The sequence below is a fragment of the Anastrepha ludens genome, chromosome 6 (genome assembly GCF_028408465.1).
Source record: "Anastrepha ludens isolate Willacy chromosome 6, idAnaLude1.1, whole genome shotgun sequence".
Classification (NCBI taxonomy): domain Eukaryota; kingdom Metazoa; phylum Arthropoda; class Insecta; order Diptera; family Tephritidae; genus Anastrepha; species Anastrepha ludens.
In genome coordinates this window covers 112540447-112644501 of record NC_071502.1, presented here as the reverse complement: position 1 = coordinate 112644501, position 104055 = coordinate 112540447, and the positions used below count along the sequence as shown (strand labels likewise).

The following is a 104055-nucleotide window of genomic DNA, read 5'->3' as shown; positions in this document are numbered from 1 at the left end:
TCGCTTTGAGCTTTAAAGCGGAACAGGCCACTAAGTATTTGCAGAAGAGATTTAGGGGTGGCAGATGTAATATGATATCCAAAGCCATGGATGGCGTGGTTTTCATGACGCCACATATTGCGAATTCCACTGATCTCTGCACCTTATTCAATAAATTAGAATAGGTTTTTTCTGCATAACAACCTTTGTTTAATTCCCCAGGTCTTACCTAAAGCTCTCTTACAGGCATAAAAAGCTAGGTTCGCTTTTCTAAGATGTTTGACTTCCAAGTCAATTTCCTATCTATGTTTAGTCCCAAGTACTTGGTTTCTTCCGAAATCATAAGAGCTTCCCCCTTGAGCATAATTGGACTTAGCTGAGAGATTCTGTGATTCCTAGTGAACAATATGAGTTGTGTTTTGCCTGGGTTCACTCCTAGACCACACTTTTCTGCCAACCTAGAAAGTATATCTAGAGCATTTTGTATTAGGCCTCTTAATGTAGATACAAATTTACCAGAGACAACAATAACAAGATCATCGGCGTAGACTATCACCTTACAGCGCACCCTTTCCAGTATTAACAGAAGTTTATTTACAACTGCGTTCCATAAAAACGGTGAGAGGACTCCACCTTGCGGTGTACCTTTACTTACCAATCTCCTGAGCACCGATTCTCCTAGGTTCGCTTCAATGATTCTGCTACTTATCATTTTGTCAATGAAGGCTACCAAGCCCTGTTCTAACAAGATTCAGTGAGCCCAATTCCCGAATCAGTGGGTGCTACAGGTAGGGAGGCCTTGGGCAAATTTCACCGATTTTTGTTTTTAACCCTTTTATTTAAATTTTTATATGTTTTAAAATGTGGCACACATTCGAAAGTTTCTCAAGAGGCGAAATTACATAAATATCGATACAATTTAAGCAATTTATATAAAAAATAGAAAAATAGAAATATAATAAAATAGAAAAAAGAAAAAAACATTAAATGTATCCATTCAGACGACATGACCCAGCCAGCGTAGCCGCTGAATCTTTATTCGCTGCTCTATGTCTATGTCGTCGTAAAGCTCATACAACTCATCGTTCCATCGCCTGCGATATTCGTCGCTGCCAACGTGCAAAGGTCCAAAAATCTTGCGCAGAATCTTTCCACTCCCAGCGTCGCTTCATCGGATGTTGTCATCGTCAGAGCTTCTGCGCCATACGTTAGGACGGGCATAATGAGAGCCTTGTAGAGTGTTAGATTTCTTCGTCGATAGAGGAACTGTTCAGTTGCCTACTTAGTCCAAAGTAGCACTTGTTGGCAAGAGAGATTCTGCGTTGGATTGCAAGGCGGTGGCGGACGGTTCCATATGTAGAAGTCCACGCAAGTGGAGAAAGTTACTGATCGCCATTCACTTGGGAGTGGCAAGGACGATTCTTCTGCATATGGTTCAAGCAGCTCACAACGTCCGGGACTGGCCCAAGGATCCTCTGGGTAGCTTCCGAACACCCGTTCGGGAGTGAGCTAACGTGAGAAGGCGAAGCATTCCAGGATAGCTGGTTGTGCGCTGGGTTTGGGTCCCGCCACTTAAGAATCCCCCCCAATGAAAAGATTAAAAAAGCCTCGGAAGAGACCTCCCTATACTAATCTTCGAGTCCAATGTGAAATCTGTCCTCTTGTATGCATGCGAAACGTGGAACGCGTCAACACGCGACATACAAGCAACGCAAGTATTCATCAACCGCAGCCTTCGCAAGATCACGCACATTTTTTGGCCTAACGTCATATCAAACTCCGATCTGTGGACTATAACGAAACAGATACCAGTCTATCTCGAAATTCGACGCCGCAAATGGAAATGGATCGGTCACACACTTCGAAAGCCATATGGTGATATCACTAGAGCAGCCCTGGATTGGAACCCCCAAGGCAGCCGCAGACCTGGCAGACCATCTAACACGTGGAGGCGACTAGTAGAAACAGAAGTGCAACAAGCAGGCCGCTCCTGGCGGCAAATAAAATTCCTAGCTTCTAATAGATTTAACTTTAACTTGTTTATTGAGGCCCTTTGTTCCACCTAGGAACCACGGGAAAATATATATATATATATATATATACTGATGACGACCACTGCAAACGAAATAAGGATGTAGCGGACATAGCGCATCTAAAACTAACGAAGCTTTGCTTTGAAGCTACCGGATGGTTTGAAAAGGAGCCCATGGGGTGTAAGGATAAGTTCCAGTGGTATCACAATGGACCTATGAAAGGTCTAAGTGTGTCATTGCGACAGCCACCACACCTACCTTTCATTTAATCAAATACTTTTCTTTCCTGGATTCCAAACATGAATTAAAACGCACTGCTTTTTTTTGTTTTTTTTCTTATTCTTTGTTTTATGCTTCTCTAAGTATGTATTTAAATTACATTTTATTCGTTTCCATATCTGTTTCATTGGACTTAATATTAGGTGAATTTAATTTTAATAAATGTTAAAGGCATTTAATTTGAGGGGGTGTTTGTAACTTAAAAGTAATTTGTTGTTGTTGGTTTCTTAATTTCTATTACTTTTACTTTTTTTAAATTTAATTCGTTATTTTTTAACACTCGTCGGCATTTGTGTTAATTATGTTCTTGATCACTTAGAATTCTATAACATAATTTTTCTTCTCTTTTTCATTTATTATTTTCGGCAAGAGTTCACAGAATACACAGGTCAATTCATGATTGCACATAACCATACTCGAATACTCAAGCATATTTACATTGACCCAAAATGCAGTGTAACTCATGCAAAATTAGCATAGTTCATAAAAAATAAATCGAAATAAAGAAAAATTAAGAGAAATAATCGTTTTTTTTCCTGGTAAAAATCATTACTTTTTGTGCTTGAATTTCTTATATTCTCCAAAGAAATTTGAGAAAATAAAGCCCATGCTTGGTAAATTAGTTCATTTAATAAATATTTAGCATATTTCGGTAAAAATTTCAGAGCGAAAATTTCACGTTCTCTGTAGTTCCCATCTTTTGGACCTTCTAAAAAAATTTACATACCTAGATTGAGCAATATTTCCTTCTCTCTCGAAAGCACGTAAAACCAAAAAAATCTTTACAGTAGGAGGCGGAATAATTATTCCTTTTAATGGATTTCCGTTTTGTTTTTGCAGGCGTTGAACAAATTTTTATTTTTAAGTTTTGCATTTTTGGGAATGTTGCCTAAAAATGGACGACAACTAATGGACAGTACAAATTGCAATCAATATATTTCTTAAATAGATGGATGGCATTATAAAATCGTTTGTTAGTGTAATGTAAAGTAAATCAATTGACCCAAAATGTTATTATTGACAAATATAGTTAAAGACGGTGTTTTTGTTGTTATGTTTTTTTTTTAATTATTTTATATTGACGGTTTGTGATAAGTGTAGCTTGTTTCGTATAAAAGCTTAAGCTCCTTAGTTGAAATAAACTATGAATGCACGGAATAGCCTGTTAAGATAGTCGAGATTTGTAAAAAATTTAATAAATAAAAACAATATGCTAAGACGCCAGAGATTGCCAAACCAAAAATTATTTAAGGAAAATATTTAGTCAAATAATGAAAATGCTGGTATAACGAAAATATATAAATCTCCATAAGTTGAAAAAATTACATCTGTAAAGGAGTGTGAAACTACATTGCAAACTTCAAAAAGGTTTAACAAACAAAAATTAAAATCAAACAACATGCATACATACCAGGTGGCGCAAAATTAATCATCCTATCGGAAGATGCATAATTTTTATAAATGACACCGTACGTGAATCATATTTGACACGCGCGACTAATAATAGTAATAAAAACAAAACTAGTAAAATGTCACAATTTCACGAATAAGAAATGTTAATAATGTAATATTAATAATATTAGAAAACATAAGCTTTATAATTAAGGTAGTAGTCTGGTCAAATACTCATTTTTTAATAGATATTTTTTAGGATTTTTTTGTTTTTTAAGAAAATAAAATGCGTTTAACTTTTTCTACTAAAGGGTGGTTACATTTCAAGGGCCGAATGTGAATGTGAACCACACCTAAACGTCAAGTTTTTTTCTGCATTTCATTTGACATTTTTCAATTTCAGACTAACTCAATTTGAACCATGGAAATATACACAATCGAGCAACGCGTTAAAGTTATTTAGGCTTATTTTGAAAACGGGCGTTCAAATCAAAATGCATATCGCGCACTTCGAAGAAAATCATCTTCAGTGACGAGGCACATTTTCAGCCCAGTGGATTCGTCAATAAGCAGAATTGCCGCATTTGGGCGAATGATAATCCAAGAGTGATTGCCGAAAAACCAATGCACCCACAAAGAGTGACTGTTTGGTGCGGTTTATGGGCCGGCGGCATCATTGGGCCGTAGTTTTTTCAAAATGAGGCCGGTCAGGCAGTTACTGTGAATAGTGTTCGCTATCGTGAGATGATAACGAACTTTTTATGGCCCGAATTGGAAGATATGGATGACGATATATGGTTTCAACAGGACAGTGCCACTTGTCACACAGCTTACGAAACAATGGCTCTTTTGCGCGAAAAATTTGGTGGTCGAATAATCTCACGTCGCGGCGATGTCAATTGGCCGCGATCATTGGCCCAGATCATGTGATTTGAAAAGGTGTACCTCGATAAGCCAGCAACAATTCAAGAGCTAAAGGATGAGATAATTCGGCACATTAACGGCATAGAACCTCAATTATGCCTCAGCGTCATTGAAAATTCGGACCATCGAATGGAGGTGTGCCGCCGAGACCGCGGGGCCATTTGGCCTATATTTTGTTTCATACGTAATAGAGAAATACCAATATTATCATAATAAGGAGAAATGAAAAAGATTTCCTAAAAGAATTGTATTTTATTCAAAATCAACACCGGCCCTTGAAACTTAACCACCCTTTACAAAACAATATTGCAAAAAAAAAAAACAAATTGTTTTTGTGTACTATTTGATGTCAATAATAACATACTATAAAATCAAAACGATCACATTTTATTTACAAATACAATTAAATAAATTTAATCGATATAGCTGAACTATCACACAAGAAAAATTCGGCTGAATTTTCAATACTATTTTGTTAATGAATTATTGCGTGCGGAGAAATATATTTAAAAATATATAATATATAATTTCAGCTAATATTAAAAAACTAGCGACTAAATTAAATTAATAAAAAACAGTAAAAAAATTATTGCTTGAAAGTTTTCGAAAAGTACGAAAAGAAGTACAAATTGTGTCTTATAATTAAAAAAAAATAAATTAATTAAATCAAACACAAAAACGTAGATCCGATACAGTTGGGTTTCCATTAAGAGGACAGATCCCTGTAAAATTTCGAAAAAAAAAATTTTATTTTTTCATAAAATATTAATATAATCCTTTAATATGTCACAATATTTTTAGAACATAAATTAAAGTATTTCTTATATTATAGATCGTCAACTGTGACGACTCTATTCTTTGCGTTCGACCGCTGGGAGAGGTTGATTTTCATGTGTTCAAACTTTAGACACGTTTTTCTCAAAACTGATAACTCGAAAAGTTATTGACCGATCTCCCTGAAATATTGCACACATCGTGTTTACGATATTACTTTCTATGTTAATTTACAAGTTTTCGAAATTTTCAAAAATAGTAGGGAAGTTCGCCCCAAAATTCATTTTTATTAAGCATCTTATTCGGCGGATTTTTTTCCATTTATTGTTAATTCATATAAAAATTTTGACATTAATAAACAAAAAAACTTTTGGTTTTTTTGTATTCAGGTCACTGACGCCGATGCTACAATGCCCGCCGATTGAGAAGCCCCGCTGCGACCTTCCTGGAAGAATTAAGTGTACATCCGCCATTTTAAATGATTGAAATAAAAAAACGTGTTTATATTATTTTAATGTATAAATAAACTGTATGCCAATTTTGAAAAAAATATATTGACTTCTTCATTTTAAATAATTTTAATGAAAATCAGGGAAAATAAGGCCGTTTACAGGTGTCTGTCCCCTTAACGAAATCAACGCAAGACCGAGTCTTGTCGAGGCCCCATGCTCCCAAAAGAAATGATCAAGGAAAAAAACTAAAATTTGAGCTAATATTAAAAAAACTAAATTAAATTAGTAAAAAAATATTTAAAAAAAATTATTGCTAGAAAAACTTTTCGAAAAGTACGAAAAAAAGTACAAATTTTCTCTTAAATTAATTAAATCAATCACAAAAACGTAGATCCGACACAGTAGGATTTCCCTTAATTTTTCTCAATAATTTTTTGCTTAATGAAGCAGAAGAACAGTGTTTTAGTTATTATGAAAAAAAACTAGCAACATATCTAAATTCACTTAGTAAAAAATAAATTGAAAAATACAATCCTAAAATAAATAAATAAACATTTAAAGTAAAATTTAAGCAAAATAACAAAGAGTTTTAACCTACCTTTTGCCTGAGATGAAATGAAAAAGTAAAGAATTTCCGAATTGGTGAGACAAATAAAAATAATAAGTATTGAAAATCGACCGCCGTAGCCGAATGAGCTGGTGTGTGACTACCATTCTGAACTCAGAGAGAACGTAGGTACGAATCTCGGTCTGTAGATCCCTCCGTTTGTGGAACAACATCAAGACGCACGCCACAAATAGGAGGAGGAGCTCGGCCAAACACCCAGAAAGGGTGTGCGTGCCAATTATATATTTATATATGTATGTATTGAAATATGAAAAATTTATTGACATTTTGAAAATCGAAAAAATTTATGTATCCATTGAAAACACAAACCAAGCGAATTAAGTTAGGGTTATATTGTATATATCCCCTATAAATAATAATAATAATAAACCAAGTGAAACGAATTAACTGCATAAGAAAATCATATGACTGAAAAACGAGCGAAAATCAAAATCCAAAAATATTACAACGAAGAAAAAATACGCACCTATTTACATACATATGCAATAAGAAACAAAGTCCAACATTATTTTTTATTAAAAATACATAAATACAATTATTATAAGCTATTAATTTAAAATATGTGTGTATCACTTGATAAAAATAAAACAAACTCCTTTTATGCACGTACGTATTGCAATAAATTTACATACAAGGACATATGCATACATACATATATAAATGTCAAATGGACCATTTCTATGTATGCTTTTTGCATTTTTATTCTTTTTTTTTTTGCATTTTTCGACTTAAGATTATTAGAAAGTCAATTCAATAGTTAGTAATTAGACTAAGGAAGGTAGCGTGACAGACATACAAAAAAATATGATCATTAATAACAATTGATTTTTGTAATAAAAATTTATTATTATTTTTCGCTTTATGTAAATTCATATATTCTTCTGCTAAAAAATTATGTAACAAAACAAGTAATGTCTTTATGAGTTTGTTTTTTCTCGTAACAAATTACAAAATAATAATAATATTAACCAGCAGTTAATAGCAAAATTATAACTTATGCAATTATATTACTAATATTAAAGATTTATTAAAATTTAAATGGTAAATTTAAAATCGAAAACATAATTTTGCATAGAATTGGCTAAAGTTTTGGCGTGTGAACAGAGCATAAGAGACCTAAAAGAGCTAAGAATGGCAAATTTATGCTGGGTGAACAAAAACTTTTTTTGAAAATAAGTCCCAAATAAAAATTACAATTAGAAAATACTAAAAAAATATAAATTGACAGCATTCTTTTCTAACTACATAGAATAGTTGTTGTATGTGAATAGCGCACTTAGTGAGGGTTCTGTGCCTGTATATGAGCGCACACATGCACGCACACAATTTGCAACTCTCCTCTCTCCACTGCTTAAAGCAAAAAAATGTATACCAAAAATACAAATTAACTATTTGCAGCTATTTTATTGTGTATATGTATGTGTAACAGCGCAGTTTTATTTTTATTTTATTTTTACAACTTTCACACAGTTGAAATGGCAACATTAGTTTAAAAAAAAGAAAAAAACTTGTTTTATTCAATAAATTGCTATTTACCTCCTGTACCTGTTAAGTGAGCTAAGTACTATGGTGAGCTATACGACAATGAAACTGCCTAGAAATATGCTAAGCAAATAGAATTGTATGCCAAATAGTTATCTATCATATAAAGAAACAGTTAGTGAGACTGTTTTTTTTTTGTTTTTTTTTTGGCGTTCCGCAGTCGCTCGAAACAGCACGAAAAACGTTACTTTTGTCGGTTTTCCGCAATCGACAACGACGAGAGACTATTTTATTGTATTTATTTATTTAATATATGAAAAATAACAATAAATTATATTATTATTTTACAATAAAAGGAGCACTAGCTGCCTGGGCTTACGGCTCACTGTTCAGAGAGTATTTTGTATTTCTACACCCCAAGAGCAACCAAACTTGTTTTTTGTGTGAGTTTGTGAAAACTAAAAAAAGTTTTCAATTACACTGTGGAACAAATTCAGGTTAGCAAAAATTAGGTCCATTCTGAGAGTGGCGGGTGAAAATAGAGGCGAAATTAGAAGACCCGTATCGCGCCGTTTTTTTATGTTAGTTCGAATTTTTTTTTAATCGGCCTTCGAAGTTTGCAGTCAAATGCCGATTTTCAGTATATTGTTTCATAAGTACCACAAAAATTTTCCAAATCAATTTTTTCAAAAATTGTAATTGTTGCACAGGTCTTTAGCAATAATTTGGCTTTTACAGATTGAAAAAATATCAATTAGTCGACGAGTTATAGCCAAAAAACCATATAAACAATTTTGCTCCGATTTCGAACTTCGAAGGCCGATTAAAAAAAAATTCGAACTAACATAAAAAAAAACGGCGTGATACGGGTCTTCTAATTTCGCCTCTATTTTCACCCGCCACTCTCAGAATGGACCTAATTTTTGCTAACCTGAATTTGTTCCACAGTGTTATTCTATCGTGTTTACCACACGAAGAAGGCGAAGTTATTATAAATTTGTAAATTGTATCGCCTTGCATGTTCCAATCGTCGGAAATCGCACGAAATTCAGATTAATCTTTTCCAATACGCAAAATTATTTTGCTGTTTCTAGTTACATACCGAGGTATGCGGCAATTTGCTTCAAACTAGAAAATTCGTTTTGCATTTCCACGGCAAATTTGGAGCAATTTCTTCCTTCGTAGTCACAGACGTACACTCATTTGCCCAGTAATCAAAGAAGCAGTAGATATTGCCCTTTCAATGCAAGTTTAATCCTACTTTTGGTTAATTGTGAGGTTAAATTTAGAATAAAGATGCACAATAATTAAACTAGCACTGAAAAGCTGACTTTACCTACTCATACTCAGTGAGCTAAAACTAAGGACACGGTGACTTTTCATAATTCCTATGAAATTTCAAATTTCCGCTTTACATAAATGTGCGTCTGAATTCTAATTCAAATTTAATGATTTTATGATTTGACTTCCATGAATGGTTTGAATTCTGGAATTTTATAAGGATCGATACAAAAATTTTAAATTTTAAATTTAACAAAAAATTCGAGCATTTTTCAACTAGCTTTTTTCTTAATTTTTGAGAAAGCAGTATACACTACTTTGGAATAAATTACTTGTGTACTTTTCGCGAAAAATATTTACAATGTGGCGCAAAATTAATCATCCAAGTTCGTTTTTGAAAAAAATTGCTACTAAATAAAAAAGTACTGGGCGCATAATTAATCACCTATAGGAAGGTTTATAAATTTGCAAATTTCATATTTGACACTTGTGAACTGGGCAGCTGCAACATACAGACAGACAAGCAATGGAGCTCGTAAAAGTCAAATTAAAGATGTTCATCATTCAAAGCATTTTTTTTTTTATTTAGTATACAAGTTTTTCAAAAACGCACTTGGATGGTTAATTTTGCGCCCACATGTATTGTATTCTCATAAAGTTGGATGATGCAATTGAAAGTGAACTTTTTGAATTATCGAAATTAACTATTTTTCTTTGTATGAGAAAAAAATGAAAATAACTATTTTTCTTTGTATGAAATAAATCATAAAATCTAAAACTATTAATTTGGAAGTTTTCAAAATATAACAATTTTTCAAAATATAAAACTTCTAATCCTTATTCAAATTCATATTCTTTGTATTATATTTCATTTATGAACGTCCGGTAAAGGCATAAAAGTGCGTGTCTTGGGTAAATAGTTTATGACTACTGAAACTTGGCTAAGCGACCTTCACATGCAAAGCAGGATTCATATATTACTCATACTGAAAATATTTGTTTTTGAGATTGTATGATACAGTTTTTTAAAGCATTAAAAGTTTCTTGAATTTAATTGGAATCTTGAAATTTTATGAAACTTTGGGAATCGGCGCATTCTTCCTATGGTTTTTGGTGGTCTATCTATTTCGCATTGCTTTATATTGGTACATTTCTTTTCTTTGCGTATTTTTAATTTAAATTTAAGCTTTTAAGATGTGGCAATAAAATTTGACAACGAATACGTCAATGCAGAAATTACAGAAATTTATTTTTGCCATTTTGTTTTAAATGTTGCTTCAACTAAACAGTTTCATTGCCTCTAAAACACCAATTTTTTCCATTGCAAATATTTTGTTCTTAAAAAATATGATAATTTAAAATGATTGTTATTCTACATATAACAATTGCAAATATTCTAGGAAAATTGGAGTAATTTCATTTTGATGAGTGAATTATGCATTAAACCAAATTCCATTAAATAAATAAAAATTATAATATTTCGCACTAAATTAAATGCCACCTTACAAGTAAAGGAGAACAAACTAAGGCATTGAGTAAACGTATACAATACTCGTAAACAGTTCAAATAAACAGGGCTATGCAGTTCTAGTTCTTTTTCATTATTAAGAAACTTGTTTCGTTCATTTTCTTCTAATTATCAAAGGCAAAGAGAAAGCATGCAAAAAAAAATTGCTTACAAAAAATTTCAAGCTTAACAAAAAATCTATAAAATTCACACCAATAAAAACAAAAGAGCATTACTTGAACTACCCCAACGGGAAGCAAAAGCAATTTGTCAGCAACGCTTTTTCTCCTACTCCCAGCTCTCTTTTTTTTTGCTTTGCGGTAAGTGCAAAAATCTACTTTCGACTTTTCAATATTCACTTTAAGACAATAATTGAAATAATGGATAAAAAAAAAAATACAATAAGGATACAAAAGATCAAACTAGATTTTACTACAACTCGTAAAAAAAAAATGAGTTGAGATTAAAGAATAAATTTTCATTAAAGACTTTTTAATACAATAAATTTTTAGCCAATTATTACTAAATCAAATATTTTTTAATCCCGGTTAGCACTTAAATGGAAGGTCATTTCAAGATTTTTTCGAAATTCAGTTAAATAAAAAAAATTGCAAAATTATAAAAGAAACCAATATATAATATATGTTTTTGTTTTTTAATAACTACATACTTATTTAAAATTCAAGCACGACTTCGTGGCTTGAAAGATGAGGAACGATTTTTTTCTTAGATTTTTCGAGTTTCAGTTAATTTTTCAAAAAATTCAGCGTCATAGAGGTAAATCCGGCACTTTGAACGTAAAACAAATGCAAAAAACACCCCTGGTTGTCACTGTGGTGATGGCGGTGTTCAGAGCGTCCTTACTTCAACTGCGACTCACACGTTATAATTAATGTGATTGCAGTCCGGGCTTAAAGGTGGTCACAAAAATAAAAATTATAATAATAAAAAAAATAAAAATAATATAATAATAAAATAAAAATAACAAAATAATAATAAAAAAAATAAAAAAATAATAATTAAAAATATTAAAAAATAATATTTAAAAATAAAATAAAATAATAATTAAAAATATTTAAAAATAATAATTACAAATATTAGAAACATTTTAATAAAAAAAAATAATTCCCTTATTTAAATATTAGTAAAATTTTGATTTAAAATTGTTTTAACTGATGTTGAAAATTCGAAAGCAGATTCCAATACATCGAACGTTTGCCCTTCGCAAGCACTATATTCAAGGCATCGACTAAGTGTAAAAGTTATCAATGGTAAAAAATGATTTTGAAGTGAGCACTAAAAATATTTTAAAACTAAAATTCATGTACTTTACAAAATCTCTGCTTTAGCCCACTATGTATCTCACTTGTTTTATTGGACATACATATATAGGGTTTTCCAATAAGGGCGGGTCGAAATGGAGTAAAACAAGGTAGATGTGAGGTATTAAACAAAACATTTTTTTTTTTTTTTTGGTATTACTTGGAAGGAGCATGCATGCCATTAGGTATGGAAGATAAGACACCATTAAAATGTGCGCCGCGATTGCGCATGGTGCCTCGGATTCGAGAGCTCAAATTTTCAATGGATCTGTTCCAAATGTGCGACTAAAATTGAGCAATGAATTTTGGTTATGTTGCCTTTGAGAAAAAAGGTCGATTACAGCTTATTGGCATAAACCTGCGACTGCAGAAGACATCACAAAATACAGTCTAGGGGAGTGGAATTGCATGATTTAGATGGTCAATTGAAGTTAATAATAACGGTATGCCAAATCTTTCACATAAAGCTGTATCAGTTCCACGTGCTGCTGCTCAATCTTTAACTAGTCATGGAAATTTGGGAAATTCGGCAACTGTGGCTGCATGATCTACATTAGATTCATATATATATATATATATATAATTGCAGCTGAAGGCATTGTTGCTAGTGCTGCCACAAATATGTAATATATTTATTTATAAGTATATTTCATTATATTAAATAAATAAATAAATATATAATTGGGGCGTACACCCTTTTTGGGTGTTTGGCCGAACTCCTCCTCCTATTTGTGGCGTGCGTCTTGATGTTGTTAGACAATAGATTTGACGCCACTAAAAAACCAAAGCCGCCGCCAAACAAATATGTTAACATCGAGCTATCCCCATTAGAAAACTCTATATATCTATTAAGTATGTGCATACATACATATATATGCACGTATTTCACTAAAGTGCGTTTATTTGCCATTTTATTTACATGTATATGTTATGTATAGTTTTTGTTATTGTTTTGTAGTTTATAAATCTCTTTTCAATAATGTTTCACAGTTGCTGATTGCGTATATGCTGTTAATTGTTTTCGTTTTACATTTTTCACTTATTCTCGCACAATTTCGTATTTAATGTTCTCCATATCTCATTTCATAATTTAACTAAACTTACTTATTTAATATAAAAATGAGTGACAAAACTTATTTAAATATACAAATTGGCAATTTCTTTCGTTTGTATTTATTTGTTTATGCTATTTTGCTATTTTTCGTCTTCAACTATTCTATTTTATGTTTTCGCTTCCTCCAGCACACTTTTGTGTTGCTAGTTTATAGTATGCGTAGACTTAAAGTTTTGGATTTACTAATTTCATGAATGCTTTATCACTTAAAGCGTTGCTTTCTTTCTACAAAAAATGTTCGCCTCCTTCTTCTACTTTTTCTGTTTTTGTTTTTGTTTTATTTACTTAGTACATACATATTCTTTTGAGTTTTTTAAATTTTTCTAGTATTAAATTCTCCTTTTTACCCCTCCCGTACATCACTTTCAATGTTTTCTTTATGCTTACATAACAACAGGAAAATTATAAAAACAATTCCAGCGAGTTAAATCCTATGCAACGAAGGAGTAAAACATTGCAAGCGACTTATCATAAATTTTAATTCAAATTGAAATCAAATAATAAAAATAATATTAATTTATTAAAACTTCCTAAAACTCCTTTGTTTGCCTAAATTACTATGCTATGTACATAGCATAAATACATACACATTAGATACACTAACACACAGCGAAACAAACAATTTAAAAAATAGCAGAAACATATTTCTATGTGTAGTGTTGTGTACGACGTTTTTGTTGTTCTCACATATGTACTTATGTAAAAGTAGCGCGTATATGTATATGTATATTCTACTAATCATCGTCATCGGAAGAATTTGAGGACAATTGCAGATCGTTCTGCAGCAAATCACTTGTAAATGCACCATTGTTATTGTTGTGGCTATTCATATTGTTATTGCTATTGGACGCATAGCCAGACGAATGGGGATTACGACTGTGTTGTGACGCTGCTGCAGGCATTGGTGGAAGCGCTGACATCAAATTCGGCAGCTGATGCATTTGATGCTGTGGCTGTTGTTGGTGATGAGTTTGGAGATTATCAGCGCCAACCTCATCGTCGCTGCTATCGTCAGAATCACTGCCACTATCACTACCGCTTGAATCGGAGCCAGAACTCGAACTGGATGAACTAAGGCCGCGAATTTGCTGGAAGAGATAAAGGTTACATTGGTTAATTTTAGTTTTATTAAAGAAAACAAAAATTAAAAAAAAGTTATTTTGATTAAAAAAAAAATTGGAACAAAATAAATAACATAATAAAATACATAAAAAAAGCTTGATTACAACTCAACACTAGCACAGTCACTAGCAAAATTGCATTAAACAAAATAAAAGAAACATGTTTTAAACTAAAAATCAAGAAGTTAGATTTTTTTATATGAAATCTTCTACTGGTGGTAGCTTAAATTTATAATCACAAGGGCTTCTTTTGTTTTTGTTGTTGTTATAATCACAAATGCTAATGTTTGTTGCCCTATCAGTGTAGTGTTAATCACCGGTCGTCTTCGTCTAGCTCATTTCATGGTAGGCCCAGGAAACTTGCTGTTTCGACAGGTTGGGTCTAGAGGGAGAGGGGTGTTAGGTGCGTGGGTTTGATGGGGCATATGTTTAGTATGTCGAGGTCAATTCTGGATAGATAGGAGTTTAGTCAGCTACAGTATCGAGAACGTAAACGTAAAGCCCTGTCTAGTGTACGGCACCCCCGTACCCCACAAGTGCTAATGGCCTAAGTCGACTCAAGAAAGAGCTCAGTGACATGTGCTATCAAATTCTATTAACAAAACTATTTGAACACTTGACGACAAATGTTTTCTTTTAATGTATAAAATTAATAGTCCACTTTTTTGTTTTTGAATAACTTTTAAATAAACTAATAATTAAAAAAATGATTTTGAGTGATGGAAATCTTTATTTAGATCGTATAGCGCTGCATTGCTTGCCCGTTTCCAACTCTTAAATATGACTGGCATACAACGCCATTCGCAAAAAAAATGCACCTTCCGATAGGGTGATTAATTTTGCGCCACCTGTAATATCGTTATTGATTTTTCTAATTTCTTTTTAAATTTTGTGTTTTTTTTTAATTTTTTCAATATTTTTAAACATTTTTTGTTTTTATTTAATTTTTTTTAATTCTTATTTAAATGTTTTTTAAATTTTTTTTTAGTTTTTTTTTATTATTTTTTATTTTTATTTTATTTTTTATTTTTGTTTCTTTTAATTGTTCTCTTTTTTTAATTTTTTTTTTTTAATTTTTGTTTTCATTTTTTTTATCTCATGCATAATTTCCGACTTAGGTGGATATTTCAAGCAGAATTCTATTAAAATTTTTTCAACATTTTCTTGAAACCTACAATTTTGGCATTATCAAAAATTTCGTGGTTTTTTCAAAACGCAACTGCGGTTGGCATAATTTTTTATGTTTAATCTTTTCTAAATTCGAAAAATATAGAGATATGAATTTAGAAGCTGGACTTCATGGATAACTTAGGCCAGAGATTAGAGATAAATGCTTTAAGGAAAATGAAAACTAATGAATTTCTACAATCGTCTTTGGGATATTTCATTCCAGAATCGACCCCGACATATCCAGCACATCTGCGTCAAGTGAAGGTACCCCGCTCATGACACTAACTACCTATTCACGCGCCCACAAAACAGCTTCTAAAATACTAATAAACAACGAAATCTGACCGAGAAAAAAAAATGTTAATACCATTGGGAATATTTCGAGCTTTTCCAGTATGGTGGAATTTGGTGTCTCACAGCACGCCACATGAGCTTACAAATTTTATATGCTATTTTTAATTTTCTTAACAAACTCTGAGCCCTAATGAAATAATGCCTAATCGAGGATTGGGCATAGTGCACTAAATAATTAATGCAATAAGTGGATAGTTCAAAACATTGAAAAACTAAAGATTTAGTGCTAATTAAACTCTTATTTTAACTACCACTAAAAATGTGTGGAAGTGCAAAATGCCCAACCCTGATACACATCCCATCCGTTCTCACCTGCTCTAGCTGCGCCGCCGCATTGGCCATGGCCGCATCGCTGTCGTGTGGCGATGACAAGCCTGTCATATGTTGTTGTTGTTCTTGATGTTGGTAGTGGTGCTGCTGCTGCTGCTGCTGTTGCGCCTGATGATGCTGCTGGTGCATGTGATTGCCACTATGATTGCCCATTGATAGATTATTGTTATTGTGATAACCACCAAGGCCACCATTCGACATATGAGCTGAGGATGTGGAGTTTGAGGAGTACATGCGATTGTTGCTTGATTGTTGTTGCAGCTGCTGTTGCATTTGCTGCTGGTGTGGTTGATAGTGATTTTGCTGTTGCTGTTGTTGCCTTTGTTGCTGCTGCGCGAAGTTTTGTGGCGAGGAAGCTAATAAAAAAAAAAAAATTTTTATTGTTATAATATAATTGAATATTTTTCGAACTATTAATCATATTTTTCTAAGTTTTCATCATACTTCGTTGTTCCATGCGGTTATGCTTCGTTTGCTTGCCATGACTCGGCGCCGTCGCCATCGGGTTTGCAGACGCCGCTGAGCTAAGGTTATTGTGCCGTTTCTGATTGTTGCGATGCGATTGCTTGGACTGTTTAGTCGACGAGGGATGCGGATGTTGTTGTTGCTGTTGGTACTGCTGCTGCTGCTGCATGGGATATTCATGCGCCGAATTGTTATGGCTCGAAGCCGAGGATGATGAAGAAATATTCGACGGGTCATTACCACTACCACCGTGCGCTTGACTATTACCAGCAGCGCAGGAGAAACCAAACATGCCATCATCGTCATCATCGCAGATCATTGGAATGCTAGGTAGCGTGGCTTGTGCATTGTGCGCGTTCCAGCTGCAGAAAAAAAAATAAACAAATAATCATTGTCTCATTTTAATTAAATAAGTTTCGTAATACTCACGCCGGAGCTGACTGTGGACTTTTGTGAATGGATGGTGGTGCAGACGGTGAAGCTGAAGCGGATGGCGAGTTTCTTGGCTTAAAATCAACTGGGGTAAAATATGAATTGGTAATGTTAGAATAGCGAAAAAAATAGATATATATTACAATGTAAAAACAGTATAAATAATTTTATAATAGGGCGGGTCGATTTAAAAATCGCTCATTGCTCTGTGAAAATCGTATTCTAGGGATCAAAATAAGAAACTTTGCCGAAGGAACCATACCTCTAAAACGAATTCTGAAGTCCCCCAATTTCAAAATATCACAATTTTTGGCCTTTACATGAAAAAATCAGCTAAATGGCTATGTTTTCTTTTTATTTATTTATAATAATATTTATTATTTATTTATAATAATATTTATTATTTATTTATAATAATATCTATTTATTTTTTCTCTTAAGAAATTTATTTAGTCAGAACATACTACGTATGTAAATGAAAAAATTAATTTAAGTGAGTTATAGAAAAGAAACTAAAAAATTCGACCCAAATTGGGGGACATCAGAATTCATTTTAGAGGTATGGTTCTTCGGCAAAGTTTCTTATTTTGATCCCTAGAATATGATTTTTACAGAGCAATGGGCGATTTTTTTGCCTCCCCACAAATCGACCCGGCCTAATGTGCATACATACATATCTACATACATATCTGAACCTAAAAATTAAGCATACGATTTTAAATTCGTTTTCCACTTACTTATATTATTCCGACGACTCCCTGTGGACACTTTCGTCTTCGATGTGATGCGCATGGTGCTATTTTCGAGTTTTTGCTGAGGCGCTACAACGTTCGCGCCGGGCGCTATCGCACTTGGCTTGTTTGTCATCTCACTCCTGAAAACGAAGTGAATAAAAAGTTTTATTTATGTTATTATTCGTTTATGTAAAAATTTTATTGTTATGCAAGCTTTTATAAAAGAAAATATTATATATTAAAATGTGAATAAATGAAATTAAAAAAATATAATACAATTTAGGATAAAGGTATGCAGCAATGATGCAAAAATCGCATGATGCAGACTGTAAGTCCGCTTCAAAACGATAGAACCTCAACATTTTGATCAGTTTTGAATTTTTTTTTCTATTTGGAATGCCAAACAAATAAATACAAATTTCAATTTTTATATAAAAATTAAAAAAAATTTCATTTTTCACCATAATTGTACGAATTTTAACCCTTTGGGAGCGAAGCCGCTCGACGGGCGAGCGTCGCTGAGGACGAGATGTATTGGAGTGCGCAGTAAAGAAAATAAATACATACGTTGAACGTTTTAAAAACTAAGGCTTTATTTAACACAAGAAAAAATTTTCCATGAAATCAAAAAGTATTTATAAACAAACTGCTATCACTGCTAAAGTTGAAATGCCTAAGTAAATTCTTTATTGCATGGATTTCACTTCCACTTGACGAAGTAACGCCGACATCTTCAAAGTAATATTCGTCAGAACTGTCACTATCTAACGTATCATCTCTAGATCGCCTAGCCATCGTGCGTGGGATAAAATATAAAATACAATATATAAAATATATATGAGAGACTGAATGGAAGAGTTGAAATTCATTTTGACCATACATTGCACGGGGCATGCTGCTGGAGTGACAGTCCTTGGCCGGATATAAATCCGGGTCGTTTCGGTAACGTAGAACCTACTGTCTTGGAAACTACTCTACCGTCGTCTCACATCGTAAGTTTACATTATAAGGCAGATATGACTTCATCGCTAATGGCCCCTGATGTCTTTGAATGAAAACGTGACTCTTTTACTATACATATGCGTATCTTATTCCTCAGAACGACAGACGTCGCGATCGTTGTAGCTACGAATTAATTTGGGCGGTTATATGCCGACACTCGTCCCCAAAGGGTTAATTAGAATTTCTAGAAAAATGTTTGCTACGCAATTTTATAGCCATAAATTGCAGGTTTAAAGTTGCTAAAAAATTCCGTTGATTTGTTATAATTTTTTAGCTGACTTTAGCTTTCTTCCATAGAGAGAATTAATTATTCATACAAAGTGCATAACACCGTTAGCTAAAAAAAATTATAAAAATCAACGAGATTTAAATTTAGTAAGCTATAAAACTGCTTACCAAAAATTTTCATAGAAATTCTAACGATGAAAACCCTGTAATTGTGATGAAAAATTAATGCAAATTTTCTAATTTTGGCTTGAAATTTAATTTTGTTCCTTTTTTAATTTGAAGCAATTAGGTTTATACGGTTTTTATTAGACAATAAAAAAAAACAAAAAAAAAATAAAAATAAAAAAAAATAAAAAAAATAAAAAAAAAATAAAAAAATATAAAAAAATAAAAAAACAACCTGTCAAACATGGTCAAAATGTTAAGGTACTATCATTTTGTTGCGCGCTGTGTGTATATATGTATGTATGTCAGTCAAAGCTATTCAAATAAAGTCGAAAATCGAAAATCAGCGAGTTCATTATTGTTTTTTAATGGAATATGTTTTTAGTTTGAGCACAGTATCTTTTTTTAGATAATTACCATTTCTATTTTTTTTTTTTTAATTGAATACTTTTTTTAGTTGTTGCTTATTATCTTTTTTTTTTTTTTTTTTTTAATTTTAATTTTTCCATTTTCTTATTTTATCATTTTTATTCTTTTTTTTATTGAACGTTTTTTTTTTAGTTGTTGCTTTTTTAGATTTTTTTATCCTAGCCTAATTCATCTATCGCGGCCGCCGTAGCTGAATGGGTTGGTGCATGACTACCATTCGCAATTCACAGAGAGAACGAACATCGGTTCGAATCTTGGTGAAACACCAAAATTAAGAAAAACAGTTTCTAATAGCGGTCGCCCCTCGGCAGGCAATGGCAAACCTCCGAGTGTATTTCTGCCATGAAAAAGTTCCTCATAAAAATATCTGCCGTTCGGAGTAGGCTTAAAACTGTAGGTTCCCTCCACACCACAAATAGGAAGAGGAGCTCGGTCAAACACCCAAAAAGGGTGTATGCGCCAATTATATATATATATATATAATCCATCCATACATCTAATCATCTTAGTTTTTTTTTTCATTTTATTTATTTTTTTTCTTTTTTTCTTTTTTTTCACTTTTTCCATTTTTTTTTTATTTTTTTATTAAGTTATACTTTATTTATTTATTCTATTATTCATTCCATTTTTTTTTTTTTTTTTTTTTCATTTTATTTATATTTATTTTAATTGAATACTTTTTTTAGTTGTTGCTTATTATACTTTTTTTTTAATTTTAATTTTAAATTTTTCATTTTTATTTTTATATTTTTATTGAATACTTGTTTTTAGTTGTTGCTTTTTTTAGATTTTTATTTTTTCATCCTAGTCTAATCCATCCATCCATCTAATCATCCTAATTTTTCCTTTTCATTTTACTTATTTCATTTTATTAAGTTTTTAATTTTATATTTTCACCATATTTTAGTTATTTTTTTATTTCATTCTATGTTTTGCCTTTATTTTTTTCATTTTATTTATTTTTTTCCTTTTGTTTTTAATTATCTTTTTGTTCATTTTCTTTTTTTTTGCGCTTTATTTTATTTTTTATTCCATTTCATTTTGTTTTTTGTTTCTCATTTTATTTTATCTCTGTTTATTTTATTCTTTCTTTTCATTTCATTTTTTTCTTTATATATATTTTTTTCATTTAATTTAATTTTAGTTTTGTAATTTTTTAAATGTTCTCAATTTTTACATTTTTTTTAATTTTATTAATATTTTTATCAATGCTAAACAAAAATCAGTTTTCAGAGTTTTGAATCAGTTATTGCTACAGTTTTAATTATTAAATTTCTAATTATTTAAAAAAAAAATTCAATTTAATATTATTTATTTCAAAAGTATTTTTCTATTTGCTTTTCATTTTATTTTTCTTTTGTTTTTTGTTTTTAATTTTATTTTTGTTTATGTTTTTTTCTTATTTAGATTTATTTTAGTTTTTATTCATTTTTTTTTTCATTTCATTTCGTTTCGTTTAATTTTTTTATTATAATTTTTTCAATTTTATTTTATCTCTATTTTATTTTTTTAATTTTTCTAATTTTTTACATTTTTTTAAATTATTATTAATAGTTTTTTATTTGCTATTATTTTGTTTTTAGATGCCTCAGTGCTAAACAAAAATGAGTTTTTAGAGTTTTGAATCGGTTACTGCTACAGTTTTAATTATTAAATTTCTAATTAAATTAAACATTGTTTTATACGAATGCCTCGATAGCCGCAGTAAATTTTCAAAAGCACACCCCTATTAAGGTTGACAAACATACTTTACTCAAGGTAAAGGAATTGTACCGTTAATTAATGGCATGCATATGTGTTCAGTGCTTTTCATTAAACTCTGGAGAAGGTTTCTTTCAATTATGTTTCTGGTTTCTATTGGACGATTTTTTTCGCCATTATTATCTTACAATTAACAACTTTGTGGTGTTATTTGATTTTTTTTCCATTTCTTGATAGTATTTTCGCAATTGATTTTAATTTTTTTATACTTTTAGTTTATACGAACATTACCAATTACTTTTGCATTTAGCATTTTTTTTTAACTTTTATTTTCAATTCGCATTTTATTTACTTGTAATGCCTTTCCATTGATTTTTTATTGTAGTTATTTATTTATTTTAACTTTTTAAGTTAAGCTAAATTATTTTGACTTTTTAAATTGTCCATTTTTTGTAAATCTTTTCATTTTAATACGAGGTGGTGGAAGATGTCACAACAATAAAAAGCACACCACAAATAAGAGCCAATTATATAATATACAGCTACGGTTTACAAACAGACAAGCAATGGAGCGCGTCAAGATCAAAATAAAGATTTCCATCACTCAAAATCAGTTTTGGTAACAAAGTTATATTTTGGATTTGTGGATCTTTCAGAATTTTGTATATAATTGCAGAGTAAATATTGAATGAAGATTTTGAATAACTGCGAAAATTCAATATTCCGTTTTACTGATAAAACAATCCATTTTTGTATTAAAAAGTTCGAAATGAACATTTTCAAGAATTTTGTGCGCTTTTTAATTTTTTATAAATATTATATTATAGTTTTTTTTTCTTCGCCATAAATATTGTTATAATTTCAAGACATAGTTAAAACGATTTGCGTGGTTTAAAAATGTAATATTTTTAATTTATTTTTGGTTACTGGTCCTTTAATGGTCTGTTAATGACCGGTTTTCAGGATTTTGAATGAATTATAAGATTTCGATGACATTCTAATTACGAAAATGTTTAAATTGAAATATTTTAATCAAGGCGTATTCATTAAAGGTGCTGACACTAGACCAACAACAATGTTTTGTACGTTTGATTGTCAAAGCAAAGTCTTGGCAATGTAGAAAACAAAGAATGAGTTCGCCTTGTTTCATTCTGGGCTGACAGTCACATAGACACGGCGCAAGAAAAAAATCAAATCAGCTGATTTACCGATACCAACTTTAATAGATTCGCCGTGATTATAATGCAATATTGTTTTCCACTTACCTAGTCTTTTTCACTTGTATATTGTGATTCAGTTTCTCGAAAGTAATACCACCGGTTTTTCGATCGTAAATCAATAAACATTCTTTTGTGTATTTTCTGTGATTTCCCTTATAAACTGTATGAGGCACACCGGAACTTACTGCAAAGAGAAAAAATAGATAGCGTTGTTAAGAGGAATCAATATATTTTTTTAATGCAATACATAAGTACATATGTATGTACTGCTGTAAAAACGCTGGGGCTGACCACCGAGCGATTCATAGATTTTTCGAGGAATATTTTTGCTACGATAATTTTACTTAATAGCTTTTTATGTGGTTTTTCATGCGCTGGGTCACCCAAAGTCCGGTTTATTATTTTTAGCATTTATCAGCAACCACAAATCTAAGCATGAGAAGGCGATGTATGTATATAAAATCAAAAACAAGAAAAAATAAAAAAAGAGGAGGAAGAAAAAAATATTGCTTCGCGATTTCCAAGTAATTATTGCAAACTCAAATTTTATTACAGCGCCACAACTTTTTAAACACACACACACTTGCATTCACACGTATATATATGCATGTATGTATGTATATATGTCGTGTAACAAACAAAGAAAAATCCAAAATTACTGATTGATGCAATAATGAATAATGGTAATTGTAATCAAGAAGAAGAAAAAAAAAACATCTCAGGTTTAGTGCATTTTCAACAACGGCGACGACAGGTTTCCTGGTGTGGCATAAATTATGCAACACCAAAAAGCAGCACATAGCAAAAACACACCTCAAATACCGCAGACGGGCAACCAAAACATAACAAAAAATAAACAAAAACACAACATCAGAGTATCACAAACAAAAACAAAAAGAGTGAACGGAAAATTGTAGAAAAAACCATACCGCACAAATAAAAATGCATAAAAACGGCTTTTGCAAGGAAAATATAACGTAAGCAATGCAATACATAATAACAAAACCGCAAGAAAAATTAGCCACAAGACATAGAAAATAATAAAAAATTAAATAAAGTACCTCGTAAGTGCACGCTTTTGTCCACTTTTGATGAAAAAATTATTCAACTTTGACAGTTTTTGCTTTTGAAGCAATAAATTTAATTCCTTCATAGACTGGTTTCTTATTGCTTTTTTAGTTTATTGAATAAAAAGTTTCTTAAATTATTCATTTGATGTATAACCAAAAAAATGTGTTCGTATCCTTAAAAGCCAGTCAAATGGTATTTGCCTGTTGAAAATTAAAAAAAAAAACAAATGGAAATCGCTTGTTTTGCTAAATTACATACCACAGATCATACACGCAACTACTCGCCGTGTGAGTGTGTTTGCATAGATGCAACAAGGAAACTTAATGCCTTGCAAAAGCGCTGTGCATGCGCCGTTGAAAGCGTAACAAATTGGGGGCGCTCTAACCGCACTATGGCTACTCACCCAAATGGAATGTGTTTAAGTGTATATGGGTATGTGTGGAGCGCTCAAATCGATGTTACGCTGTTGTAGCAGGTTAAACTGGTGCAAAAACAACTCAAACCAAATCTGTACTATTTTATTTATTTATTTTTTATATATTTAATATTTTTTATATTTTTCATATATCTTTTATATCCTTTTTATATATTCTTTTTATAAATATGTTTTATATTTTTTATATACTTTTATATATATGTTTTTTATAAATTTTTTTATATTTTTTACATATTTTTTATATATTTTTTATATTTTTATATTAGGTGCGCAACAAAGTTCTCGCTGTTTTTTGATGAAAATACAACTTTATTCTGAAAAAATTGTTACATGTGAATCATTGAAAGTATTGCCCATCGCTGGCTACTACTTTTCCCCATCTTTCTGGTAGATCTCGTATACCGTCGCGGTAAAACTGTTCATCTTTTGAGGCTATCCACGGATCAAGTCATTTTTTGATGTCTTCTTATGAATGGAACTGCTGGTCAGCTAGACCATGTGCCATCGATAGGAACAGGTGATAATCGGACAGCGCAATATCTGGAGAATATGGCGGGTGGGTGATACCAAAACAAAATCGCTAATGTGTCGAAGCAGTTTGTTTACCATATGTCTAAGCTTGGTTTATAAGGTTTAGGTTATGTTAGAATCGACTAGCACACACTGCTGGCGGGGTCTATTGACAAACAGCGGGAACTTAGTTGCGCACCTAATATATTTTTTATGTATGACTCTTTTTCCCACGCTCTGGATCTAAATTTCCCACATCATTGATTACATTTTTTTTAATCACATCATTGATTACATTTTGTTTTTTAACTAATATTTTCTTGGGTATTGCTTGTTGTGGTTGTGCTCGCAACTGTATGTATGTATCAAAGTTAAGACTAACCAGTTTGTTATTAGTAAAAATCCTTTAAATTTTTTAAATGCACACGGAAAATATAAAAATCTTTATGTGGAACTAAATAAGTAATAATTCGTTGCGGATATTATAAAATTATTTTATGGCATTGTACGAGGTCAGTGGAGAAGTAGGCTACTATCAGTAAATTTATTTTTAAATTCTCCGACTGATAAAATTTATTTAAATAAGCGATAAGCAACTGCATTGTAATTGAAAAATAATGCAATCGAGATATCAAAAAAAAGTATTGTCACAAATAAGATGAAAAATAAATAGGGGCATTTCGGCAAAAATAAAGTGGAATATATGCACAAATGCACTATATACACATTTCAGTTCTTAAAATTCTATATGAAGTGTAACCTCTCGTAACAGACATCCCCATCAAACGGGCACTTCGCTTGAGCGAACATTTTTCCTAAAACAAATCTTCGATATCGGCGTAAATTACCCTCCCTTGAGCGGACACCTCTATAGGGCGAACAAGAGTTGACTGACGGTGAGTGTCCGTCCAAGTGAGATTTCATTGAGTGTAAGTAATTATTTCGAAAAATCAGAAAAATCCAAAATATGCACAAAACTCAAAATTAATGCTGGAGGTTTGATGAGACATTCCCTACAAGACATGCCTCCATTAAATAATCGGCATAAAGTACATTAAAACTATGTATTTTTAAACATTGGCACAATTACTCATTTGGGATATCCAATAAAAGCAAAATAATGCAATTAAAATATTTATTATATTCGGTATACCCATGGAAATTCCCTATGAATAAACTGAACCGACTGCGAATTAAGTAAATTATCAAGCACAAAAATAGCCATTCAGATTACAGAAAACAACTAAGCAATCAAGGCATCAAACTATTGCATCAACCAACACTCCATTAATCCATGGCATCTAGCGTCCCTGTGTCAGCTGCTGAGTACGTATGTATGCGTGATGCAGGCTTACTTTTATACTTGTATATATGTATATGAGTGTCCGTTCACCACCGCTACGAACGCTTTGGTTAGTTACTAAAAGCCAAGTCATCTCAAGGCCGAAAAATTATTGCTCTTTTGTTTTGGTAGCACCACTCTAAGAAATGTATGCGCGTAGGTATGTAGCGGAGTGGTGTTGTTAAATTAACGAAAAAAAAACAAAAACAATTTAATAAATGAAAAAATTACCAGCTATCTCGTAACATTAAATCAGCGTATGTGTTGGCCCAGTCAGGTTAACGTCAGAGTCAGCATTCACGTCCGCTACTTCATTTATAACTTTAACTCCAACGTCAACGTCAACGTCATCAGCGCGCGGCGCATTCACATTTCGATTCACCACGACTGAACTGAGACACTGAGTTTGTACTGGCGTCGCACATACACTGGTCCGGTTCGGGGCCATTAGCGTACAAATAAGTATGTATGTATTCTTGTATACATATTTAGCACGTCGCAATGTAACGCAAAGCATGCATACACTTGGAAGTGTGTAAAAAAAAACAAAAAAACAAAAAACTACCAGATGAGTGTATGCTGCGTAAATGCGTGTAAATCGCACAATGCAGAGCAGATTGCTACGTTTTTGTATCGCACTTTACTTTTTCGGCGCTCCGGCCAACCTACCTACACTCTCCCACTCTCTCTCGCTTCCCCACCTCCTTACATATAGATTTGTAACACGCCGGCACTTTTAGATTGACCAATCATATCTGTGTCTCCTTTATTTCCAACCACTGTTGCGTATTTTCCCCTCACTTTTTTGTATACTAGCAATAGCAGCAAATAGCAATAGTAATCAGTGTCCAAGTAATGTTGTTGACAACAAAGACGTCGTCGTCTTTTTACGTTCACAACGTCAAGTAATTTTGTTGGTGTTGATAGTGAAAAACATGTCCAATGTAAGCGGCACGCTTCAGCGCATTTTAAAGAGACGCAGAGACGTTGGAATGAAAACTTTGATTACTTATGTGTGTATGTACGTTTGGTTGCTATTGGTACATCGTGTGAATTCACATGCCTTTGTACGATGAGCGCACTAAGTAATCATCGCAAATGAGTTAAAGAATTTTAATTAGTTTAGTTATCTATATAAAACATTCTCACCCACACCAGCTACACCAATACGTATTTGTCGAAAATACTGCAAGTTAGTTTAAAGGGCTGAATATGTAGGGGTAATATTTAAGATATATATATACATACATGTACATTTTAAATTCACCTAAAAGCTCTTCAGAAGCGCTCGGAAAATTAAAGAACATTACAAATCACAAATAATTTTACTTGCAGCACACAAAGCGTTGTTCACAAGATAAATGAGAATTGAGTCACATTTTTTTGATAAATTTTTATGAAAACTTTGCACTGTTTTACTTTAAAAATGTCCTTATACTTGATTAAAAACATCGTCTTACTCATAGTATTTGACCGTCATTTCTCATATTATATTTTGCCCTGAATTCGGTTATGATTTCAGATATTAAGAAATTAGCACAGTTTTCAAAAAATAGGAAGAAAGTGAGTTCATATTTTTATATCTCCAGTTGTACATATGTAGTTAGTCCATATCAAGATTTTTGAAAGTGTTTTCATTTTTTAAATTGAATTGAAAGATGGCAAATGATGGTAAAAAACATAAGGAAATAAGAAATTTAAAACAAAAATTCTTAAAACATTTTTCTTCTTTTAAATTTTTTTTATAAAACATTTTTTTTGTAAATGTTAGAGTTGTAATTTCCAGTAAAAAATTTTTTGTAAAATTTTTTTTTTACTTTTTTCTTTTAAAACATTTTTTCCTCTAAAAATTTTTTTCTTTTAAATTTTTTTTTTATAAAACAGTTATTATATATTTAAATGTAAATGTTGCAATTTCCAGTAGAACCATTTTTAAGTAATAAAAGCTAACACAACCAAAACTTTCTTTTCTTCTAAAGATTGAATTGAAAGGTGGCAAAAAATAAATAAATAAGAAATTTAAAGAAAGTAAAAAAAAAATTCTTTAAAAGAAATTTTTTTAAGAACTTCTTCTTTAACCATTTTTTTCTTTTAAATTTTGTTTTTATAAAGTTATTATATATGTAAATGTTAAAATTGTAATTGCCAGTAAAATGTTTAATGTTTTTTTTTACTTTTTTCTTTTAAAAATGTTTTCCTTTAACAATTTTTTTCTTTCAATTATTTTTTTTATAAAATAGTTATTATATTGTATATGTAAATGTAAAAGTTGTAATTTCCAGTAGAACCATTTTCAAGTAATAAACCAAAATTTTCGTTTCTTTTAAAGATTTTTTTTATATTGTAAAACAGTTATTATGTAAAATGTAAAATGTTTACTTTCCAGGTAATAAAAGCTAATACAATCAGCGAGGATTTACTCACTTGGTCACCATTTTTTAGTTCAATAATGCCATAATAGAATAATAAAATAAAAAAATATCCCTTCAAAAAATTATTGACATCACTTTTTTTAACAAAAAATCATGGGATCGTGAGCCTAATTTTGTAAATGGCTAAAAGAACGTCGTAACCAAAAATATTATTTTTTAGATAAATATACAGATATGACTACCAGCGCCTATGCTGTGTAAAATAAATTTTTGCCCAATTTTAGTGGCCTCCTAAAAAGAATATACCGCAGAGGAGAATTGCTTTAAATAATGTACATTTGACCGTGTAGAAATGCAACGTTGACAAATTTTTCGGTTTGTTATGGAAAATTTTATTAACGTAATGGAAAATACTTATTTATTTTTATTTTTTCTCCCCTGCTTCGCAAAAATAATCGATAAAACATTTTTGCTGAAAAATGCGGATTATGCTAAATTATGATGTTATGAACATAGAGCCTCGAGCCTCTATGACCATTTTAGGTTGAGTAAAGCCAACCACATCAAGATGCATACCACAAATAGGAGGAGGAATTCGGCGAAACACCTAATAGAAGTATACGCGCCAATTATTTATTTATTTTATTTTAAAGCCAGTTGTTTGTTGCAGCGTTGCAAAATTAACGTAAAAAGGAGAGAAAATTCGATACTTGCTTCAGTACTACTATGACAAAGGTGAAAAGTCGGAGCAAACGGCGAAAAAAATATAAGTTATTTGTGAGCCACGAAACAGCATTGAATGCAAAAGCAAGGTTGTGATCTCAAAGATTCTGTTGAGTTAGACCAATTGCCGAAAATGCTGATCAATTTTTTAACACAATTTACATAAAGATAATTATTAATTGTGAAGGAAAGTATCGAAAATTTTTGAAAAATATGAAAATTGTGTATTTCGGTATCGATTCTTTCAGGAATTGTTCGTTTTTAAAATCAATCCCAAAGTAATCAGATGAGCGTTACTAACTTCAAAATAGGGTATCAAACAATCGATGCTGTGCGTCAATTGACAACGAAAGATCGTCGTAAGACATATCGTGAGATAGAGGTATCCTTATCCTTGGGCATTGGTGGCACTAGCATATATTCGACATTACATGAATATTTGGTCGTCATGATGATTTGTCCTCGTTGGATACCGCGTAATTTGAAAAAAAAAAAAACTGATTCGTATTGATTTGTGTAAAGAAATGATGCAGAAATTCAGCCGCGGTGGTGCAAAGCACGCCTCGTATGTCATCATAACAAGTGACGTACCTTTGATCTATAAGCCGAAAACAAAACAGTAATCGACGATATGGGTGTTCCAAAACGAGCTTAATCGAACAAAAGTTGTTCGCGGAAGAGGCACCACAAAGCAAATGGGCCACTGTTTTTTCGGAAAATCTAGTTATGTCGCAACTACATATATCACTAAATACGCTTAAAACAGTCAATTACACAACCATTTGTTTGCCAGAAGTTTTCGAAGAATTAAGCAAAACCAACCGCCGAAGACAACGCGAGTTGTTGTTGTAGCTGCTTACTTGCTCATCTAACGGTAGGCCCAGGAAACGTGCTGTTTCAACAGGTTGGGTCTAGAGGGAGAGGGGTGTTAGGTGAGTAGGTTTGATGTGGCAAGTGAAAAGGTGGTTATTGTCGTTCGTCTTCACATGCTGGACATATGTGGGGTATGTGGGGTATGTCGGGATCGATTCTGGATAACTAGGAGTTTAGTCTGCTACAGTAACCAGAACCTAATTGTGCCAAAATTAAGCGGATCCCTCGGGGTAGCTGAAGCTCTTCATCTGCAATAGGTGGTGGTTGGACTCCGAACGAAGCGGTATTCAGAGGTCGGGAGTTTGAGAAGGTGGAAGGTGCAGCCCCGAAGAATGTCATTTAGCGTTTGTCCGGTCCAGTAGTTGTCGGTTAGTTTTGTCCTGGATATCTCGCGGAGTAGTTGAAGAAATGCCATCTGACGCGCCTGGGAGGCGGCTCAGGTTCTAACAGGTGTCTACATGGGTGAAACCTTCGGTAGCACTCAAGTATAAACTGTTTGCTGAGTATTTTATTATCAAGGAATGACTGGGAGCATTAGTGCCTCATTATGTATGTAGGTGTAGTCGAGGGGACATCAGGAGGCATCCAGTAGCTATCCTTGGCATATCTGAAGCGTAGTTCACTGCGAATCACTAGTTCCAGACAACCAAACAGGCGCAGCATAGTTCAGCCCTGTCTAGTGCACCGTACGACAGCGCGAGCTCTCACTTATCGGCTCACAAAAGAGAGTTTTTGGAGCAGTCAAAAGATCAAAATAATTGATTATCCGCTTTGCAGCCCTGATTTGGCACCTACTGATTACTTTTTGTTTGGTAATATCAAAAATAAAATGCGAGGTTCCGGTTTCTCAACGACTGAGGAAACTGTTGAAGCCTTTAAGCAGTTCATTTTGGATGTATCCCCTTCCGAGTGCCAAAAGTGCTTTGAAAATTGGCTGAAGCAAATACAGAAGTGTATTGACTTCCAAGGAGAATATTTTGAAAAGCAATAAAGCCATTTTCATAATTATTTTATTGTGTTTTCATTATTGGGCGCAAAATATAAAAAACGCAAGCAGAAGGCGAAGGAAATATGTTAATTTGAGCGTCGAGATTAAGCGAAAATCTAGAATCTATTTTTACTCTCGCAACTATCGATTTGTGGTAGCTAAATTTTTCACAGCAGCGCACGTTTCAGTGGCTAACACGTGTTTGCAGCAACAGTAGCATTGCCTTTTAGAACGACATTACTCTATAAACGACCTAAACTAGAAAAATATCTAGAAAAAATAAAAATAAATAACACCAACAAAAAAGAAAGTTATAATAATGAAATCAGAGCAGAAGCCTTAAAAACCACTTCCATAACATTTTCAACAGTTTCGCCTGTTCCGGTTTCACACATAGCCGCATACATAGACCTGTTTGCGTGAATGGCATGCACACACACATGCACATATACATATACATAAATGGCACGACTATAGTCAGTTATAAATTCGTTCCGCGCACCGCACTTCTGCCGCCACCAGCTGCCCAACTATTTGTGGCAACCAAAACAGCAACAGCTAAAGACGGTTGGCTTTCATAAGAAACGTACGACCTTGAGCGGGCGCGTGTCTGCTGCTGTTACTGCTTGCTTTTGCTACTGTGAACGAGTTAGAGAAGCGCTCGGCTCAACTCCACGACAAGCACCGCACCACGGCAAGCAGCAAACAACCAACCGGCTGGCTGGGCAGTCAAAGCGACAAACAGCTTGTCTTGCCGGCAGCCAAAACATTCACTGCTGCATGTTTTCGGGTCTACGGCTGTTGCTCAAACTTCTTACCATAGGTATACAGTTGCTGAGGTGTTTTTTTTTGTCAATTTTTTGTGTGTTTTTTGTTTTTTTTTTCATCTACACCAACCTTTCAACCTCAGCTTCGTACTTTAGACTACGCGGTGTGTGTGTGTGTCTGTTTTTTCCTTTTGTTTTCAGTATCTGGTTTTCTGATTTGTTTGCTCCGGTAAAGTATTTTGGAAAGTTCGTGCGCCAACCAGCCGGCTTGGCCAGCTGTTGCTGCTGTTTTGCTTGTTTTTGTAGCTGCTACTTGACCAGGAGTAACCTGTTCTTTATTACATTTATTACGACTACACAGCAAACGAAATAATTTGTTTCCATTTCGCTTTTTAATTTTTTCTTTGCAATTAAATTATTTCTTCCCCCCTCCCCCTTTTGCATGTTTATTTATTTTTCTCACATTTGATTCGGTTTATGGAAACCTTACAAGCGTTTTCCGTAAAGTTCAGAGTTGCTTAATGAATAATGAGAATGCTGAAGGTCTCAAAAACAGAAAGGGCATTGTTAATTACAAACGTACATATGTATGTGTGTCAAGTCGTTTGTCATTGAAACTGATGAATTCTCTAAATTTGGCATTACCTTTCCACATCCCTTGATATGATTGATAAATTTAGGAGAAGCTTTCTCATGACTGACAAGAGTTTGAAGTTTCACCTGCTCTTTGCCTGCCGTTGGACCAATGCGATTAGAAAAAAAACTTTCTGTATAACTTTGTATTTTTTGTCTAAAAGTGATGGCTGCAGGCGAGTGTGCGTGTGCGTAGCCCACCGGCAATGCGTTCTCAGTTCGATCTGCACTGTGTACATAAAATATCAAGAAGTGCTTTCTAATACCAGCAATGATGAGCCTGCGACTGTACTGTTGTACATTTTTTTTGTTGTTGTAAGATAATAGCCTAAGCAGCTGCTCTAGAAGACGTTAGCGCCAATCTAATATATAATAACCAAACTTTTTTCAATCAAATTTTTTCAAACTCGCCTTCAGCAGTCTTCAAACTTTGGGCCCACCAACTTCTCTCTCTCACACTCTCATCCTGCTTTTTGCAAAACGAAAGACTGTTTGAAAAATGTTTTACAAATACATGAAATTAAATTTACATGCGACTGATGTGCACAAAAACTCAAGCCAACAACTTTCCAAACAACCAACAAATACAGATCTTAAACCCAACCGCAAGTGATTAAAGGTAATTGCTGCCAAAGTGATCGATCGTATAATCTCAAAAAAGATTTTAAAATCGTTTCACATTGCCACGTTATTTTGATATACCCACACAATTACGTCCGTTTTTGCTCTCAGTTGATCGTTGATCATTTCGGTTGTATGGAGGAGAAGGCCCGCCAACAACAAATGAGACAGTTCACCAGCTTGCTCATTGGCTAACTTCAAGCAAACCGCCGTTTCACAGATAACCGTAATACGATTTGCTATGCCATGGCCATTTAATTGCACGACAAGAAACAGTTCGGTCACTCGTTCGTTCGTTCAGTTATTCATTGTCTACTCACTGTAGTGGAGGTAGAGCCATGGACTGGACTCTGTGTGGTTGTTCGGTTATGGTTATTGGCCTTTGAGATGCCGTTAATATTATTTAGTTGTAAGTGTAAACAAAAACAAAATAAAAAAAATTAAAACAAATACAATACAACCAAAGTAAGCTTAAAAATGTAAAATCATGGCACAAAATGTGTTTCTTTACATTATTTACGTCATACACTTACAACAACACCACCTCTTTGCTTGTCCTGTTTCTGGTTTTAAGCGCTGTTGGCTACACAGTTTTTACAATCCGCTAGCTACTGAATTTTTAACTTTGGCTTTTAAGTTGGCTCTCCTTTTTCTTACATTGCCTATTTTGGTTTACTTTTTATTGTTGCTAAATTTCAAATGCCTTTGCAGACATTTCAAATATTGCTATTCAATCAATTTGATTTTTTTTATTATATCTATTTCAAACTTTTTATGTACTTTACGATTTTCACAAAATTTACTTTGACTTTAGTCATCCTCTGTTATCGTTGCAAAGGAATTTAAAAACTTACTAAGATTTATGTAGAGGTCAAATCTAGCGCCTTCAAACTGTCAATAGTGGCCGGAAAAAAATGTATTTTAATTGATTCCTCGAAACCTCCCTTGTGCGGACACTCACCATCAGTAAGCTTTTGCCCGTCTAAGAGGTGTACACTCAAGTGAGGCTAAATTCTTCCGATACATAAGACTTGGCATAGGAAAATTGTTCGCTCAAGTGAAGTGACCGGCTAAGAGGGGTCCGTTGAAAGAGGTTATACTGTAATTATGAGATATCAACTAGAAACTAATACATGTTACTGTAATTTCAATGAATTTCAAATACAAAATCAACATTTGTATCAAATGGAGTAAAAGAATCCAGACACCAACATCTCTAAACTCATTTCTTTTACCTAAAACAAGTATATGTAGGTCTAGTGTTTATAATTGCAAATGTAAAACGTGCCACATTACCAATGTAAAACGTGCTGCTCCATTGCTACCAGCCAGCGAGATATTCGCAACAATACAAACAACACTATCTGATAGACAAATCCACACATGCACAAATAAACACTTCGCAGTTTAATAGGAATGGAAAAAGAAGGGGAAAAAACGAGTAGCAAAGCAAGTACGGAATTGTGTTAATTTTTCCATGCAGCTGATGCATTTTTCAAAAGCGAGCACGTGTTAAAACGTTATATAAAAACTTCCGTAGAAAGAATGCAAGGCGGATATTTTTGAATTGACAACAAACGCGTCGAGTGTAATGGAAAACCTAGGCGCGAGGCATGTGAAAAGCAAATTAATAATATTACGTACAATAAAATGCAAAAAAAATAAAAATCAAAAATGTAAAAATATAAAAAAAATATATCAAAATTTACAATATAAAAAAAAATATATATAAAAAAAAACATATAAAATTATAAAAATAAAAAATGTAAAAACAAAAAATTTAAAAATATAAAAGTAAAAAATGTAAAAATCAAAAATGTAAAATTATAAAAATAAAAAAATATATAAGTATAAAATATGTAAAAATATAAAGGTAAAAAATGTAAAAATAAAAATTGTAAAAATATAAAAGCAAAAAATTAAAAAAAAAATATAAAAACATTTAACTTTTTTTTTTGCTTATGGTGATATACCATCACGATGAAATTGTGCTTTTGAGTTGCACACTTTGGCATTTTTTCCTCATATTTTTTCAGTTTTAGCTCCAATATGCAAAGAGGAGACTAACTACTTTACTGTTCACAGTTGACTGCATTCCAATTCTCGGATGGATCGGCCTGCTGAACAGAATATTGATATCTATGTGAATATTTCCTACCATGACTAAATTTATATAAATATTTTTTTAAGAAAATTATAGCCCAGCCTTTGAAAGTGAAGAAAAACATGGCTGATCTTTATTTTCACTATAGAGTCTAAAAACATTAAGGGTTAGATTTGTAATATCAGGAAACAAAAGATTTTATTTTATCTTATTTTCATCCGTAAATTTTCTTTACATTCTAGGAAAAATTTATATTTGAAAAATTATTAACTATATTACTGCTCATTCCCCTTAAGGGCCCAAGTACGTTACCTACGTCACCTACCTAAAACAGATCAATAAAAAAATGTACGTTGAAATATGCAAACAAATAAGGTGTTTTCCCATGAATTGGTATGTGCGCTTTTGACCTTTTCTCTTTACTCACAAACACACATGCTTGCGAGCATGCATCATATGTAGGTATTTTCTTTAGCAACTCGCTGCCTCTTTTCAACGCAAACACCCACCCACCTAAATACATTTAATTTCCCCAAGCTTTGAAATAAAACGTGTATTTCGCACATTGCCTGCCTGTGGCGTCGTCTGCTTGTTTTTTAATTCATTTTATTTTTTCACAGTTCTTCGTGTGTACGTCAATGCAACACGTGTGTAGTAAGCGGCTTAGTGTGAGAGGTAGAGAGAGGTAGGGGTTGAGAGCAGCAACAATAGTGACAGTGGTACTTTATAGTGCCAACGTCAACAGCAGCAACATGTGTGAATCTTTTTATTTTATTTTCTCAAATGTACACACACACATTTGACATCATATTTGTATGTGTAACATTTTTTTCTCGCCTTCGTCGCAAATGTACATATGTAAAACTAAGTTCGTTCGCTATTCGTTTTGTCCATGCCATTTTATCTGCCTATCTATATATTGTTTTTGTTTTATTTTGTTGGTTTTTTCCCCTCTGGCACACCTTTACTGAACTCAAATCCCGCTATGTCGCCCCCCGTTTCTATTATCATAGACTCTCGCCGCCACACACTCCAATTCAAAACGTGAATTCAATCAAGCCAGCACAAAATTTAATTTCAAAGTTTTCAAGTAGTGTGTTATTATTGTTGTTATTTTTTTGTTGTTTACTATTTCAGCTATTCATACGTGTGTACATATGTATGTATGAATGTTTTATTATTATGCAAACCTTTTTGAGCAGTTGCTTGATTCTATTATTTGTGCAACCCAGGAAATTCATTTGTTGATATACTACATATTTGCTTGTTCTTGGCTTTTGTTGTTTTTTTCCTGTTGCTTTCCGTTATTTAATATATTAATAACAGCTCTCACGTTTTTCAACAACTGTGAAATGCGTCATTTGTTCCGATTTCCCCACCCATGCACACAAAAATGCAATCAGTTGACACTGCATAACCCTACATACACACACACACTGTCTCCCATTACTCACTACCTTTCATTGGCTGTTAAATGGATATTGTGGGTGTGTGCCGGCAGTTTGGTCGGCAGCATGGACGCCAACAATCTGTGTCGGCAAAATTGTGAATTTTCATTATTCAAACTATTTTGGTGTTGATATTAATTTTATGTTTGTTTTTGTAATTTTGCCAAAGTTTGGCAAATTAAGTGAACCATACATTCAATCGAGACACAAGCCATTTTTATAATTGGATTTGGCACCGTAGACCTAAATAGCTAGCCAGCCTGCTCTATTATTAGTTATTTAATATAAAGGGTGGTTAAGTTTCAAGGGCCGGTGTTGATTTTGAATAAAATACAATTTTTTTAGGAAATAATTGTCATTTCTCTTTATGATGATAATATTGGTATGGCTCAATTACGTATGGAACAAAATATCGGCCAAATGGCCGTCGCGGCCTCGGCGGCACATCTCCATCCGATGGTCAAAATTTTCGATGACGCTGAGGCATAATTGAGGTTCAATGCCGTTAAAATGCCGAATTATCTCATCCTTCAGCTCTTGAATTGTTGTTGGCTTATCGACTTACACCTTTTCTTTCACATAACCCCAAAAAAAGAAGTCCAACGGTGTCGTTGACGTTTAGGTGTGGTTCACATTCAACTTCGCCCCTTGGAATTTAACCACCCTTTATAATAATATAAGAATAATTAGATTTTGCTTCAAAGTTAATTTTCCCCAATTTCAAGAACATGACCAACTTATGCAATTTAATAAATCTGAAATGGAAGAACTCGGACGTAAACATAAGTGGAAAATATTTTATTATGTTACAATAAAAACAGCTTCACAGCATTTTACAAATATTTTTGGCCATTACTATATGGAATGATTAAAATAACAATCAAGTGAATGCTCTAATAAAAATTCTACCAGAACCAAAAAATTATATTAGAGTCCAAAAGTTTACTAACTCTGATGCACCTGACGTTGTTGGAAAACTCAAAAAATGTGCTAAAAAGGTAAACGAATATTGAAAAATAATCATGAAGAACCAATCCTATTGAAAAGGTTAAAAAATATTCGAACAAAATGCTTTAAAAAACCTAGCAGAACTGGGGCTGTATTGAAAAATTCTCAACTTTGCTAGCCATGGAGATATTTTTATGAAATATTCAGCATTTGGCAAAGAGTTTTATACAAAGTCAACGCAAAGTTAATCACCCTATCGGAAAAGTTATAGTTTTCGCAAATGTCGTCCTACGAGGTGTGTTCAAAAAGTATCGCAAATTTTTTTTTTTTTTTTTTAAATTATATCTTATATATAAAATAAAGTCAAATTTTTGTGTGTGTTCGCTAACCGGCCGTGTCTTTGCACCGAATTAAACCAAACTTACACACATTGTTAAGTAGGTATTGAAGATGGTTTACGTATAGTTTGGATGCCTATTGGTGGATAGGGCTCGAGATATAGGTCAAAACGTGGACCCGGGTTACCTTTGGTTGTGTGTGTACAATATGGGTATCAAATGAAAGCTGTTGATAAGTTCTTTAATACGGGGTAATTTTCATACCTATTGATGACTAGGGTCTCGAAATATATGCCAAAACATGGACCCGCCGTGTCTTTGCACCGAATTAAACCAAACTTACACACATTGTTAAGTAAGTATTGAAAATGGGTTTCGTAAAGTTTGGTTGTAATTCGGAACACTGGCAACGGGTACAGCGTTCTTTTGAACCAGCCATAATGTCGTTTACTTTTTTAACGCTTGAGGCGAAACTGAACTGTCAAATTGACAGTGTGAGTTACAATGTGTCAATATTTCTTTTTGATTTGGATGCCATAAGGAGAAGACGTAAGTGCAAAGTGTAAACATTTTTTGTGAATTTTTTTGGAGTGGATTTTGGAACAGTGAATAATTTCTTTCTAAATTTGAGAATTTAATGTGAAATCCGAATGTTCAAATGAAATTATGTGTTCGTGTTTTCGTGTTCGTGTTTCGTTTTTTTTGAAAATATAAATGGATAATGGTTAAAAAAGCTCCAATGCTTAATAAAACATATAAATTGAAACGAAAAATTCATGGATGATCAGGAAAAAAGACGATTGTTTATTCATATGCGTTGATTTGAAATTTAAAAACAATCTTCTTTTTTCCTGATTTTCAATTTATATTTTATATTTACTCAAAAACAAATAGAAAAACAAAAAATATTCTTTATGCCAAAGCGCTTGAATAAAGAATAAAGAAATAAATAATATGAAAACCATAACTTTTCTGTTCTAAACCATATCTATTCTATTTTAGTGTGCCCAGCGAAGCGGGCCGGGTTTGCTAGTATTCATTAATATCTATTTTGTCCCCTTCAAAGTAATCCCCATGAGATATTATGCACATTATGCCAACGTTTTTTCCAATCTTCGAAGCACTTCAAAAAATCATTTTTTTATCTTGTTCAGCTCCTCCTTCCATGCCGTCTTTATCTCGTTAATCGTAGCGCAGCGTCATCAGATTTGGAGAATACGGTGGCTGTGGCATCATTAGTGTGTTGTTTTTGGCCAAAAATTCGTGAACAAGCAACGACGTGGGAGCAGGGGCGTTATCGTGATGCAAGAGCCAATTTTTGTTCTTCCACAAATCCGACCGTTTCTGGCGGATTACTTTGCGCAAATTGCGCATAACTTCCAGGTAATATTCCTTATTGACCGTTTTACCCTGTGGCAAGAACTCATGATGCACAACGCCCCTGAAATCGAGGAAAACGGTAAGCAAAACTTTTACATTTGACCGAATTTGGCGCGCTTTTTTCGGTCTTGGTTCGTGCGGCAGCTTCCATTGAGATAATTGAGCTTTGGTTTTCTCGTCATAACCATAAATTCACGATTCGTCACCAGTTATGACCCTCTGGAGCAAATTTGGGTCGTCGCGGACAGAGTCCAACATTTCATTAGCAATGTTCATGCGATGCTGATTTTGGTCGAAATTGCGCAGTTTTGGTACGAATTTTGCGGCAACCCGTCTCATGCCCAAATCATTGAAAAAAATCGAATGGCACGAGCCAATCGATATGTCTAGGTCCTCAGTAACTTCTCTATCGGTTATTCGACGATTGGCCAACACCATTTTCTTCACTTCATCAATTTTTTCGTCTGTCGTTGAAGTGCTCGGACGTCCTTCTGAGAATATTTTGTACCACCGATAAACGTCGCTTTGGTCCAAAGTAGCTTCTTCGTATGACACAGCCAACACTCGGAAGGCATCCTCGCACTTAATAGGTAAAAATCGAAGACGAGCCGAAACACGTGCAAGCAAAGCAGCTGTCAACAATTAACTGAACATTCAAAATGACCGAATTCGTCGTCATTAGTGAGAGACATGAGTACATATCGCCACAAAAAAATCGAAATTCGAATATACGTAATCTGCGAAAATTCAAAATTCGCGATACTTTTTAAACACACCTTGTATGTATTTGGTACGAGCCAGATTTCCATTCAAAATATTTTTTTTTATTTAGAAAAAAGTTACTCATTGGATATTTAATTAAAAAAACTTGGGACAAATACGATAAATAGTTTTTTGTTTATCTAGGAAAGATTTACTCCTTGGATGATGAATTAAAACAAAAAGCCTGCTAAAATACAAAAACCTAGGAGTAAAAAAAAACATTTCTCATCCCTAGACGCTTTTCCATTACACAGTTATCGACATTAAATTCTGTCTGAAGCTGCCTGTTTCACTTTGCTGTGAACAAAGATCATGCACACATTTTTTGCTTCATATTTATTTTGATTTCTTAATAAATTTTACCAAACTTTTGATACAACCCAACTCGAAGCCCATTAAGTTGCAAAGTAGTTTAGGTTAGCTAAGTCAGAATTAATCCCAAGTGCTGCCAAGTATTTGTACATGTGCGTAATTGAGCCGCTTCTAATTGGCTATAGTAATACTCAAGGACTAAACGGCAGCTCGGGCTGCATCGTGCCTCTGGTCAACTTCGAGTAGGGGACCCCTATTGATATTTGAGCGAAACTGGAGAAGGAGAGAACAATGGTTCAATCGTTATACCAACAACTTCTTCACAGACGCAACTACATAAATGACTGAAGAAGTGGCATTTCCCCTATGAAAAAATCTTCCCCTGAAACCGTTCTGCCGTTGAGGACGATATAAAACACAAAGACGCATACTGTAAATGAAGGGTGAAACTAACAAAGGATATACGAGTATGCGTCAATTATTGTATACATAAGTACACGCACATATACAAATAAAAACATACCCACTCTCGTGCAGCCTTTTTCAAATCAGCAGCATAATTTGCTGCTCCCATAACAATGTTTTTTACACTAATAATATATTTAATTTTCCCATCAATCTTTTCTCCCAAGCAATTGCAATGCGCATTATCAATTCCTACCTCACTTATTGCACCTCCTGCACTTTGCACCTGCTGCCGCCAGCTAACTAGTGCGTGTTGCATGCAGCTTTATGTCAGCAACATGTCAGCGCACACATATCATTGCATTGAATAGCTTAACTTGAGTGGCAATTGCTTGCAACACCATAAAAACAATATTGATTCGCCATGCCATCTCATTGCATTCGGTGATGTGGGTGAGGTGAGTAGATGATTCGCGTGTGTGTGTGCGTGTGAGTGAATCATAGTGATTGCCAGTGGTTCGTTGGCAATTGACACATCACTACAATTGACATGCGACAGCAGCTGTTGATGGTGACAATAAGAGCAGTATGCAAGGCAAGAAAAAAGAGCAAAACAAAACCAAACAAAATAAAAATAGATATAAAAACAGCAACAGTTTGCCTGCAATACAATCAACCAGCAACTTTACATTGCACTCAACGCAGTCTGGGTATTTTTTTGTTTTGTTTTCTTTGCCTTCCATTACGTGAGTTGTTTCTACAAATTCATGGCATTTAATTTTGTTTATTTTTATTTTCAGTATATTTAACTTATTTTTCAACTGTAGCACGCATTCAAAATTCGAATTGAATAAAATGAAAAAAAAAAATAAACAAAAACGGAAAACTGTAGAGATAAAAGCCAAGCGGCGAGTGAACACCCAGTAGACAGAATTCACCTACAAAGAAATTTAAGTCACACCGTATGAGGGACTGAGTGACTGACTTGCCTGCCTGCCTGCCTGATAACGCCTTGTAATCTCTCGGCACATTTTTTTCCATTTCCAAAAATTCGATTGTACCGTATACGCCGTGTCCCACACTCGAATAGCAGTGTGTGTACATTTATACAAAAACAAGTATTCAATTAAATATGTATACATGTGTGTTCTTATTCGTTCGAATAGTGCGTCCACACAACCCATTGCCCCTTCGCTTTTATTCCCCCCCTATGTTCAATAAGCAAGTAGGAGTAAATAAAAAAATAAAGAAAAAAGATAGAAGACAACGAAAACTTTTTAATTATGTATTTCGTTTGTTAAATGCGAAGTTTTCAAAATGCGATAAAAGCATTGTTGCAATATTTTCCATGGCTTTACAATTTAAATTGAAGTTTGATACGAAAAGTTTTGGTGAGAAGATAATTAAATTAAATTTTATTTCAATTCAATTGTAATTTGAATTTCAATACGATTTACTTAAATTCAAACCAATTTTAAGTTGATTTAATTTAGTTTAATTTAAAATATTGTAGTTTATCCATAAAAAAAGTGCTGATTCATTGATACTTTGGCCTTGTCTTCGAAAAAAAGTCGGCATGGTTTGAATAGATAAGAATGTAAGGCTTGTTTCGATGAGCAAGCGGAATTTTAAGTACAGCTTCGCTGAATTACAATTAGTTTTAATCTTGAAATGTTTTGGTCTAAGTGCCCCAAGACCAAGTAGTATAAGCTTGTGCTTAAATCTAAAAATTTCAAGAAAGCTCATCATCAGCTCACAAATATAGAGGCATTTGAACCTTGTTGTAAAATGGATGAATTCAATAGACTAATCACGTCACGTCCAATCAAAGTGCAACGAGGAGGTATAAAGGGGAAGTGCCACGACCTGAACAAATCCATCAGCCAGTATTACAGCTTCACATGAGTCTCTCGAACACAAATATCAAGCATCCATGAGCGCACCCAGTAGCTCAGTTTCATGTGTTTTTTTTTTGAAAACAAAAAAAGGCATACATTTATTTGGTTCCATTGACTTTGTGGCTACTGAGTTCATTGCCATTTTTCATTTTATTATATTTCTCTTTAACTCTCATTCCCCTTTCTCTGTGTGTGGGCATCTCACACGAAAATTTATTAATTTTTGTTGATGATAAATTGACAATGTGAAATTTAGGACAAAATAATTTCAAATTATTGTTACAACAAGTAGGCGCTTTTTTCTCTTAATATTAATTTTTTTTTATTATGCAATTTCCTTAATCTCGTAGAGTTTTCGAAACGTTTGTTGCCTTCGCCAAGCTTACTAAGCTAAATTTAAATCGCCTTTCACGAAAACTGTATACTTATTAAATCAAAACCGGTATCCAATCAGCAATGTATGTATGTATGTAGATATACTCGCATATGTATAAACCGGCCTATTTCACGTTGCCTCCCTTCTCATTTAAACGTTGTTATTTTTGTTTTGTTTTTTTTGCTGTTTTGAATTTTACGAACTTTCAAAGTAAATTTTAAAAATCCGCTTTAATCACAAATTTATCGTGTATTTATATAAGCAACTCGGCAGGGAAATTTATTGCTTGAGTAGTTTATTTTCATTAGAAGAGATGCCGACGTCGTATGCGAAATGCAAATACCCAAAGGCGATTTAATTAAAATTAAAAGAATTTTGGGCGAGTGAAAAAAAGAGAAACGCAAAAATTAAGCACTAAACCGAATCGCCAAAACAGTAAGTAAAAGGAGAAATAAAGTAAAAATTATAAGCATATCCCATCGCTCTAAGCGTCACACAAAATTCATCCCACATTAAGCCAGCAGCGACGTTAAGCACAGAAAAGTCATTGACATCGATGTTGACTACTGTAAATGTTGGCTGATGTGGCAGAGACAGCGACGCTGGCAGAGACTTGACGACGGCTTATTCGCACTCTCATTGGCCTGAGAAGTCACGTTTAGGTAAAGTAAAAGTACGAACGCAATAATGCATTGTTTGCCTGTGTGTATGTATGTGTGTAAATATGGATGTGTGATCCCATGTTTCATTCATTCTACTCAAATGGCACTACAATAACAACAAAACTAACTGAGGGCGAATCTAAAAGATGCTGTTGATAACAGCGTTGATGAGTATGGGGATTTTGGGAGTGTAACTGTGAAAATGTTGATGATGCAAATGAGTTAAAAAGGTATGCAGCATTAAGTGTGGGAGAGGGCAATATACTGAGATTGAGAGTAAATATAAGAAATTTACAATAAATGATACAAAATAAAACAGTAAATTAATTAAAGAATATCAAACAAAACAAACAAAATAAAATGAGATAAAAATACCCTGAGAAACAATAAATAAATTAAAAAAACAATAAAAAAATAAAATAAAATATAAAAAATAATAATAATAAAAAATAATAATAATAATAATAGAAAAAAATAATAATAATAATAATAGAAAAAAATAATAATAATAATAATAGAAAAAAATATAATAAAAATTAAATAAACTAATATCAAATAAAAGAAAATAAAATGAAAAAGTTGCACAAAATAAAATTTAATGGAAATTATAATATAATGTAAAGTAACACAAACTAAAACCAAAATAAAATGAGATAAAATAAATTTAACTAAAATAAAATAGCGCAAAGAAAATTAAATAAATTAAAATAAAATGAAATGCAAATACGATAATAGATGATAAAATAAGTACATAATAATTTCATATTACAGACTCCAGTAACTTTGCTAAAAAGCTTTTTTCTAACTATTGCTATTTTACTTAACTCGCCATACTCACACCTCCCACTTGGAGCAATTCATATTTGAACAAGTGTTAAATGCGTAAATTATATTTCATATTAAGGTCACCGAAAGCAGCAAAAAATTACAAAAACCAGAAAAACACACAAAAACAAAAAAACAATAACAATCAACACGTGCGAATAAATCACAAATTTCAGAGAAATATCGAAAAACTGAAAAGGCTAATTTGAAGAGAAAATTAATGCAGAGCAAAAACAAAATATAAAAAACAATGAAACAACAAATCAAATGGTTGAGATATGCATGCTGACGGTTGCGTGCTGATGAATCAAGGAGATAAATGAGAATGGCAAACGGCAAAACGAAAGCGCTCAATGAAGCCGGCGGCCAGTGAACGCAGACAATGGATTAAATGAGATTCGCGCATGTACGCTGCTGGCCGCCGGTACGTATAAATAATCAGCTTTTGGGAGATGAGGAGAAATTGGTGTCAGTCAATGGACACAAAATAAATGCAATGCAGTTGGGGAGAGATGTATGCCGTAGTAGAAGGCTAGAGAAAAAATACAACGTGGGAGGAGTGAAAAATTCGATTTCGCAATTTAAGTGCACCTGGGCGAATACGTATTTTATCAAATAATGTTAAATTAAAATGGAGTAAAAATAAATAAACAAAAATTAGAATGAAATAGAAAATAAAATGAAATAGAACAAAAACTAAAAATTAAATTAAATTAAATTAAAAGAAAAAAATATATACTTTTTTTTGCCCACGCTCAAAACTAGATTAAAATGTTATTATTTCCTCCTTTAAGCTAGAGAGAGCCCGCACAGACTGTGTAAATCTGATTGGCAAGTCTGTAGACATAAGAAGCAAGAATAATTTATAAATTTCCATATATATTCAAAATGTAACTAAAATTAGCAAATCTTTATTTAGCACAAGTTAATTAATAAAAGTTCATGGTATCTATAACATTACTGCTTGCTTATGCCATGCCTCTCACATGGCCCCCAAACGTTTGCTAATATTCATGAAGTAGTCTAATAATTAGACATTAATAATAATAGAAAAAAATATAATAAAAATTAAATAAACTAATATCAAATAAAAGAAAATAAAATGAAAAAGTTGCACAAAATAAAATTTAATGGAAATTATAATATAATGTAAAGTAACACAAACTAAAACCAAAATAAAATGAGATAAAATAAATTTAACTAAAATAAAATAGCGCAAAGAAAATTAAATAAATTAAAATAAAATGAAATGCAAATACGATAATAGATGATAAAATAAGTACATAATAATTTCATATTACAGACTCCAGTAACTTTGCTAAAAAGCTTTTTTCTAACTATTGCTATTTTACTTAACTCGCCATACTCACACCTCCCACTTGGAGCAATTCATATTTGAACAAGTGTTAAATGCGTAAATTATATTTCATATTAAGGTCACCGAAAGCAGCAAAAAATTACAAAAACCAGAAAAACACACAAAAACAAAAAAACAATAACAATCAACACGTGCGAATAAATCACAAATTTCAGAGAAATATCGAAAAACTGAAAAGGCTAATTTGAAGAGAAAATTAATGCAGAGCAAAAACAAAATATAAAAAACAATGAAACAACAAATCAAATGGTTGAGATATGCATGCTGACGGTTGCGTGCTGATGAATCAAGGAGATAAATGAGAATGGCAAACGGCAAAACGAAAGCGCTCAATGAAGCCGGCGGCCAGTGAACGCAGACAATGGATTAAATGAGATTCGCGCATGTACGCTGCTGGCCGCCGGTACGTATAAATAATCAGCTTTTGGGAGATGAGGAGAAATTGGTGTCAGTCAATGGACACAAAATAAATGCAATGCAGTTGGGGAGAGATGTATGCCGTAGTAGAAGGCTAGAGAAAAAATACAACGTGGGAGGAGTGAAAAATTCGATTTCGCAATTTAAGTGCACCTGGGCGAATACGTATTTTATCAAATAATGTTAAATTAAAATGGAGTAAAAATAAATAAACAAAAATTAGAATGAAATAGAAAATAAAATGAAATAGAACAAAAACTAAAAATTAAATTAAATTAAATTAAAAGAAAAAAATATATACTTTTTTTTGCCCACGCTCAAAACTAGATTAAAATGTTATTATTTCCTCCTTTAAGCTAGAGAGAGCCCGCACAGACTGTGTAAATCTGATTGGCAAGTCTGTAGACATAAGAAGCAAGAATAATTTATAAATTTCCATATATATTCAAAATGTAACTAAAATTAGCAAATCTTTATTTAGCACAAGTTAATTAATAAAAGTTCATGGTATCTATAACATTACTGCTTGCTTATGCCATGCCTCTCACATGGCCCCCAAACGTTTGCTAATATTCATGAAGTAGTCTAATAATTAGACATTTTATATACATACACACTTACATATGTATATGTATTTGCGTTACATTAATGTTAATGTTAATGGTGGTGTTTATTGTTATTCTGGCATTATTTGCTTTTGTATACATTTTATTGTGGTGTTGCCAACAATTTCACCGTCGGCTTTAGAAATCGACGCAAATGCTAATTCATGTTATAGTTTTTATGCACGTACGAGCGCGATAATCATAAAATACGTGTAGAGGAGAGTCGTTTCTGTGATAAATACTTAAAAATCATTAACTAAAAATAACAGTGGAAATGAAGCCAAAAATAAAAGATTTTAGACTGAGCTAAAAATATAGTTTAATTAAAATTACTAACGATATGATGGATAAATAATGAGACAAAGAAAGGGCTTAGCACAATATAAATTTGAAAATGAAATATGTATTTTCAAGAAAATTATGTATGAAAAGGGGTTTGGAAGGAATGTTAAAGGTTTTGCAAAGTGCTACTATAAAGAAAGGTGGAGGAGTTCCCTTAAAAACCGTAAATTCAGTGCAGAAGTCTACACTAGAGGAGGTTTTTTTTTAAATAAGTATATATTTTTAATTTTCAAATATCTACATTAAACATACATGATGTTTTGCATTATAGTTGAAAGTCACGATATTAAAAAAAAAAATATTATTTCAATAGGGGCATAGCACAGTTTCTTTGGAGCACCCGAAACAACTAAAGGGCTTCACTACTTGAGTTAAGGGGTTACACACATATATATATATATATATATATTTGTGGTGTGCGTCTTGATATTGTTTCACAAATGGAGGGACCTACAGTTTTAAGCCGACTCCGAACGGCAGATATTTTTAGAAAAATGTTTTTCTTAATTTTGGTGTTTCACCTACCTTCTCTCTGTTAATTACGAATGGTAGTCACGCACCAACCCTACGGCGGCCGCCGGTTACATACGTTCAGAATTTTCACAAGATTGACTTTTTTTTTAAGATTATTTTTCTTTATAGTTTTAAATGTAAAATTTTTCCATAGATACAAAGTTATGGTGGAAAATGTAGCTGCCCGACGAGAGTTTAATGCGCACAGATAGCTGTCCTTCGTTTGCACTTAAAAGTTTAAACTCGTTTTTCCCGAAATTACTTTTTCCGGCACGGTCTGGACGATAACTCATACAGTTTTTAATATTTTTTGATGCGTTTGTTTTTAATATTTGAAAGTGTTTTCTCCATAGATTTATTTTTGATATTTTTATTAAAAAAATGTATAAACATAATTAATGTTTGACATTTATGATGTAAAACGCATACTTTTTTTTAAAAAACCGTAAATTGCAAAATTTTTGAAATTCACAAATTCGGCTCGACAGACTATAACTACAACTGTATTTAATTTTTTTCTTACTTTTTACAGATCTATCAACATTTCAAGGAGAAATGATGCAGACCGTGGAACAACTTTTTTTTCATTGTACTTTGGGTCATGTGATTATAATTTTTTTTATAAAGTTTAAGTACTAATAAACAATGTGTAAATTTTTTTTTGTATTTATTTCTATTCTACGTATGTAACCTTATGTTTTGGTTTTAAAGGTGTATTCTACGATCTTATGCGAAATTGACCACGCAGCTGCTCAAAGATTTCCAATGTCATACAAGAGACCTATGAGGTAGTGTGCCCGCGAACGGAGAGGAACGGGATTCCCTTGACAACCTGCACTCTACTCCTGGAGGGATGGGCTTTGCACCAACTCAGCGAGCGCTGGGCAAGTACATGAATGTGTAAGGTCGCGAAATCCTTCTGGCCACGTTTGGATCAGAGGGGTTCGAGGAATATTCTGAGGATGACAAAATAATATCAGCTCTCAAATTTTGTGGGTGTCCTCACGGAGCACAATCCGCGGGGTATACATGCCGTGAGACTCGGAATTACTTCGAGTCTTTTTTGCGTCAGCTGTATGGAAGATGAGGTGGAATCATGTCAGCACCTGCTCCTTAGCTGCCCCGATCTCGCGGTACTAAGAATTAAGCATCTTGGTTCTCACTTCTGTTTTGCGCCTGCTGACATAGCAGGTCTTGATATCAAAAATCTGATGAACTTCATCAGCAACAGAAAACGGCTAACACAATCGCGAATTAGTCACCATTCTTAGTCCACAAATATTCGTACATCTATTAATGTGATACTTCTGAGCTATACTCGTACAGATGCGGTACACAAAGGGACAAGTAATAGAGCACGTAATGCTCAAAATAAAGATTTCCATCACTCAAAATTAACACTTTTATTACTATTTAGTAGAAGTTACTCAAAAACAAAATTGGATGATTAATTTTGCGCTTCCTTGTATTTAAATTTAAAACTGCTGCGACGCTATTGAAACTTCCCCCACCTTCATAATTCAGTGTAAATTGTCCTCCTATAAACACCAGCCAGCTTATAAACACAAGCCATTCATAAAAATGTACCTTAAAATTGGCAATGCTTAGTTTTACATGTCAACTCGAAGTAATTAGCCAAAGTTAAAGGGGGAAACAAGTGAGAGCAATGCAACAACACCTCGATGTCAAGCCATGCCACAACACCGCAAGCAATGAATGCGAGAACCTTGGCAAGAGTAAAACCCGTGCAAAATTTATGGTCTACAAAAAATGAAAAATAAAAGTAACAGAAGAAAAAATCACCTGTTCATGAAGGCAAATTAAGCGCGCTGAATGTGTTATGCGGAGACTAAAGCAAACAGATAAAACTAAGTAATAAAAATTGTTTTATATGAACTCAAATTTGTGCGTGGTGAGTGGCTTTCCAGGTGGAGGAAAATTGTTGCAAAGTATGGCGTCTATGTGCTACCAAACATAAATATGCTCAGTTGTAAGTAGATGAGCTTCTTGTACCTCCTCCCATTCATTTAATACATTTATAGAAAAAATAGGTATTGTATTTTATTTTTTATTTAATAGGAGCAACCGCCCGCGACGCTGCGACGCCTTAGTGATGACATAATTTTTTACGTTATTTTACAAATTATAGTTGCATCATACGTTCATACTTATGTATAAGTATATATGTCTGTGTTCATGTGCGTGTAAGCTTATTTTTAAATATTTTTACCTTTGCAGCCATTAAGTTTCAAAAGAAAAGTGAAACAAAGAATAAATATCAACTCAGAAAAAAATGATATAATTTTCTAGTATTTTCCGTTGAAAATCAACGAAGCGTTGCATAGAAGCGCAAATGAAAAGGAGTAGGTATCTATCTAGAGTACATTATTTAGAGGTGTGTGTGTGTACAAGAGTCATCGCCACAATGTGTAGGAGTCAACTATGTACACTAACAATTCTGCGGAGTATAAACAGTGAAGCAAAAGGGGAATGGAGAAAATTAAAAGTGGTACCACTACTCGTACTACTACAGCATGCAGACGATGGCACTGAAGTAATATTAAGTTGTAGCTAGTGATGTGGCGAAAAGTGAAATCCTTACGGAATTATGCTTCATATAAAAAAAATAATTTTGTTACGTTTCATATTTGCATAAGAAGCATTATTAGGACAGAAGGAAAATATGCAATCGCTACCAGTTAAGGAAGAAGGCTTCTCCGCTTCTTTTCTTTAGCTTACCGATGTTCACATATAATGGGCATTGCAGAAGATACGCCTGGATGTTGTTACAAGTAAAACATGTAGAATTTTAAATTCTTTCAGTTTTCACTATTTTTATTCAAAATACGGCTCTCACTAATTATAAGTGAAAAGTGGCATCATTTAATTGTCCACCATTAGCAAGTCTACAGACTGTCTTAAGAGAATTAAAATTTTCAAGGACTCACTCACACATTATCGCATTAAGCTCAGCAATCTTGATCCCAAAGTTGTCTTTGAGCTCTGGAATCGTTGTTGGCTTATTTACATAGACCACCTTTTCTATACTCGACAGAACCAGTTGCTTGAGATTTGTTTACCAACCTTTGAATAGTCAACTCATCCGGACGAATATTTCCAACAAAAAAATTACGAATTTTGATATTGCGAAGCAGTTTGAGAAATAGCAATTTGAGCTTCCTTTTTTTAACTAAATTATTATTTTTTAGTATCAGGGCAGCTAATACACATATTTGTTGCCTGAGATCCATCTTTTACTGGCAAAACTATCCAATAAACAAATCAGCTGTTCACTAACCCACGTAACAATCGTCTGCCAATCTTAATCAGATTACTTGTCCCTGTAATCCGGATTACGCCGCCGTCTATCAATGCTAAAAGACGTTTTTCTCAACTAGTCTCTAACATTACAGTAATTAACATATTTTCGTTCTCTCAAAAGACCGGTCGATATATTTAATGTGAGCTTCTGAAAGAAGCAATAAAGTGAAGTAAAATTAATTAAGGCGATGATGAAAAAACAGCTGGTTTTGCTTACGGACATTACAGCCTTGAAAATAATTGAACACTTTCTGAGAAACTAGCAAATTTATTTTTGCATGCAGTAGAGAAAACGGGGAGTTAAATCGCACTTTAAAGTTAAGAATAATTAGCAGAATAGGAACAGTTTATCGGCTGGGATAGTAAAGTTCCCTTTATTGGTCAGAAGCGAAAATGGTTCTTTGTTAATAAACTAAAGCGAATTTCGACAGAAGTAAACATTTAATTATAAATAAATTTATAATTGGGTCTGTGTGGGAGTGTATGACCGATTTCCTCCTCCAACTACTAATTCAAAAAATATGTCCATTTGAAAAAAAAATAATAAAGAAAACTAGGTAGCAATAAAAATAAGGATCACGGCAACTGCTTTACTTAAATGCTGTTTAATCAAAATTTAGTTATCGTTTGCATCGATAATTTTGTATAAAATAATCGATAAAATTTCATAAAATAATGGATATTTTATAAAATAATCGATATTTTATAAAATAATCGATTACTTTTTATACAATACAATAAACGATTACTTTTTATACATTAAAATAATCAATATTTTATAAAATAATCGAATTAATTGTTATGCAATAAAATAATCGATATTTTTAATAAAAATAATTTTTAATAAAATAATAGCTATTTTATAAATGTATAAATAAAACAGTCGTTCAGGTTTAAGGAATAAGCGATATTTTTATAAAATAATTGATTACTTTTTATACAACAAAATAATCGATATCGGTCTACAAATTCGAAAGGCAAATTAAAGTTTAAAACAACATAGTTTCTTACTCCGTAAAACCCATAACATAAAAGTAAGGTGGAAAATATTAAAAACAACGAAAATGCTTTAACGACGCTGGCTGGTTGGCTATGCTGTGATGGCAATATTTGTTTGTTTGACATTAGTTGTCGCTAGTGGTTACCGCGAGAAGTTTCGAAACTGTTTGTTGGCTGGTCGTCGTTCGGTTGCTTGGTGGCAATATTCCATCATCACACTTTGGTGAATAGTTGCAGAAAATTAGTGCATGGATGAATGAACGAATGACTGAATGGGCGTCTGCAGTACGAATACTAGTAATTGATCGTAGTAGAGTTTTTGTTGGTGGAAGTTGTGGAAATAAGTGTGCATATACATGCATGCACATGTACATACTGACGAGCATAGCCAACGATAATGAAAGCAAACTTTTTCTACATTTCAACGCTATTTTCTTTTTCGTTTCCGCTAGCGCTGAAACTGTGGAACTGCGGCGTGCTGGCAAATTAAGTACCATTGCACATACCGTGCAGGAGTTGCTGATGACGGCGACGGTGACGCTCCTGACAGTTTGCACGACATTTACATAATCTCTTTTCATAATAAAAATGAAATGGCATTTTACGGGAGGGATTGTTTTTGTTTTTTTTTCCTACAACTCGCCTGCATACTTGTGCTGTTTGTGTGCATATTTAAGTAAAAATTGCTCGCTCACAAATACGTACATATGAATTTATGCATATTTCTATCAGTTTTTTTCCTTTGACGCACATTCACCTTTCCAATTTCTTTTCCGCTTTTCTATGTGGGATATGGCTTTTGATAGCGACGACGTCAAAAATTTGCCAATGAGCCAAATTTCGGTAGATATGTGTGCTAATGTATGAGTATTTAAAGAAGAGAAAAAGAGATAAAAAAGAAATAAAAAAAAAGGAAATAAAAAAATAAATAAATAAAAAAAAAAAAAAAAAAAAAAAGAAGAAAAACATCTAGCACATGGCAGTGTGAACAGACAACTCAGAAAAACTCAGCAGCAATGCTGTGCGTTTATTTCCGCGAACGGCCTTGACGAAGTGGCTGTCGCTCATTTGTGTTAAAACTGCTAATAGAAGCCTATTAAAAAACCTAGCAACTCACTATGCGGCACTATAAATCTCATCATCCATTATATAGGCCCCCACATACATATGTACTAGGGCGGGTCGATTTAAAAATGGCTCATTGCTCTGTGAAAATCGTATTCTAGGGATCAAAATAAGAAACTTTGCCGAAGGAACCATACCTCTAAAACGAATTTTGATGTCCCCCAATTTGGGTCGAACGAAAAACCCCACTTTGACCCATTTAGAGTGCTCCAATCGAGTCCAAATGTATGACCGACCCCCCTAACTTTGGACGGTCGATCCACCCATGCCAGTGGCACACCCCCTGGAACTCCCCTGGGGGTTCCCCATTCAATCATTTCCAAATATCACCATTTTTGGCCTTTACATGAGAAAAGAAACTAAAAAGTTCGACCAAAATTGGGGGACATCAGAATTCATTTTAGAGGTATGGTACCTTCGGCAAAGTTTCTTATTTTGATCCCTAGAATATGATTTTTACAGAGCAATGGGCGATTTTTTTGCCTCCCCACAAATCGACCCGGCCTAATATGTAAACTTGCGGACAAAATAATAGACTTGCGACATCTTAATCAGTTTTGACTACTTTTCTTTTGGTTTTTTTTTTTTAGTAAAATAAATATAAATCAAAGTTTAAAACTTTGTATACAAAAAAATTTAAAAGTTTCAAGAAATGATCTTAACAATTTTCAACTTTTTAATCAGGCTTTAGAAAACTTTCGAGTTGGCACATTCGATTTTGGTATAATAAAGTAAAAGTTAGAAGTCAATCAAAAATCATTTTAATTTTTGACATTTTTTTTTTTTTTTGCAAACGATGCTGAGAATTCTCTGCTTGAAATTACAAAAACCAGAAAAGTGTCAAAACTGGTCAAAATATCGCGATTCTATTATTTTGTACGAGAGCGTAGGTATGTATGTAGTAAATATTTAATTTTTTAATAATTGTTGTGCTAGAAATGAGATGTAAGTACAAGGTGGCGCAAAATTAATCACCCCACCGGAAGATTCATAATTTTTGCGAATGGCGGCGCACGCCAATCAAATTTTACAAATAAAAATGTCCATCACTCAAAATTTTTTAATTTTTTATAAAATGATTCAAAAACCCTAATTGGATGATTAATTTTGTGCCACCTTGCACTTTCCTAATGCGTTTCTTTACTGCGCAAATAGCGTCAAATAAATAGACTACACATTTAAGCGAAATTGAAATAAATGTTGCCTGCAGCGCTGCGTACGCGTACAAGTGAAAGGCGTTAAATCAATTAACGCCAACACATAACAAACTAGAGATTAACAACAACAACAACGAGCGAGCCACTTTAGACGCCAAATGGTGTTTTTTAGTGTACGCTGGGGTGGCACCTCTTTACCCACAAGCACAGCATTTGGCGTACTTTTCATACATATATTCAATGTTAATTGATGTGAATTAGTATTTTATTTTTTGTTGGCCACAACTGCCGGCTTTTTTGTTTAACGCTAATACATATGTAGTTGACAGAAAGTAAAAGGGAAGTACCACAGAACTCAATAAGCAATAAAAAAAAGATACGAAAATATTTTACAAGTGCAAAAATGATTTTATTATTGTGTGACTAACGCTCTCGTTAAACAATTTTATAAGTTTTTCGAATTGCTTTTGTAGATTCGACGAAATATGATGATTAATTGGCTCGACTTTGTTAATTGCAGGGAACGTTCAATGCACACTTGCTCAAACACAGTTGAGCCGAATTTTTGTAAACTAACTGGTGATGGTGTGGTAGTAAAACGGTTAAGAGAACTCGGTTTAGTAGTGACCTAGATAGGTCTTAGCTGAAAATGTTCCTTATTTCAAACACTATTTGCGATTGTATAAACAACACATCTCAATACAGCGGTAAAATTATAATATTTTAATCGACAACTATCCCAAATAGATTTCTTATGGATCAAAGTGTTAAATACCTACTATCAGGTCAGTCCATAGGTTCGTGCGTATTTTACATTTACAAAAGTGAAGTACGATTTTTGCATACAAAAAATTATTCGCGGAATATAACGGAATTATTAATATTTTCTTTGATATATTGTGCATTCAACAAGTGATTTTAATCGTGGATAGAAGCACGTGTTGTTAAAAAATAAAATGAAATCTTCGAACGCGTATAAGAGGGATATTTTGTATTTCTTTTTATAAAAGTGGTAAAAATGCAACAGCTGCTGCTGCAGAAATAAACACTGTTCACGGAGGGGATACCGTGAGTGTAAGGACTGCGCAAAAGTGGTTTTCAAAATTCCGATGTGGTAGCTGCGACGTGGAGCATGCCCCGCGCGCTGGTCGTCCTAACTCCGACACTTTGCTCGAACTCATGGAAGCTGAGCCAAATTTGACAACGATATGACAGCTCAGAGGTTAAATTCATCGCATGGAACAGTTTACAGGCAGTCTGGTTCAGTTGGGAAAGGTTTCAAAGTTGGGAAAATGGGTTCCGCATAGACTTTCCGTCGCCAACCTTCAGCAGAAAGTGAATGTGTGTTCTCAGCTGCTGCAACGGCTTGAAATGAAAGCTTTTTGAACCGTATGGTTACTGGTGATGAAAAATGGGTCCTTTACAATAATCCTGTTCGCAAACACCAATGGTTAGATAAAGATGAAACAGCAGAACCGACCTCTAGAGATGGCCTTCATCCCAAGAAGATTCTCCTGTCTATTTGGTGGGATATGGCCCGTATTGTTTATTATGAACTTCTGGAACCAAACCAGGCGATAACTGCTGATTATTATTCCCATCAGCTATCAAACCTGAATGAGGTTTAGTGAATAGACACAAAGTTTTGTTTCACCATGATAACGCAAGACCTCATACCGCAAGGCAAACATTAGGCAAGCTGAACGAGCTCGAATGGGAGCTAATGCCGCATCCACCATACTCTCCGGATATTGCACCTTGTGATTATCACCATTTCCGTGGACTTCAATGTCATATGAGTAACAAGAACTACTCCTCAAAAGAAGCTATAAAAAGGGATATCGAAGCGTATTTTGGTTCCAAGGACAACACATTTTTTCAGCAGGGAATTAAAAATTTGACTAAACGTTGGGAAGACATTGTAAATAATGAAGGAAAATATATTGCTGATTAATAAATAATTTAAACATCTTTTTTATTCATTTTAAAACCACCTTTAAGAAACGCACTAACTAATGGATACAACTTGATACAACTTCGAACAGAATTAAAAAAAAAACAACATAAATAAAAAAAAAATAAATAAAAAAATAAAAAAAACATAAATAAAAAAATAATAATAATATTAAAATAAAACCAAAAATAAATTCGGTAATTTTCGATGTAGAATTAAAAGAAATAAAAAATAATAATCTTAAAAATTAAATAAAAATAAATAAATAATAAACAAAAAAAGGATAAATATTAAAAAAAATAAAAAAATTATAAAAAAAAAATTTAAATAAGTTTAAAAATAAAAATTAAAAAAATATAAAATAAAAAAAATATAAAGAAATTTTGGCTCTAAACTTCTGCATATAAAAAATACATAATAAGCTTAAAGTAAACCGTTACAATTCCGTTATCAAAAGCCATCCTACATAGCGAATTTTTCACTCTATAGCCTCAACATAAGGAATTATGAATTAATATACGAGATTCTCATTTTAACTGTAAAGTGGGCCTGAGAAAATAAATTAAACTAATAACGAATATTCTCAATTTTTTGCAGATTTTGTAGACTGACGGCATATAATAATCGATACAGTGAAGTGAAATGACCGATAGAGAGAAGTATGCCACCATCCCCTTCAACTGCGATATATTAAGACTGCACTTACAACTTACAAGCCAATTTAACTCAATTTAATTGTCAAAATCAATTTCAATCGAAGTTTCATGCTTTTTTAGTAGCAAACCTACTAAGCTGGTCTGGTAATGTAAGTGTGTATGTATATAAGTACTAATAATACGCTTCTATTGTATATAAAAAATCGTATAAATGAGATGTTAGCCCTTGTTCGAGTTTATAGTAATAGAAAATTAAAAACGAAAGTGAAAGTGAAATGAAGCAAATAATTTTAATATAAAGTAATCGATTTACATATTGAAATAATTAATCAATAATACCATTAAATATTATTTACGATAATAACTAGTTTTCCAGTTGAAATAATCGATTATGCATGAGAATTTACGTATTGTTAGGTATGCATGTGGAATAGTAATAAAATGCTTCGAGGTAACAACCGATTTCATGTTACAAAGTTAATTGAAAAGAAAATCATTTGATTTTATGCTTAAATTATTTTTTTCCTTTGCTAACAAAATATTGGAGACTTAAATTTTGTTCACAGGTATGCGCGGTTTGAAAGCAATCCTGATTATATAAATGATGAACAACAATGATGGCGAAAAGAAATTAGTCAACGCCGCAGATTTCATATGAGGTGTGCGTAAGCTAATCAAAAATCTATCTTAAATATAACAACGTGAAGGCCAATAGCCCCAACTGCTAGTTGCCTTACTTGCGTAATTTAATTATTTATGATTCTATTCCATATAAATAAATAAATAAATTAACAAGGGTAACATAGAAGCTGTGACTGTCACAGAGATTAACTTGAGCCGCAACTTCGACATTTACTTCGCCTAAAAAAGTGACACGGATCATGCTCGTTCTGCAACTCAAGATTCTAATACTTACCGAAAATTAATAAACGGGCATCGGAGAAGAATCTAGCGCCTGTTGTCAGCAACTCTTTTTGAGAAAAGTTTACCAGCGGTCTTCCAGTCTACAGCAGTTTTTTTCAAGTACAGATTTAAGCAATAGTGGAGGAGTTCAGCTTTTCTAAATGCGCCTTCTTTGCAAATAATCAGATTACGATCAAGACTATTGGTTGGGTAACGGCTAAGACGAAATGTGTTCACAAATATCGAAAATTCCTATGATTTCTACAGCACAACGTCAATTTTCACTGAGTCCCGTAACATAGTAAGCAGAGAAACGGAAGAGGAAAGGGTTGTTCGTCCGACAGTGAGTTCTACGTCGTCAAGATAAACCGCACTTCAACTAGGTCAAAGACTACCACTTCCGTCGTAGTATTCCCCAAAAATGTATGGGTAATATATTTTATTTTATGCTGTTACAATCATAAAGGAAAAACGGTTTGAGACAGGACTTAGAGACTGATTACCAAGCATGCAACGTATTTTAACTGTCAACCCGTATGCGTATTTACCGAATTTGATACCACTCAACTTTAACTTATCCAAAAATGCACTTGTCAATGGAAGAAAAGTGTTTTGTGAATATAGAAGTCTTTTAAAAAATGTTTACAGTCCACAGACATTCTGAAACATGAGCCATGGTGAGAGATGATCTAAAATATTCATTTCACATATGTGTATGGAAGTAAATAAGTACTCTAGACTAGGTGGAGAGAGTTCAGAAGGTCTGGCCAACATCAAACCGTTAACCGGCTCTCAGAGATTTCGAAAGAATCAGCAGATTTACTGATGTAGCAGGTGATGTCACAACGATTTGTTTACGATAAAACTGAGATTGTGTTGCTGATATACGACAAAATTAACGCAACCAATGCCATCTGAACTACGACTGAATGAGGTTTTTTTATACATTATACATTTCTACATTTCAATTCACTCGTCTCTCCCTCTCTCTCTGTGAAATCCCCTGTAACGTAAGGTTAAAAAGATGCCACAACCAAATCCACGTTAATCTGCTGACACCAACCTATGGGCAACACTCTAATCGATTGGAGGTGGCATGGCATAATGTCGTAGCATAACCGTAACCGTACAGACCAATTGGGTTTTGATTTTTCCCCGTACCCATAAACAGCTGATTGTTGATCTGCTGCATTGCCGGAAATAATTAATTATATTAATTAATAAATTACTAATTTCCTCGTCACGACTCATGTTGTTATCAATTCTTTAGTCTCTGCGCTTTCGAGATGACCAAATAAATGACAATATTTGGAAATAACAGCTGTTTATGGCTATGTCACTAATAATAGATGACAGTAAATATCGTCTTAAGGTAGTAGTCTGGTCAAATACTCCTTTTTTATACATGTTTTTTAGGATTTTTTTAAGAAAATAAATGCGATCGTTTTGATTTTATAGTATGTTATTATTGACATCAAATAGTACACAAAAACAATTTCTTTTTAACATATTTTTTGTAGTAGTGTTACACCACCATACATAACATAACCATAACATCAAAACGATCGCATTTTTTTTTTAAAACAATGCCTAAAAATATCTATAAAAAATGAGTATTTGACCAGACTAGACCTTAAGGTTATGGTGTTATGGCATGGCACCTCTAATTTAGCCTTTAACAAGTAAAGTTACACTGCCAGTGCTGCCAATTGCAAATCGCTGTGCTGCCAAAATAATGACGAAAAACAAAACGAACAGAACACATCGTAAGTTGAGCCAGATCTCTAACGGGATCAGTTTGTTGTTATTGCATTTACGTACAAAATTTGTATACAGATTGCGATCATTGACTATCGAAAACACAGCTAATAATTCCTCGCGTGTTACTTTTGTGTTTAAAAGACACATATTTTTCATTTTTTTTCTGAACAACAACATTTTTAAAATAATACATCTATTTCCGTTTTGCATGAGTGAAATAAATAGTATTTCCTGACATACTTGCGAATTTTTAAACGTTTATATATTTTGCTTTGAAGTTTAAACTTAATCGGAACTGGTTGCCCGATTACATCATTTCATGTAACCACTAAAGGTCAATTAAATGCAATTCAATAGGAAATGAGTTTTAATTACAAAGGAAAAAACTCCGTATAGAACACCTAAAAACAGTTTCCTAAATACAATTAAATTTGCTCATAAAAACGTAATAATCTAATAAATAGCCGAGCGCAAATAAAAGGTTATGAAGTTAATTATTTAGCAGAATTTGAAAACATCATGGAAGAGAATAGAATTGACTGTGGCCTTCAGGTTGTTTGTTAAGCCTTCTCAATTATAACACAAGTTCAATATCGAGGCCGCAATAAATTTAATTTCACGTGAAGGTAAATAAGTGCGGCCCCACTTCACAAGCCGAGTGCATTTGTGCGTGACAACTGTACTGTTGGTAACAGGTTCGATGGGTTCCATATGATAGATAAAGTTTTTGTTTCAACAGCCTTCTCTTATCCGACAGGCAAAGACAAACCTCCAAGTATACCAGGTTGTTCAATAAGTTTTGCGGTTCGATAAGATTGCTACTAGTACACTCTTCATATGAACGTATGTGAAGTCTCATTTCAATCTGTCAATGCAGTCTTTGTGCATACAAGCCATTGAGTATCGACGTGTCAAAGTATTTTCTACAATAGAAAAAATCAAGTATCGGGCAGTGATCGAATTTTTATTTTTGAAGGTTTAAAAGCAACGGAAATTTATGAACGAATTCTGAAAGTGCATAAGAACTTTTCGCCATCAATTAGTACAATAGAAAGATGGGTTGCTGAATTTGAACGACGATCCTTGAAGACGATCCACGTAAAGGACGTTTAAAAACAGCAACCATACCAGAAATCATAGAAAAAATACAGGAAAACGTATTGGAAAATAGTCAAGTGACTGGAAGTGAAGAAGCAATATTTTGACTGAAGTATTGCGTTTCAGAAAACTGTGTGCGGCGTGCACAATGGATGCCGCATTCAATGGAACAAATGAAATAAAAACACAATGGAATGCGACTTTCTCAGCAACATTTAGAGCTTTTTCGAAAGGATAAAGGGGATTTTGTGCGTCGAATCATCACTATGGATGAGACTTAGGTACATCACCATGATCTTATGTAAATCAAAACTAGGGACTCAAGAACCTGGTTCTTCAGCTCCGAAACAAGTTTGGCCAAAAATCGGTCAGGAAAGTGTTAGCATCAGTTTCTTGGGATGCGAAAGGAATTTTGTTTGTGGATTACTTGCAGACTGATAAAACAATAATTTCGGAATATAATTGTTATCTTTTAGAGCCTGAAGAAAAAAATGTAAAAAAAAACATCCGGTTTGCAAAAGAAAAATAATTATTTTTCGTGTCACAAGAGCATTTTGACAATGGCTAAAATACATGAATTAAAGTTTGAATTGTTGGAGCAGCCACCATATTCACCTGATGTAGCCTCTAGCGACTTCCATCTGTTTCCAGAATTTCATAAATTGGAATCTCGCTGGAAAAAGTGTATTGATGCTCAGGGAGACTATACTGAATACTAAAGTGTATTTCACACCATAAAATTATGTTTTCTTATCAAATCGCAAAACTTATTGAACAACCTGGTATTTCCGCAACCTAAACACTTTCCAAAAAAATCATGTGCTATTCGGAGGTAGCAAAGCAGTATCCAAAATGTTTGTTGTTGTATTATTTGCAAATCTATTAATCTACTCCTAGTTTTTGCTTTAATTATAGAGCATTTCCTTTTTTTCATATTAATTTTATTATTAAGGGGGGAGCCTGGTTTAAAAGGTCATAAAAATCAATTTTTTTTTCGTTTTAAGCGATTCCTAATATATTTCAGAATATTCAGACAAAGTTACAGAGCCTAATTCTCAATATTTCCGTAGATACAAAGCCAAAGGTAGGCGAGCGTTAGGTAGTTACGCTGTGACCGGACAGCTATAGTACAAACTTTATCTTCTTTTCTCGACTTTTCATTTTATGATTTCTTTGAATTGGCGTACATGAATGAAAAAAAACTAATGAACCTTTTGAAATGAATCATAGCTTGTTCCTTTCAGTATTAAATTCTCTTCTATTTGAACTAACAAAATAGATAAAAAAAAAAGTTTCAAGATTTTTATACCAAGTTGAAATGAATTTTTTTTTTTATAGAAAGACATTTTTTTCTTTAAAACCTCCAAATAGTTCAAATTTTGGAATTTCTCTCAGTTTTCTTAGTTCATCTAGAATAAAAAATCATGATAATTAGAAATCCATTTGAATTGTTTGCTTTAGATAATAATTACGAGCTGTGTCTTGTACGCCAGTTGGAAACTCCACCGTTGCAGCGCTCTACTAATTTCTATGTTAAACATTTTTTTCAACTTATTTTAACCAGTACACAAATTTTTTATACTTTTTAAATGTTCATTAAAAGATAGAAAAAACTTTGCAGTGCTAAATTAATTTTTTCCTTAAAACAAAAAATCGCAAAGAGATGCAATTTTTAGACCTCATAAACCAGACCTCCCTTAACAAGATTTTAAGCAGATACGAATTTTTATATTTATGTATGTATGCATGTCACGCTTACATAACAATATTATGGTAATAATAAATTCAAATATTTTTCCAATGATAAAAACAAAAAACTCCTAAAAAAAGTTATTTTGTCAAAAATAAATAAATTATTATGCATAAAAGTTGACCACTGAGTGTTCATACATACAAACACACTGGCAGCTACTGATAAGAAAATAATACAATAAGACATTATAAGCCACCAAGTGCCGTAGGCAAATGATAAGGCTATACGTATTTTATTTGTTGTTGTTATTCATTTTACTTATTCCAGTTTGAAATATTAGGTACTTTCGATCAAAAGGCATTAAGACTTCCGATAGCAAAATTTTTTTTTTCGTTTTTTATTAAAAGTACATAAATCCATATGCATATATTTCAAGTTAAGAAGATAAGTATGAGTTTCTGTGCGGGCAGCGCTCAAGCATTTTCTCCATAGAAACTTAGAAATGAAGTGAAGACATTCTATGGAGAAAAATTCAACGAAAAGGGCGTTTTCTTCATTTCATTCATTTTTGAGCCAAAATGCTGATGTTGCATATTTTAGGAAAGGCTATTGCCCAAACAATGAACAAAGTTCATTAAGTTACGTTTTTTATTTTGATTCTATTCCAAATTGCAAACAAGCATCAGCTGTTTTGCTATTGTTACCACGGTGTTAACACCTAAGATAGCAATAATTAAATTCTGTGATAAAAAATTGTGCGGCGAGTGTGAAAAGGTTGTAAAATTTACCATAGGTTTTGTTATTTGCCGGTAACGAAATGGTGGAAGCGTGAAATTGTGAGTGCTAAATTACAATAGTAAAATTAGGCGAAAAAATATACTTTTATTCAAAATTGTATGTACAAGGTGGCGCAAAATTAATCACCCTATCGGAATATTGTGCTGGTGCGAGATTACCCATCGGGATAGAACGTTTTTTTTTTTGCTAATAGCGATCACCGCTCGGGAGGCAATGGCAAACCTCCCAGCGTATTTCTGACATGAAAAAGCTCCTCATAAAAAATATCTGACGTTCTCCATTTGTGAGAATGAGATGTAATCGACAATTATAAATCGATGGCTTAATATAGAAAAGGCGTATCTACATTTTTTTCGAAATCGCGTTTTTAATGTATTCTGGTAGACCACTGTCAAATACACCTCCCCTTAAAAAATTAGCGGGCTATGATCGCAAATAACGGATTTATAGTGTATATAAAAAAAGCCCTAACTCATTCGAAGTTTTTTTTGAAAGAAAAAAGCCCTAAGTCATTTAAAGTTGAATTTAAAATAGGCACACAATCAAAGCCACAACAGAAATTGGTTTTTGCTTGGCGAATTTTTTTGTTCCAAAAAGGAAAAATACTGCTAACAAATCCGAATGGAAACAAAATGTAAATAAAAACAAAAGAATGGAAGGCGTGGAATATTTGGGTATATCAAAAAAAGAACTTTATCAAAAACCTTCTAGGCAATTAGGAGAGCCATTTTCATCACGATTTTGTGTAAAAAGTGCGGTGAGTAAGTGTTCGACGTTTAATGAGTCCACGCGAAAAGAAATTTTTAGTTTGTTTTGGGAGATGTCCTGGAAGCAAAAGAGGCAGTATGTTGCAGGTCTTACAAGCTTTTCTGAAACAAAACGGAAAACGTCTGAAAATTCGAGACGGAATCAGTCCATATCATATTTCTTGAGTCATAATTCAAAGCGATTACGAGTGTGCCGTGAAATGTTTTATTCAACACTAGGAGTAAAGGAAAAGATGGTTCGAGATTGGATTAGCAGTGGCGGTAAACACGGTACTCAATGCAGTCTCGATAAAGCTTTAATTTTGCGCAAAAATGCTAAGCGATCATCAGTTATAGGTCAGCGCAACAAAAACCGACGTGACTTTCTAAAAAAATGGGTAGGGGAGTTGTCAAAAAGGGAGTCACATTATTGTCGAAAAGATAGCAAAAAGTTTTACTTCAAATCGGAGTTTTCCTCATATCAGGAGATTTACAAGCTTTATGTCAACGAGTGTGAATCCGAAAAAGAAAATGGAAGCCTAAAATTATCGTACCCAATATTTACGCAATTAAGAAAGGAATTAAATTATTCTATTTTTAAGGCAAGAAAAGATCAGTGCAATTTATGCGTATCACATAAAGCTAATAATGTTTCCGATGAGCAATACGAAAAACATAGAGAAGAAATCGGAAAAATGCGTGTAGAAAAGCAAAACGATATCAAAAATGCTAACGATCCATGCTCGATCGCCTGAAACCCATCACATTTTTATTTACTCGAATGGTTGCTTTCACCAAACCCGTAATACTGTTTTGTCTAACGCCTTGTTGAATTTTTCAAAGGAAACCGAAATAACAATTGAACAGAAGTTTTTAATAAGTGGTCATACGCAAATGGAATGTGATGCAACGCATTCCCTTATACAGAGAAAAATAAATAAAAAACAAATAAACCTGCCGTCTCAATTTGTTCAACTCATTAAGGAAGCTAGAAAAGTTCCAGCACCTCTACAAGTGCACCATTTGCGATATGATTATTTTTTAAATTTCGAAAATATTTCAAAGATATACACATCAATACGATTAGGTGAATATTGCACACTGAAACAACTCTTTAGATATATATACTTAAGCTTTTCTTAAATTACAGGCAGGGACATTGGAGATCATACAGTAAGCATGCTTCGAGCCTTGGCGTATGACTCGTCAGGATCAATTTATTTTAAAACCAATGTAACAGATGAATATCAGTTACTCCCACAGAGATCGAAGTTTCCGATTAAAAATGTGTCCCCCGATTGTCTTTATAAAGAGAAAATAGCCATATCTAAAAAACAAGTTTGATCATTTGCAAGATCTAAAAAAATTTCTTCCAGCAGATTGCCACCATTTTTATAATAATTTACCTTATAAAACCTAATTTGTTCTCAGTATAATACAATAACATCTGCCTTGAAATATGTATTTTAGTTTTAATTATTTATTTATTTTACTTCAAACATGAACTATTATAATAGTTTGTCCGAATTTTAACTTACAACAAAAAGCCCTAACTTAAATTTATTTTCAAGAAAAATAATAACAAAAAGCCCTATCTCAAATATCTTCAAAGAAATTAAAAATAATAACAAAATTATACCAGAATTGAATTTGCTACCTGTTTTGAATAAAAATTGCAATAGAAATGTTTTTTGCATCTCAAGTTTTTAAGGTTTTATTCAGTTTTTCCCTTCTCCTGAAAAGTAACGAAAAGTGTAGATACGCCTTTTCTATATTAAGCCATCGAAATGTAAATTAGTAAAATTAGGCAAACATGAACTTTTATTCAAAATTTTATGTACAAGGTGGCGCAAAATTAATCACCCTATCGGAAAAAAAGTTTATTTAAAACAAAAAAACAAAGTTTTTTAATGATTGTAATTATTGAAATTGTAAAAGGCAATTGTAAAAGACATAACAGTAAAATTACAAATAAAAAAAATGGATGATTAATTTTGCGCCACCTTTTATGTGCATACACTCTCAAACGCATAGAAAAATTCTGTATAATTCTGTAGACAAAATAAAGTTAAAAAAGAATGATTAATTATGCGCCACCTCTTATGCGCATACACTCGTACGCATAGGAAATTTGAAGGTTTTGCTAGGTATACATGAGCGCACAAGCCACCATTGTAGACTTCTGGCAAAACAATTTAAATTTACTTTCTACCTTTCACATACAAACTTGCTCAGTTTTATGCCGATATTTAAACAATTAATCATTCACAGCTGTACCCTTAGCATCTGTCTTAATAAAAACAGGTATTATTGACCTAAAAGCAAAAGCTACTTCGATACAAAAGTAAGCCAACGTAAGTTGTAGACAAAAGTCTACAGATATTATATGTACATATGAGCACATGCGTATATAACAAAAAAAAGTTTAACGAAACGTAGAGCGAATGAAAAATAGATGTCACAAAAACATTAAATAATAAAATTTTATTAAAAAACATATTATAAAATTGTGTATCCAACTGTCACGCCATCGAACGATTAATTTACTAAATAAATTTTGTAAAATATATGGAAATAAACATTTGGCAATTATCACATTTAATTCTTTTCTGTTTTGCTACATTTCAGTTTTTTTTTTATAATATGCAGTGTTGGAAAAAATAATAGAAACGACTTGCAGCGTATTTTCATCAACAAACTGTACGGCTTTCTAATCAAAAAGGGAAAATGTCTCTAAAGTGGGAGTTTAAGCGGGAAACTGTACTGAAAACAAGAATTGATCCTCTGAAATCAACAAATAGAGACGAATGTTAGAGACAGATTCAAATATCCAAAGAACTCGATTCAACAAGATAATTTTTATATGCCCCCGTATCTGTATAAGATGTTATGAAATTATTCTCACTTACAAATTAGAAGGAATTGTAATTAGTAATCGATTCCTGCGGTCCACAGCAAAGGAGGTGATCACTTTTCAATTCCATAGAATTTTTAAATAATTTTCAACATAATTTCATAGTAATTTTAAAAATAATTTTTTTTTCCAATTTTATTTGGAATTTAATTGTAAGAAGTAAGTCAATCGCATTTACCCAGCTCTGCCCTATATTTATTTAATTTTTTTAATGCTATTTCACTGCAATTTTGTTTTTTTTTGTCAAGCCAAGTTTGATCTTAGCACAAAATTTGATTACTTCTTACGAAAATTTAAATTAATTTTTTCGTTTTTTATTAAAATGATTGTATAAAGATTATATAAATTATATTATAAGAGATAACTGTTTTTTTTTTTTTACATTTTAATACTTCATCTTTCACTTGGCTATAAAACGATCTGTGTAACACACACTGGTATTTTTTTAATAATAGAAAAATTTTCAAAATGTGATATGGATTCAAAATCTTGTTAAAAACGGATTTATTTTCGCAGGAAGTTTTAACATTTAAGCTTTTAATAACAGTAATAAAAATTGTTCATCAACTAAAGAGGTAATAAATACTGATGGTATAAAAGGATATTTTGATACGATAAACCACTGTGGCGGCCGCCATAGCCGAATGCATTGCTGCGTGAAGTGCACGACTTCGAAGCCCCGAGCAAAAACACAAACAAAAAAACACACATGACAGAAAAAGTCTTTTCTAATAGCGATCTCCCCTTGGCAGAGAAAGGTAAACCTCCGCGCGTATTTCTGTTATGCAAAAGCTCCTCATAAAAAACCATCTGCCGTTCGGAGTCATCATAAAACTGTAGTTCCTTCCATTGAGACCCACACCACAAATAGGAGGAAGAGCCCCACCAAACGCCCAACAAGGGCTGTAAGCGACAATTATTATTATAAACAAACCACTATGGAGACGAGACCAAACTCTCTTTTTTCTGGCAAGCACAATATGGAATTATATTAAAAATTAATGGAAAAACCCCGTTTCTATTGTTGTCCTCAACACCGCATGTGTGTATGTGAACGGCAAAAATGTGGGTAACCTCAATTGATGGCAACATTGAATTTGGAGCATTAGAAAATAACTCGAAAAAGAAGAATACATAAATGTTTAAATGAGATAGTAAACTAAAGGGTCTGTCAAGTACGAGTTTATTTTTTAAATTCATATTAGAGACATTTTGAATGAGAATTATTCACATATTTTATTATATATAAGTATATATACATATATAGTCGAGGAAGAAGCAGGCATCCCCTGGGTTGGAAAGATTAGATGCAGAAGGATTTGGCTCACCGGTTTACACGGGAAAAAAACGACAAGCGCGCTTTGTTAAATTCGGTCAAAATAGGATATAGAAGCTTATATGGCTTTGTTGTTGTTGTTGTTGGTGTAACAGCATAAGCATTCCCCATACATACATATGTATACGGAGAATGCTGCTGAAGGGACAGTCTTTGGCCGGATATAAATTCCGGGTCGTTCCGGTTACGTAGAACCGACTGTCGTGGGAACGCTTATAGGGCTTAGTCGATTATTTTGGTGAAATTCTCTTTGACATTCAAGCAGCACTGGAGCTCTTTTCGCGTCGAATGTTATCTTTCAAAGCGTCAACTGTATCTGGTTTATTCACATCAATTACATATTTGAGATAGCCTATTATGCAAATGGAGCCAATAATCCAACGGTGTTAAATTGTTTGGTTTTGAAGGTCAAATTGTTACAGAATATCGCTAAATTATTTTTCTCGGTAATCTCAGTAACAATAAATTCTTTGCTTCGTTGGCTGTGTAGCATGTTGCACGCTCTTGTTAAACGGCGTTCAACCGAAAACGTTGATATTTTTCAATACCTCCCTTACAATAGATATATACAACGTGGCGCAAAATTAATCACCCTATATAAATATTTTATAATTTTTGCAAATGGTATTTTACCTGAGTCATATTTAACATTTGTGAATTACACAGCTGCAGTATACAAACAGACGAGCAATGGAGCGCGTAAAGGGCAAAATAAATATTCGCTTCTTCAAAATATTATTATTTTTTTAATTTAATTTAGTAAAAAAAAGTTATTCATGTGGGTTTATGCGTTGTGCCGAGTCAGGTGTCTAAAATATCTGATAGAAAATATCTAATTTGTAGCTATTCGGAAGTGCGTAGGTTCGAATCTCCGTCCATGAAACAGCAAAATCTTAGAAACATTTTTCTAATAGCGGTCGCCCCTGAGCAGGCAAAGACAAACCTCCAAAAGTATTTCTGCCACGAAAAAGCTCTTCATAAAAAACCATTTGCTGTTCAGAGTCGGCTTAAAAAACTGTAGGTCCCTCCATTTGTGGAACAACTTCCACAGTACAAATAGGAGAAGGAGGAGCTCGGTCAAAAAGCTGATAGAAGTATACGCGCCAATAATTTTTTATTTCATTTTTTGATTTGACGAATTGTTATTTTCACTGATTTACTTGTGAGTTTTATTATTTTTATACGTTTCTTTAGCAAAATTAAATTTATTTTAAACAATTTATATATTTTCTACTTTTCAAAAGAGATGGCATCGATCTGAGACAATTTTCAAAACAAAACACTACTAAAAGAGGAATTCTGGGGAGCTTGAAAGACCCTGTACGTGTAGAGTAAGGCAGTCGCAGTGAATACCATTAATGAAGCTTAGTTAAGTGGCAGTGTACGAGTATGGAAGTTAATTCTAAAAGTAGCAAAGCAGGCTAGGCGATGAGAATGCAGTGTAGAGGGGCAAGGGTAGCGGGTAATAAAAGTATCAGTGAAGCATAAAATTAATTTTATGCAAGTTAAATAAGCAAAGCAACGAAATTGAAAAAAAAAATAGAAATAATAATAGAAATAAAACGGAACTTGGCAATGGCTGTGGAAGTTGTGGCGTTGTGTGTTTGTATGAAAATAGTTAAAATGGCAAAAATCAAAAAATAATTCCAAAAAATTTAAGCAGCTATAATCGCACAGCTGGTTTACTACAAATACTTCTATAAACATCCCTCTGCTCCCCCACTTCATTACATGTGCTGCCAGCGCCAAGTATATCTTAGCCGTAGCTAATGCACAAACATACATACTTATATGAGCTCCACTTATGCCAGTTGCTACTTCAAAAAATAGTTAGCATACCAAATAAAATATGATGGTTCGAGAAAACTAATAAGCAAAAAAGGCAAATTGGCTAAAGTACGGAAAACCAGACAGCAATGGGCAGCAAGCAGGCACAACAACTACTAACAGCTAATCGCCCGTACGCCGGTAATTGTTGCCAATACAAAAAGCATAAAAAACAGATTTAGCACAACTAGAAGTGAATGCTGTAAGCCAAGAAAGAATGGCAGAAATAGAAACTCGAAACGAGCAAATAAAAAAAATATATAAAAAAACAGTTAAAAAGTGAAAAAGTAACAGCAAATCGTTCGAAGCTAAATGCGTTCGTCAGCATTTAGACCACACACATGAAAAATACATGCATACATAGGCATATATGTATATGTATGTATGTGCGCATATGTTTGCATGCACTTCGTTACAATTTCACTGGATCTTCAAATTCCTACGAGTACATACATACACCCATACATGTGCATGGCTAAGTGCGTTCGTCCATCCAACGGCCCATTTGTGACGTTTCATGAGACGCCAGCGGTATTAAACCAGCAACCAGCAACCAATTTACAACAAACACATGCACATACATACATACATACATACATACATACACATGCATGCACTAGTTTTATTGTAGAACAAGCACAGTAGTGCAATTTCAAGCATTATTATCTGCCTCCAATATCACCTGCCACCCTGCCGCTGGCCATTATGGGTACTTTAGTTCGGCATTCAGTTCGTTCTGACAGGCAGTTGTTGTTAGTTATTATGTTTTGTTAATGAACTTGTTCCGAGTTCTGACCAGTTTTTCGACATGTTGCCGGCTATGGAATTTTCACTTGATCATTCAATCTGGGTCTAATTATGAGCGTAACACATTGTTGGTGTGCTTTAATATTATCGCCTTTCCTACTTGGCGAGTTGGGGGGGAAAAGAGGCTGAATAGAAATGTGAGATAATTAAAGAAACCGACGTATGTGCATACGTTCGTACATGCAAGCAATGGGAAATTGTGCGTTATTGAAGTTTTTTGTGTGTGAGATATCTTCAAAAGTTGAGCGTTGGCCTTCCTCATGGCTTTCTTTGTTTCATGCAATATAAAGTGCAAAAAAATTTCTTGTTAATCAAAAATGTCTAAAGTAGCTTTTGAAAATATCGCAATTTTTTCATATGCGCTTGGGTCATTTCGCAAAGAGTCAAAGACTCTTGAGACTTATAGTGCTGAGGTTCAGATTTGAAATATATTATGCAAGCTTTATTGAAAGACTAATCACTTATACAAGGTGGCGCAAAATTAATCACCCTATCGGAAGATTTATAATTTTTGCAAATGGCGTCGCACTTCAGCCATATTTGACGCTTGTGAAGTGGACAGCTGCCACGCACAAATAGACAAGCAATGGAGCGTGTAGGAGTCAAAATAAAGATTGCAATTGAAAAACTAAATGGATGATTAAATTTGCGCCAGCTTATATATGTTTGTAAACCTCCAAAATACTGCATTTTAGATTTCCATGGCTCAAAATCATTTTCGTTTTTTATTTAGTAAAAAATTATTCAATAATAAAATTGGATGATTAATTCGATCGAATACTTTTTCGGCTACATGAGAACTTTCGATATTAATAGCTATAGTTTGACAGCTGAGAATAGCAAACTGTGTGGATATTTCTTCTATTCAGTAAGATTTGGCAAGGCATCATGAATCGTTTAACGCCAGAAAATGTTAATTTAGGCATCGTAACATTACGTTTGGTTCATCCCACAGCGCCAATTCTGCTTACCAAAAGTGGTCCACTGGGCACATTATATAATAACCACAATCTTCATATCAAGAAAGATGAGGAGGTCCTTCCTAACCATTTAAAGTTTGAAAATAACGCCTCTACCGTTCGTTTTACCAGATAAGATTATTTTACATACATTTTAAATGCACCAACTATCCTGAGGGAAACTTCGGTGGAAACCAGCTACTCTTCTTGATCTTTCGCACCTATACTCAATTCTAACCATCGATTTGCACGCAAGAACTGTTTCGGTCTTCTATCAGGGTTTCCCCTGATTTCAATCTGATCAACTATAGTTCACCATCTTTCAGGTCACAGCATACCTATATACTCAAGGTACCCAGAAAACGCTTACAAATTGTATAAATTTACTTTGAAAAGAAAATAACTCTATTCACGAAATTTAATCAACGAAATGTTGAAGAAGACGTCGCCGAAATGCTGATTCGTCGTCGTTCTCAACTGGTTGGCCTTTGTTCTTCGACTACGAGGAATATTCTTCGTATGGATCTTGAGTTAAATGCCTATAAAATATAGTTCATACAAGAATTGAAGCCAAATTACCTTCGTTTATGTCGCATTTTTGGTTATTGGGCTCATTTAGATTTTATTATTCAGATTTATTGGAAAAAGTAGTCAAAAATTGGGCTAATCAAATGGACCATACAACTCGTATAATATTAAAAAAAAAAAAAAAAATGCCATGAAATTACCAACCAGATTATAATAACAAAAAATGCATTCCAACAATATTTCTGTTCTGCATTATCATTTTAAGTTCTCAAGCTCTTAAGAAACACCCTTCATTACGCGAGTGGATCAGCAAGCACCTTAAAAATTGAAAAAAAAGCACTCTAGCCCGCAACAAAAAATAAAATGTTTTATTTTACAACCTGTCAACCCGGAGCATTTCATACAACGCTTCTCCAATTTTTCCATACCCTCCCAATAATAAAATTTCTCGAGACTCTCAAAATAGACTTTTGCTTCATCAATGACCTCTTCATTGAAGCCAATGGTCCTCTACCGCCGCCATAGTTCTGCAACAGAAGTTAAATCTGCATAAAGGCAGCATTTCGCATCCTAATCAAAGTAATTTGCCACAGCGACAGTGGAATTGTACGCAAGTGCGTTGTGCTGAAGAAAAAACTTTCTTCTTCAACGGTTAGTCAGGAATTCCACCTAAAACTTTTTAAGCATTCGACTTTTTCGATTTACTAAAATGAGTGAGCGTCTGCTGCAACAAAACTACTTGATAGACCAGTTCAAGGCGAATCTATTAAAGGCGGTATCGGTAAATCAGCTGATTTGTATTTTTTGGGCTTTCGCCGTGTCCATGTGGCTGTCAGCCCAGAATGAAACAAGGCGAATTCATTATTTGTTTTCTTCTTTGTCAATGCTTTATTTTAGCAATCAAAGGTACAAAACATTGTTGTTGGTCTAGCGACACCACCTTTAATGAATGCGCCTTGGACCAGTCAATATTCTCTGTAACAAACAAAACATATAATTTAAAGTGCAACCAAATCTGTTCTAATTTTCAAGGCTTACTGATCCACCATCTCAGCTACATTGTATATGGAATAAGTAGCCACTAAGGGCTATGGGCTCCAAAATGTCTTATTTCCAATTGCCCTAGAGCGAAAGCAATCAATCAATAAGTACAAAAACAAGTTACTGAATGTATGCATGTAGGTTTATGCACTGATGGCTCTTATCTGAAAATAATTTCAAATCACATTGAAGCGCTGGGTGTTGCATTTTAAACATCGACCAGCACACCTCATTGTACTTCAGCAAACGTGACAGATTTTTGGCATTTTCTCATGCTCATTTTGCTTTCTGCGCCCAACTCAAAGTCTTAAAGCTTTGGCAAAATTGATAATTGTAATTGCGCGACTGGGCTTTGAGCATTTTTTTAATTCTGTCTGACTTGCTTTCAAGTACTTATTTGCGCATGAAGACCTAGACATATGTATGCACATTTACGCATATTAGACTATAAATACGAACGCATACGAATTAAAACTGGAGCTTATACATTTTTTCATTTACTTTTAGCGAGATTTTAGAAATTTAAATAAATTACTTTTGTATGGTTTGTTTTTAGTGAGTTGCGCTTTTCTAAACAAATTTTTTTCTTATTATACAATACAAATTAATATTGTATATTGCTGAGCCATTTATAATAGCTGCATCTACAAAATTATCTTTTTAATTATATTTAACTCGCACATTGTCTTAATTATAATGGCTTTTCATAATAATTTTAAATTTTTTCAAATATTCAATGCTTCAACTCCGTCACAAACACTTTCATTGAGTTACTTATTCTTAGAAACAAGAAAACAGATTATGTGCATACACATACATGCGCACATTCATAGTAGATCTCCTTCACTCCATTTCCATATCATCATCCTTTTACGTTGTCATTTTAATGATTTTTCAAAGCAACACTATTGAAATGGACGGCAAAAAATTATAAAACATTCAGTGAAAACAATCAATGTCTATCGGCCAGCGCGAGACAACAAGTCAGCTGATTATCGTCAAAATGCCAGCGCAAAACAAGTGATATGAGGGGTGTGAGCGCAGCACAGCGCACAGGGAGGGAATGTCATAGCCAGCTGGTCGCCTTATGACTCTTACGATAATGCGAGCCGCTTATTGTTGGAATAGACTGAAAGCTGAATGTCAAACAAAACAAGTGTGCTTCATTAATATACCCACACACACATACATTTGCAAGCGCATACATAGAAATTTACACGAACAATATTGTACAACATATGGGATTTTTAGATACAGGCTTTATGAAAGTGGGTTAATAACCGATGACATTTGTTTGGAAGAAACTTTTTTTTTATCTCTTTCGCTTAACAACAGAACAATGCAAAATTTATGAAAGTATAAAGGAACAAGCGCATTATGACACTTGAAAACAACTTGGAAACGTATGCGCATGCATTAAAAACACAGTAATCATTTTTTTTTTATTATTCAATAAAATTATTTTACGTAAGTATGTATATATTTTTTGTCGTGCTTTAACAGCGCTGAAAGCTATAAATTTTCAACTATCAGTTGAAGTTTCTTAACATTTTGTTTTTTTATCAAAAATATGCTATCAGCACTCAAAATAAATCAAATTCGCCACTCAAATCTGTTTGAATGTATGTGAATTTATTTTCATGGCATTAAAATACGTCTATCCAGGCAAATTGGGAAATACAGTCGAACCTCAATAAGTCGAACTTCGATATCTCGAATATTTGATATCTCGAATCAAATTGCTTGGCAATGGCGTTTAGAGTGAGAATTGTGTGTAATTTTTACTTGATAACTCGAACTTCTATTACTCGAATATCTTGATAACTCGAACAGAATATTTGGCGCCAGCTTTGATAAGTCGAATTTCCTGGGGAATCCCCTTATTACGTGTTGCTTATTTTATAGCAAACAGATGTCAGCAGTTGGGTCGCTGCACTGTTTAAGACTACAGGTATTTTATTAGTAGTTCTTACGCGAAAATAAACTCTGTTGACATGTCATCAAAACGTTGTTTAAAAACTTTATTTATTGATGAAAAATTTATACTAATAAAGGAAGTAGAAATGAGTGTGCGAAAAAAAGATGTAGCTGTAAAGTTTATCAAACTTGCATTTTTTCCCTCGAATATGACATCAAAATTACAACCACTCGATCAAGGTGTCATACAAAATTTAAAATGTCATTATCGTCGCAGAATTTTAAAAAATACTATAAAATGCTTTGAAGTAAACAAAAATCTTAACATTACATTAATGGACTGTGTTGATGAAATAACTAATGCATGGAATATCGATGTTAAGCCTGAAACCATCTTTAATTGTTTTAGAAAAGCCGGCTTCGGTCAATATTCTGAATGGGAGGAAGAAGATGACATTCCTTTGGTTTTCATAAGCGAACGCATAAAAGAAAGGAGTAAGGAAGAAATTCAACTGCAGAATGAATATGAAGCTTGGCAAAATATCAAAGGTACAGAAGGTGTCACCTTTAATGATTTTATGCATGTGGATGACGATATTGTTACTTCAGAGTTTCCCACGGATGAAGATATTGGGGAGCCATTGGGATCTAAATCCGATTTTGAGCATGATAGCGAAAGTGATATAGAAGATGATTTGCAAGATGATATGTTGCAACCAGTTTCAAACGAGCTAGTTGCAAATTCGTTCAAGATTTTGCGGTCATATTTAAAAACCAATAAACATACAACCGATTCTCTGTACAATGGTTTAAATAATATTGAAGCTTTTTTTGAAGATCATAATAAAAAGTCCTCTCGTCAATCCCAAATAACTGACTTTTTTACTTTAAACGAATGAAAGCTATACATCTATTCATACAATGTTCTTAGTTATGTATATATAATTTTAAAATATACACATACAATATTATATAGCAACTATACATAATTTGAAGCATGTACTGTTTTATCAATAAAATTGTTTGCTAACCCTTGAGTTTTATGGATTGTTTTATTTTTCCATCAGGTTTTATTTTGTTTATGGATTTTTATGTATGTATGTACATATGTATATTATATTTGATAACTCGAAATCTTGATAGCTTTTTTTTTGTGGCATGTCATAGTTCGAGTTATCGAAGTTCGACTGTATCAAATTCGTGGAATATGAGCCTCCGGTCGCGTTTAATGCGAATAATCAGCGGCACGTGTTCATCAAACTTGACTAAAAACACCGTAACATTGAAATAGCAGTAGATTAATAAGGAAAGTATTCCGAGTTTTTTAAATAGAATTATGCAATGCAATAAAACATAAATGCACAGTCACGTGCTAGTATATGCAAACAGGTATTTCTAAATAATTTTCAGAACTTTATACCATTTAGTAGTGGCCGATATAGGGAATTATGATAATTACTGGCATTTAGTTTGCAGATGCAAGTCGTTTCTACTGGATTCGCAGAACGAAAATGAAATGAAAATAAAATAGAAAATATCTATTTGAACATCAAGCGACAATAAACTCATATGAAATTTCATCTAAAAATGTTATTAGGACCAGGGAAGCCATAGAGAGACTAGCCGCAGACAGACGGTTACACATCTATTGGGTACCCAAACATGATGGCATTGCAATAAACGAAATTGTAGATGCGATTGCCAAACAATGACTTCGCTGCGGACATGAAAATAAGGATAGACAGGAGGTGGAATAATCTAGCGACTTGTAAAACCGCGAAAATCATGTGTACACAGAATGCAGATAAATACGCCAGATTCCTATTAGCCCTGTCGAGAAAGGAAAGCACAACTATCGTAGGTATACTGACAGGCCACAATTTGTTAGCGGCACAGGCATACAAGATGGGAATCGCAAACAATGATAGCTGCAGATTTTGCAATGAACTAGAAGAGGGGGAAACACTTGAACACCTTCTACGTTATTGCCCTGCATTAGCTAGAACACGAATGAAATGTTTAGGAGCTCTACAATATGAGAGGTTAGAATGTCTCTCGGGATTAGAGCTCCAGAGCTTACTTAGATTCGCAAAAACCGCAGGCTTATTACAATAAGCCTACTACAAGGAAACGTCAGAGTAAAACTCCATCTGATACCGCTAAGGACCAATAGGTCTCTGTGATGGCTTTCAGCCAGCCAGGTCAACCTAACCTAACCTCCTGAAGAGATTCAGAAATATGATATGTACATACAGTATGCCAAGATTGGCTTTTGGCATAGAAAATAAATTCAATTTTCCGACTTCATTAGCAGCAAAAAGCATCAAAGTGACCATTGCTGAGCAGTGTTAACGGTAAATCGAAGTTAATCGCGCAACACATTCTAAAGAAATTGAAAAAGACGAAATAGTGTTATTTGTTTTCCAAAGAATTTGAATTATTTTTAATTAATTCCCTTTAAATGCTGTGAATAAATATGAATCAGTAAAAAAAAGAAGTCAAAAATAAATTACGAGTGCTATTTTTTTCTACTGAAGTCGAAAAATTGAATTTATTTTCTATGTCAAAAGTCATTCTCGACAAACTGTATATACCAACTCAACATTCTCTCTCTCTCTTTATTTTCTTCTTAGCAAACTAAATGGTTACTCACAGTTTGCTTGGAAAGTTATTCACTAAATAGCAAACAAGTACCGTTATAATCCATGGTGGAGAGCATGCAGAAGGTGTGGCCAACTACAGACCGTTAACCGGCTCTCAGCAATTTTTGAAGGAATCAGCTGATTTGCTGATATAACGAAGGATGTGAAAAGTACTTATTTACTACAGAGATCGGAAAAACTGAGATTGTGTGGGTGTGAACAACGAGTTATTGGAAGTTTCATTGCATTCATCTAACCTAAAGTGAAGTTATATTATTTATTTTATTTCCATTTCATTCGCCTCCCTCTCTCTGTCAAATCCCCTATGACGTAAGTTCTCTGTTAGCTAAGACTTAATGTATGATGTTGCATAATTCGCATAACTTCGTATAAATTTTAAACTGTCAGATAAAAATCTGTTGAATACAACAAACGAAGAAAAGGCAGGCTGCTGAATTTAGATTTCGCTGAAAGTTTTGTTACGGAAGATTTCAAATACAATGATAACAATAGCCATTATTTCTACAGATTTGTATGACGGGCAATAATATATAAAATTTTTATATTAAGTATAATTTGATTTTTTTTTTTTGTTTTTTTTTTAGAAATACTGATTACTATATGATTGTATGCGAAACGTAAGCAGCGTAAAGTTTTCAAAAGTATAGCCAAGTTGTAAGAAGTTATGCAAACTTGTGCAAAGAGATCTTTACACCAAATTTCATGACTTAAGCCATCCTACCATACAAGCAACACGGCTAACCAGAAATCTATTTAACTTAGAAAACATGGAAAGCTGCTCGGGAAAATTATGTAATTTTTTCACCTATTTTGAATTGTTCATATTCCTCCAAATATACCATGGAAAATAGATTTTTAGCACAAATGTAAAGAATGTGGACAAAGAAAACAAATAAGCAAAACAAAAATTTTTAAACATAGACGAAGGTGCGATCGTGAAGATGTGGTGAGTAACAACCTTTTAGTTTCTATGAAAACTAAGTTAAATCTAAGGCTTGGCGAAGAAAACTGAACAGCCAGAATTAATGGCGCAGACTTTTCTGTCACTTTCTCTTCATCTTACACAGTGCACTCTGCCCACCTTGTAGAGAGGAGGATGAGACGGTGAACCACTTTCTGTGCATTTGCCCAGCCTTCGCTCGAATCAGGCTTGAGGTTTTTGGCACTGATCTGTTATTGAAAGAAGCGGCCACCTTAGCTCCTTAGCACCACAAGATATACTTTGATTTCTGTGGAGGTCGGGTAGATTTAAAGAAAACTAAACAAGGAACCCGAGTGCAGTACAATGAACAAATGTTTATCTGAGTGCAAGTTGTTCCGACAAAAAAAATAAATCCATCTTAGCTATAACCAGAACAGGTAGGCTACATATGAGCATACATACATTCATATGTAAGAATGGAAAAATAGGAAAAAATAAAAAGGATTAAATTCAGAAAATCGGTATTATATTGTATTTTGAACACTAAAATATGAGAAGATCGGACATTGTTGCCCACCGTCGAACGCTCATAAATGAGATCACTCACAATAGCTGATCGCAAATAATTTTCTAGAACCTTTCATAGCAGGTGTTTCTTCGTGTTATGTTTTGAATATGAAATTTGTTATGCAGGATACATACATATACACTTGTACTGGCTTTATCTTTTAACAATATTCGTAATAGTTTTTATGGTCAAATTTGTTAATTATTTTTTTATAAAAATATAGTTCTGTGACCTTATGAATTAATGTTTCAACCTTCACAAAAAAGCTAGTGCTAAATTCATCTCCAGAAAAGACTAAAAAGGATAGACTCTAAATGGAAATTCTTCTGAAAATGGCAAAATGATACCTTGAGGAGACTAAGGCTCGCTGTTATTAGAGGCAAACCACTACCCATTGCAAACCAATATCTTAAATTCCCTGGTGGATTACACGCTTCTACTGATAAAACCACATTCTGAACACCATAACCGGCTTGATTTTCTGTGAATAGGTCGTGACATTCCAAACATATGATTTATATGTCCCGAAGCCTTCCATATTAAATAATTCTTCATATGCAATTTTTATATGTTCTTATAAAGAATATTTCTATATGTCACATATCTTTTTTTATTGGGGACGATGCCATATTACTCAGTACTCGGTGTGCCCAGACGCTACATTCTAACCTAACTTTTCATAGAATTTCATGCAATCAGCATAGATTCGTCACTGAATGCCCCACCAGTGTCCAATCTCACAGCTATATAAATTATCTTCGCTTGAATTTCATTCTATACTTTTCTATTTACGTGGCAGCTCAAATTTTAGGGACCCTGATACCCTGAAATTGCTGTTTCTTGTATTCGTGCGCTCTAGAAATACGCCTAGTTTATTTAGAGGTCATACCACACATTTTTAATTGACAGGATTGAAAGTGTGTAAAAGGTGTATCTTAAATTAGTATTAAGATCATTAAAGCTTTCGGGTCCTAATGCACTTCATCATTTTAATGAGATCTCCAATTCTAACTTAGATTTCTCGGTTCTTTAGAAATAATTTTCTGTACTATTCAACTCCATCTTTTAGTTTAGTTAGTTTTAGTAGTAGTTTCATTATTCTTTTGATCAGTTCGAAGTCACGTGTTGTTGACTTGTTGAATAAATAAATAAGTTTGTAATTTTCCGAAGTTTAATATTCTAAGTGTACAACCTCTGTCATTTGGTAGCCCCTCTTTTAATTTAATTTTTTTTTTCAACTCACCTAGATTTGGCACTGTTACTGTAACTTGATTATTGGAGCCGACGTCAACAGTAGCTACTTTACTTTTGTCCACACTCGCTGGCTTAAAGTCATCTATTTAAAGAGAAAAAAAAATTATATATTTAATATACACCTACAGTATAAGTAGAAAGTAAATAGGGCACAAAAGTATAATAATAATGTCAACTCGAGGTTTGTGCGGCGCACTTACATTTTATCGTGTGAAAGGCGGTCGTTGTATTTTTCGGATTAAACGTGCAGCCGAGCTTTAATTCGCGCACTTCGTCACCAATATTTAGGCGCTCTGCTAGAGAACTTTTTTGTTTGGTCATCATCATCGTAGTTGAACCTGCAGGGGCCGTTGGTAGCTTGGTGTGAGGCGATGCCGACGATGATGTATTGGCGTACGCTGAGTAATTGCAATAATTGGCACTGGTGTTGTTACTATTGTTGTGGTGGTTGTTATAATTGTAGTTGTTGATATTGGATTGGTGTTGTTGTTGATGGTATGATGATTTTGTGGGTGTTCCTGCGGTTGTGGTGGTGTAGCTTGGTGATTGAAAACCATGCAAATATACCGATTCCCTTTCACCCAACAAAGCGGAGTCAGACGTCGCTGAATTTCCTTGCCCGCTGCCGCTGCCGCCACTGCCAGGACCCGCACCACTCGTCGTCGTCGCCGCCGCCCCTGCTGCCCACTGACCAGCACCGCCGCCACTTCGTTGCAATTGTTGTACACCGCCTGCTGTAAATTTACGGCCGCCTGCTACACGACCACTTCCTCCGATCCCGCTACCACTACTATTGTTCGCTGTTACCGTTGTCCCAGCCGCTGCGCTGCCTGTTCGACTGCGTTTCACGCTACCACCTGCAGCCTTGGCCTTGAGACGCTGTAACGTAGTGGTGCCCGATGACTTCGGAATTTTTTCGGTTAACGGTGCAATTCGAAATTGCACCACACGCACCGTACGAAAAAATATATTATTTACACTTAAATTTTAAAATTCAATAGCAAATTGCACTATTGGGTGCCGTATCGCTATACCCAGCACCTCGCTTGTATTCAAAACAACTGGCAATATGCACTACACTTAGCACGCATTTTTTTTATTCAATTCTGAAAACAAAAAATTTCGAAGTTATTCACTGTATACAACCGTAATCACATTTTATGTAAACACGTAAGATTGTGTATGCGATTATTATTACTTTTTTTCGAACGTTCTGAAAATTTGTAATTATAAATTTAACACAAATGTGGTACACGTAAGGTCTGAACACTTATGTCAAGGTTTTGTTCAGAAGAGTAATGCAAATATGTTCTTCACGCACGGAAAACTTTTCACTAACTAAACACTGTAATTGAGGAAGCTGCCTAACATACTTATATACATATGTACCTGTTTGCTTAATGAACTTTTTAGAGGCAGCGTTGTAAATTGTCTATTCAGATGAACCTGTAAATTTAGTAGGCGCAGGTACATTATCAATATCGCGTATTTCACACATCCCAACATTTTGCATTTCATCTGCAGTTCATTATTTTCGTTCGTTCTAAATATCTTTTTCCTCATTCTTCTTTTGCATATATTGAGACTGTCAGAACATATGTTTGCTTGCGTTCACGTCCTTCACATTCCTCCGGCTTTCACAAAACAAAAGCGCAGCAGCGCAATGCGTGCGACGACTTTGAAAGGTATGCCACGCCGTTACATTCACTGCTAACGCCTTCAGCACAGCAACAGCGTTGACAGACGGCGTCGCCACCCAGCTGTCGCCAATGCCACCCCCACGAGCATATGGCCTGTTGCCCACTTTTCATACAAGAAAAGTAAAGGTGAAGTGGAAAATGGGTATAAAAGGAATGAAGAAAAAACTGCGCGCACTGCACTGCACCACCGTTTTCTGCTTACAAATCTACGCAACGCGTGCGTCGACGTCATTGACGTTGACTCTAACGACGACGATGACGGCGACGGCGACAGCTGCGAATGTGACAGTAAGAAAAATAAGAGGTGAGGGCTGACGGGCGGGTATGGTGGTCGTGGCGACAGTGGTGCTGTGTGTTTGAGCTGTTGCTGCCTGTGGCGAAACTGTTGCAATTTTCACTACAATTTTTATTGGATTTTTTTTTTACATATTGTCTGTACCTTATTACTACACTATCTTTGGCACACGCTAGCTTATACGAAAGAAAAAGAAATTGTATATGTACCCACACAGCTTCGCCTCGACACACTAATTTTGTATTTTATTTAACTTCACACTTTTTTGGGGTTATTTTCCACACGGAATTATTTCGATGCTTTGTGTCGACGTTTTTGGTTTCGATTTCGACGACGGCGCACCTCGCGACGTTCCAGCGCACCTGCCGCAACAACGACGACACTGAAATTTTACACGTCCACAAAAATCTAAACGGATTTTTTTGCACTTTCCCAATTATTTAATTTTTCGAATTTCCCGCACTCACGCCGTTGATGATTTTTTAAGCACTTTTTCATTACTGTTGGTCAAATAAAAATTTTCTCTTTCGATTGATTTCAACGTCGTCGCGCTGTCGTCGTTGTCTTGTCTACGTCTACGTCTTCTGCACTTTCATCACTTCAATGCTACTTCACCGTTTTTGGTCTTTTCGTCTTTTCGCTGTGTGACATTATGTGATTTTGTGTGGTTGTTCATTTGTCGCTATTTCTCGCTCTCCTCCTATTCGTATTACAGGGTTGCATTGAAGGCAAATGAAAATTAATTCACGCATTAAGTCATGCCATATTTATTTTCATTATTTATTTTAATGGCTCGTGATTTTTTTTTTTTTGAAAATATCGCCTAAAGAAGCAAAATCTACTTTACTCATTTTGGAACGCAAGCAAACAGATCTCACGGAAAATTTAATTAATTTTATTAAACTACAACAACAAATAAAAATAAGAATTAATATTGTATTAAAAATATATCCAGGGATTAATTAAAAACAACTAGAGATAATTAATAATAAGAATTTATTAGGTAACTACTGGTCTTTGCTTTCAAGTATCCAAGTTTCAAGTATTAATATTTTCCTGTAAAAACTGCTGATATGTCAAATTTGGCAATTCCAACGGTAATAGTATAAACACATTCAGCTCGTCAGAAGGCAGATAACATCCGTCAAGTGGGAAAATACACACTTTCTTATGAAAGCAATCATAATAGCATATTTCGCTGCATTTCAGCTGGAAGGCTGCATTTGCCGACGTCACCAAATTAAACCTAGTTCTTATTTAACAGGCCACTTAAAAACCTAACGTTATTTAATAAAAAACGGATAAAATAATCGGGCTGCTTTAAATGTAATGCAACCGCTAACTTTAAACAAATAAATAAATGAACTGATGTGCCGTCGTCAGGTACACAAAAACCCTGCTCGATGCATGTTTTTACTTAATTTTACTAATTTCAAGATCTAAAATTTTTACCACATGGGTTTTTCCTTGCTTGGTGTTTTAAAGTGCTATACTTTTGCAAAAAACCTTGGAAATTGGGTTTCCTTAAAAACCTTGGAAATTACAGCAACATATGGCGTACAGATGGTCTGCAATGAGTTAATTGAGCGGTAATTTCTTAGGAAGAATCGAAATGTTGGCTGCTGTGTACCTGTGCATTTGACACATTTACAGGCACAAGAAGAGCGTAAGATTTGAAGTGAGGTGAGCGAGCACAATTGTGTTGTCAAGTCACCTACGACGTAACAGTCAAAGTTACTCTCACATTTTTGCCGCGGATGGCTAAATCTTAGTTTCTATCAGCAGTAGAGCAGCTAATTTGATACTTTTATATTTATTTGGTCTATAAATTGTAAAATTTTGCTTAAATTATTCTAAAATGTCAATCATTGTTTAAAGATTTTGAAATTTTAGAGACCAAAAGCAAAACCAAAATACAGTACATTTGTTCTTGCCCTACAGCTAATACCTGTTCAATGTGCTACCACCTGTCCACGCATGCTTAGTCCGCTATAGTAGTTGCATTGTTTTCTTCAAAGCGTCCTCCTTCTTTGTTGTTGTCTTAATTGTTCGTTTACATGAGAATTGTCTTAATTGTTCGTTGAAAATACATGAGAATATTGCTTTTGCTCTAGCCAAGTCACCTTCTATGAATTCGCCTTTGCAGTAGCAGTAGAGCAACTGATCTGATTTTTGTTATTATTTTATGTATTCTCTAAATTATCAAATTCTTCTTTGTTGGTTTGTCTAGAGAATCCAAGCACTCACAAAGTAGTGCGAATCTATTAAAGGTGATATCGGTAAATCAGCTGATTTTTTTTTTTTTCTTTTGCCGTGTCCATGTGGCTGTCTGCCCAGAATAAAACAAGGCCGATTCATTTTTGATTTTTTATTTTGCCAACTCTTTTCTTTGACAATCACACGTACAAAACATTGTTGTTGTTCTAGTGCTACCACCTTCAATGAATGCGCCTTGCATTGTTCTATTCGCTCTAGTGCTGAGGCCTTATTGATGTGCCTGGGTTAAATGGTTGAAGAGAATATTGTCGAAATTACTTTCAGGGCTACTCACAAACTAGTATTTATTTAAAATGCGTTTTTTTGCTTCAGATGAATAAAATATTGAAACTTTAAAAACCGAATTAAACAAATTAATGTTACAAATTAGTTTGTAAATGAAAAGTCGTTTTTTAAAAGACTGCCAACTTATTGTCCCTTCCATCTTCCCCAACCTGTCATTGGTCTGTAAGAACGGAGAACTCGTAAGAATTTGTTTCTTTTGTCATTGGCTGTAATAAACGGGTATGAGCTTCAAATACAACTAAATGCCTATTATTAAACTGTGATTTGCGTGGTTTAACACAATCCTCCCTAATAATAAATATGATTTTATTCGTACTTTATTTTTTTTTAAAACTTTTTATTATTTTATTAATAACTTAAGTACTTAAGTACAATTTTCGGTCTCACACACCCTTTGCGGGTATAAAATTATTTCTGTTAGATAGTTGGAGAGGCACTGTAAACTTTCTCATGTATTTGGTTGGTGTATACGATAGGTTGGGAAAAGCAGGTTGGCAATGCAGTGCACACGCGCACTGCTTCGCTACAACAGCAAGAACCAGAGAATGTTCATGGAATTTTGAGCTCCTTTGTGATTTGAGCTAATGAAATTTACTTTTATATTAATACTAGCCCCTGCCTGCGGTTTCCCTTGTTTTTAAAATGAAACATATTTGATTAAACACTTACACTAACATTAAAATTTCGCAAAGAAAGGGTAAACAATTTCGGATTTTAGTTTTTATTTTTTATTTTATAGTAGTTTTGTTATTGTTTATATGTATATGTGTGTATATATAAATCGGTGCAGCCACTTACTCGTGTCTTTTTGTTTGTCATTCAAAAACAAAAAATTGATTAGAAATTAAAGTCGCTTGAATTGGAATGGGTAATTTTCTGAAATAATTGACATTCGGGTAATTAAAACAGATTCTTTTTTTGACGCAACCAGTCAAAATAGACAATTCAATAACATTCCTACCAGAGAGGTTGTGATTTCTTAAAAGTGTCATCTGAACTCCAGTTTTTCATGTGATTGTGAGTCCTAAAGCTTAGTACGGATTTTGGAGAGATCATATGAGGGCAGCCGCAGCCTTTTGGTAAAAAATACTGCTGGAAACGCCTTTTCATTTCAGCTAGATGGACATGCCAAATCACACAGTCCATTAAACAATCGATCTTTTACGGCTTCCGGATTTATATCCGGCCGAAAATTGCAATTTCGGCAGCATTACGGCAAAAATGTATAGCAAATCTGTCATGACATTACCGCAGCAACAACAACATGTAAATTGTCCGCTTCGGAGCTGTGCTTAGACGGATTATACTTTTTATAGGGTGTTCTGTCAGGTTGACGCTATGCGGGCATTGCAGAAACGATTAAAGCGAATATCATTTGAGCCATTCGTGCGATGAAACCAGAAGTGACAGCTTCTCATATCATGAATTAGTCAAGACAGCCAACCAATTTATTTTATTTTAAAAGGAAACTCGCAATGGGTCTACCCTTTAAAGGTGCTAGATAAGAGAAAATAAAAATAAAATTAAGTGGCAGGTACCTGTAAAATTTCGAAAAAAAATTCTTTTTTCATAAAATGTTAAAATAACCCTTTAAGAATATACAAAAAAATTTTAGGACGTAAATTCAAGTATTTCTCATTAAGGGTGGTTAAGTTCCAAGGGCCGGTCTTGATTTTGAATAAAATACAATTTTTTAGGAAATTATTGTCATTTCTCTTTATTATGATAATATTGGTATGACTCAATTACGTATGGAACAAAATATCGGCCAAAAAGCCGCCGCGGCCTCGGCAGCACACCTCCATCCGATGGTCCGATTTTTCGATGACGCTGAGTCATAATTGAGGTTCTATGCCGTTAATGTGCCGAATTATCTCATCCTATAGCTCTTGAATTGTTGCTGGCTTATCGACGTACACCTTTTCTTTCAAATAACCCCAAAGAAAGAAATCCAACGGTGGTGTCAAATCACATGATCTTGGCGGCCAATTCACATCGCCGCGACCTGAGATTATTCGGCCACCAAATTTTTCGCGCAAAAAGGCAATTGTTGCGTTAGCTGTGTGACAATTCTACTTATTGACGAATCTACTGAGGTGAAAATGTGCCTCATCACTGAAGATGAAGTGCGCGATATGCATTTTGATTTGAACGCCCGTTTTCATAATAAGCCTGAAGAACTTTAACGCATTACTCGATTGTGTACCTTTCCATAGTTCAAATTGAGTTAGTCTGATATTGAAAAATGTCTAATGAAATGCAGAAAAAACTTGACGTTTAGGTGTGGTTCACATTCAATATCGGCCCTTGAAATTTAACCACACTTTATTATAGATCGTCAACCGTGACGACTCTATTCTTTGTGTTCGAGCGCTGGGAGAGGTATAGTTACGTTGTATTCAAACTTTAGACGCGTTTTTATCAAAACTATATTTTTCAAATTGGTGTACACGATAACTCGAATAGGTATTGACCGATCTCCCTGAGATTTTTACTTTCTATGGGTTTCGAGTTTTCCGAAATTTTTCTAAAAAAAGTTTTTTCGAAGCAAAAATAGTAGGAAAATTCACCCCAAAATTAATTTTTTTTTGAAGCATCTTATTCCGCGAATTTTATTTTTCATTTGTATTTAATTCATATAGAAATTATGACATTAATAAACAAAAAAATTTGTATGGTTTGTATTCAGGTCACTGACGCCGATGCTACAATGTCCGCCGATCGAGAAGCCCGCTGCGACCTTCCTGGAAGAATTGAGTGGACATCCGCCATTTTAAATGATTAAAATTAAAAAAAATTGTATATTATTTTAATATATAAATAAACTGTATGCCAATTTTGAAAAAAATATATTCATTTTAAATAATTTTAATGAAAATCGGGAAAATATGGCCGTTTACAGGTATCTGTCCCCTTAAAACATCTCTCACTGCTCCATAACCACAATTGCACACCTTGCATTTGTCGATAAAAATCTAACTGAACACATCAAAGAATTTTTTCCTGTCCAAAAATCATTTACAAAAAGAATTTCGTATAACAAAAAAAATCTAATTATTTTCAAAAAGGTATCGATTACATTTGCCGCTCTTATCAGTCAAGGGAAATCAAAAAATTCCGAAAGGAAAGCAGTGAGATTTGTGAAATACATACATACATACATTTAGGCACAGAAAAAACCATTGCACTAGGAATAAGAAAGCAAAGTAACATCAACTACAAATAATAACAAAATAGTGCGTCAAAAACGGATACTGCGAAGAAAACAAATTTCTCCACCTTTGATATCTCGTCTCCTTCTTTGACATAATCAGAAGATCAAATATGAAAACCAAACAAAGACGCATCGATGAAATGCCCAATTTACAACTATAATGAACGCCTTCGCTTTCTATTCTTTGTACTCTATAAACAAATCCGATAGAGCACAAGGAGCTTAGCAGACTGGTTGACTAGCCTCCGAAAAGGACATTGTGGCTGAGTGACAGGTCACTCTCTGCATATACACATCTGCACACATACATATGTATGAATTGTACATAGCGTGGCTGCGTGACTGTATTGCATTCTGCTCATTGATCCGATTTTGCAGATCACATCGTAATCACTGTGTACGAAGTGTACCGCGACGCTGGTGGCAATGTTGGCGGCGCCTCTGTCTGTCGGGGTATCTCACTCATCCGATCTATATCGACTACTGTAGATTACTTAGCGCATGAGAACATAATGTCTACCCATATTTACTCTACTCTCGAGGCGGATTTAATTAGTTGATCCTGCATAGCTTTTTTGTTGTTAAAAACTTGTAACAGACCTGCATTTTTCTTTTGTACTTTTTATTTTTGTGATAACCGATCACCGCCGACGGGAAGTTGTTTACCATTGTTTAGTAGAAGGCGAAAAAACTGTTTGTTTATTTTTACGAGGATTTAAGAGAGGTTAGTGTATTGTATTTTATTCAAAATCAACGCCGACCCTTGAAACTTAACGACCCTTTACAACATTTTTTTTACAACATTCCCCAAGGAACATTATAAAAGGCTCTAAAAGTACGAGTATTCGATGCCGACCAACTGGTGGTAGCAGAGGGAGAGAAGTCCTCCTCAGTGTTGCAAATATCAGGTGAAGAGAGACTTGACTGAAACTGGCGCCGGCTAGCACGAAAAAGCAACGACTGGCATGCTTTGTTAAACTTGAGCAAAATCGCTTAAGCGGCTATCGCGCCAATCAAGAAGAAGAAGAAGAAGAACGAACGAACGAACGAATGTTCCCAAAAACTAATTATTTGAATATGTAATGACTGTGTCATATAGAAAATGAAAAATACGAAATTTTCGCATCATTAGTTTTTCAAAATTTTAACTTTTTACATAATTTTTCGAATTTTCTGAAAGTTAATGGACTATGAATAAGTTCGTGCGGTTTTTTTTCGAAATTTGAAACTTTATTGACGTAAAATGGTTACAAATTTAATATTCAAAATATTGTCCATCCATATTTTCCCATCTTTCTGGCAATTCACGGATTCCCTTTGTGAAAAATTCGGTCGGTTTTGCCGCAATCCACGAATCGATCCATTTTTTGACTTCATCGTAATTACGGAAGTGCTGGTCAGCCAGGCCATGTTGCATCGATCGGAAGAGATAGTAATCGGATGGCGCAAGGTCTGGACTATACGGCGGGTGGGGTAGGACATCCCATTTGAGCGTTTCTAAGTATGTTTTGACCACTTGTGCAACATGTGGCCGAGCATTGTCATGTTGCAAAATAACTTTGTCGTGTCTATCGGCGTATTGCGGCCGTTTTTCTCGCAGTGCTCGGCTCAAACGCATCAATTGTCGTCGGTAGACATCCCCCGTAATCGTTTCATTCGGTTTCAGTAGCTCATAATACACAACACCCAGCTGGTCCCACCAGATACACAGCATAACCTTCAGGCCATGAATATTCTGCGCCGACGTCGATGTTGAAGCATGGCCAGGGTATCCATACGTTGCCCGACGTTTTGGATTGTCGTAATGGACCCACTTTTCATCGCCAGTCACAATTCGATGCAAAAAACCCTTTCTTTTGTGCCGTTGAAGCAGTTGTTCGCATGCCATAAAACGGCGTTCAACGTCTCTTGGCTTCAATTCATACGGCACCCAATGGCCTACCTTTCGGATCATTCCCATGGCTTTTAAACGTTTGGAAATGGTTGATTGATCAACTCCCAAAGTTTTTGCAACCTCTTCTTGCGTTTGAGCCGGATCTTGATCGAGCAATTCCTCCAATTCGGTATCCATGAACTTTGGCGGCGCACCCTCGCGTTCTTCGTCTTCCAAGCCAAAATCACCACTTTTAAAGCGTGCAAACCACTTCTGGCACGTTCGCTCAGATAGAGCATGCTCACCATAAACTTCCACCAAGATACGATGACTTTCGGCTGCTTTTTTCTTCATATTAAAATAATGAAGAAGAATTCCCCGCAAAAACACATTATTTGGCACGAAATTCGACATTTTCAAGTGTGGTAAAAATATTGTTGTTTACGCTTCAAATAAAAAACTTATACTGACGTTTGTGCCTTACGACAGTAGCTCTCCAATGAATGTTTGGAAATGTGGATCGATGGAATAATAATCAAGTTACGCCATCTGTTGTAAAACCGCACGAACTTATTCATATTCCTATAGTTCAGGGAATTCGTCTAAAAACCGATAAGTGTTCAGTAATACGTGGATGAAAATACAATATTAACTATAGATGTGGCTTTAAATGTTAAATAACGTTTTTTTAAAGAGATTTTAAACTAACTTTGGTGGAAACAATTTTATATGATTAATTGAATTTGATAACGTCCAGTTTTCGGTTTACCGGTCCTTTTTCTATTCTCGATAGGATCAGTTTCTTAACATCTTTTCACCAACCTTTGAACTGTCAACTCATTCGGACGATTATTTCCACCAAAAAAATCACGAACTTTGCTATATGTTGTTCTTAAAGATTTACCATTTTCATAATAAGTTTCAAGAATTTTAATGCGTTGTTCTCTAGTAGGCAATTGTACATCTTGCTACTTGACAAATGTTAAAGATGACAAAAAAGGTACCGTCTAAGGATTATTCGCTGCTGACGCCTAACTTTTGAAAGCCTCTTTACTAGTTCGTAGCAGCAATAAAAAACTTTTGCAATTTGGTAGTTTTAATGTCAAAATTAGCTGCTAACTTCTGACGAATTTCACTCATATTCAAAAAATAAACATCATGAAATTAGCTACCATTATCATTTAAAATTCTCAAGCTCTCTAAAAAACACCCGATATATTCATTAACCTAACCTAACTTTTTTCTTCTCAAATCTACTTATTTTCTTAGCTATCATATTTCACATCCTTTTCTGTGTTTAACTGAGCTACAAACAATTTGAATGTAGAAGTATATTAAGATGCTGAAATATTAAGTAAAAATGGGTTTTCAGCAAGGACCTGCAGAAAAGTACCGCTGCTAAGCTCTAAACACAGAAATAATAGACTTGCGTTTGCCAAAAATCCATCAGAATTTGAAAAATGTGCCCTTTTCAGAGCAAACAAATATTAATATTGCAGTATAATATATTTGGATCAGAGGGAAAGCTATAGGTACAGCCTTTAATCTGAAGTACACAAAAAAGTCAATTAAAAGCAGCGGAGGTTCACAGTTAACTATATAAATAAAAAATAAATACTTGGCGCGTACACTTTTGTTATGTGTTTGTCGGAGCTCCTCCCCCTATTTGTGGTGTGCGCCTTGAAGTTGTTCCACAAATAGAGGGGCCTACAGTTTTAAGCCGGCCCCGAACAACAAATGGTTTTTTATGAGATGCATTTTCATAGCAGAAGTACACTCGGAGGTTTGCCTATATAAATACACGAGATGTAAAGTTTCAGTTTGGTTTTTTTAGTTCATTTTTGTTGTGAATTGTTAATCGATAAAATTTTATAAATGAAATTATGGTAATGATAAATTCCTTCTTCACTTGCCACAATTTTGTTCCGTAAAATAATTTCAAAATTTATGTTTTGATTATTTTATTGTAATTAACAAAATTACATCTTATATGAAAATGATTTCATCTTATATGAACATTGAATAGAGTAAATTTGCGTGTATGAGACTTGTATAATCTACGCATGTGTAAAGACTATACAAAGTGAGAATGCAACTACCCTGAAAACGTTTTAGCCTTCTATTCGTACTGCAGTGCCGCGTGCCCGAGCAAGTTCGAATTCGAAAGAGTAATGCTGAAAACAGTGAACATCGTAAATGCAATCCCGACTCAGCTGTTCCGATCAAACTAATGAGAACCCCATGTAAATGAAAAGTTCCTTCCTTCCGTATCGTAGTACCGTAGAATTTATTTCACGATTGTTAAAAAAATCCCGTAATACCGACTCAGCTGATTGCTCTCTCACCACACAGTGTTGCCAAGCAGTACATTTCGAAATGATTTAGAAAATAAGCTTAGAAAAATGGTAGTTTTTGTTAAAATAGCTTAAAAATACTGTTGAATAATGTTAATTATAGATAAATGAACTATTTGCATTTGTTGGTTTTTGGCTTTGGTTTATTAAACAACTAGCAAACCCGGCCCCCTTCGCTGGGCACACTAAAATAGAATAGATATGGTTTAAAACAGAAAATATATGATTTTCATATTATTTATTTCTTTATTCTTTATTCAAGCGCTTTGGCATAAACAATATTTTTTGTTTTTTTATTTGTTTTTGAGTAAATATATTGTAAAATATAAATTGAAAATCAGGAAAAGAAGATTGTTTTTAAATTTCAAATCAACGCATATGAATAAACAATCGGCTTTTTTCCTGATCATCCATGAATTTTTCGTTTCAATTTATATGTTTTATTAAGCATGGAGCTTTTTTAACCATTATCCATTTATATTTTTCAAAAAAAAAAAAAAACGAAAAAAATTTTTTTTTCCACGAACACATAATTTCATTCGGATTTCACATTAAATTCTCAAATTTCGTAAGAAATTATTCACTGTTCCAAAATCCACTCCAAAAAAATTCACAAACAATTTTTACATGTTGCACTTACGTTTTTTCCTTATGGCATCCAAATCAGAAAGAAATATTGACACATTGTAACTCACACTGTCAATTTGATAGTTCAGTTCCGCCCCAAGTGTTAAAAAAGTAAGCGACATTATGGCTGGTTCAAAAGAACGCTGTACCCGTTGCCAGTGCTCCGAATTACAACCAAACTTTACGAAACCCATTTTCAATACTTACTTAACAATGTGCGTAAGTTTGGTTTAATTCGGTGCAAAGACACGGCGGGTCCACGTTTTGGCATATATTTCGAGACCCTAGTCATCAATAGGTATGAAAATTACCCCGTATTAAAGCACTTATCAACAGCTTTCATTTGATACCCATATTGTACATACACAACCAAAGGTTACCCGGGTCCACGTTTTGACCTATATCTCGAGACCCCAGTCACGGAGCGGCATGAAAAATACTCTGTACTAAAGCATTCACCAACAGCTTTCCTTTGATACCCATATTGTACATACACGTCCGAAGGTTACCCGGATCCACGTTTTGACCTATATCTCGAGACCCTATCTACCAATAGGTATTCAAACTATACGGAAATCATCTTCAATACCTACTTAACAATGTGTGTAAGTTTGGTTTAATTCGGTTCAAAGACACGGCGGGTCCACGTTTTGGCATATATTTCGAGACCCTAGTCATCAATAGGTATGAAAATTACCACCCCGTATTAAAGCACTTATCAACAGCTTTCATTTGATATCCATATTGTACAAACACATTCTAGGGTCCACGTTTTGGTCTCTATCTCGAGACCCTAGTCACGGAGCGGATGGAAATACTCTGTACTAAAGCATTCACCAACAGCTTCCATTTGATACCCATATTGTATATACACATCCGATGGTTACCCGGGTCCACGTTTTGACCTATATCTCGAGACCCTATCTACCAATAGGTATCCAAACTATACGGAAACCATCTTCAATACCTCCTTAACAATGTGTGTAAGTTTGGTTTAATTCGGTGCAAAGACACGGCGGGTCCACGTTTTGGCATATATTTCCAGACCCTAGTCATCAATAGGTATGAAAATTACCCCGTATTAAAGCACTTATCAACAGCTTTCATTTGATACCCATATTGTACATACACAACCAAAGGTTACCCGGGTCCACGTTTTGACCTATATCTCGAGACCCCAGTCACGGAGCGGCATGAAAAATACTCTGTACTAAAGCATTCACCAACAGCTTCAATTTGATATCCATATTGTACAAACACATTCTAGGGTCCACGTTTTGGTCTCTATCTCGAGACTCTAGTCACGGAGCGGCATGAAAAATACTCTGGACTAAAGCATTCACCAACAGCTTCCATTTGATACCCATATTGTACATACACATCCGAAGGTTACCCGGGTCCACGTTTTGACCTATATCTCGAGCCCTATTTCCAAAATAAAAAATAATCTATGTTACTCGTGGATGATGTAGCTTTCGAATGGTGAAAGAATTTTTAAAATCGGTCCAGTAGTTTTTGAGCCTATTCATTACAACCAAACAAAGTTTTCCTCATTATAATATTAGTATAGATAAATATATATCAAATTATAATGCTTTCAAAAGCAGCCTAAACATTTATCGAAAATGGTACAGAAATTATTAAACAATCCATCTCGCGGGCGGCCATCACAATCGAACAACCTGATGGAACACCTTTGGGCTGAGATAATGAAAAGGGTCAAATTGTATTCTACAATCTACAGAATCTTTAATCCTTAATTTCCATTACGCAATGCTTTTGTGCTAACTTTACTAATTTAATATACCTAATTTTTTTGTTTAATATTATTGCTTTATTTTAATTTCCTTCTTATTTTAGTCTAATTATCAATTAATTTTGTTTGAATCACCATAAATTCTCTATAAAATCAAAACAATAATAATGTCACAATATCTAATGAACGTCAAAGAAACCCATCTCGCTGATTTATCGGCGCCAAAAACCAGCGCATGGTAAACATTCACCTCACTAAATCTCCACCTCCGCCATTTGTCAAACTATTACCTTTAGCGTACAACTACGCAAAATCAAAATGGCACAACCCGTTAGCGCTCGTACTCGTTAATCGTATACGAGTATGCGTGGTGAAAATTGAAAAAAAGAGTGTAAATTATTTTTTTCCATTACGCTGGGTAATTATAGCAAAATTTAGCCACGATGTGGTAAATTATGCTAAAACGTGCGGCTGTCATCCTCAAAATCACCGTCTTATTCAGCGCTCATATACTCGTATGAAAGTTTGTGACTATGTGGTTAAGGAGCCCAGCGGCGCATGAATGGAAATGACGAGCATGGCACAAAATTTTGCGCTTGAAAGCAATTACAAGCGAGAGGAGCTTAATAGCAATGCTGCGGCAGCCGTTTAGCAAGTTGACTCGTTCAATAATATACTCCCATGTATGTATGTGCTCGGTATGCATGTCGAAGGAGGTACTGCGCTGTGACTGACTATGACAGGTTGGAATTGATTTATAGCTGGATGATTGAGGATATTTGTCAGTGAAAATTAATTTTTATTAGCCGCGATAAATCATTGAGCTATTTAAATGGTTTATTAATGAAGTGTGCGTGTGAAGAGCGAAACTACTTGCAGTATAACGAATGCGCCAGGCCGATACTTTCATAAGTCGAAAAGATGGCAGGTGGCTGACATACTGTGTCGGTCATGCATGGGTACGAAACAAGCATGAAAGGATGAATGATTTAGCAAAGAGTAGCGTGCGTAGTGGACTATAGATAGCGACGAATGTGTTAAGTGTGTGTCATTCAATTTTTGATTTAATATCCGCATAGCAGCTGAATAAATTCCAAATTGGCTGTAAAGCCAATTCTATTTTCCCTTTATTATTATTTGCCGAATAAGGAAAGTGCGAAGGTGACTTAGATACATATTTGATTTGTAAGCCTAGATCGTGTCCCGGGAGACGTCTAGAGTTTGATGATCTTTAAGGGGACAGATAACTATAAAATTTGGAATTTTTATTCATAAAATGTTTATAAATATATGTATGTAATCCTTTAAGAAAATGTCAAACAAATTTTAGAACGTAAATTTAAGTATTTCTTATATTATAGATCGTCAACACGATAACTCGAAGTGTTATTGACCGATCTCCTGGAAATTTTGCACACATCTTTTTATGATATTACTTTCTATGTGAATTTACAAGTTTTCGAAAATGTTTCTAAAAAAAATTTTTTCGAAGCTAAAATAGTAGGAAAATTCGCCCAAAACTTTATTTTTAACACACTTTTATTAGCTCGGGTTGTATGCATGTATGTGTGTAACGGAATCTTTGAGCTTAATTTTCACTGGCTTCTAAAAATCTGATCGACTTGGAATTTCGCACACCTATCAAGGACCGATGACAATGCAATAATTTGATAAAAGTTTTCCATTATCCTTATTAGGATTGCCAGGATTAATATTTTCTTTTTTTAGATCTTCTGTAGAAGAGTAAGAAAGACAGAGCTAACGCGCGGTCTGCGCATGCCTGCACTCTCCGAGTTACTCTTACTGATTTCGGGAGTCTACGACTTACTCTTTCGAATTCGAACTTGCTCGGGCACGCGGCACTGCAGTACGAATAGAAGGCTAAAACGTTTTCAGGGTAGTTGCATTCTCACTTTGTATAGTCTTTGCACATGCGTAGATACTACAAGTCTCATACACGCAAATTTACTCTATTCAATGTTCATATAAGATGAAATCATTTTCATATAAGATGTAATTTTGTTAATTACAATAAAATAATCAAAACATAAATTTTGAAATTATTTTACGGAACAAAATTTTGGCAAGTAAGGAAGGAATTTATCATTACCATAATTTCATTTATAAAGTTTTATCGATTAAAGTACAGTTCACAACAAAAATTAACTAAAAAAACCAAACTGGAACTTTACATCTCGTTTTGATTGTGTCAATATAATCCACGGTCTCCTTTTTCTGTGCTGAGAGTATCTATTCTGTGTCAAGGGCAATGCTGGCCTTTCTTTGGACATGTAGTCGGTAAAGAAGGAATTAAATATAACACAATTAAATCGGACTATAAATCACTGACTAAATGAAAACAATAGTTTTCATTCAGAAAAACAAGGCTCGACCTTCAATCAATGATCTATATGGGAAAAAGTATGTAACATATTGATTATGTCAGTATATTTTGTTGTTATCTCTCCGTTTCAGGAGTGGGGTATCCGTTTCTCAGGCTCCCTCCACGAAATAAGTTCTTCATCCCGATTACTTCTTTATCACGGCCGATAACTGCATAGCTTTAGACTCACAGTCTATAAGAAAGGAATTAAATATAACACGAATATATCGAATCATTAATTCACTGACTGCAATGATAACAATAATTTTCATTCATAATAAAAAATAGTTTAAAAAAAAACTAAAAAACACTTTTTTTTAGTTTTTTTTAAACTATTTTTATTTAGTTTTTTTAAACTATTTTTTATTTTCTACTTTTTAGTTCGATTAGCATTTTTAAACTATTTTTTGTTTGAAGCATTTTATTCCGCGAATTTTTTTTTTCCATTTATTGTTAATTCATATAGAAATTATGACATTAATAAACAAACAAATTTCTGGTGTTTTGTATTCAGGTCACTGACGCCGATGCTACAATGCCCGCCGATTGAGAAGCCCGCCTGCGACCTTCCTGGTAGAATTGAGTGTACATCCGCCATTTTGAATGGTTGAAGTAAAAAAAAGTTGTATATTATTTTAATATATAAATAAACTGTATGCCAATTTTGTAAAAAAAAAAAAACTTTTAAATTTATTGATCTAAAAATTTGTACACATATTATGTTATCTTTAACTGTATTTTAGGACTTAGTATTAGTAAAAATATTTATTTGGAAAGGAGCTACAGTTGATCTCCAGGAGCTCTTCTCAAAAATAGCGTTTTGCGGTGGTCACTAAATCTCCGAACTGGATCCTCTGAAATTAAAAAACCAAAGAGATTTCGTTAAAGTAATGTTAAATATGGTTATAAATCGAAGGAATAAGCAAAATAAAGTTTGTTTGACAAAATGGCGGTTTCTCGATTTTTGACCAAAATTTCGGCCTTGAATTGTTTCTTAGGTATCAGATCCTATTTGTGATACACTGCCTTGTGAGTTTTACTAAATTTTTGGTTTACTGGCTGGTAATATGACATTCCTAAATTAGTGAGTGTAAGAACAGAGACCTGCGTTGGCTAAACTGCGATCTAAAAAATGCTGCTTAGTGACACAGAAGGAAGTAAATTTAAATAAAGTTCAACTGTGTTCTGATACTCCGCGCGTTTTCTTATTTTATTCCTAGTGTTGTTTTTTTCGCTCACCTCATAATCTTCGGTAGGCACTCGAAACAACGCATGCTCATGTCTAGCTCCTATCACTGCCAGCAATTAGCAACAACAAGCAATGAAGTGTAACTTCGCTCTTTCGCGCACTAAAAATTTGAATGTTGTTAATCGTGTTTCGCGCTTGTAAAGATGCAATCAAATGAAATCTTCAAATACGAGTACTTTTAGTTGGCAAATCGATTGGTTGTGATTTCATTGCTTTGCCTGCATATTAATTTGCTTGTGATTTCACTACACGAAACCAATAACACCGAGAACATCGGAAGAGCACATGCACATACACTCACACGTGAAGTAGAATAACAAAAATTAAATTAAATGAAAATAAAAAAATATGAGAAGGTCCTTCATGGCGCAACGTTCGTGAAACTCAGCCTGGCTTATGAGGCTATGCAGTCGTATGCGCTGACCACATGGCGAGTTAAAGTGATAAATTTAACAAATTTCAGATAAAATCTTTGATTCGCGTTGTCGCAGCAGCAACCAAGAGCACACAGGCATACATACACGTGTGTGCTCGAAAATGTGTACGCGTATAAGGTTCCCGTAGTCAATGTGAGCTGTCGATAGCAATTGAGAGTATTGGATAAGCGCGCACACAGCATTCTGGGGCGGCAAGTGTAGTGGCGGTGGATGAGGTGAATGTGTGGATTTGGCCTGTCGTTGTTGTCGACTTTGGCGACTGTGGTGTGATAATGTTGTTGGCATGCAGTCGTCATTTGTAGCGAATGCCTCCTTTAAACATTGTTAGCAGTGGCCTGTACTCCACTCCATGGTGGGTAGTTTATGCTTGGAGGTTTGCAGGCATGTTGCCAATAATTGTGGCTAATGATAAACACGTTGGAAAGTCAGAGGTGGACTTCGTGTGAGCGGTTATGTAGTGACAAATTTTCAATAACAATTTGCAAAATGAATAATTCGTTGGCCGGTTAAAGGTGTTGCCAATAGGGATTTGTGAATGGTAAAATTAGTTGAACTGCAGTCTAAAAGAGGTAAGGGCGGAAAAATATATCCACTTTATCGCTGATAGATAGGGAAGTACTTTCGAACAATAAGCGTCTAGGCGAAATATTAAAAAACCTGTATATATTTTGATTATTTTTTCTAGATTGTAAAAGAAACTTATAATTTGTATATATATGTGGGAATAGTGCAATCACTAAAATAATAAAATCAAAATATCAAGTGAATAGAAATTCCACAAAGGAGTTCCTTGCAGGAGATCACGTTGAAATCAGCTGCATTTATTGAAAACAGTGTGGAGCATTTCACACCACACCACACTAGCATTTAATGCTATGTTAAATGTTGTAACCGTAGACATTACAGCAGATGCTGCTGCACGTACTATGATCAGATTAAGAGACACCGACTAGTGGTTTAGTTTAAGCCACGCGAATTTAAGAAATCTTGTAGTGTATCTACGGAAAGTTTGTTGCACAAATTTCTCATTAAACTTAAATTTATACTTCCAGATCGCTGCAGTATCTTCGAACTGGAAGCCTGATATCCCCTTGGGCCGAATTCCAATGCGCCGCTACAGATCCTGTATGGGTTTCAGATTACAGTGGTCTTTAAGGGAGCTGTATGACAAATATGGTGGCTAAGCTGAGTACCCTTGCTGAGGTTTCCCATGCAAAGAGGGGATTGACAACCCCTGTTGACCTCGAATCAGCTCAGTGGGCGCTGTGCAAAGTCATGAGGTCCCTCTGGTCACGTCTCAATCATTCAAGGGAGTTTATAAGCTTAACAAGGACACAAATTTCGATAGTGGTAATTGTCTTGGACACTGTAGACGGTTAGGTGCGTGACTACCATTCGTTTCGAATTTTCGGGCATGAAACAAAAAATTATTGTAGAAAAGTTTTTTCTAATAGCAGTCGCTCCTGGCAAATTACCGATTGTATTTCTGCCATGAAAAAGCTTCTCGTAAAAAAATCATCTGCCGTTCGGAGGCGGCATAAAACTGTAGGTTCCAGTTGGAGCTCAGTCAAACGGCCAATATGTGCATTTATATAGGTCCGTATTTTTATTAAAATCACAAATAAGGTTTTGATTAACAATGTAAGTTTTTATGAAAGTATAGATTAATTAAAAATACTTATCGAACGTCTTTGCCCGAAATCAACCGTCTTCATTTCAATCTGAAATGCGGCTCGACTCTCTTGAAACAAACGCAAAAAAGACTTTCTCCCGCTTTCCGATGTTGCCAACCAAGGTTTATTCTATTTAGATTAGATTAGAATAGATTCACTGCGAGGTTTGCACTTCGACCTCATGTCCTTTTTGTCCTCTACTCATCACAGTACCTCATCCAGACCCAGTTCCCTTATTAATCCCAGGATGGAGCTGAGTTGGATTGCTGCAATTGGCCGAGATGCCTCAACCTTCTCCGCGCTATTGCACTGCATTCCAGGAGAATGTGCATGGGAGTCTCTTGAGTTTGGTCGCAGACGCGGCAAGAGTTTGTAGACCACATTCCGATCATGTGCAGATGACTTCGCAGTCCGCAGTGACTTGTGAGAATGCCCGAGCACAATCTCAGTTTATCCTTAGGGAGGGTTCTGAGTTTTTTAAACCTCTTTTGGTTGTACGCTCCCAGTAGGGATTTCGCTTGGTGTAGCCGCATAGTTTGGTGCCAACAAACCTCCCTTAGTCTTAGCTCTTCACTCCTAAGCGTCTCCTTAATGGTGTGTTGTCCCATAGCAAGGAAGGGCTCGGGTCCTATTAAAGGTAAGGCCGCAGCCTCTCTCGCCAATGCGTCCGCTATTTCGTTACCAGTGTACCCCTGTGTCCTGGGACCCAAATTAGCCGGATGCAATTGTGCGTTCCTAGTAGATTAAGTTTCTCGATACTATCAAGGAACAGTGAGGATTTGATCTTACAGGACGATAGGACCATGAGTGCCACCTGACTGTCACTCTGAATGGCATTCGCTAATTCCTTCTTTTATTCTATTTATTTATGCAAGAAAATACTATTTCGCGTGGACATCTGTTAGGTAGAGCTCCTCCTATTTGTGGGGTGCGTCTGGTTGAACTTCCACAAATGGAGTGGACTACAGTTTTATGCTGCCTCCGAACGGTAGATGCGGTTTTTGTTTATGAAGAGCTTTTTCATGACAGAAATACACTCGAAAGTTTGCCATTATCTACAAAGAGCCGACCGCTATTAGAAAAATCTTTTCTATCCTTTAGTGTTTCATGTTCACATTGGGTTTCGAACCCGGACACTATGGAATGAAAGTCACACAAAATTAGTCATCCTACTGGGAGATTTTTAATTTTTGGAAATAGCGTCATATGTTAATGGAAATGATTTTTTTTATACTCGTAGATGTACCAGGTGGCGCAAAATTAATCAACCTGCATGAAGATGTTTAATTTTTGAAAATGACATCGTATGTCAATGAAAAAAAAAATATATTAAAAGAGTTATTCCTAAACAAAATTGGATGATTAATTTTGTATGTAGATATATGAAAAACCAAGAGATCCTAGTATGTACCAGGCGGCGCAAAATTAGTCATCCTGCAAGAAAATTTTTGATTTTTGAAATTGGCGACGTACGTCAATGTAAGTTAGTAAAAAAGTTATTTAAAAACCAAATTTGCTGATTAGTTTTGTATATCAAAAACCAAGGGATTCCAGTAGTTTGCAATTTATATGGCGTGGCTTCTTATATGATGTGTGAAATTTGATTGTTTGATGATTAGTGTTTTCTTCAGCTTTCCAAATTAAGCTTAATTGCTATTTTTTCTTATATATTTAAACCTAATTATAGATCCATTCACCTTAATAACTAGATAATCTATCACAAAAACAAAAAAAAAACACAAATTGTGGTACGTGCCTCCGACAGCTTTTCATTATCTCGCGCCGTGATCACTGACGACCAACGAGCACTAATCACCACATACTTTCTAATCCTCTTTCAAAGACGATCGACACTCCACACTCTGGCTGACACATCTCCTTACTCGCACATAGAATATATTATATGTACACATGTATGTATGTATGTATTTGCTAAACTCTCCGAGTACTCAGTCATAGGCGTAGTGTGTTGTACTTTTTTCCTTACTCTGGCCTAATGTCTACATGATTTTTCTTCATTGCTTATTTATCATTCACACAGCAGTTAGCCAAACGGTCAGCTAGATCAGGCTAAACTGTCAGTCAGTTAGTTCAATGGTGATCGAGTGAAGATCTTAACAAGGTAACCACATAATTGTGTAAAGAGTAAATATGTTTGCTTATACAAACGATTATGTATGTACGTAAGCGTTATACTCGTAGTATTCACTAAACTTGTGTGTGATCTTGTAATCAGTGTGTATTTAAGCCCATTTTTTACACCATTTCTCGACGTGATATCAATTTAATGGTTTTACAAATGAGCGATTGATGAGCATATCATATGACTAGGGCTGCGTACGGGTGTGCGCGTGCACACACATACAAATGTTTATACAAAAGCAATGTGTACATATGGGATTGTGCGTCTGTCTGTCCATACATTATATTACTAAACTACCAGCCGATCTCGACGTCGGAATGCCCGTTCATACTTTCAGAATTCCAATGCTCTCTTAAACTCTTTTTTGCTGGTGATTTAAAGCGTATATTTGTTGTTGTTTGTTTTACCGTCTTTTTCGTTGCTATTGCAACCGACCAACCAACGAACCCACGAACCAATGAACCACGCATGTCAAGTACCGCATCGTTGTAACGTCTGCTGATCGTTTGCGACCTCTTGCAGTCTCACCGCGTGGTATCTTTCGTACCTGTCTCCGTAGTGTGGTGGCACCTTCGACATGTTTTTTGTTGTTATCTTATTGTTTTGTTTTGACTTGGTCCTCCACATGTGGCCCGTGAGGCTCGCGTATTTGTTTTTGGTTTTCGCCTATTTGTCTGTTCGTTTGTCCGATTGATTTTGCTAAGTTGCATTTATTCGATACAAATTTGTAGTAAATTTAATCGGTGAGAAATTGATTAAGTCAGACCGCCACTTACACCTTTTGGTCTTACAATGGCACAACTGCTGTTTTATCAAAAGGAAATATGGAAACTAGAGAGCGGAGTTGATTGCCAAGAGGAGTGGACCGATTTAGTCTGACCCTCACACAGAAGCTTGCGTTTATTTACTAAACGTTGAGGTTTCTAACTGTATCTGCATAAGTACGTATTTGTGTAATGGTTTTGAGACTAAATAACGAATTTTACTGCCTCGGAAGATCGCAAAAGCTAATGGTATTGTCTAATGATATTCCTGATGATCACCTCAGTATGGTTGAAAGACATGGAGACAATCAGAATGGGCTTGTGTAGGTAATAACCTAAATCGATTTAAAGACTATATGGAAATAAATAAGAATAAGTTTACAATCAACCTGGGAGTTCTGAAAGTGCTTTGTAGATTAAATCATTATCTTACTAATCTGGGAATACTCGCATACCAATGGAACTTGCAGGTTCTGATGAAATCGCCAAACATAATAGCATTATAAGGACT

At 34.1% G+C, this 104055-nt stretch overlaps 2 protein-coding genes across 5 annotated transcripts; both read right to left on the bottom strand.

Annotated features, from left to right (window-relative positions):
• Window positions 1–12796: 12796 nt before the first annotated feature.
• Window positions 12797–83145, bottom strand: LOC128868460 (ell-associated factor Eaf). 4 transcript variants are annotated; one of them, XM_054110564.1, is made up of 9 exons: window positions 82719–83145; window positions 80715–81620; window positions 80504–80596; window positions 22564–22702; window positions 17777–17913; window positions 17037–17124; window positions 16587–16969; window positions 16125–16498; window positions 12797–14255 (listed from the first exon to the last, which is right to left on the bottom strand). In XM_054110564.1, the coding sequence occupies exons 2-9, from the start codon at window positions 80839–80841 to the stop codon at window positions 13902–13904; spliced, it is 1695 nt and encodes a 564-aa protein (XP_053966539.1). In that variant the 5' UTR covers window positions 80842–81620; window positions 82719–83145; the 3' UTR covers window positions 12797–13901. The 4 variants fall into 4 exon arrangements, with proteins under 4 accessions (XP_053966539.1, XP_053966537.1, XP_053966540.1 ...); XM_054110562.1 differs by having other exon boundaries at window positions 82723–83145; XM_054110565.1 differs by having other exon boundaries at window positions 82654–82736.
• On the bottom strand, window positions 80966–103359 carry LOC128867240 (putative per-hexamer repeat protein 5). Its single transcript, XM_054108342.1, has 3 exons — window positions 103328–103359; window positions 81101–81493; window positions 80966–81032 (listed from the first exon to the last, which is right to left on the bottom strand). The coding sequence occupies exons 1-3, from the start codon at window positions 103357–103359 to the stop codon at window positions 80966–80968; spliced, it is 492 nt and encodes a 163-aa protein (XP_053964317.1).
• Window positions 103360–104055: the final 696 nt, after the last annotated feature.

What these genes read in the sequence shown, in the direction of transcription:
- LOC128867240 (XM_054108342.1), bottom strand. Translation starts at nt 103,359, where the DNA reads ATGTCGAAGGTGCCACCACACTACGGAGACAG. An exon ending in CCACCACACTACGGAGACAG is followed by an intron (nt 81,494 to 103,327) that starts GTACGAAAGATA and finishes TTAAAATTTAAG; the next exon opens with TGTAAATAATATATTTTTTC. An exon ending in GCGACGTCTGACTCCGCTTT is followed by an intron (nt 81,033 to 81,100) that starts GTTGGGTGAAAG and finishes CCACAACCGCAG; the next exon opens with GAACACCCACAAAATCATCA.
- LOC128868460 (XM_054110564.1), bottom strand. Translation starts at nt 80,841, where the DNA reads ATGATGATGACCAAACAAAAAAGTTCTCTAGCAGAGCGCCTAAATATT. An exon ending in CGCCTTTCACACGATAAAAT is followed by an intron (nt 80,597 to 80,714) that starts GTAAGTGCGCCG and finishes CTCTTTAAATAG; the next exon opens with ATGACTTTAAGCCAGCGAGT. An exon ending in AGTAACAGTGCCAAATCTAG is followed by an intron (nt 22,703 to 80,503) that starts GTGAGTTGAAAA and finishes TTCTCTTTGCAG; the next exon opens with TAAGTTCCGGTGTGCCTCAT.